The sequence below is a fragment of the Arvicola amphibius genome, chromosome 2 (assembly GCF_903992535.2).
Source record: "Arvicola amphibius chromosome 2, mArvAmp1.2, whole genome shotgun sequence".
Lineage (NCBI taxonomy): Eukaryota > Metazoa > Chordata > Mammalia > Rodentia > Cricetidae > Arvicola > Arvicola amphibius.
In genome coordinates, this window is record NC_052048.2 from 86516766 (window position 1) to 86638661 (window position 121896).

General features: G+C 41.5%; 1 protein-coding gene and 1 pseudogene across 1 annotated transcript; one reads left to right on the plus strand and one right to left on the minus strand.

Moving 5' to 3' along the window:
- Positions 1-25582: 25582 nt before the first annotated feature.
- Fam13a (family with sequence similarity 13 member A) lies at positions 25583-117123 on the plus strand. Its single transcript, XM_038318568.1, has 18 exons — positions 25583-25811; positions 41558-41599; positions 57070-57111; positions 60488-60664; positions 67495-67681; positions 79441-79517; positions 80393-80435; positions 86613-86763; positions 94989-95193; positions 95693-95831; positions 96840-96921; positions 97641-97861; positions 98577-98660; positions 105807-105902; positions 107705-107788; positions 111258-111454; positions 112225-112326; positions 114966-117123. Exons 1-18 carry the CDS (start codon positions 25783-25785, stop codon positions 115090-115092), a joined length of 2085 nt encoding a protein of 694 aa, XP_038174496.1. The 5' UTR covers positions 25583-25782; the 3' UTR covers positions 115093-117123.
- On the minus strand, positions 65665-66231 carry LOC119806432 (annotated as a pseudogene).
- Positions 117124-121896: the final 4773 nt, after the last annotated feature.

Here is a 121896-nt window from a genome sequence, read left to right on the forward strand (position 1 = left end):
ATAGCAATAGAAACCTTAACTAAGACAAAGAACTTCTGCCTTAGGTCACATTAAAGAAAGCTAAAATTTGAGCTAAATCTTGAAAGATGATGACAATTTAAATAGAAAGGAAAAGACCAGAATACTTTAAATAGGTCTAATTATGGGGGAGCAATGAAGTGGAATAGAAGATCAAATAAAGATGAAAGGAAGAGAGAGAGGGGGGGGGAAGGAAGGAAGGAAGGAAGGAAGGAAGGAAGGAAGGAAGGAAGGAAGGAAGGGAGAGGTTGGGTCAGTAAGGACCTTGACTTCTGCATTTAGTCTTCCATTTACTAAACTGATACTCTTGACAGTCACTCTCTGGTTCCAGGAACTGCTTTACAGCAGATACTACCACAGTAGACAATGCTCATCCAGCCCCTGTGTTTAAGAATCTGCCATGCAATGGCAAAAGCAATGTAGAAACACAGATGAAAATAGTCCCACAGAAAGAGATTTTCAATTTCAGAGTATAAAGAAATTACAACAGGTAAATAAAAGACTGACTCAATGATCATTTTAGTGTGAGAGTGTGAGGGGAGCTTTAGTCTAACCAGGAGGCCTAGGCTGAAACATGAGAAGAGAAATAAATCTGTCAGGATCAAGGAAGGGACCAGATTGTACTAGAGTGTTCTACCAGGTGAAGAGAAGATAGGCATGACATGTAGCAAGACACAGCGGAGTGTGAGCGGCATGGGGCTGTGAGAAGTGCTATGGACAACTGATGTGTTGAACACATCATAGTCTCCCATCAGTGTGCAGATTATAGTGGAGGAGACAGAGATTGGAGGCAATCACAAATGTTGTTTCTTCTGATAAATACTGATCTTTGCTGAGATCTAATTATGTGTCATTTGGAGAAAAGCATAAACCTAATACTTGAGGAGACAGAAGACAGGTGGGTGAAGAAATAAATACTCAATGATTGTTATTCACGATGTATTTACTAGGTACCTATCACATACCAGGCACTGTGAACTAGGCTGGTGGTTAAAACCATGTGATGGTGCTCACCACTAATTCCAGCATTCAGAAAGCAGAGACAAGAAGATCTGTGTGAGTTCAAGGTCAGCCAGTTATACCAAGCAAATCTAAGCCAGCTGGACCTACACAATGACAAAATGTCTCAAAAATGAAATAAAGCAAAAAGATTCAAGTACTCCTCAAGAGAAACTTAAAGTACAACTCACAGTTGTATAATAGTTAGCGAGGCAGAGGAGGGCACATACAATGCGGGACAAGACAAGAGGACACATTCTTTGCTTTTCTTTTAGATTAGATTTTTACTTTATGTGCAGAATTTGCCTGTAGGACCTGTGAAGGTCAGACAAGGTCATCAGATCCCTTGGACCTGGAGTCAGGATGGTTGTGAACCACCATGTAGGTGCTGGGAACTGAATCCTGGTCCTCTACAAAAGCAATAAGAGTTCTTATCATCTTAGCCTTAGCTCCAGCTCCCAGAAAAGACTTTTAACTAAAGCTAGCAGGATAAGCAGTTTATTGACTAGATAAATAGATACTAAGTGTGTCCCTAGAGACGATGTGTAAGGTCATGCAGTGCACAGGGACAACTTCAAAAGGATTTCTGCTATCTGGAGTTCAAATGTGTAGGGTTTGGCAACTTTGTATCTTCGTACAATAGACCTGAGAGAAATCAACTTTCAGTGAGAAAATTTTACATATTTTAGTTGAATCCCAACACTGGGGAATTAGAGGTAGGTGGGTCTCTGTGAGCTCTGAGCCAGGTTAGTCTGCATAGAGTTCCAGACAAGCCAGGGATAGCTATATAATGAGACCTTGCCTCACTGAACAAAACAAAACAAAGAATGAAGGCTGAAGAGCTGACTCAGAGATGAAGAATGCTTACTCCTTTTTTCAGAGGACCCAAGTCGGCTTTCCAGTACCCAAAGAACACTTCACAATTACCTGTGACTGCAGTTGCAGCATATCCAATGCCCTCCTTTGGCCTCTGCACACACACACACACACACACACACACATTAAATAATTAAATCTAAAAGCAATGCTTAGTGATACATTCATTTCCTTCAGGGAAAGAATTAGCTAATCTCTCTAGAACATCACCTCAAAGGACAAAATGATTCCTAAAATACTGCTAAAGACTCTTTGTTCCACAAAAGACCATGAATAGCCAAAGCATTTCTAAGAACTACGATCATAACTGGATATAAAGTATTACTTTGCCTCAACTTATACTGCAGGGCTCTAGTGATAATGTCAGCATGGTACTGAAATAAAACCAGAGAGTTAGGCCAGTGGAATAGGTCACACCCACAAATGAACTGTCAGAGGTATGACCATCTGATTGTTGACACAGGTGACAGCAGCATGCAATAGAATAAAGATAGGTGACCTAACAAAAGAGGCTAACAAACCTGGCTATCTACTGCAGAGAAATTAAATTAATTTGAAATCATTTGCACAAAAATACACTAAAAGGAATAAGAGGACTTAATATAAAACCAGAAAGTTCTAAAGGAAAATGTGGAATATAATTTCAAGATATTGAAAATATTTCAATTGAGATAGGCAAGAACTTTCTGAACAGACCCTCAATAGCATAAACACTGGCACCAAGTATCCACAAGTGAGACTCCATGAAATTTAAGTCTTTACAGAGCAATAGAGATAATCAGCAGAGCAAATGACACACACAGTGGCAGAAAATCTTTACCTTCAATACTTCAGACAGGGGACTTGTGCCCAGAATTTAGAAAGAACTGTAGAAATTAAATACAGAGAAACTAAAACTGCCAATCTACAACAGAATGGATGAATTGGACTGGCGTTTTAGAACAGAAGAAACACAAAGGGGCAACATCTACTTTGAAAAGTGTTTGACAACCTTAGTCATGAGGAAAATGCAAATTAAAACTACTTTGAGATACCACTAACCCCAGTCAGCTGACTGTCATCATGAAAGCTAACGGCAGGGCCTAGAGAATTGGCTCTGGAAGGAAGAAGACTGGCTGTTGTTTCAGAGGACTCAAGTTTGGGTCCTAACACGACACAGTGACCTACAAGTGTCTGCAGCTCCAGTTCCAGGGGACACCTTCGTCTGTACTCTGCAAGCACCAGCCACGCACATGTCGAGGGATACACATGCAGACAAACACCTACACACATAAAATAAAACTGAAAAATTATAAACAAAACTCTGAGTATTTAAAAAAAGAAATTTGATAACAAATCTTAGAGAGGACATGGGAAAAGAGAATCCTTATTCACTGTTCGTAGGGATGCAAATTAATACAGCCATTCTTGAAATGAGTTTGGAAGTTCCTCAAAATATTAAAATTGAGCTACCAAATGACCTCACAATTCCACTTATGATTGTATATACAGATAACTTCATATCCTGCCAGGGAGATATTTGCACCTGCAATTCATTGCTGCTCTATTTATGATAGCAAGGAAACAGAAACAATCTAATCGGTCACTCACAGATGAATGGATAATGAGAATGCAGCGTATATGTGTGTGTATGAATACTAGTCAACTGTAAAATCTGAAATTTGCAAGAAATGATCAGACTTAGAAAATCTACTATTAAGTGAGAAAGATATATAATATTCAGAAAGAAAAAAAAAGCCCACATTCTTATCTATGGGTCCTGGCCTATAATATATACATTTATATTTGTAAACAGGTATAAGTGTAGGTATAGTATAACATCTGCAAAAGGAGCCAAGAAATGAGAATATTTGGCAATGAGAAAAAACAGAATGCATATAAAGCAGACAAGCCATGAAAGGGTTGAAAGCAAATTGACCTTCTAGCTTCAATTCTCTCAAAGGCTTTTGTTTGATTTTGCTTCTTGTGGATTGGTGCATAAAATGTAATATATAATGAAAGTGTAAAACCTTGAGCAACACTTCATTGCTTTACAATGGCAATTTTAACCGTACAAATATTTCGCTGAGATGTAGAGTTTAGGGCTGGGCAAGTGTTTGGTTGGTAGGCTACCTTAATCTTGTGTGATTTTACTTGTAGGGTCGTTACAATAAAGTGACGAAAAAGTACATTTTTTATTTTAAAATGGCCAGGTAGTAAAGATACATTAACATAAATTGTTTTGTGATAAAGATGTTACTAAAATTCACAGGAGAATGAGTAGCATACTTTTCTTTTTTTAATTTTTATTTGTTTTAGGTGTGTAGGTGTTTTGCCTGCCTGTATGTCTGTGCACCACATATATGTCTGCTGCCAGCAGAGGCCATAAGGGGCTGTTGGATCTCCTGAGACTGGAGATACAGAAACTGGGTGCTGGGGATAAAATTCAGGTCCTTTGGAAGAGCAGCAGTGTACTTCATGCTGCCCCAGAATAGCCCAGTTCTAAGTCATGCCTCTGATTTAAAGGATAGCACACCCGGATCCCTCCTTATAGCTCCACTCATGAGCTCACCTCTGACAGACAAGAGGAGGTTTTTGGACAGTTGCCCTTCTAAAGCAAAACAGGTTCATCCCCATCCTCGCTAAGCAAGGCATTCTTACTCTTTTTAAAGACACGGCATAGGAGTGGGGGCATTAGGGAGGCTGTTACCACAGAAACTAGACTGAAGGTGTTAACTGCTGTGTTAAGAAAAATACCATTTCAGACTTTAACAAGAGGCACTCACTTGAGAAGGGCTGAGATGCTGGAAGCATTGCTAGCTGTACAGGCTGGCTGTAGTGGCTTTGTGATAGCGGTGGCGAGTGTGTCCCTACATGGAGAGTAACAGAGTCCAGGAGCAGAGAGGAAGGGCAGATGCTCTTGAAAGGTGACTCCTGAGGGAGAGGGAGAAGGGCTCTTTGTCTTCTCACCCTGGAGGGCTTCCAGCACAGAACTTCTTGTGCTATAATCAAAGTTACTGAGGTGATCAGTATTCCAGAGGGACTCAGAAACAGAAAGAGAAGCTGTGGAGCAGTGGGAGCTCCTCTCTCTCTCTCTCTCTCTCTCTCTCTCTCTCTCTCTCTCTCTCTCTCTCTCTCTCTCTCTCTCTCTCTCACATACACACACACTCACACTCCTGAGACTACAGGATTAAAATGAGCTGTGTGTCGTAGGAAAGTGTCCTTAATTTCAAGAGACACTTGGGTTTTCCTTTCAAGGTCAGACATCTGAAGGCACTGAACAATTTTAAAAAGTTTTGTTCTTGGCTCTTACATAAAGATATTACATTGTACAGAGCAAATATTTTTTTAAAAAAAATTTGTGGTAACACAGTCAATAACAGGCCTGAAATACCCTCACATGTTTCAGATATGAAATACCCTCACATGTTTCAGATATGAAATACCCTCACATGTTTCAGATATGAAATACCCTCACATGTTTCAGATATGAAATACCCTCACATGTTTCAGATATGAAATACCCTCACATGTTTCAGATATGAAACACCCTCACATGTTTCAGATATGTAAAAATGTATGTACCGTATCTTGTTTTGTTTTGTCATTTTCTTAAACCCTTTCATTGCACTATTGCCCCAGTGCTTTCTGGGACTGAATACTCTCTGGTTTGTCTCCTTGCTTCCGCTTGTGCCATATTCCTTCCCTTCTCTTCTCCCCCTGATTTCAGTGCTTTCCAAGCCTCCCTCCTCAGCCACTTGCTCTCCCTCAAGCACAATGCCCCTCCCGTGATGAATTCTGGGTCACAGAATACTTTCAGATCAGTGTCTTTGATCTCAGCTCGGCTACAGATCTTCAGAGCTGGGGCCACCTCCACCTTAGCTACGTATCCACCATGTCCAGGATTCTCCCATCTGTCAGCCCCACAGCGTTCAGATCACTTGCCCCCAAAGCCCGTTTGTGTCTCCTTTGATGTGTCTCCAACACCCTTTCCCATTTCCTCCTCATGACCTTACGCCTACTTCGGGCCTCCATCAGCTTGCAGCGAGATAACTACTGTATTTCCCCCTTTACATTGTCCTGTTCGGTTCCCTTTCTCCACACCAACTTTCCATGTGTCTGCCTTTTGCATCTGACTCTATACATGGTGTCTTCCAGGTTTCTGTGTGGATCTTTTCAGAACACCGTCATCACTTGACTTTATCAGTGACTCTGTCTAGCGAATGAGTATTCCCAATCCCTCAGAGAGTGAACCTTTCTCTGCCCCTTAGCCCTGCAATTTTTCCATAGCCAGGGAATTCCAGAATGCACTTCCCACTCCTACCTCTGCAGACCCTGAAGCTAAGCAGCTCACTCCTCATTAGATCTATGTCTATTGCCTACACAAGACGTCTTCTCCTCTGCCTGTCTTTCCAGGCCTCTTTCCCTTAACACACTTCGCTGCTGTGACCAATTACCCAAGATAACCAACTGAAAAGGAAGGAAGGTTCATTTCAAAGGCTTCCTCCCCTGCTTTCATTGCCTTGTTTTGAGCCTTTGTTTGCACAGCACAGTAGGAAATGTACAGGCATTACAGGAAACCATGAAGCACAGATCAAGAGTGCTAGTCCCTCCTTCCATGGGACACACCGCCACCCAGCTTCTTCTCCTGCGGCCCCTACCGAGAGTTTTCCCACCTCAGATGCACTGCAGACATAGCCAATCCTGAATGACATGTTGGCCGCAGGGTAGCATTTGTCCCTGCTCTTCCTCCATACTATAGACGGGGCATACCCCAGGCTTCCCGGGACTGTGTTTGTTTCAGTCACCCACCCCCCCCCCAAGATCCAATCATCTATCAGATTTTACCTTGATATTCTCTCTAAACACTGCAATAATGTCTCTGAGCTGCCCTGTTTTGTCAGCTCTGAGCTCTGAGTTTTTGCCAGATAGCTCAGTCAAAACTAAAGAGCTTCTGGTGTGAGAAGGGACACTGGGTGAGAAAGCCATGATTCAGAGGTCATTGTGTTGACATATGTTTATGAAGTTAGGCAACTTATCCAAGATGACCTGTGTAGCTGACAGGCCTGGATTGAGTATAGGTCTTCCGATTACTTCACAATTATTTCTTGCAAATCTTCTACCTCCTGGTGCTTTATCCTTTTGTGTGTTTATCTGTGAGTCACTGAAGCACTCCTGTGAGTTGCTTCAGCTCCGTGGCAGGAGCCATTGGCATGTTCACTATTGCTGCCAGCTTAGTCATGATTGCTGTGGTAACGTTACACAAGTTCCATTTGGCTTTGCACTCGCCTGCCAGAGAGAATCACTGCTGCCTTCATTCCTCTATCTTACTGGCTTCTCAGAGACTGGACTCTGACTCTAAAATGTGAGAAGTGTAGGTGGTTGTTTCCAACTTACAGTCCTTGGAAATTACTGACCTGGAGCAATCCTGTTCTGGGCACCTGGTGATACCCAGAAGTGGCTGTGGTTATGATTGTGCCTTTAAATGCCCAATTAATCCCGAACCATCATAATGCATCCATACCAGTAATATGCTCTTTATTTACCTAGGTGAATAAAAAATATACAACTACCCACATTGGTAGAAAGTTTTGCCCCATGACATTTGCCAAAGAATACCAGCGCTTTATCAGTGAAACCCATAAGAATCTAACTTATGGCTATAGTAAAGGGCCAGTTCAGGCCCCCTTTCCTCAGCTGCTCAAGGAGCAAGCTGGGGACATCTCCTTGGATACCTGGGAACCCCTCTAGAGCAATCTCTTGCCTACCTTAAAATGGCTCCCTTAATTAAGATATATACTTCCCTGATTCCATATCCACTCTTCTTCCATCCCAGCTGTCCCATTCCCCCAAGCTCTCCCCATCCTCCCCTTCTCACTTCTCTCTCCCCGTCTCCCCTTACCCCCATCCTACCCCCATCCCCAAACTCTCAATTTTGCCTGGCAATCTTGTCAACTTCCAATATCCAGGAAGATAACTACATGTTTTTCTTTGGGTTCACCTTCCTATCTAGCTTCTCTAGGATCATGAAATATAGGCTCAATTCTATGGCTAGAATCCACTAATGAGTGAGTACATACCATATTCATATTTTTGGCTCTGGGTTACCTCACTCAGGATGGTGTTTTCTATTTCCATCCATTTGCATGGCCAATCAATGTTTTATTAAACCAAAGCAATTCACAAATCTTTACAGAGTAGAAGAGAATTCTTCCACAGTATTTCACTTTTTGTTCTTTTCAGAACAAGAATTCTGAATCTAATCTTCTTTAACTTTTTTCTTGACCATTATTTATAACAACTTGTAACCAACCCTCTAAATAAACAAATATTCATAATCCATTTTGGGGAATGTGGGTATAGTTTTCTAGGCTACTTTCTGCTGATTCAAGGCACTGATAATCTTTCAAGCACCCTGACAAATTTTGGGAGTGTGATCAAATCCTGACTGGAGTATTCTGTGAGGCTGGATTACCAAAACAAGATATTTCATGACAAGGTCAAATTTAAAAATTTTCTATCCACATATCTAGCCCTACAAAAGGTACTAGAAGGAAAGCTTCAACCCAAGGAAGTTAACCACACCCATAAAAACATAGGAAATAAATAATCTCACACCAGCAGCAAAACCCAAAGTAGAGAAACACACACACACATCCAAAATTAAATCAATATGTCAACAATCTAAACATACCCATAAGAAATGAGAAGATTAAAATAGTAATAAAAAGCCTTCCAGCTAAGAAAGTCCAGGACCAGATATATTCATAGCAGCATTCTGCCACACATTCAAAGAAGATCTACAGCCAGTCTTTCTAACCTATTAAAAAATAGAAACAGAGGGAGTACTCCCAAATTCCTTCTATGAAGCCAATACCATTCTAATACCCAAACCAGGTTAAACAGAGAGAGGGGTGGGTAAGAGGGAGGGAGGGAGAGAGAGAAGGAAGGAGGGAGAGAGGGAGGGAAGGAGGGAAGGAGGAAAGAAGGAAGGAAAGCGGAATAGAAAAAAGGAAGAAAACTACAGTCCTCAATTCTCCAATCAAAAGACACAGACTGTCTGCCTAAATAGATAAAAAAACAAAACCCTCAAAAAATTAGGTCAATATCCCTAATGAACATAGACTCAAAAATACTCAATAAAATACATGTAAAGAAAAACAAACAAATAAAAAAAGAATACAACATGACCAAGTTGACTTTATTCCTGAAATGCAAGAAGTTCTCAACATAATCAGGTCAATAAATATAATAAACCGTATCAATAGACTTAAGGAAAAAAATCACATAAGCATATCAATAAGTGATGGAAAAGCCTGTCACAAAATACAACATGTTTTCCAAGACAAATGTCTTAGAGAATAAAAGGCTAAATGGAACTTGTCACAACTTAATAAGAACTATATATGAGAAAACCATAACCAACATCATTCTAAATATATAAAAGCTTAAAGCAACAACATGAAAATCAAAAACAAGATAGGGATGTCCACTCTTTCCAGTCATTTTTCAACACTGAGCAAAGTACTAGCTAGAGCAATAAGGCAAGAGACAGTTAACAAATGGATACAAACCGAGAGGAAGGGGAATCAGACTATCCCTATCTTCCAATGATATGACACAGTAGATTAGAGATCCAAAAAACTTCCAGAAAATTTTTAGAAATAATAAACAAATTCAGAAATGTGGCAGGATATAGAATCAACTTGCACAAATCAATAACCTTTCTTTACACCACCAACAAAAAGGGGAGATCGTGGACATGCTCCTATTCACAATAGCCACAAAGAAAATAATTATCTAGGGATAAATTTAATGAAGGAAGTGAACAACCTCTATAATAAAAACTTTAAAGCACTAAAGAAAAAAAGACACTAAAAAATGAAAAAGACATCCCATGTTCATGAGCATTGGTAAAATCAGTAAAATTAACATTGTAAAAATTACAGTTCTACCAAAAGCTATTTATAGATCCAGTGCAACATCAATTAAAATCCTCATCTCATTCATTGCAGAATTACAACAAACTACCCTAAAATTTATAAGGAACAAGAAAATACTCCAGATAACCAAAATAATACTGAACAAAAAGAACGGTGTTAGACAAATTAGGATTCCAAATCTTAAAATATATTATAGAACCATGGTAATAAATCAAAGTATGACTGCACAAAACAGATATGTAAAGCAATTAAACAAAAATTGAAGACAAAAATGTGCGTACACATAACTTCAGTCATTTAATTTTTGATAGAGATGCCAAAAATATACACTAGAGAAAAGAAAAATTTTCAACAAATGGTAAAACTGAATGCCTATATGCATAAGAATGAAATAATACCTGTAAATATTATACCTGGTAGACAAAACTAACTCCAAATTTATAAAAGACATAAATCTGAAATACTGACATTGCTAAAAACATAACACTCCCCACCTTTCACATTGAGCAATATGGAATTATCAAATCAACTATGACAATTTATATTTTCCTAAATAACAGTAGTTTTTTGATGGTCAGTTGGTATATTTGATGGCATGATTAAAAATGCAAATAATTTTGTTTTGTTTTTTATATTGATATATACTGTATTCGAACTTAAAATGGAATTATTTTAAATATATGTTGATACTATTTTTAAATGAAAGTAACTACTTTAAAAAAATAGTTTTGTAAACTGTTTTCCAAAAGGAAGCAAGCACATTTTATATTTGTGCAGGACTCTTTAGTAACTAATTGGACAGAAGCCATTAAACCCGATGTGGCATCCCTCACCTTGTAACCTTTGGAAAGTTCCACTGCACATTCCTAGGCAAGTCAGAGTGAACTGAGCAGGTAGCATCCTAGCCCAGCTGTGACAAACAGCTTTTACCCTGCGGGCTTCCTGAGCACTCAGACCAGAGTTTATGAACAAACAATTGTTCTTTAACATAGTGGGGGAAAAAAACTGCAGACCAAAAAATCTCAAAGAGATGTATCATGAGATATGTTAGTTACAACGTAGTACAAATGGCATGATCTCATCTTTTCTGAAATGGAGGCAAAATCACCTAAACTGACCATTCACCATAACCACTTCCAAGTACGTAGTTCAGTGATGTTAAATATGTTCACACTATCCCATCTTTTGTAATTACACCTGACTTTGTTTTTAAGCTAACAGACATAGAGTCTAAATACTGGTGGGGATGCCTTCAACCCTCATCATCTTGTCAGTTTTTAAGAGTTTCTTCAACGAACATATACTGTAAACTGTATAAGATGAAAGGAAAATTTTTATTTTAAACTTTCTTCCAAGGAGGAAACTGCAGCATCATGCTAATGACCAGATGGACTGCTTCTGACGAATTACATTTGGGCTTCAACTATGACTTAATCAAGCCTTAATGAGGTTTACCGCCTGAGTGGGGAACCTGCATGCACCCCGTGAGAGGAGTTCAGAATGCCTGATTTTATTATTGATGTTACATGAGCAATGTGGGTTGGGGAGTTGTGCCAAGCAGAAGAGATGCCTGAGCAAAACCTGGTGAAAGGCCAGGGCACAACGGGCTTGAGTTCTTATGAGGAAAATGGCATCCTGCTGAGATGATACAGAATTTGGATTTTATTCAGAGGTAGTGAAGAGAAATCAGAGCCTTTTGGTTAGTGTTAATGTTAAGGTCAATTCTCTACAGTCCGGACGTAGGGTGACATAGACCGAATATCATTAAAGCAAATTCGGAAAATAAATGCTTGGATGCAAGGGTTAAGCAATTAGAAGGTAAATGGGAAGAAATAGGAGGAGGGAGAAATTGAGAGGAAGAGAAGGGACGCTCAACAGCAGAGGTAAAGAGAATGCGGTCTCATTCAAGCTTTCCTCGGGAGGAGGTATTCATTCATTCAGACCCCATTCGACCTCATTCCATACTGTGTGTCTGTGTCAGAGTAAAGAACTTTGAAGTCGAAGAGTCTAGGAGGAACTAGGATGTGTTCACTGGATTAATTATGCCTTTAAGTTGTCTTCCTGAACTGGATGTTTAGAGAGTTAGGTACCAATGTAGTTTCTTCTGTTTCTTTTTTATGTTTAAGGCATAAAACCTGATTCTGTAATATATAATAAAATGCTTACTGCATTCTTTTATTTTATTTTAATAATGAATTAAGCCGGGCGATGGTGGCGCACGCCTTTAATCCCAGCACTCGGGAGGCAGAGGCAGGCGGATCTCTGTGAGTTCGAGACCAACCTGGTCTACAAGAGCTAGTTCCAGGACAGGCTCTAAAGCCACAGAGAAACCCTGTCTCGAAAAACAAAACAAAAAAAATAAAAAAATAATGAATTAATATTAATGCCTAGATGAATAGCCAGTAGTTTCTTTAGCTCTATTTATTTATGCGACCCGTTTCTTTTCTAATCATCTGAATTTTTCTGCTTTAAATATTTACTCAGTAAAATCAGTAAAAAGGAATTTTTCCTTGTGAATTATAAATGCTCTGTGCATAAATAGCACTGAAGGGACACACACGCAACCATTTAATACAGGGTGTCTGCTTTTCTGATGCCTCAAAGGGGATGCTCAAAAAAATCAGATCATTGAAGATGAACTAGAAATTTAACACTTTAGAGACTGATGCTGACTCCTTCCATGTGAAATGTTCTTAGTAACACAAACAACTATTATGTCCCTTTAAAATACATTTTTGCTGTTTCATTTCTTGGTCTGTTTATGAACAAAACACCGTGCTTTGTGTTAAAATAAATCATTTGTTAAACAGGCAACACTTTGGCCTTGAGATTGTCCACTTGTGCTCAGCATCTCAAGACTCAGAAACATACGCAAGCTATCATCTATGTGGCCTCAGAGCCAGCCCTCCAGTTACCATACTGCACTTAACCGTGCAGAAGCCATGCCCAGGCTTCTTTTTTTTTTTTTTTTTTTTTTTTTTTTTTGCCCAGGCTTCTTCATTTGGCAGAAATATCACTTAACAGGGTGAAAGGTCCCGGGGAACTTGACGCAGCGATCTCAGGTGCGGCAGCAGCTGCCATGCGGGCCATCCCTTCCTCTGTGATGACAGAATGGCCATCATCTGCACTCGGGGAGATGTGGAGAACCACGCCCAAGGAGTGCCGTTCCGAGGAAGAACATGCTTGCAGCACTTACTTATTGGCAGCGCTCACCGACTGGGTTCCGTCTGGCGAAACTGTGGATTCTTCCCAGAAAGCTGGGGAACAATTATGTAAGTTGTCTCAAGGAATTTATTTTTAAACAATCTTAATGCATCCCTTGTGGTTTCTTTGTTTGTTTGCTTGCTTTTCCAGGATTTAAGTACCTTCGTTTTCTGCTTAAAATATATAAATACAAGGCAGGAGAGGCTATGGCAAAGTAGAGGAATGTCATGCTGACATAAAAACTTGAAATTCCAGTCAGAGTTAAGGCCAACTTTAAACGGCCCACTGATGTTTGAAGGATTTACTGCAAAATGTCTTATGGAGTCTCATATATTAGCTTCAGAAATCTAGGTGAATGGTTTTCAGGAGATTGTTGTGCATGGTAGCCCTCAGGAATGCTACCACATGTTGATAAGGGAGTCTGGAGAAAGGGTTACCTTCATGCCTGGTGCAGAGAGCAGCTTGGTATGGCAAGCAGTCTATAGCTCACAGTTGGGCAGGGTAGTGACGTATAGAAAATATTAGGCATGGGACAAAGGCAGACCACTGGGTCTCTAGAGCTGGCCTCTGCAGCAGCTTTCTCCTGTTCTTGTTAGTCCTTTGGGACTTTAGAATCTAAACAAATGAACCCTTTGATCCACTTTAAAGCCCAGCAGTCCTCCTTGTATGTATTTTAGTACTTTAAGAAATACATTCCTGGACCTGGGGGGAGTTGGGAGGACCTTGGACTTAGCATAGAGTGGGGAACCCTGATGGCTCCTTGGCCTTGAGAGGGAGGGAGGGGAGGTATGGGTGGAGGGAAGGGGAGGGAAGGGGGAGAAGGAGGGGAGGGAAGGGGGAAAAAAAGACAAAAAAAGAAAAGAAAAAAAAAAGAAAGAAATACATTAGTTTGTTTCCATAAAATAAGTCACAGGCCACCTGCCACTTCTAAATAGTAATTTTTAAAAGGGGAATACCATTTTTTGCAATGAAAATAAACACAACTAGGGCTGGAGAGATTGGTATCAATTAGGAATTCTTACTACTTTTCCAGATAATCCAAGTTTTATTCCTAGCACTCATATTAGGAAGCTCACAATGGCCTAGCGTCATTAGAATCCTACACTTGTCTCCCAAGGGCACCTGTACTTAAATGCACATACCCACACTTGAGCACTTATGTGTGCACACAAATGTGCACGCACACACACACAAAGCATAGGGTTAACTCATAGAAGCGGAAAAGGTCATTTGTGGTCCTGCGGATGTATTTATATTGGGTCAGTCATAAGACTACATGACTTTTATTTGTTATATTATCTATATAGTCATCTAAATATAAATTTCAAATGAGAAGTACGGATCTGTTGTTTCCTATTATTTGATAATGTGTATGTCGATAGCTGGATGAGTGGATGGATAGGTATGTGTAGGTAAGTTTAGTAGTTTACTGTTTTGAAAGGCTACATAATGGTGGGGAGCTGTAAAAGTTTTCATCAAATACTGGGTCCACGACAGTCACTTGCTAGCCGAGTGCTAACATGAATCCTTCATTTCTACAGCTATTGCAATGAGCACAGCATAAGTTCTCAATCCATTCTAGTTACCTTCCTAATATCACCATTTCCTCTTTCCTTCCATCTTTTATTGACATTTTGTGATGATGGGGATGATGGTGATGATTCTCCCCTGTGATCAGTGCCCAAACTAACTGGTGTCCCAATACAAACTGTTAGAGAACAAGAGTCATAAAGGTCTTGTGCAGCAAGACTATAGTTTCTAAATTATCCGAATTATAAGTACCTTAAAATCTCAGTTTTGGCCTATGTTTTAATCTCATGTCAAATTTGTTTATTTGTAAACACTATGTGAGTATCTTGTAGAGGGTTTTGCTTTTAAATGCATTATTCAAAGACTAATTTTAAGATGTATGCGAGAGACAACTCACCCTGCAAAAAACGTTCTTTACCAAATTTCCAATAAAATAACTTACTTTACTATATCACTACATTGTAAAAGAAAATCATATCAGTCTGATTCTGAAATGACATTTGAAAACAAACTAATGTACCTTAAAATCTCAGTTTTGGCCTATGTTTTAATCTCATGTCAAATTTGTTTATTTGTAAACACTATGTGAGTATCTTGTAGAGGGTTTTGCTTTTAAATGCATTATTCAAAGACTAATTTTAAGATGTATGCGAGAGACAACTCACCCTGCAAAAAACGTTCTTTACCAAATTTCCAATAAAATAACTTACTTTACTATATCACTACATTGTAAAAGAAAATCATATCAGTCTGATTCTGAAATGACATTTGAAAACAAACTAATGTAGCCAAGAAATGTTCCTGGCTCCATGGTTGTTTTTAATTGATGTTGAAATTAAAGCAATGTAGTCACATCGTTGCTGGAACAATTGTTGATCTTGATAGCACAGGGGCAAACACAGATATTACCAAATACTTGGAATCTGCTGAAAATCCTGAAAAAAAAGGAAAGGAAATTTACCAGCCATGCAAAGTGTGGAGAAGCAAGCAGACAGTTTAGAGGAAGCTTGGTGGTGAGGGTGCCTGAGAGGGTCCAAAGGTTTCACACAGCATCTTCCTATTCATCTCTGCCCCTGAGCTACAACATGGAGCTCAGTTACTTTATTTCTTTGGATTACTAATTGTCCAGAGATTTTTTTTATTCTTTTAGCTTATGTTAAGTGATTGTCACAAAGAAAATGCTAAAATGCAGATATCAACCCTGCTTGATAATTTAAATCTAACCAAAGGAGTTATGCTTTAGAATATCCTGAAGACTTGATTACCCACAATCCACTCAGCACATACTGAGTAAATGCTCCAGAAAAGGTAGAGTTGTCATTCCTTCCAAAAGGAAGGTGGTATATAGAGTCAAACAATTATTTAAAAACACACACACACACAACACTGGGAAAAGTGCAAATATCATCGCAATGGTTAAATGAGTTTGCAGGCTCAAGACATTTCTCCCAACTGCGTGTGAGGTATGAGTAGAAATTTTCTGAGAACGGAACTGAAGGGCGATCTGAAACGAGAAAGGGGAGTGGAAGGGTGGTCCCAGCTAAAGGCACATCACGAACAAGTGTTTAGGTAGAAAAGTTCAGAGCAAATTTGAGAAGAGTGAGCCAGGGTTTCTCTGAGGAGGAGGTATAGAAAGCTGAGCTGAAAGAAAACTGGTCAGCTGAGAGTTCTAAATGCCATAGTGAAAGCATCGGGCTCTGAGTAAGAGGTTGCTGCGAGCTGTTTTCTTCAGTAGAACGAACAAGTCAGCTGTTTTGTCTGGGGGGTGGGGGGGAATGGAGGCACTGGAGATGCAGTGAACAGAGGGGAAGGGAGGTGGCTGTATTGGGACCAGTGACAGAGGCAGACTACTCAAGCAGAGCTCTCAGTGGCTTTGTTTACATGGAGGAGTTAAGATGAGTGTGGCTTTAACACGGCTCTCCGAATAATACCATTGATTAGAAGGAGCAAAAGGAGGAGAAACTGGAGATCCGACAGCAGGAGATCTTGGATGTTTTGACTGGGTGTTAATAAAATTATTGTGACCTTATCCTCTGGCCCACAGCAGTTTGTGTGTTTGACATGTGTGAGTCCACTCCTTCCTCAAGCAACCTCACTGCTTCAAGACAACCCTCCAGAGCTTATAGAACCTACAGGGACAGCAACGTGGCCCGATTCCAGTCTCCAGGGGCAGAATTCCAGGGCCCAGTTTGTTGAACATACTGAATAGTCTTGGGCTTAGAGGCAAAGGTTAGAAAGGGAGAGAGAAAGGAAATGAGTGGACAGTGACTCCCATGGAATTTTGAGAAATCCCAGGAATGACTCTCCAGAAACACAAGGACTTTCAGAAAACTAGAAGAGCATGTATCCATGGCAAGATGGGACCCAAGATGCAGTGTCAGAGGCTTGGGGGCATAGGAGGTTGTTTTCAAGCTAAGGGACCCTTGTTTATTCTAATTGGAAATGACAAACAGAGTGTAGTAGATGCCAGGCTTCTTCCAGGAGAAAGTGCTAAGACCAAAGACCCAATACGCAGATGAAAGAGATGCTAGGTGTCTCTCCTACCTGTCCCCATTGCCATTCTCTTGTTGCTTAAGTTGTCTCTGCTCTTTTACCATTGCTTCCAGGGAAACTATGATGAGTGTCCTTTCCCAGGGCAAGCTGTGCTGAGACAGGAGTGGCATAAGGGAAGCCAAGCCCAAAGGCGCTTGTTCCTGCTCATAATCTTGAGTTTCTCAATTAGGCAGAGGTTAGAGTATGACAAAACATGAAGACTGTGTCCCTGGAGAAGAGCCACGGCACAGCATGCATCTCTAGTTGTCTGTGGGTTTCCTTTGCATTATTTAGCAGTCTGGCAGAAGTCTGCTCGCAAGATGGACTTGTAAGGGTCAAAGGGTAGAAGAGTCTAGTGAACTCACTTTAAAAACCAGGAAGTACTTTTAGAAGCTGCATTGCCCTCTACAGTTGCTCCCGAACAGTGGAAGCTGCTCAGAGAGCTAAGTAAAAAGGCAGAGGAAACGAGGCAGAGCGGCACACATAGATGGGCCTTGAGGAGGAGATGCAACCTTTGAGAATTTAGAAGGGACAGCAGATTCAATGGTGCCCCTGCCACCTCCCTGTGGAGCCCTGAGCAGAGGGAATTAGATTTTAGAAATACAAACAAGGAAAGTAGTTAAGTAGTATTTAGTAAAAAAGGAAGGAAAGGCTATGGATAAGTACTGATCATCACAAGCAATGCCTTCAAAATAATCCAAAAAAGAAGCGATCATACATAAATAGTAAAACTTGGAAAGGCATATAAACACTACGTGCAGATGTGAGTACATTTTAAGAAAACAACTACTAACCACTGATACCAGCGCTGGACAAATGGTGTTAGGAAGACGGCTCACCAGGAAATATGCATGAAAGCAGACTCTGAAGAACATTGCAGTTCTACAGGGTGTGTTTTGAAGTTATTGAATGTAAATTGAAGTTCAATTTTAAGAATTGTCTGATGTTGGATTCTTTATTATTGACCTTTGTGTTTGAATTTTTAAAAATGATTAAATAGTGTGTGTGTGTGTGTGTGTGTATACACGTGCATGTGGAGAGCAAATGATAACTATCAGGAGTTGGTTCCATCCATGGGGTCTAGAGGTCAATCTTAGATCATAGGCTTGGAATTAAGCACCTTCACCTCCATAAGCATCTTTTCATCCCTCCTGTTTTATCTAGATGGTATTGATGCCTTCATAAAGTTTGAAATAGGAAAAAAACATTCTAGAAATGAGCATTGACTATGTTTTAAAATATTGTTGTCTTACAAGGTGCTTTAAGAACTTATAAAAGGGTGTACGCTTCCTGGATTTCCTCTACTTTGTGGAAGATATCTTTCTCTTTTCTCTGTGTGTCTGTTGTGTGGGTATATTTCTTTGCCCCTGATAAAAGCCTTCCTTTAGCTGACTCTATCTTCTGTGTTCTAGAATTTCTCTACTGTTACCTGTCTGGCTCAAGATGCTCTCTGCCTTTTAATTTTTTAACTGGCAGGAAAAATAAAAATAAACTAATCTGAACATGACTCTTAGTAGCATTTTGGGGACATCTCTTGGGATTTCTTCTAAGGATGAGTATAAGTCAGGTCAAACCTTGAGAGGATGATCAAGTATGACTGTTGAAATCACCAGCACACTTATTCCATGGGCAAGTCATTTTATTTTCTTCTCTCTAACAAGATGAGGTCCCCTTAGAGATAGAAGTCCCCTCTAACCTTGTCTGTGTATCCGAGGAAGCAAATTAAACTGTTGATGTCTAAGAGACCTGTGAATGGATACTAAATTATTGTATTAACTTAAGACCTGGCTTCACAGTGGTGCTACCTCCCTCTGCTTAAGTGAAAGCTGATCCAGACACCTGAAGGAGGAACATCTTAGGCACATTTGGAGAGCTGTAGACAGACCTTTGGATTTTTCAAAAGCTGCTATATTTCTCATCCTTCATTTGTCCCTTCTGCAACCTTGAGAGACAAACTCACTATTGTTTTGAACTAAAACTGGATGATGGTTAAACTTCTCTTCAGTTCTCTGGAAGCTATGGCTCTAGCTACATACGAATGCTCTTCCCCTGAGCTGAGACCATGGAATTCTTTCCTATTTTTCTTTTCTTGGGGAGAGGGGAGCAACTGCTGTCTCCTTTTATATCCCTGCTAACCTAATAAAGTGTCTTTTTAAAGAAATGGCTGTCACAGTCCTCATCATATGTGGTTACCATATGGACTTGTGCCCTGGTGGGGGCTGGGCTCCCCATGAGCAGAAAGCAATTCATATGGTTTACCACCTTGGCTGGTGACCTCATTCTCATGGAAACAACTATGTGATTTGGTCACCATCCTGCTAATGATATCATAAGGAGGGAAAATGCCAGGTGACTTCATTGCCAACTTGGTTAATGTGACCATATGACATAACCCATAACATTTTCTGATCCCACTGAGCCCTCTAGAGCTCACTGACTCCTTTTTCATTAAAATAGTGACATAACATTAGACATCCAAAGTGATTTATTGTATGGTTTAGTGTTCTGTTTTGTTTTAGTTTTTCTTTGTTTGGTTTGGTTTGGGTTTTGCTTTTTGTTTGTTTGCTTTATTTTTTTATTTTGATTTTTTGAGACTGTTTATCTGTGTAGTCCTGGCTGTGCTGGAAGGTGCTTTATAGACCAAGGTTGGCCTCAAACTCAGAAATCTGCCTACCTCTGCCTCCCAAGAGCAGGGATTAAAAGCATGTGCTACCACCACCTGGCTTGTTTTTGCTTTAACACATTGTTTTACATGATATATTTGCTGGTTTCTAGAGGAGATCTAACAGTTTTCCCAAGCCCATGCTTCCAATATTGGCCTCTTCCAAAGGTGGCTATCACTGAAACTCGTGCTGGTCCAAGGGTGAATATCACTAACACAGAGATCCCAACAGAGACATGAAGGATATGACAAACAGCTGTCCCTGGGCAGTTGCTGTAGCCGAGACAGGATCAGCCTGCTTGGGCAAGAGAATGGAGACTTGGGATCCATTGGTTCTTAATGCCTGCTTGCTCTGCCTGGTATCTCCAGGTCCATTTTCCTCTGAGATAGACTATTCTCCCTCCCGGCACTTTTTTTTATATACTTTTTTTGCTTTATACTTATCTGCTCTTATTTTGGTACCGTGGCACCGTGGTACCCTTACCTTTGCTTTTGCCTTTCAGTTACAGTGCAGAGAGAGGTTAAGGTGAGAAAAAAGAAGAGCTTAATGTCGTTACCTTCTGAGTATTGTCAGTTCCTGTTTCCAAAGAGTAATGCAGCAGACATAACTCATGAGGACACTCTATGCAGGCTGATAAAGAGCACAGATAAGTCTGGTCCAGCCCATTGTTCTGAGACTCAACAGCAAGTTTCATGTCCTACGGAAGCCCCTAAGTTCAGATCTACAAGGCAGAAAATGCCTTTTACCTGTATGGCATATTGGCACACTGTTCTGTCCTCGTTAAGCTCAAAGAGAACTTGGCTCTGGAGAAGGGATTTGGCCCTCCCAATTTCATAGTCAAGCCTGTTTGTCTCAATATCCTCCAAAACCCCTGGCCTGAGTCAGGCTGTCCCCCTGACTCTGTGAAAAGGAAAAGGAGAACAGCAAAAGAGCACAAGAGCATTGTGTCCTTGAGGACAGCTCAGGAGTAACTGTGTCCAGCACAAGTTACTGTTCTTTACGCCATGACATAGACATGCCTCTAGGAGAAACAGTTAAGAAGATGCTCCTCCATGGAGACGACAGAGAACATTTTCTGCCTAGAAGTTTTCAGCCAGCAGCTCCATGATTATAGCTTTGACAGGGCTTTCCCAGCTGATTTCCAGGGCAGGCTGTAGATACAGGTTTGAGGATATTTTGCTGTGCATCTGCTGCTCTCTTTATCCACTGCTTACATGCATTCAAAACCAAACATACAGCTAGAGTGGGTCATTCTCTGGGCTGTAAAACTGCAAAGTAATAAAAGGTTAGTCTCCTTAGCTCTTGAAAATTAAGGGAGGTGAGAGTGCTTTTTACTGGGTCCCACCAGAAACACTTAGTAGATCTCAAGGTGGGAATAGAAGGAGAGAAAACGACTTTTCTAGCCATGGGCTGTACAGTAGTCTATCCTAGTTAAAATGGGGCAAATGGATGCCGTCTACAATACAGTTCTATAGTTATAAGATAAATAGGTGAGGATTTTTTGTCTCTACATGTGGGACTTCTTTTCTGTCTTTTGTTACTTGCAGAGGGTATTCCTTCATGTCAAGGTTATTTTGATAATGTACCAAAACTCTTGGAAAAATATAAATATTTTCTATATGCACAGGTAATCCTAATTCACTATATGCCTTAGAGTTTCTATTGCTGATGAAAAGGCAAGTTGGGGAACAAAGGGATTTTTGGTTTACACTTCCACATTTTGCCCCTCATTAAGGGAAGTCAGGACAAGAACTCAAACAGGGCAGGAACCTGGAGTCAGGAGCTGATGCAGAAGCCATGGAGGAGTGTTGCTGATTGGCTTGCTCATCATGACTTGCTTAGCCTATTTTCTAATAGAACCCAGGACCACCAGCCCACGAATAGCTCCACCCACAATGGGATGGGCCCTCTCCCATCCAACTACTATTTAAGAAAATGCCTTACAACTAAATCTTATGGAGGCATCTTCTCCACTGAAGGTCCCCTCTTTAGAGATAACCTCAGCTTGTGTCAAGTTGATATAAACTAGCCATCACATTTCATTATCCTATGTAATATATAGCTTGAATTTAACTTTCATTAAGGAGATTTTGCACAACACTATCTTCCAAACCGAGCAACTGCCATCTTTGTGCCTTCTTGCAAAATTCCAATGCATCAGAACTTGCTGATTGTAAGTGTTCCCTCACAGTAGGACAGGGTCATTATACCCTCACCTGAGTACCCAACCACTCCTCCCAGCTAGCATGCAATTGTGCCTTCATTGCTCATGCCTTGGCGGGCTGGGGAGGAATCAAACTATTTCGGCTAAAGAGGCTAAGGGAAAGAAGCTCTGTCTGTGCAGCTGTTGGAGAGCCACCTCAGGCCTGGGTAAAGACTGCAGTGTGGCGCAGTGTGGCTGCTCTTGGGATGTCACTGTGAGTAACTCCATACATATTCTCTGTAAGTAAACCTTACACATTCACTGGTCCCCCAGGATAAGCCTTAGTAAAAACCAGAACTTTGGTTTGCCATTGGAGTCCTTTAAGGAGAAGATAGACACTGCTTATCCCCCCCCCCCGAAATTCTCACAGAGGGTAAATTTATTTGTTGGTATTACTGTGACTCATGGTATTTTTTTCAAGTAAGATACTAGGATTTAAAAATAAAAAATATTCTTAGTGTCTAAAGATTAAAGTGTCTAGATTTTTTTAAATCGAAATGGAAAATATTCTAGAACATTTCTGTAAGTAATGAGGGTCTGAACAAGTTATTGAGAGTGTGTAAAATTGAGGCAGATAGGGTACTGAGTTAACATATGTCTAATCAAGGTTTATTTAAACATGCTAGATTTCCACTTGTGCTCTATCTAAACATTGCACAGTATTATCAAAGAGCAGACTGGTGTAATTAAGCTCAATGTTCAATACCCATACTTGGAGTCCAAAATTACTATTTTCCCCTTCGGTCTCCAAGATCAGCTTAGCCTCAGTGGACTGTGGGGCATCTCTCCAAAGACTGAAGCAAGTCACCTTTTCTCTTGTTCTGGGAGGCCATGGAGACACCACTGAGTGCACTCCTACAATGTCCAGCCGACGAAGAGGAGCCCGCCAGCAAAACAGCAGTCAGGGAAGGCCCTTGACTTAGGACCCCTACACGGACTCACTGGCAAAAGGATGATGAGAAGAACCAGCAGTTCCTCCCAAGCATAAGTCACCCCCAAGGACCACATATTCAACTGGTCTTGATGTCAAAAAGAAAATGATTAATTTGGGCCACCGACCTGGTCTTCAACACCAAGCAGGATAATACAACCTGGTTTAAAGTGAGAAGTGTGTTTCTTTAAGAGTCCATGGGACTTCAGTCCTCAGACATTATACTTAACCATATGAGCTATTATTTGGACAACTGTTTCTCACCAATGACTCTCTTCTTGATAAAGTAAGAAAAGATCACCTAGATATAGGACACGACCTTGGCCTTACAGTGCCTACCCTACACTGAGAAAAATGGGGCTATTTTCTTAAGTGCCAAGACCAAATATGAAAATAACATTCTTACCGACCATAAAACACTCTTTTTCTAGAAGAGTACTTCTCACAACTGTGATGTGACCTTCTGCATGCTGATGACCCAAGTTCCATGAATAAAAGAGGCATGGTAATTTGGATGAAAATAGCCCCCCATGGGCTCATCTGTTAAATGCTTGATGTCCAGTTGATGGGCCTGTTTGGGAAGGATTGTGAGGTGTGGCCTTGTTGGGAAAGGTGTGTTTCTGGGAGTGGTTTTCAATGTTCAAAAAACCTACACTAGCCTCTCTCTCTCTCTCTCTCTCTCTCTCTCTCTCTCTCTCTCTCTCTCTCTCTCTCTCTCTCTCTCTCTCTCCTTACCTCTCTCCCTTCCTCCCTCCCTATCTCTCTTTCCCTTCCCTGTAACTCACAAATAAGATGTAAGCTCTCAGCTACAGTTCCATGCCTGCCGTTATGCTCCACACCATAAAGGTTGGACTAAATTCTATTAACTGTAAGCAAGTCCCCAATAAAATGCTCTCTTTTATAAGTTGCTCTGGTCACTGTGTCTCTTTGCAGCAACAGAAAAATAACTAAGACATCAAGACAGTTCAAAAACTTGATGGTATTGACAGTGAAGTTGGTTTGGGGATAGAACTGATCCTTTAAAAGCAAAAAAAAAAATGCAAAAAGAGAATAAAGTGGCAAGTTCAGTTTTGTGAGTATTCTGTAAAAAATAATTGGGAACAGCTATAGGAGTGCCTCTAAGCTGGCACACTTTTCAGATGGCATTAACTGGGTCTCTGTTGCTTCTGCTACTAAAAGCAAAGTTGTAATGTTACAATTCTTTAAACGTCCATAATAAGAAATAAATTACACATAGTGTGTTTATGGTATTTTCTTACCTTGAATGAAACCTATTGTCTTAGGGTTTCTTTCTCTGTGAAGAGACATCATGACCACAGAAACTCTATAAAGGGCTAGCTTATAGTTTTAGTTACTGGTTTAGTCCATGATCATCATAGCAGGAAGCATGACAGGACACAGGCAGACATGGTACTGGAGAAGTAGTTGAGAGTTCTGTAGCACAGGAAGTGAACAGATTCTATATCACAGGAAGTGAACTGTGTCCCACACGGAGCATAGCCTGAGCATAGGCGATTACAAAGCCTGCCCCCACAATGACACACTTCCTCCAACAAGGCCATAGCTACTCTAACAAGGCCACACCTGCTAGTAATGCCACACCCTATGGGCCAAGCATTTAAACACATTAGTCTATGGGGGCTATTCCTATTCATACCACCACAACCTACCTATGAATTTCAATTATTTTCCTAGAAATAACATCCTAGTGCTTCTGAAGAAATAAGAGGGGCTGCAGAGATGGCTCAGCAGTTAACAGCACTTGCTGTTATCATGGGGGACCCAGATTTGGCTCCCAGCACCCACATGGCCACTTACAGGCATCTGTAACTCCAGTTCCAGAGGATCCTATGCCCCATTCTGTCCTCCTCAGACAACAGGCACACATGAGGTGCACATGTGTATTTTCAGGCAAGCATACAGACATGTAAAATACAAATTTTGAAGAATTATAAAAAGGTAATAATTAACAAACATTTACAAGACCTTATGGAAAAACTGGTTTTAACTTAGCTGTAAAAATAAAAGAATAATACAGCAAGAAGCAAGTCTTTCCAAAGTACAACTGACATTTTGGATAGAAAATCGTTTTCAAATAGCTCCTTTCAGTTCATATGAGTGAAATGTACAAACAACAAACTGAAGGGCCACGCAAGTAGACATTTTGATCTCTGGAGAACCTGAGCCCTGTTAGGGCACTGTGTCCTCCTCCCCTTAAGTGATGTCACCAGGGACTACTCAGAGTGTAAACAAGCACCTGGGGAAGAAAATGTGGGTAGGGCAAGGGTCCAGGTAAGCCTTCCTTCTGGAAACCTCTTATGCCTTGCCTTCTTGGCTAGTACTTGGGTAAAATTTTTAATTTTAATTTTTTAAGGTCTATTTCAAATCTTCCCCTGGGCCACGAAAATGCTTCATCTAGAGACGCTGTCTGTCCTTGACAATGCATTTCCTTGCTGTCCTTCTTGCAGTTGAGCCACAGAAGACTGGGCTCCGCTGCAGTTATTGGTTGTTCTTCACAGACTGACAGGCTTGTCTGAATCCGCTCAGAGGAAAAGTTTCAGGTTACAGGGGCTTGCCAAGCCCACTGAGGATCGAGCTGAGCCGTGCGGGGTGGGGACAGGAGGAGGAGCAGGAGGAGCCGAGCGGGAGGAGCCGCCAGAGGAGGAGCAGCCTTTCACACTCCGCTGCTCCTCCTCTGATTGGCTCCGGGTTTCAGCTGCTTCGCTGGAACAAAAGGTCAAAGTGGACTGCAGTGTAAATGTGGAGGCAGCCGATAAATATCCTTGCCTGCAGCTGGAGGTGGAGAGGCAGCGTCAGCTGCAGCAGGTTGTGTGCTCCGCGGGTCCTGCACACCGGGCTTGGCTGGAAGACATTGGGGGATCCCGTGCAGATTCGCACACGAGGATGGCGTGTGAAATCATGCCGCTTCGAAGGTAGTGTTCGCTGCTTATGCTGTTTGCTATTTTCTGGGCAGTGTACCACAGTACTTGGCCAGTGCTCGGCATCATTTGTAACAGGCTGCAAACCTTGCGGTCTGTTCTTCACAGTGCTTTTTCCTTAGACCAGACAGAAACATTTAAAGAACGCACTGCTCTTTCACTGACACTTCTGTCCAGCTGCGTGTGGTTGCTGAGTTCAGTTATATCCTTCTCTTAATGGAAGTGTATTTAAGCTAATACCTCTGAAACTCGAAGCAAAGCAGGTTTGCATCAGAACTGAGCAGGCTTCTCAGGTCTCTAGACTGTTAGAACACTTCAGTGGGCTCACTAGCTGGATCTGATGATCTGTTCTCTAGGTAAGGACTTTCTCTCTTCACGTATATTATAATCATGGGGATAATCGTTGAGGACAGTGTCTCTCCTTGAATAATTCTAGGTAGACTCATAACCCAAATGACGCTGGGGGAAAAGCGCTGTGTAAGAGTGGTTGAATACAGGGTTCTGGCCCTGCTGCTGGGGAGTAATGAGGAGTCTCTGGGTCCCACGGAGTAAACAGCCCTGCCTGTTAGCGAGCACACTGCTGGTGAAGTAGACAGGGGTGCTGTGTCCTGGAGTGTTAGTGGAAAGTACCACAGTGATGCCTGAGCCCTGACCCCACAGAAAGTCTGAGTTCTTCAAGGTCACAGTTCATGGTTTACAAACTCGCTTTTATTAATCAAATGGTCACATTTTAATTGCGATTACTTTATGTACAGGAACATTCAACTTCCTATAAATGCCTCATTTACAATTTCCTATGTAAACGATAGTTTCAGAAATCAGATAATAAGGAGAATTTATTAAAAAGAAAATCTGGACAATTAAATTTTTTCTCTAGAAAACCATGCTACACATATTTTGATCGTGCTTTAACATCAGAAATATGATGAAAACTTTTTCATTTTGTGGTAAGAAGGTTTCTATGGACTGACTGTGGGGAGAGCTGGTATGGCTGTTTTTCTTTTGCTCTCCTGATATGTCCACTGCATTAGAAACTTGGTGTGGTGCTCAGAGTTCCTCTCCAGAGAAGTAATACTTTAATGTAGAAGGAAGTACTGGATAGAGGATTCTAGGATTCTATATTAATTTGGTGGCAAAGTCCACATGCTTGAAGTTTCTAAGAGAACAAAACTAATTCTACTTTTTGGAATTTTAATGATGTCCAGTTTCAGAGTTGGGAACTTTTGTCTTTACGATAATGTCAGTCCTCAAGAGTTCTACACAGGTTGTGTTTTAGATTTTAAAAAAAAAAAAAAATGTTGGTTATTACTAAACCCTGTTGCAGCTGCTTGCTAATAGAATGCCTGCTATGAAAACCAAGAAGAGCAATGTGATTTCCTGAAAATAATTTTACATTGTTGGTCACTATGTGAACCAAGTGCTATCTAATTTTGCATTGTAGAATGCTGAGTCATGACTTTTGTCCTCCAGTCACTACACAGCAGCTCCCTGTGCAGTCAGGGTCCCCCCACCACTTCCAAGCTCAGAGGTTTGGTTTGACTGATCTCTGGGCAGTCTTCACTTTCAGTTTATTTCTGCTTTTGATTATAAGCTTCCTGGAGACGATGAGCAGGTATAAGACGAGGCTTTCTGCACAAAGGTCCCTGGTGAGCCTAAGCGTTTACACAGACACCCTTGTGCTCCTGCAGTGTTCCTTCCGCTCCCAGCCCATCATCTTTGGATGTTATACTCCATGCTTCTTACAGAAATGCTAAGCATGGCTGAGGATCCCACCCTCAGTCTGCCCAAAGGAGACAGTTTGTAGAATTGTGCAATGTTTCATCGTACCAGAGTGCTAGAAACTGACGAGATAAATAGGTAAAGGATTAGCTTTAAATAACAAGTAAAGAAATTCATGCTGAATATTTGCATTGAAAATACTGGTGTAAATTCTAGTTAATGATTATAGCTTGTAAAAAGCTATTGACAGCTGGTCCATGCAGTAATCTAACACTATACTGCCCAACATTGCCACATAGCATTTTTAATATCGTGGCCTTATGAGAGGTATTCTTTTCAGTTTTGCCTGTTCAAAGAAAACTTACAACACTGTTTAATGTTTTCTCTCTGTTCAAACACTACTGCCCTGCCAGTGATCGTGAGGTAATTAAGACACAAGTTCTGCTGTCCCACAGCAGTAAGGATGCCGAAGCATCACCAGACAATCGCAGTGCCATGTGGTGAATTCTATAATACACACCGTGATTAGGGTAATAACAGATGCACCCAGATGGATGCGCTTTACCCTGTGTTATATTAAACCTCATCTATGTGGCTGTTGTTATTAGAGCGCACACATGTTCTGCGATGCCTGTCTAACTTATAATTTGCACAGATGACTTTTTAGCCTTCCTTCCTTCACATGCTGTGCTGAGGTGTGGAAGGTATTTTGTTACTGCTAGTCTACAGCTGGGATGAGATTGCACACAAAAAGAAAGAGTGAGTTTAAACACCTTGGTCTTCTTTCCAGTCTTCTGGTGTCTGTGAACTTTCCACACGGGCGTCAGCGAAGGCTTAGCAGCGGCTTCCCGTTGAAGTTCTATCTCTTTGTGAGCTGTGCATCCCTTACAGTTTCTTCCAAATGACTTAAATTAGAGGTGGAGTCTTCTTAGATACTCCCAAGTGATCAAGTTGCCTCACATTTTTTATGTTTTAAAGATTTCATTTCTATTTGAATCGTGTCAGGGAGGAGGTCTGCCTGTGTCTTTAGAGGTCAGAAAAGGGCATCAGCATCCCTGGAGCTGGAGTTACAGGTGATTGTAAGCTGCTAACTGTAACCCTCTCCTCTGCAACCTCTTCCCCAGTTATGTGTAAAACTTCTAAAATATTTGCATAATTCTTACAGTTCGCAATAAAAGAGCTCACTTTATAGCCTTTCTGCCTCTGAATAGAGTCCCTGGAATAATCTAAAGGGGGATTAAAGTGAAGAACTGTGTTAAGCATTGAAAAGAAAGGAAGATTTTCACCTTTGGTGACTAAGGAGGCTGCGTTTTATTGGATCCCAGTTCAGCTGACGACTCAGCTCTGTGTGTTTCACGGTGTATTGATATTGCTTTCCCTGTGGCGTGTGACCCTGCAAGTGAGGATCTCTGCAGAGATATGTCTGCAGCTAGACCTACGGTAGCAGACCAGGATGCACAGGCTTTGTCGTGAGAGCACTGCTTTGAGTTGCTAGACTCCCTTTCCAGTAGCCCCTAGCTCAGCTCATCTCCACAATGGACGATGTCGAAGACAAAGCTATGGGGGCTAGTGATTAATTTAGCTTCCTCTCTTAAATGTACTGGCGTCTCCATGCTCCAGAAAACACCCAGTTTGTGTCTGTGTTTATTTACTAGGTGAGAATCAGAAGCTGATAGTGTCTATATAAACCTCTTTTTCATCGCTTCATCCAGAAAATGATAATAGCTAATATATATTCTTGAATATTAATTATGTGATGGCGATGCAGGTAATAATTTCAAATTCAGTGGACTTCAAAGAAGACTTAAAGCCACATGATTAGTTAGCAGGTACTGAAGGTTCATTATCTAAAATTTCGCTGACACTTCCCATCAGAGGAATTCAGCTGACCTGGAAATGTTGGCCTTCAGCAAACACCTCACCATTGACAATGGGATGACATCTGTGGTCACTGGTGAAAGCCTAGGCCATATGGACACCGGTACTCCTGAGCTGCTTTGTGGTGTTAGAGGGCCCTCTGCTGCTCGTGGACCTGATGCCTGCCAGCACAATATAAGGAGTTAAAAGCTATCTCCCTTCAGGCCTCTGTGGGTTGTGTTTCTGAATTTATCTCTTATTGACAATATGGAGTTTATTTGAAAGTGACAAACTTAAAAGGAAATGAGACCTCTGTGGACTCTGTTTTCTCTGTGTAGTGCTTTCCTTGCCCGTAGAGCAGAGATGTCTGCAGTTGCTCATGTAAAGAAGATAATTCAGTCAGGCTTCACACCTTTAATCCCAGAATTTAGGAGGTAGAGATCTCTGTGGGTTCGAGGCCAGCTGGTCTACATAGTGATCTCCAAGGCAACCAAGGTAATAGTGAGAACTTTTTACCTTTTCTCAAAAATACAAAGAAAAAAAAGTGATATGAACTAAAGCAAGGATACTTTGTGTCCCGGAGACTGAGAAGGTGGAGGTGTTTGGCGTCCCGTGCTGCTACTTGTGCCAGCAGAAGGACCTAAGTTAGCTCCCTCAGCACTCGCGTTAAAGCAGGGCATGGCTGATGGATAGCTAGATCATACTTTGGTAATCCATTCTTTAGTTCATGGACCTTTCCTCCTTTTCATCCTAATATTTAAATACTTACTTTTAACTTTATTTATATATCTATTTTTGCTACTTTTGCAGTCTTATACACTTGTATAGTAAATTTTAGTCATATCCAGAAATAGCTTTGGGGAATTCTGAAAATATGGTCTCTACTTTAGAGCCAAAGAGATGCTTAGGAATTGTCCAAATCTCTTTCATTTCTCATGTGACTAAGCTCAAACTCCTGGAAACAAAATAGTTGCCTAGTCAAGTACATAAAAACACATGCAAAATCCCTACCCATATATCTAAAGAAATGCCATTTATACACAAAGTTGATAATCATGGCGTGAGGGGGGATTAACGGCACAGATGGGGGGGAGCTGTTATTATCCAAAAGAGAAACTCACTAGCCAAAATAAAGGGAAGTGTTCTGCTCCTTTTATTCCCAAAAACATGGAAGTCTGTGGGATAGACACTCACTTATACCAGAGATCGAAAGTATGTATGTGGCCAGAGATTGATTCCCTAGGTAGGCATGAAGTAAGTGCTCATTAAACACTTAAATTGGAGACCATAGGCAATATTGGTAGAAACATCAGAACTCTGTTCTTCACATAATTTCGAAGGGTTTCCATTACAAATGATAAAAATATTCTTATGCCAAAATTTTGCAAATAATGTATTCAGTTAATTGCTCTATACATATATAGCAATTTGGAAAGTTACTTCTACTAGAATACTCTGATATTTTACCTGACAAATAAGGAAGTTGTTTTTAGTTTATTTCCTACAACTGTTATAACTGTTGATTTAGGAAAAACAAAAGTATTATTTTATATGCTTATCAAAATTTGAAATTGTCTTCTAGTTCCTTCTGTGTTAAAGGTGATTATGGCCTGCCATTTGGGATTATTTCTGCTTCATTGTGTTTAATGGGGGGCACTTAGACTCTCATTCCTAGTACAGCAGCACCTGCTTTGTGTTGAGAGAGAAGCTGTGCTATTAACACGGGCAATCCAGGAGACTCACAGGAGCTGTGCTACATTCGGGCTTCATTCATTCTCCTCAATAAACACCCCAAAACAGGATTCCTAATTCCAAACTGTATGAATTGTTTTCAGAGTGCACAGCCTGATGGGGATGCCCTGGAGGAGATTACTGCACTCATTTTATGAGGAAAAACTGGCAGATGGACCTTACTGGGACCAAGATAGGTCCATACGCTTTAAAAGTTTTAAGTCACTCTCTTGAGCTATGTGTTTTTCTGGTATGGATTTGCCTGTCTGTCTTCAAATTTAATATTCCTTCCAAATTCCACATTGTCACCTTGCGATTGCACTCTAAAACCAGTCTGTTTCAAGTACAGATTTATAACTGTTATTGCCAAACCATTGAATCCTGGATCCCAGGGACAAAAACAACCACTTCTCAGCAAATCTTCCCAAAGCCAAGTTGTTTAGTCTCAGCTTGAGAAAGATGTGGGGGTGGGGACAGTGGACATGGTGAACTATAACTGTAGTTAACAATCAAGACAGATGGAAGCCTCAGAAGACTGTTTTTATATGAAAGTATCTATGTAATTAAATAGAAATAGAGAGCGTGAAGGGTTGAGTGTTAAGTGGAACTAAGACTCCTAAGGGCTCGGTTTAGAAAGGATCAGATATAAGAACAAAACTCAGGAAACTTGACTCCAAGAACTAACTTGAAGGCCCAGGTAGATTTGCTCAAATCCCATCACATGAACAGAGCTAAAAGCGCAACACAAATGGCAAAGGCAGTCAACAAAGCAAAGAGGCAACCGAGTATTGCTGCTCTATCAAGTTGAAAATAACCCTGAAACAAAATTAAAGCCCGCCTCTGGCCAGAACAGACCACACTGCACAAACAACTAACTAACACATTCACACACTTCATAGATCACTCACACATTCACATACTGCACAGACCACTCACACACTGCACAAACAGACAACGAACACACTCACTCACTGCACAAACCACTCACACACTCATATACCCACATACTATGCAGACCACTCATACACTCACACACACACTCACATACTGCACAGACCACACACTGTGGTGTTTTGTAAATGACTTTTACTTACTTTCATTTCCTTCACTTAAAAAAAAGCACAGGTAATTGGGAGCATAGGGACCATGAGAGAGGGTTGAAGCGGAAAGGAGAGGCAGGGAGGGGAGCAGAGAAAAAATGTATAGCTCAATAAAATCAATTTTTAAAAAAAAAGCACAGGTGCCCCTCTCCCATGGGTACTACTGTCCCAGGTCACAGCTGCCTACTTTACTCAGTATTCACCATCACATCACCACGTTGCTTCCCTGGGCTTCCAAAGCACATTATCTCATCATCCTGTGAGTAGTTCTGCTTCTAGCCATCCTCTTTTCCCTACAATGGCTATGTGGCCCTTGGCATTCAGCGTGGCTTATCTCACAAATCTCACCAAACCTAGCAGAGTACACAGTGCTGCGAAGACCAAGGGTTAGAGACAGACTACGCTGGCAGCATCTTGCCTTCACAGCTAATTAGCCCTCCTTGGACATTTTTATCTCGCCTGAAAGATCCAATCGCTCATTCTTTCCTCTGAAGATGTCTGGGGAGTGAAGAGGACAATGTGTATAAACTCTTAGCCCAAAAGCTTGGCCTGCGGGAAACTTTCAGTTGGCAGTAGTTGCCTATCCCTGCCTGTGAGTTCTGGGAGGGTTGCCATCATACTGCCTGTGCTTCGTGGGCACATGTCAGGAGTTCTAGGGAAGTCTTTCAAAAATGAGCACCCATGCAGGTGAGTGCGGAACCCACACTCCCAGAGCAGCTCACCACCCTAAAACCCCTCCCACTACAGAATCACAGCAGAGGCTGCTACCTGGACAGTCCTCCCCAGGAGGGAGCCGCAGTGGGAGAGGATAGGGAGAGGATGATTGGCAGTGCCGCTGCACTTATATCATTGTCCCCAAAACTACATGCAGAGTTTACCATGTGGGATATTATATACCTATAAAGGAAAACTCCCTTAGAAGTTCATTGAAATTCTGTAACTATAGTAAATGTTGGAAGGAGTTAGGAGTTAGTTCCTCTTCTTTCCTTCTCCCCTCTGAGGATATCTACCTGTTAATCTGTTTTAGTGACTAGACTTGAGTATATTTTACTTAATGACTAATGCAATAAGTTTAAATAAGTTTAAAATAAACCAAGATTTTTTTTAAGTTTCAAACAACCTTTGGATTTCCAGTGAGGTCAAATAGCTTTCTTTTCCTGTTCTCAAGCCAGAACAAACATTGGTGAGGCCATACTCAAACAACGCTTTGCCTGAACATATCCTCTTCTGGGTACTGCACACACCACAGAGTACTATTTACACTGCAGGTGTACTGAGAGGACTCCTGCCTCTAATCGTGCAGTCAGAGAAAAGATATTATTTTCTTTTCCTTCAGTAAGTATGGTAGAAAACCCAGACTCTAGTGGTAATCCCATTAACTTTTGAGTAGAAAAGAACAAGGTCATTGAAAATAATCAGCATACGGATTCCTACACATGTTCTGGTTGTCTAAATTGATCTCACAAATGGTAGTGTACATCTTAAAAATAGGTAACTAAAGCATTGTGTGAATACTCGGCAAAGTTTTGATGTTGTTTCTATTCAACAGGTGTTTGCTGGGCCCAACCACTGAATTAGGTACCTAGCTAGGTGTCCGGACAGCTAGACAAAAACACATCCCTGTAGTGACACAAGCTTGGGCGCCCGACTCTTATACAGCTGTGACCAGGGTGTGAGAACCTGGAGCTGAAGGAACAGTTCCCTTAATCTGGTAAAGCCTCCCCAGATTAAATGGCCCTTGAGATAAGGCTCAAAGCATTTCCCAAGCAGAGAGAGGTGTGGAGTGGGAAGGGAAAGCAATGTGTGCAAAAGCAGAGGGTTACAGAGTCCACCAAGAAAAGTTTATTGCAGAAGCACAGAGGGCTGAGGCAGGAGGGACTTGATGAATCAGCTTTTGAACTGACGACAAATGCAGTGGGAAAGCAGAATAGGCAAACAGTCGTGCCCAGCAGGGACTGAGTATTGCCACTATGGAAGAGTGTCGCTGTGAACCTGGAAGGGCTGGATGCAAGAGACGTGGAGGGGCTTGGCATGGAGTTTGGTGCCAGACCAAAGATGGGGAAAAGGATCAACTTTGAAGAGAACACTTGGCTTGTTAATGCGATCTAAATGCTGTAGCGAGTGTGAGCGCTCCTCTTGCGCTGTGGCTTCTAAACAAGTCTAGGAGAAAACACAGTGTCCAACCAGTTAGCAGGTGGCAGAGGCTTGCATACCTTCTAACCAGAAGAAGGGATGCAAAGGAAATAGAAGAGCAACTTTTACTTCCCCACTCCTGGAGAAGACTTCCACTCTCCCTTCCATCACCTGCAGCTAGCGTCAAAACACCCAGTTTCTTAGACATTGCAAGCTGTTTACCACACAGCCAGAGCTGAACAGAGTGTGTGGGTGCACTTGGAATAGAATGAGACGATTGATTCTTCGTTTCTTATAAAAATAATAAATAGTTCTTTGATTTTTTTTTTTAAACACAAAGCCCTATGTTGCCCAAGCTGGCCTCAAACTCATTGTATAGAAGAAGTCTTGAACTGCTGGTCCTCCCGTCTCCACTTTCCCCAGTCGTGGGATTGAAGGCATGTGCCAGCACACCTGGCTTTTTACAAGTTTGGGGGCTGAACCCAGAGGTGTTTTGTACATGCTAGCAAGCTCTCCTACCAACTAAGTCACTTTCCAGCCTGAATATAGACGACAGTATAGGTTATTAAGAATGTTGCGGTCGTTGGGTAAGAAGTTCCTAAGAAGCATGCAGCGGGTCTCCTTTCAGACTCCTGAGAAACACTCCTGACAGTTGCCCGTGTAGTCAGGGCAGGCTATCCAGGAGACTCGGAGGCATTCTGTCAGTTCCCTTGCCTTCCACAACTATGCCATTATGTCCGCCACCAGGCATAGCTGGACCAGTTTTTTTGTGGTTTTCCTCTCCCTCCATAGAGTCAGTCAACAAATGGCTGTTGGGGAGGGTTGTTTTTTGTTTGTCTTTTTTGGCAAAGAAGATGACTTTCTTCATGAGCAGACCTCAACTCAGGAGCCTTCCCTGAGGTCATCACACAGTATACATGGGACCACAGCATTTTAGAACTCTGTTTCTATACTCTCTGCCATAGCCTGCCGGTGTTCACAAGTTAGGACCCTCATTTTGTGTATATCTATTTTATATTTATACAACAGTTATACAGCACATCAGAATGGAAAATATCCAAGCAACATAAGAACAATATGATGACATTTGTGGTAGTGTTTGTATGTGATTATGTAGTCGCAGGAAACGTAGTTCAACAGAGTGAGAGTCTTGCCTGGAAATGAAATCCAGTGTCTGATGATCCCTGGCAACAGCTGACCTTGTCTCAAGAGCATATCCTTTTGCAAGGTTGGGAATGTTCAGATTCAGAAGAATTTGAAAACAAACAAGCAAACAAAACTAGCGAGCATTTCAATCAGTATATAAGTTTGTGAGGACTGATGTAAAAAAAATTTTTTTTAAGTGCCAAGTGCTGCCACCCCAGGAGCTTAGAAGGGCAGAAATGTGTTATCTCAGGTTCCATCATCTCTGCAGACCTGGGGTTTGCTGCCCAGCCTCTCTGCAGGAGTGAGGCAGTAGTGTGAACTAGGTTCTGAAACAACACACCATGCCCCCAAGTGCTCGAGTATCTCTATTCAAGTTTCCGTTTTCCATGGTGACACAGTCACACTGACTCAAGCCTCAGTGGCTACGTTTCAACTTGATTGCCTCCTAAAGGCCTAGTTTCTAAACATGGTCCCATCCTGAAGTTCAGGGGCATTGAACTTCTCTGTGTATTTGCCAGGCAATGATTTACATGCACACCTAAAAGTCGGTTAAAGATTTGCACCCACAATAAAGAAACTGGTATATATGCCTTGGCTTAGCTAAGTGGCAGAGTCCTTGCCAACATTAGGCACTCAGGCTCTAGGTTCAGAGGGTGCACCACCAGAGAGAGAGAAAGAGAGGGAGGGAGAGAGACATGGGGCAAGAAAGAAGGATGGGGAGGAGGGGGGATGAAAGAGAAGTAGAGAAGAGGAGGAAGAGGAAGAGGAAGAAGAAGTAAAAGTAATAAGACTCCTCCGCCTCCGACAAAAAAAAAGCATACTAATATAAGAAAGACGATAAAAAAACAAAAAAAAAGAAAGAAAGAAAGAAAGAAAGAAAGAAAGAAAGTCGATAGGCTTTCCTTAAACCTTGGAAAGTCATTTGTCTCTCAATTTTATTAGACAAGTAACACCTTTCAGGCTGGTTAAGCTCTCCCATGTTTGCATTTCTTCTTTGGTTGGAGAAAGACAATTCCTCTTAAAGGAAGGTAATTTGTGTTTCTATGGGCTGTGTGTAGCATTCTTAGTAACAAACACAGGAGAAAAACTGTAAAACTGCTGCTTGGGCTTATAAGAAGGAATTGTAAATAGCTCCTCAAATTACAACCACAAACATTTAGCTATGAACTGATTGAAAACTTGTACACTCATTTTCCAGAAAGCATAGAGATTTATGTGCCTTTTTTGTTGTTTTCTGTTATTAAATGGGAACAACAGCAAAACCTAAACATCAGAACAACACAGGGTGCCTCAAGGTCCAGCTGTCATGGCCTGTCTGTGGTCAGTGCCCGAGCGAGGACCGACTTAGGCCACTCAGGTAAAGTACAGCACTTCAGGACAGGGCGCAAGGAACCAGCTTCACTTCCTTCCTGTCTTCACAGAGAATGTAGGCGGGCACTTTGTACAATGCCAAGTGGATGGGAAATCTGAGTCCTCAGAGATTCGCTTAGCTCTCTGCTTTCGCCTGCTCACTTCCTCTTTTCGCCTTTTGCTTTTTTTCTTTTTTAAGACCTCACAGATGGTTTCCCTCATTTCTAGAAAGAGTGGAACACAATTTTTAGCATTGCCTATTTTTCAGTATCCAAGAAACACTTTAAATATCTCCTATTTTAACTTCATTGAAATTACATTTAAAGAATGAAGATAAATATGAAAATTATGGGATTTTTTTTTAGTAATCAGCCCCCTTAAGGGATTAGAAAGTAGAATTAATTGGATTGTTTGTGAGAACATTGGAAAAGACACTGAATGGAATGGCAATGTGGAGATGTATTGAGCAACTTATTCTGGGAATTTTCCCATCAGTATTTGTTTTTTTGTTTGTTTATTTGTTTGTTTGTTTCGGTTTCTGGTGTTTGGTTTGTTTGTTTGTTTGTTTTGTTTTCACATAAAGCACCATGCTTTTTCTGGTCCTAGTTAGCTTGCTGTCCAGTGATCTAGACAGGCATCCCGTTCTGTGGTTCCAAAGCTCATGAAGCGATCCCCAGGGTAGGTGTTGTTTATGCCTATGATTCATCCATGCTGAGTGTTTTAGGAGAGTTCAGAAGGGCCTGCTTACACCTGATTCCTCAGTTACTGACACTTCAGTTGTCTGGGGTCTATGCTAAACATTCTTCCCACAAGCAGTTGTTTTGGAGACTGCAACACCTTATACCTGAGGGCGGGCAGTGAGCATCCCCTTGTGTTACATGAACAGCAAAAGAAAAGCAATTGAGTCCCAAACTGTCTGTCTGCCACTAGCACCACCTCACACACAGCTCAGCTCTCTCCTTCATCCACAGTGGTGACTGTGCTTGGTCTTTCAACTTGAAAGTGAATCAGAATTCCAAGTTTAGAATTCAGGCAAAGGATTATACTTAATTTAGAATGTAAGTGAAGTCATTCAGTATCATTAGACATGACCAAGATTGTCAAGATACACATTCATCAAGAATTTAAATAGTTTGGGGCCAGGAACAAAAGTATATTTGTTTTGACAACTGTATAGAAATGATTGTCTTTTCTAGTGTTTCCCATTCTGAACTGTTAGTTTTGTGAAAGAGTTCATTTTTCACAGTGCTGTTAAAAAGAACAATCCTGGATGGTTTTTTTTATTATTTTTTTAACTTAAAGTGACTTCAAAAATCAGGGTAGCTTGAAATGTTTATCTAAATTTTTCTACTATTAATAGAAACTTGGGAGTCAGATATTGGGGTGAAAACCTGATAGGGCCAAAGAACAGAGGAATAATCAGCTGACTTGCCTCTCTATGTTTCCCAGATTGAAAAAGTCCTCAAAATCTCCAAGTCCCTCCCTACTATTTCTTATGCATCTCTCCTGGCTCGCTGGGTCCTCGGTACCTCTATGGTTAATTCCAGTCAGTTAGGTTAACTTTATTAGCAGTCTCAGAGTGTCAGTGCGAACGAATATCCCACAGCAGTAGCTAACTGTTCTTTAAAGTTAACTGCTTTAATTCATTTAAAATCAGTGCTTTAGTTGTTTGTATTGCACATCTTTGTCAAAAATCATACAACTTTTAAGAACAGAAAAAGAAGAACTATGTCCAGTATTTATCCAATTTGATTTATTTACCCTCATTTTCTTTTCATATATTTTGTTCTATAAATGGATTGCATTATGCTGAATACTATTTATCCATAAAATGTAATATATAAAGTTTGTTTCATTTTATTTAAATCTCCGTGTTTTCTTTTTCTCTTTTATAACACTTAAACCTGATCAAAATGACAGTCTAAACTTACAGTTTCTGATTTTGTGCCTCATTGATGAATTTACTTTGTGCCAACACTACCTGAAGAGATGTTTGCTTATGATCAAAACTTGTATTTCCATCAAGACTGTCATGGTGGCCCACATCTTTAACCCCAGTGCTAGGCAGACATTCAAACAACTGTGCCATATCCCTGACCCATGACAAACTATAAAAATCCTTTAGAAGTCAATAAACAACCAAGACAGTGTCAGGTGTAAAAATCCATTGTACTCACCACTGGCCAACGTTAGTGATATGGGAATATTGGGGTGTCTTTGAGGACATCAGGGCCTTTCTCATAGGTCAGGGTCCCAAAAAGTAGAATGGCCACCAAAGTGACCCCAAGCCAGTGACTTTCATGTTCTTGTCTAGAGAATTCAAAGAATGAACTTTGAGAACCTCAGAGGGTAAGTTTTAGAGAGAAGTTTGGTCTACATTCTCTTAAGAGAGAGTGCAGACAGAGCTCCTGTGTAGCAGCAGGGTCCCTGCGGTGGGATGCAATCAAGCTGCCAGTTCTGGGGATCTTTTTAAAGAACTTACAGCACACAGTGGGCTGAGGCATAGGGAGAGGATGGGCTAGTCGGTCCAGGTGGCCCAGCCATGAGTCCTGATTCACTGGCATTCTCATGCACAGTTTCTGCCAAGGAAAAAAGACAAAGAGCCAGGAACTAGCATCCACATGCCCCACCAAAGCATTCTCTGCCCTGCTGCTCTGGAGTCTCTGTCCTACCTGTCCAGTTTCTATCACCTGTTATCATTGCCTGGATGGGTTCTGTTCCCACTTTGTGCCTGTTTTTCTGGATAAATGAGAGCAAAGTCCAAGTTCAGGTACAGTCTTTAGGAGGATCCAAAGGCAATAAGTAGTTTATTCCATTTATGTGGGAGACTGCTTCTGTTTCCTACAAAGAAGTGTAGCACTCATCAACAAGAACATTGGTGGAAGGCGCAGGGCCAACCTTGTGCTGAGCTCCGTACCATCTAGAAATGTGGCCCAGCTCAGCTCTGGAGATGGCTCGAAACAAAATCACAAACTTACATAATAAGGAGCTTTTCTGGGATTGATACTTTAAATCCATTGCCTGCTTCTCATGGGAACTTTAGAGGTGACAGTGTCAGAAGAACTTGTCAAGAGGTTGGACATGCCTTCAAACTCTTAGCACTTAAAAAATATCTGGCTAATTTAATGCCCACACGATACATTATGTTAAACATGTTAATTCACTGTGCCTTGTTTCGTGTGAGCGTTAAGGAGTTCTGATCTAAGAAAGAGTTATACCCTCACATCACAACACAAGGCAATATTGCTCTCCTGTAACTTCAAGTCACTACAAGTGTATACTGGTAGCTTTGCTGGCACAATTTGGACCACAATGTCTCTTTGATACAAAGTCCTTGATTAGAGAGCAAAGGCAACTGTTTTGTCAAATGTTTTCTAGAAAGAGTTTGAAGTCAAACATGTAAGGTTCTTGTGTGAGGTTACCTCCCTGTAAAAACACTGCTCCAGATAGCTTCAGTGCAGCCAACCTGATTATTCCCAGACGTGGTCACCTCTAACTCTTAAACATTCCAGCTGAGTGGTACCAGCTTTGCCCTTAGCCCATCCACATTATTCTGCAATGAAACAACCCATCGCCCCTCATGTGGGAAGAAGGTATACAGCTAAATTATGCCTGTGTGTGTATGCATGTGTACATAAAGCATGAAGATGCTATATGAACAGCAGTATTGTTGACAACACTGGCAATAGAACAGCTGAACAAGATTAAAATGACCAAACATCGAAGGAGATTGAAAATAATGTGTCAAATTGTACACACCCTATTCTAGTTGGAATGTAACTTTTTTTTCAACTCTTAGGACAAGTGTGGGGGGGTAAGGTGGAGAGAGAAAGAAAGGAGAGAGAAAGAGAGAGAGAGAAAGAGAGAGAGAGAGAGAGAGAGAGAGAGAGAGAGAGAGAGAGAGAGAGAGAGAGAGAGAGAGAGAGTACATCCCTGTAGTAAAATCTTGTTGACTTCCAGGTCAATATTGCCAGTTGAATTCAGCATTTGCATTTTCATGAATGATGCTGAAGAAAAAAACAAGGAGAGACTCAATTTATGCTTTTATAATAAAAGGCAGTTTATTAGAAGAAAACATGTTAAGGAAAATTCTTGCATGTGTTTTACATTTAAAAAATTAAATACCTTTACATTAAGCTTCCTCTTATTTCCATTTGTTTAAGGAGCTTGAACTGTGCTGAGAATTTCCTTTACATCTGTCCCTGGTATCCATATCAGGTTCTACTTAGCAGAGTAGCTCTGGAAGAAGAAATGGCATAAGATTTGCCTAAAGAGACAAGCTTTTCACTGTGAGGAACTCACTCTTGCAGTAGCCCACGGCTTCACAGAAATAGTTCATCGCTAATTTTACTTTTGCAATTAGCTTTGTTAAAATAATTGTGTCTGCAATAATTTGTAGGGGTTGTGTGTAATATATGAGTATTTGGATAAACTTGTTGGACAATATAGTAAAAAGCTGCCTCTTGAAATGTGATATAAATTACTTCTGATTTAGGCTTATCTGAGAATACATCCATGGGCTGGCTTCTTTGAAGAACTAATTTAGGCTGGCTAGATCCCAGGGAGAAGGTTTTGTTAATTTGAATCCATTGCAAGATCAGCGGTAATATGCCACAATTTGTGACAAGTAGAACAGAATTTTCATGAAATTTACATGTGTTTTTAATAGATATCGTGTTAATTCACCATTTGTTTTTCTTTTAGCTCACAGGAAGATGAACGACCTTTGTCACCTTTCTATCTGAGGTATTTATTTATCTTTTTGTCTTATTTTGGTACACTATAGGGCATAAAGGTGAGTTAAGGTACTGTTGGGTTTATTTGCCCATTTTCCTTTTCTTTTTTTTTCTTTTCTTTGAGACAGTCTCATATATTTCAGATTAGCCAGGAGTTTACTACGCAGCTGAAGATAACTTTGAATTTTGATCCTCCTACCTTTACCTCTGGAGTTCCAAGACCATGTACTACCACACTTTTTGTGGTGCTGGGGATATTGCTTTTACTGTTTCATATAATTGAAAAGACTAGGATGAGATATTTTTATTTTAGACTCAGAATTTAGGTTCAAAACTGCTTGATGCTTAGGCAGTATGTAACCTAAGTAAAAACAAAACAAAGCAGAACAAAAACCAGGCACACACCATATTGTTAGCATGCACAAGGTCCTAGGCTCAGTCCTGGCACACAGAGACCGGTGTGTGTGCACATATGTGCATGCATATGTGCATGCGTGTGTGAGAGAGAGCACGTGCACACATGTGTGTGTGCATACAGTCCCCAGCATTCTGAAGAAGCCTTAGATTCTGCTAGCTCATTTTTGGGGGGAGTAGTGAAACAATAAACTAAATACTCAGCAAGTTTATGGATCTCGGAGTTGTTTCTAGCATTTGCAGGTCCAGAATAACAACCATTAATAGCAGCAGATCAAGCTAACAGACTTCAGGACAGAAGTTAGGTGAACTGCCTTATCTTCTCTGTGTGAACCACCCGACTGGGATTTAGAACCAAGTCCTCCTTATTGCATATCTTTCCTACCCTCCCACTTCAAAGGCCTCTAAAATATCTAGAATAGTGGTTCTCAACCTTCCCAGTGTTATGACCCTGTAACAATAAAATTATTTTCATTGCTACTTCATAACTGCAACTTTGCTACTGTTATGAATCATAATGTAAATATCTGATAATGTGACACCCATAGAGACGTTGTGTGACTCCCAAAGGGGTTGTGACCCACAAGTTGAGAACCACTGTGCTAGAATATCATACAACCACATAAACTAAATTGCTGAGCTTTTTAGTCTTGCCTTAATTTTAAAGTCTAGTTTTTAAAGGAAATATCAAGATATGTAACACCTAACTTGTTTATTTACCTATGATTCATTTACTTTCAACTGAATTTGTTGCAATCACCATGGAGTTAGATTTAGACTTCATTTCAGTAGTTTGGAAATGTGTCACAGAATGCCAGGTACAGCCGAGTGACTGCTTTCCCGGTGCTCTGCCCTCCAGCACACTGTGGAACAGGTTTCGGGTTGAGGCAGGCCCACCAGCGGTTGTTGTTTTGTTTTTAAATCCTGGTTTCATCCTAACTTAATCTGCATATTCTGATCACGGGCGATCTCAGCTGTGCAGTTGCTGTGGGCGTGTGAAGGTGTCATCCCAGAATCAATAGTGACTCCCAGATCACTATGTAAACGTGGGTGGGAATGGCAAACAAGTGGTTGCTGGCTAGTAAGGGCGGTTAAGCTTCATAGAGCACAGGACTGGATCACTGGATCCTGCTACCTATTCAAAGTCTTTTTCCGGCTGTCTGAATTTTGTTATCCTGGAGTGACAACAGTCTCTGTTTTAAGTAGTATTGAATTTTATTTTTGTTTACTGTATTTAAGGTAGATAGCAAAAATTGGCTTAAGCCTTCAAAAGTATATACTGGTGTTTTACAGTATGAAACTGTGACTTTTTTTCATTACCTAGACTATAATATTTCCATAATATCTGTCTGTAAAAAGAAACTCTAGGTTGGTAGAATGAAAGTAAGATGAAGGAGCTGGAGAGATGGCTCAGTGGTCAAGAGCACCTGCTGCTCTCCTGAGTCCTATTCCAGAATCCATGTGATAGTTCACAAGAGCCTGTACTCCAGTTCCAGGGGATTGGATACCCACTTCTGACCTCTTAGGGTCCCAGGTACTGGACACAAACATACATACACATAAAATTAAAAAATCTAAAATAAAATTTTTAGAAAGAAAATAAATTAGGATAAAGGAAAGTTCATAGTGTATTTACTGGTCTCTGAATGCAAGGTGCATGCTGTATTCAATCTTAGGGTCATAAACACTAAAATATAAGGATGTTAGGAATAAAGAATGAATTCATAGAATGATAGCTCAGCAGGTAAGAACCTTTGCTGCTCTTTCAGAGGACCTGAGTTCAGTTCCCATCCCCCACATCAAGTGACTCACAACCTCCTGTAACTCCCTCACCAGGGGCTCTGATCTTGGGCGCGCGCGTACACACACACACACACACACGCTACACTCACACACATGACATTACACATACATACACATAAACAAAAATAATAAAAAACGAATCATCAAGAATGAGTATTCCTACAAGCCTACATTCACAGCAGACAAAGAAGAGTTAGCAGGCCCTATTTTCAGACAATGGAAGTTCAAAGTAAGTGTTGTTTCACAAAAGCAAAAATAGTAATTATTTAACCTGTAATTAAAATTCCAAAAGCAGTTTGGGTTTTTTTTTTCTTTTCTGAGTAACATTGTATGGTAGTCTCAAAAATAACATAAGACTTAGTTTATTACAAGTTTATCTTAACTTTTATTTTAATTTCTTTCTTGATATGAAACCAAAAGAAACTACTGAGAAAGCAGGAACCTACCCCCATAATTATTTGCCTGGCTAGTTTGAGGCAGACTTTCTTGCTATTCTGTTGTAAAGTATTTAAGTAGGAGAAAGAAAGCTGATTGTTAATTATTACTAACCTCTACTGGGTACTTTTAACTAGAAATGTGACATGTCTACTGATGAACGTGCACATTTTCGTGTTATGTCTAATAAGTGAATAATGCTTAGCTGCTTTTAATATATTTTCATGTTTCTTTTTTTAACATTTTATTTATTTATTATGTATACAATATTCTGTCTGTGTGTCTGCCTGCAGGCCAGAAGAGGGCACCAGACCCCATTATAGATGGTTGTAAGCCACCATGTGGTTGCTGGGAATTGAACTCAGGACCTTTGGAAGAGCAGCCAATGCTCTTAACCTCTGAGCCATCTCTCCAGCCTCTATTTTCGTGTTTCTACGACTTCCATTTTTTATCATTTTATTACTTTAGAGACCTCTGACTCAATGCCCATAACAGAATTATTACAATACTCCCAAATTCCTCAGTGATTTTTAAAGTGATAAAAAATACTCATTTCTTAACATTCAAAGTAATGTTTTGTCTGTAGAAAGTAAAGATGAATTGAAAGTTGTAGCCTGCCTCTTTCCCAAATAGGAATATTGAGTATTGAATGCTATATATTATATTTTGATAGTGTTCATTTGCTAGATTTTTCTTAAGTGGAGGAAGGACCAACCAACAGATGAGACATATCTGCTGAGATAGGTACTTGGCAGAAGCAGGCCCATCAATGAGGAGTCAGGCAGAGTGGTTGGAAATGAACAACTGGCCAGTAGCAGGATTAATTCTGGAAGATGAGCATAAAGTAGAGCAGAAAACTCGGGAGGCTGCAGTCGGGGAGTGGGCAGCCTTCATAGAGAATGAAATAGACCAGGACAGATGGAAGATAGAGCAAAGGAGTCCTCTGGTCTCAGCGGAAGGGGAGTGGATGGTCCATTAAGGCAGATCACACAGGTAGACCTAGCCTCTGGTTCTCAGTTGGTGTGAGGCACTAGATGAAGGCCTGGAAGGAGGTGGCTCCACATGAATGGAGGCCTCAGGGTCTAGGTTTGGCTAGAGGAGAGAGTAGGGCACAGGAGCAGGAACCAAAAGGGGCCCGCATTCCTCAACTTGCTACACTGCCATGAGACAGAATTTCTTCCTCTGTGACTCGCAGGTCTGTTCACGGTCAAGCTGTATGTACCCTGTGTTTCTCTCCCGAGTGTTTCATTTACATCAGACCTTTCTGCAATAAAACAAGACTGTTAGACACCAGTGCCCACACCCTGAATCTAAGTAAATACCTTCTGTGGTGGCAGTTCAGTGTCCCCTGCGGTCCCTCGTTAGCCTGCCTAACTCTACATGGAGCCGGTGTCTTTGTCTGAAGGGAAAGGATCTCATAGCTAGAGAGCAACACCGGCTACCACCATGTGTTAAGTTATTGCTCTGATCGTGGGTGTCGTTGTTCCCCAGATTGCTCCCTTGGGATCAACCAGCTCTGATGAAACAATTAGGGAAACGAAAGCGAAGCAAAACTTCGTAAGACCTCAGCTAAACAAACACATGCCTGTGCACGCTACACAGAGAACATTCCTGGCAGGTGTGTGCACACTGTTCTCTTTCAGATTCTAGGCTGGGATCCAAGCACAGGAGCCCCCGACTCAATCGATCAGATTAACATCAAAAGCAATTTACCCTTGATGCTCTTCCATGCCCCGCTCTGCCTGTTGCTGTCTGCATTCTTCCTCTTGGCATCTGATCAGATCTGGCTGGGATCTGTTGCTAGTTATGTTTCCATTTGTCTGAGTTCTCAGTGTCTACAAACTTGGCTTTGGGTTTCTAGAGCTGGTTTCCACCGGAACCAGGGCTCTTCCCCTTCACTTTCTCCTCGTCTCCCACTGCTCCCAACCCACCTACCTTCAAGCCCCTGGTGCCCAGCCAGCCAGATTTTGAGCTCCATACAAATTCCTGGACGGCTTGTGCAGCCTGTGCTTCGTCTAAGTCTGAGCTCTGTCCTTCAGGGGCCTGCCAAGTTGTAGCCAGTCTTACTGAGTTGTCACCAGCCACACGACTTGTCAGGCTTGTCCCTGATATGCAAGCTGAATGCATCTTCTGGTAAGGACCCAGTTCTTGCAAGTTTCCTTTTCGATGCTCCATGAGAACTCTGGAGTTGACAGTTTTTAGATTTCAGCCCAAGTTTTAACATGGTACGAGCCAAAGCTACATTGCTATTAAGTGAGTTAGAGTTGCTTAAGGCAGGCTCAGGGTTTCATCCATCTGCTAATTGTCCTGAGAGAATAGCTGATAGATTTGTTTCCTTGTTAGTTGTTTGGGATGCAAGATCCTCCTTTAGGATCATGTCCATTTTTAATAGCTGGAAATCTTAGACCTTTCTTTTTATGTAAGATTCTTAACTGCTGAGTTAATATTGGAAACCTTAAGCATTGAATGCATTCAAGTTAAAAATTTACATGAGACTGGATATGTTTTCCAGTGGGAAAATGTGCAAAGTCCTGGGTTTACCATAAATAGGGAGACATCTAGAAATTAGATCATACAACTCCTGTCTTTGTATGTAGAAAAGTTTAAAAGCATCTCTAGACAGATTTTTTAAAAGAGGGATACCATCTTAATTTATGCTATAATTTGTATGTTTGTGATTTTTTTCACCGTATTTCTTTAACTTTAAATTTGGGTTATTATTAGTTTGAATTTTTGTCTTTGAAAGATAGTGTTTTCCAAAGTTCTTTATTATCAGCCAAACTTGATGGTGGTGGTGTATGCCTTTAATCCCACCACTCAGGAGGCAAAGGAAGGTGAATCTCTGTGAGTTCAAGACCAGCCTGGTCTACACAGTGAGTTCCAGGACAGCCAGAGATGCATAGTGAGACCCTGTCTTCAAACAAACAAATTGATTATCATGGAATTATTTAAAGTGTATACTACAGATACTTTATTTGTGGCTAAATTTGTTTCAGGCTGTTGAGGAGAACAAATAAGCTATTTGTTTAGTGTGTACTTAATTTTTTAACCAGATGAGAAATCAAGTCTGTTTGGACAGATTGGAGCACAAATCACTATTTGTTTACCTATCCATTTTGACCAGAATAATGTTTCTAAGCTGAAAGGGCAATTGTGGAGCTCAGCTGCATGTGTGTGTGTGTGTGTGTGTGTATGTTTGATACAAATAACATAACATTTACAAGTCGCATCTATTTTAAGTATTGTTGATAGTTTATAAAATACGTAGAAGTTAAAATCTGCCATTTTCATTGTTTTAAATGTACAGTCGAGTAATGCTTCAAACATTCTGCTGTTGGACACCCATCACTGCCACCCATCACTAGAAACTCCAGAACTTGTAAGACTGAATTCTGTGCCCTTGGACCATTAATTCCTCATCACTTCTCCCCTCACCCCCAGCCCTTTGCAGCCATCATTCTTCCTTTGTCTCATGTCTTTGGTGCTCTAGACATCTCACCTAAGTAGAGCCATGCAAAAGTTATCCTTTTGTCACTGTTGTTTCCCTAGTACCCCCAAAGCTCATGTAGCATGTGTCAGAAAGTCAGTGTTTTTAGAGGAGGCTCACAAGGATTAAACCGAGGTCACTGGGCTTGTTGGCAAGTGCCTTTACCACTTGAGCTATCTCACTGACCTAAGTTCCTTCCATCTTTGACTATTGTAAATGATGCAGCTTGTGAGCATGGTTGTTCAAACTGACAGCTCAAGTCCCTCCCTGCTTTCAGTTCTATTAAATATATAACTAAAAGTAGAATTTAAAGGCTTATTTTTTAGGGGTATACTATTTGGCATACAAGCAGCACCAATTTACATTTCTAATCATTACTAACTCAAGTTTCGGTTTTTTCCATCCTCACCAACAATTCTTAACTTCCCTTTATGATAATATCAATCCCTACAGATTTGAAGCATGAAGAACTCTTCAAACATTCCTTCTCCCTGGCTAAGAATCTAAATCTTACATAGGACTGATTGGATATCTCTTTCTGAAATGTGTCATAGGAGATTTTGATGTGCAGACCTAGCTGTAGACCAGCCTACCAGTATAACCAAAGATGAGAAACTGTAATACTCTTTTGCAGTTTTGAAAAAATTTGGTCCTGAGTTCTTGATATATGAGCATCATTGCTCAGACTTTTTGCATAGTAAGAGGTAAATAGAGATTCTGGACTCAGTTTTTTCAATGTTAATGAAAGCGATAGGCTTGTATTTGGACTCTACTGAGAAAGAGAGGCCATATAAAACTTTAGTGCTTCTCTCCCTTGGCTCCCTTGGCAGGATAAAGCAAAGGAAAAATTTCCTTATTAAAAATTACCTATTCTGCCTAAATCTCTTGCCATTTGGTTCTTCCCTTCCATGACTTCATATTAGCTTCTCTCTGTAGGAAATTGAATTGGAGTAACAAAAGCTTGTAGTTAAGCAGGTGGCTGACTACCTTCACTGATATGACTACCCCCGAGTTCCTTCTCAAATTCTAAGGATCTTAGAAAAGCTGTAAACGTAGAGCCAATGCTACAAAGAAAGCCAGGGAGTCTAAGACTGCTCATTAATGAGCACCTTGAGGTCTTCATGATCCATTTTCTGGTCGAGGTAGATAGCCAGAAAAAGAAAGAAAACGTTTGGGAGAGGGCAGAATTGGAGAGCCTGTACAGTCTGCTTCCCTGAACAGAAAAACAAGTGGAGCTTCCCCAATGGAGCAGAGACTTGAGTCATCAGAACATAATTGTGTGTTCATTTTCATTGCTCTGTCACCACCAAGTTCTTGATTTCACTATCTATTCAAAAACCCGTCTCTCTGAAGGTGGCCAACAGCGGGGGCTGACTGAGAAGCAAAGGACAATGGCTCTGGGCTCTGATTCTTCTGCATGGACCGGCTCTGTGGGAGCCTTCTCAGCTTGGTCGATCACCTTCCTGGACCTGGGGGGAGTTGGGAGGACCTTGGTCTTAGCATAGAGTGGGGAACCCTGATGGCTCCTTGGCCTTGAGAGGGAGGGAGGGGAGGTATGGGTGGAGGGAAGGGGAGGGAAGGGGGAAGAAGGAGGGGAGGGAAGGGGGAGGAGGAGGGGAGGAAGGGGGGGAGGAGGAGGGAAGGAGATGGAAATTTTTAAATATAAAAAAAATAAACCATGAGGAAAAAAAAAGACTAGAATACTTACATACAAGACAATGGAAAGGAGAGAGGATACCCCTGGGACACTGGCTACTTAACCAAAGCATTTGGAAAAGGTCTCAAAGCAGGGGGATTATTGGATTTAGTGTGCTTCAAAGTATATACTGCACAAAGCAAACTAATTCTCTCTCTCTCTCTCTCTCTCTCTCTCTCTCTCTCTCTCTCTCTCTCTCTCTTTCTCTCTCTCCCTTTCTCTCTTTGTGTGTGTGTGTGTGTGTGTGTATGTTTCTCCAGTTTACTCCTAACATTGGAGCAAACACGCAAATCTGCCCGAGAAAGCTTAGCACATTGTCCTAAGGCAGACTCGTGTTGGCTCTAGTCAGCAGGGACATTTGCCCACAGTTACTTGGACAATGACATAAACTAAGAACAAATCAGCTCACCCAGGTTATTTGGAAATGGTGTCTTGATCCACTGTTGCCCCTTAAGAACTCTTTAACACAAAGAAATGATTTGGGATTTACAAAACAAAACTACACATTAAAGGAAAAGATAATCCTCCCTGAAAATTTAATATGAAAACAATGTTTTACTTGAAAAGCAATACTGTTAATCTTCTCAAAAGATTCTCAAGGATCTGACCAATCTCTCTGAATGTTAGTGAGAATCTGTTGGGAACACTCATTTAGATCTGGAATGAAAGACAAAGAGGTCTGGAAGCATGTTGACATTTAATTGGTTAAACTGGCATGACAAGTGAATTAAAAAAAAAACTGTGAGAAGCAGTAGAGATCAGATACTTTCTAAAATCAAGTATAAGACACTATCCAGCAGATAGCCTGGTTCTCTGGCTTTTAACCCTCTTCGTGATTTCCCTTGAGCTTTAGGTGTGGTAGCTGAGTCATAGATACATCAGCTGGAGCTGAGCATCCCATGGTCGCTCTTTCTCAGCATTTTCATCAGTATAGTACATAGATCTTTATAATAGTTTCTATTTGTTGCAAAGTTGATTTGTTTTGGGTTTTTTTTGGGGGGGGGTGAAAGCTATAATGGCCTGTGGGTATAACTGTTTAGAATATAGTTTAGGAAATGGTAGTATTAACTTCTCCTTTAATACCTTTCCAGCCCTGGGGAACTGACTAGGTTGACAATACCAGGCATTAATTCTCTACTCTTAGCCAGGGTCTTAAGACCTATTAGATAGCTGTTGATTACCCTCAAGATAAAAGTGCCACTATTACACCACTGGGGATATGTAGCTGGAATGTCCAAACTGCACCCATGAAATCTCAACATCATGGTTGCCTAAACAAGACCTGTATAATGACAACATCAGTTAACGTGCCAATGTGAACATGGGAAATTTCACAAGATCCAGTCCTTAGATGAATAGCTACAGATAACCAATGGCTGATGAGAAAAAAAAGAATCCGTTTTCTGTAAGACTGAGCTTCATGAGTTGTCCAATACCAGACGATCAGCCCTAAACAAGAGTACATAGAAGCTAAATGGAGTCAGCAGGACTCCAATTCCAGGAGATTCACTACCTTCCCTGGGTATTAGGCACACATGTGGTATCTATGCATACATGCAAGCCAAACAATTATATACCTAAAATAAGATACATAAATCTTTAAAAGCTTACAAAGAAGAAGTCGCGAATTTGAGAGGAAGTTGAGTCACAGGAGAAGTTGGCAGGGGAGAGAGGTTGAAAATGACGTAAACACAGTACTCATGTATGAGATTCTCAACAAAAAGAAGTGGGAGAGATGGCTCAGTGGTTAAGAGCAGTTGCTACTCTTGTAGAGGACTCGGGTTCAGTTTCCAGCCCCCACACGGGGGCTAGCAGTTGTTTCTCCAGTTCCAGGGGAACCCAACACTTCCCCTGACCTCTGAGCTCCTGCATTCATGTAGTACATATGCATACACTCAGGCACACACACGCACACACATATAAAATAGGTACTTCTTTTAAATTTTCAAAACCATAAGCTAAAATTAAAAGTCACATATATAATGAAAAGGAAACCTGAGAATTTCTTCCAGATTGAAAAAGAATAGGAGCAAAGTTAAAACTATGGAAGAAGTAATATCAGAAGAGATGGTTGTGGCTGAAAACTCTAGAAGTCTAAGAAATAAACAGTATGATTGGAAATTGAAGTAGGAATCATAGTATTTAGCCTGCTCATTGAGAGGTACATCAGAGGGCAAAGCAAATGTACCAGGTACTATCCAGCTGTGAAAGATGCAAACTAGAACCAGGCAGTGGTGGCACACACTTTTAATCCCAGCACTCGGGAGACAGAGGCAGGCAGACCTTTGTGAGTTCAAGGCAAACCTGGTCTACAAGAGCTAGTTCCAGGAGAGTCTCCAAAGCTACAGAAAAACCCTATCTAAAAAATATATATATAAAAAAATAAAAAAAAACAAAAAAAAAGGAAGGTGTAAACTAGTATGTGTCGAATAGCATGGCATCAAAGCATATAAACCTAAACTCTTCTGTTAACAAAGATAAACTTTTAAATCTGTATGAACATGGGGCTGCACATGCAGCAATACGTCAGTAACAAAATTTACAAAGAGACACAGCAAGAAAACAAAGACATAGATCCTAAACTTCCTCCTGCCAATGGCTCCAGTATCCTCAGGATTCATGCCCTGCATGCTCTTTGCCAAAGATCTCAATCCTTTGAAGCAGTTTCATAACATATTCTAACTATTAACAGGGGCAACTATTAACAGGTGCTTTTCCAGAATTTTGTGGAAGTAGCAGCTTATTTGAGAATAATGTGCATCCTTTGTGAGGACACTAAGATGTCAGACTACGCAAAGTGAGATCAGCTTCCCTGAATATCAGCTTCCAATCTGTAAAATGGGCCCATTATCTATATGACCTTTCTGTTACATTTAATAATTTTGGCTAAAAAAACTAAAAAATTCTGTAATTCTTTTTAGGCACAAATATACTAAGTATCTAAAACTGAGAAGTCTTTAGAAATCCCAAAACGACCTGGGTGGTGGTGGCACACACCTTTAATCCCAGCACTCAGAAGGTAGAGGTAGGTGGAGCTCTGTGAGTTCATGGCCAGCCTGCTCTACTGAGTGAATTCCAGAACAGCCATGGCTACACAGAGAAATCCTGTCTCAAAACAAACAAACAAATATCAAAAAGAGCTGATCAAAAGATGTCTGCAGACTGGGAAGTATTGAGTAGAATATAAGCTAAAACTCTTTTCCTTACATTATGCCCTTTAAATATTTATATTTAAATATTTATATTTATAAATATTTATATTAAATGCTTAATATTTAAAAAAATAGGAAGTGTTATGTTAGAGAGTATGAATATAAATATTTTCCTTCCTGTTCATTAGTATATAGTCCATGTGGTATATACAGTATTGTGTACACTATATTTAAAACCAAACTGTCTTCAAGATGTTCATAATATCAACCATATATAGATGATACAACTAATATTAAGGTTAATGGCTATAAAAATGCCACATGACCCCTCTGCCTGTGATAATCACGGCCAAAGGCAAAAACAAAGGGAATAAGTATGAGGATGGAATGTGTTTTCAAGAGTGACACTCTGCTGAATGCACGAAGATCGTAAAATCAAGAAAGCCACTATTCAGTTACCATTTTGTTGATTTTTTTAATCAAATAAGTGTATATGTTACATTCCATAGAGAAATACAATTCTGTTAGCCCTCGTGAGTTTTGTTAATGTGGTCGTGCTGTCCTTAGGATTGGGTGTGCCACCTAAGAGAACACACTGTGAGAAGATGCACAGCACATGACTTATCAGGGTATTTTTATCTAGTTTTGCAGATTTGAAGCTTTTATGCATATATGTGTGCATGTGCATGCATGCATTGTGCATGTGTGTGTGTGTGTCTGTGTTTTCTTTTTCTTCAAACCAAGAGTTCTAATAGAAGCCTCACCTGTCAACAGGCAGCTGCACATCTCAGCACATGCAAATTCTAGAGACCAATGTTGCTAAGCCTAATTTATCTTAGGAAAATGCAGGTTAGATTCTGCTAAGAGAAATAAGAACTAAAGGAACAGAAGTGTGCCATAGAGCACACTTGTAGAGCTTGTAGAGCACACACAGAGCTTGTAGGCTTAGAGTCTAGTTTAACAAATGATTGTACCAAAAGAATATGCAGATGAATCATCACTAACACCAGGCATGGTAATGAAACTGATATATTAACTCCTATTTTATTTAGAGAATTTAAAAGCTTCATGAAATAAAGAAAATATTATGTTATACGTTAACTTTATTGCTCAAAAGCATTTTAGTTTATAGCAATGCCTTAAATTTTCTCCTTGGATGAACCATAGCTTTAAAAGCAGCCCTTGTTACTGTTATTAAATTTTCTTATTGCTGAATGCTAAGCACAGCCTGTGGGATGGTAAAGGTGGCTGGATACTTGACCCCAGCCATTTGGTATTTGATAAAATTGCTTGACTGTTAACAGTGCCATAAAACTAACTGTAATTCTAATCTTTTGTAATGACTTAAATTTGGTGGTGGTACACTTGAATCTGAGGCAGTGTTACTAAATTTTAGAGCTAAACAGATATTACTAGCCAAGACTTTCATTTTCTGTATGAAGACACCAGCCCAAAGAAGCCTAGCAAATCAGCGGCCGGTCTATGACTTCATCTAGTTTCCAGAGCGACGACCAGAACCTTGTCTTTTCTGCTTCTCAATGGAAAATATGCTCTTCTTTACATTCCTTAAAATCATGCCCAAGTTATATAAACAAGAAATTCTATATCCCGTTTAAAAGTAAAAACATAAAGTTAGCATAAATCTGATTGAAAATAAATATAGCAAAAATGAAGGTGATGTAACTATTAGTACTATTTGTTCGTTCACTTTTATATCCCTAAGAGAAATCTCTATGACTGACTGATGGCTCAAGTCACTTTTTTTGTAAGTTATGAAGATCTGAGCTGATTTTCACTCACAGGGACTAGCATAAGCTATGTGTGCATAGTGGCACACACCTTTGATCCAGGCACTCCAGAGGCAGAGGCAGGCAGACCACTGTGAATTGGAAGCTAAGGAGTGACTGGGAAATTCATGAAAACTGCAGAGTCTGGCAAAGGCTGTAGCTCGGTAGTAGAGCTTTTGCCCAGTTCTGCAAAACATACAATCTTAGCTCCCCTTCATTACTTAGTCCTGATGAATCACCTGGGCATGGGTCACTCCTGTGTGTGCTGAGGCTCTATCTAATATACCTATTTAGAGTCAGGAATATCGAAACCTGGTCCTTTTGTTTGGGTGGCTTTTTCCTCCTCACTCTTTGCTTCTCCTTACCCTGGAGGAAAAAACAAAACAAAACAAAGGAACACAAAAATACCAGTCTGGAGTTGGCACCATAACTCAATGGAAGGGAACCACCTAGCATGTGGCAGACCATTTGTTTATCCCTGGCAGCACAAAGCAAACAAGCAAATGCATCTTCTTCTTTAACAGGTGACAAGAACAACACAAAGAGCCAAGTAGAGAAGAGAGGAGAGAAAATACATCTTCTTTGGGAGCCAGCGGCCAGACTGGCTGGTGACTGTCTTTGGAACGCTCTTTAGCATTTAGCACATCTGACTTTGCTTTTCTAGGTCTTCCCTAGTCATTATTTAGTCCATTCTGGCTCCCCAAACAGAGATTGTGTAACTGTATTGAGGAGCATAGGAGTTAATTATACAGTGTTGGATTTATGGAGAGCTAGCCACAAAACATCCCTATTCCAGTCCAGGACAGATACAGCAAGTTTCTTGTTGACCATGGAGCCTGGGAACCACTGTGACTAACAGGCACTGTGGCCAAAAGGCAAAGTCAAATGGTAAGCCTTCACCTCTATGTGCAAACATTCCTCAGTGTACGTGGTAATGAGCTCAGGTTCAGAGCAGAAATCTTCCGAGCTCCATGCTCATCGGCATCTCTCCTCCAGAGCAGCTGCTAGGCTCTCTAACCTCTTCACTGAAGAAAGGAAAGACAACACATACCTCTAAAGTCCGTTCTAAGCTAAGTGAGAGAAATTCAGACAAAAGCTCCTAGCACAGTATCTGAAAACTGTAAGAGTTCGGGACTTTTATCTATATATACATGTAGTTAGTTAGTTAGTTAGTTAGTTAGTTAGTTAGTTATTCTTAGCTTTTATTTTGCTCAGTGAAATGGTTTTGGGACTTTTCTACCTTTGGGCATAACTTATAACTGCACCTCAACTGTTGAAAACGGCCTGGGACTGATATATGATTATCATATATAATAGGATGAGGATATCCTAAATCCTCTAGGACAAGGATTTCCATGCGTAGCATGGTGGTGGTGGTTTTGTTGGTGGTGGTGATGGTGGTAGAGGAAGAGGAGGTGGAGGAGAGGGTGGGGAGGTAGTGGGAGGCTGGGGTGGTAGTGGGGAGGTGATAGGGGTGTGGTAGTGGTGGGTGGTTGGGTGCTGGTGGTTGTGGTGGTGGTGGTGGAGGAGGAAAAGGAGAAGGAGGTGGTGGGGGGGTGGGGGGGTGATAGTGGTGGAGTGGGGGTGTGGTAGTGGTGGGGTGGTGGGGTGGTGGTGCTGGTGCTGGTACTGGTAATGGTGGTTGTGGTGGTGGTAGAGGCAGTGGTGGTGGTGAGGTGCCTCCGAGTGGCAGGTCCCAACATGAAGGCTTTGCAATGTATTATTACACAGGAGCAGAACCTAGGTGATTCTGAAGCAATGCATGAATGTGTGGAAGTGGCACCATGTGAATTAGCATATGACCCCAGATGAATTAGCATATGACCCCAGATGAATTAGCATTTACATTGGTTGAACGGCAGCCACCGGCTGTGAGCTCTCCTCACTTTCATCTTCTCCCTGTGTATTCTGCAAGGTAGGAAGAGAAAGGGAGAGGCCACTTTATCAAAACTGGCTTGGTAGACTTAACAATCTACTCAATGTTTGACTTCCTTTTTGGCCATAGAAATTTGAATCTTGACCAAGCATAGGGTTGGGATGGAGGGCTGGGAGAAGTATGACAGATGCTTCAGACAGCTGAAGCTCGACCCTCCTCTGGCTTGGTGAACATGGAGCTCCCTCAGCAGCAGGGGCTCTGATGGATGTGTATGGGTGATGTGGAATAGTTGCTTTAATTATTCCAAAGGAACCAGGCTTTTCAGAAAATAGAAGTTTATAAAAGTTCAGCCGAACATGCTAGATCACTTGTTACAGTGTGCTCTCAAAAAACTTGACAGTCTCCATCCTGAGGAGTGCAGGGAGGAACATGCGCCTGTGGAAAAGACAGTTCCTTGTTCTTTGTCCCCTCTGGACCCTGCTGACCCCCATGAATTCTGAGCAGTTTTAGAAACACGCCTATGTTTGCAGGCCTGTGACAGGTGATAGGCAGTCATCAGCAATCACCCTGCACTATAAAGGAGAAGGCCACAAGGCCCAAATGCAGCATCAGGCTTAGAGCTATGAGGTGGTTCCTAGGGTCTGTGTTGGAAGAAGCCAACAAGATGCCTCTGTGTGTGACACAGGGGAAGGGGCCCTACCCTGGTTGGTGATATTCAAGGATTCCGTGGGACCTGACTGGCTCTGCCATCCTGGCATCCCTTCAGATGTTGGTTCATTATCTCTGATCCCAGCCGACCTGATTTTCTTTCTCTCTGCTTCTTTTCACAGTGCTCATGTATCTCAAGTCAGCAATGTTTCAACAACTGGAGAGTAAGTTATTTGTTTTATGCCTTTTCCCATTTATTAATGAAGAAAAAACAGCAATTCTGATGTTGTGTAGAATTGGAAGATTGTAGCACATCTCTCTTCCACCAGCAAACTCCTTAATCACCACACTGAGACCAATTATTAATTATGAAAGCTCAGCCAATAGCTTAGGCTTGTTTCTAACTAGCTCTTACAATTTAAATTAACCCATATCTTTTACTCTCCATTCTTTTATGTGGCTCAGTTACTTTCACTCTGCACTGCCCATGCTGCTTTCTCTGCATCTCCTCTTGTCTCCCCTTTCTTCTTCCCAGCATCCTCTGTGCCTGGAAATCCTGCCTATCTATTGGCTGTTCAGCTTTTTATTTAACCAATCAGAGTGACACACCTTCACAGTGTACAAAAAGATTCCACAGCAGAAGATCAAGATAGGAAACAAACAGTGGATTTTAAGCTGTTCATCTCCAGAAAGTAGCTCTGTGTGTAACTACACACAATCCCTCTACCCCATGTGAAACTACCAACTAGGTTCTTTCTTATTTTCACTATGTATACTAGGTGAGCCTTCAGTTTACTATGTAGGCCAGGCTGGCCCTTGACTCACAATCCTGCCTGTCCCCCAGTGCCAGGATTGTAGATGAGTGGGCCACTATGCCTGGCACTATTAGCTCTTGGTTTGTTTCAGTAGGAACAATGTCAGGTTCAGTTAACGTTTACAAAGCCATCTCTGTTCCCTGGAGGCAGCTTGTGGAGAATGGAAGTAAAGCTCAAGCATTAGCTGTGGCTTTTCTCCCCCACTTCATTCATCTTACTGAGGTGACATTCATTGAGTGCCTGCAATGTGCCATCCCCAGGGTTATTGTGGGATAGAGAGTGAGCCTTGGCCCTGCCTTTGAGGATTTTTGCAGTCCTTTTGTTTGTGTTGTTACTGCAATGTAGAAAGGAAAGCAAAGTTGTGGTGGCACCACGTCCTTTCTCTGCACAGCAGTGGTAATGCTGAGGTAATTATGCCTGGCACATTTTTTTTTCTCAGAGGCTAAGGGCATGTAGGCTAAGGATGTCTCTGCTTTTCGCACTGCCACTGGCTGGGCTATCTGCACTTGCTTGCCTCTCTGACCTCATTGCACGTGGTTCCTTGGTCACTTGATTTTCTATTGCTGAGACAGACCGATCTGATTTCTGTGACAGACATTCATCTTGGCTGTGCACTGCCCAGCCAGAACTTTCATGTTTTGATTCATCCCTTCCAGGAATCTCTTCCTGACCCACTCACAGATGGCACACTGCCACACTGTTCCCTCTGTCCTGCCCTGTAGAAGTGCAAGCTGTGTTAACATGGGATCTTTTCTACCATGTTCATGCTCATCTCCCCTATTGCTCTGCCCTAAGGGCTTTCTCAGGGAAGGGCTTCCTTGGGAGAGGGGATGAGAAGACATGGCATCAACAACATAGACACTGGGAGTTGGGTGAAAGGTAAATCGCAGACTCATTTATTTAGCAACTGGGAGAACCTTATATACCCTCCCAGTACCCAGGCATTTCAATCTGTGGATATGTGTGGTTGCCCCTCACTGGCCAGGCACAATCAGGACCTCTGACAGCACCTGTTGCTAGCCCCTCAGGCAGCATCACATAGTAGTTGCCCCTCTTTGACTAGGCACAATCAGGACCTCTGGTACAGTGCCAGGCACACTCCAGGTTGGCATCCCTGAGCCTGGTAGACCTTAACTTCCTACACTCCCCAATGCCAAGAGACATGTTAGGAATGCTGATACACTACCTAGACAGTCTCCTCTTCACTAGATAATCTGTGGTCCAAAGGCCTTTCGGTCACCCTACCTTTTTGGTTTTTGTTTTGTTTTGTTTTTCTGGAACACATGAAACCTACTCATAGCATCTTCCTCGGCCAATAATCTAGTGTTAAATGTAGAGAAGGTGGGATATGGAGAGAAACACTGACTGGAGAGAATTGGAATCTCAAATGATTTTCCCCATTATTTCAGGAAGCAAACAAGGGCAGAACTAACTTTCTTTGGCTCTGTAAACCTTTAAGATTACAGAACTGAACCAAGATGGACATGTTCCTGCCCATGTTGTGCCTGATAATCTCTCTTTGTGCAATTGGTGCCACTCTGAGTTACTCTCTATGTGATGCTAACTTGTTTACATTCCCTACACGGGTGAGTCCCTTTGAGCACTGAATACAAAAAGTTGCAGCGACTACCACAGTTAGGCTTTATGTGCCCCTTGTCTTAATGTAATTTTAATAAAAATTAATTATGAATTAATAAAACTGTCTATTTGGCGAAACTGAAATTGAAGTTCTTAAAGACCATTTGATAAAATTGGGCTAGTGGTTTCATAAGATTGGGAGTTTAAGGCTTGCTTGGTCTACGTAGCAAGACCCTGTCTCAAAACAAAGCAAGCAAAAACCATTTTATTTAAAAGAAAGGTACCCTTCAGTCTAGCTATTAAAAAACAAATAAACAAAAAAACCTGTGAATCTTTTAGGTAGTAAAAGAGCAATCGTTGAGGAGTGTAGTGTAAATTAAGAATTTCCATACCAGCTTATTCAGAATTAAACTAAATGGTGACTGATTGCTTAGATACAGTGAACGATTCTGCCACAGTGAAACTGCCAGAGTTTTTGTAAGAGTAGGCAGAGCAGTGACAATGGGCAAAACTATCCTCTTTGTATCTCACGATGCACTGTTTGGGCCTTTTGTGCTTAACATTTTTTTCCTGAGGTTTAATAAAGTAAATCTATCCTTCCTATTTGAATAGCATATTTTGGAATGTGTTCGTGTGAACTCAGTTTTAATTTTTGTCAATCACCATTTGATTATAAATGTAAAGCAATTTGCCATGCCTTTGTTCTGGTGAGCTGGGGGTCCCCCACCCCAAACACTACTAATCCCTATATAACTTTATCTTAATGAGATTCTAAATATATACTAGATATTCTAAAATACTTTTGTCAGTTTACTTTGTAAATCAGACTGACACCTTCTGCAGCGTCGGGAGGAACCGTGCTTTGTAAAGATATTCAACTGTTGCTCTATGGTGAAAACTTTCTACTTCTTCCTTTCCTTAAGTGGCTCGTATTTCCTGACACCCTCCCAATCGTTGCTCCATCTGCTTTGAGTATTTCAGTCACCACAGACTCTCAAAATGAGACAAACAACCTGGTGTGATCTAACTCAGTTTTTTTAATGCAATATGCAATTATTTTACATGAACGTACCGTTCTGTCTTTGCTCGTGAAGTACTAAAGGCCTTCAGTGGGAAAAAGAGATACTTCTGAACTATGGGCCTATTTTAAAGGAACTCATTGGTAACCTTGATTGCTTCATTAACTTGGTGGTTTGTTTTTAACTAGACTCTTAGAAAGAACCATCAGGTCAGCAGTAGAAGAACATCTTTTCGATGTCAACAGCTCTGGAGATCAAAGTTCAGAAGACTCAGAACCTGGACCATCATCACCATCTTCCACACCCACCAGGCATCGAGGGCATCAATTTAAGAAGCAGGATGATGTTTGGCATGGCCGAGACAAGTAAGCTGCCATCAGCTCTCACTTCTTGAGTTTTCTCTTTCTGTTTTTAAGTCAGTCACTATGTCACAGGCACACTTGCTCATTTCAGTACCCAGGTTAAAACTTTACAAGTTTTTACTATGGCCAATCTCAATTTAGCCAGCATTTCTATGTTACTTAGTATCTCAGTCTCATTGAAATATCTGGTATTTGTGGGAAGCCATGTCTTAATTTATGTATTTCATAACATCCTGCTGAATAACTTTTAAAGAAATCCTGTCCAGAAGTTCTTTCTTCCATATAAGTCAACATGAAGTGGATTTATTAAGTAAACATGAAGTTAGCTATTAGTCAACAGAGTTCCCTTTGATAAATACTGAAGCACCCCTGTAATAATTCTAACATATGGTTATGTGTAGTAGGTGGACACTTGTTCATTCCCGGCTACCCTGACCACAACATAACCACACAGAAACTGTATTAATTAAATTACTGCTCAGCCTATTAGCTCTAGCTTCATATTGGCTAGCTCTTACATCCTAAACTAATGAATCTCCATTAATCTGTGCATCAGCACAAGATCATGACCTACCAGCAAAGTTTTGGCAGGCTCCAGCAGAGGTATCTGTCTCTGGCAGCAGCTAAATGGCCTCTGACCTTGACTCCTCCTACTCTCTATCATTTCCAGCCGGCTATATTCTGTTAAGCCATTGTCCAAAAGCAGCTTCTTTATTCATAACCCAATAAAAGCAACATATATACAAAAGGATGTCCCACACCATTTCCCCTTTTCTGTTTAAACAAAAAGGAAGGTTTTAACTTTAACATAGCAAGATTACATATAACAAAAGTTATCAAGCAAGAATTATAGTTACAATATTTATATCTACTTTATCTTTTATCATACCCAAGGAAAACTATAACAATCTATTCTTCAACTCCATCAAAGACTCCAGAAGGATATAATATTAACTAAGTAAACAAGAAATGCATTGTAGGCAACTTCTAAAATTCTAGAATTGACAGAGACATCTTGCTGCCCAGACAGTCACCCAAAGTTCTTCTGTATCTTTGGGGCATCCATCTTCAGCCTATAGACCCATAGAATTCAGCAGACTTTTCCATGAAACAGGAAATTTCAAAGACTGTTCCTCCTATATTGGCAGTTTGTCAATCAATTTCTTCTGTGTCCTGAAGAGTGTCTGGCAGGCTCTTTCATGAAGCAGGAACTCCAAAGGACTGTCTCACCTTCTGTAGGCAATTTCAGCAACCATTTTCCTGCGGATCCTACAAGTCTAATTCATACAGCATAACATTAAGCAGTCAAGAGCAGTTTCTTGCCCAAATGGCTAACCAACTCCATAAGGAGCCTCTTCAATCATCCTCTTGAAGTTTTAGTATTTTTTTAAAAGCTGAACATTTTAATCAACAGAAGATAAACCATGTAAGTAAATCCCCTGCTATATAATATTTCAGTGTTCAACAGCTATGTTAACAAATAAATTCATGCAAACAGCAGAATCAATCATCTAACCCACTGATTTTACAAGGAAAAAAGTTTATTAGTTTAAAAATTGTGTTAGAATTTCAGCCCAAATTGTATTTGTAACCATAAGATCTCAGAATTTGAATTGTTGGATAAGGAGTTTTAGTTCTGAGATTATTTGGAGGATTATTAAGTCTAGATCTAATCAATATCCTATGCACTAATTTTAAAAAGCTATGCATCATAGCAAATTTAATATTTAAAACAAACTTTATTTTAAAACATAGTTTTAAGTGGGAAATGATGGTACACACCTTTAACCCTAGCACTCAGGAATCAGGAGTTTCCAAAACCAGTCTTGGCTACAAAGAGATTTCTTAAGACTAGTGTGGACTGCATGAAACCCTATCTCAAAAATAAATAAATAATAAAACAGTATTTTCTAAATATCTTTGTTAGAATTGGTAGAAAAGAGTAGTTATAATATTTCCTTAGAAAAAAAGAAAAACTGCAATACCCACAAATGTTTACATTTGAAATCAGTCCGTGACAGATTTATAGAAAACATTTAGCAACATAATTCATTTGCATTCTGTCTGTCTCATTATGTTACAAATATAATTTATTCATTACCATAACTATTATGTTCTACTTTAGCATTTTTAAAGCTATTTTCAAAGTGTCATGACAGCCTGTTTTCCACCCTCTCTCTTTGGACGCAGATGCATTTGTGGGGTGGGAAGTGGTAGCATAGGAAGAAGATATCAGTGGTAGCAGTGGTGGCCGCAGGGAGCAGGCAGAGGTGGTATGGTCAACAATGAATAGGAACCAAGTAATGTGAACCACAGGCTAGCCCCTCCCTCTGAGAGAGCTTGGAGAGGTGGGTTTCCCAAGGCTGTGTATGTTTCTTGCATGTGTTATCTTAATTTTATTCAATTATCAGCATCTGGAGAAGCAGCAGAAATGGGGAATGGAGGAGTCTGGTCTGTTGCAGTCTACCCGTGATACTCTAACCTCAATCCTTCATCTCTGTCCTCCCCACCACTGCTCATTCCAGTCCCTATCTTGATCTTGTTACAGGTGTATAAAAGAGTCTTGGGACATAAATATTTACGTTCTCCTAGGGTACTGTGTATGGTGACCACACAGAAGTTACCACAATATTCTTTCCGAGGCCCCTGGGCCCATACTTTTGCTCCTTGCTTGCATTGTTCGTCAAGTTGAGAGATATCTCCCCCGACATGCTGGGCCACAGACTTGATGGACAGAACTTCCCCAACTTCCAGCACACACTGAACAGCTTCTTTAGTTTTGTGAGGTCATTTAGCTCTCACAGCTCCAGAGCCATGATTTTTACCTGGCTGTAATTTTACCACAGTCTGAAGTCTCGAAGGCCACCCTCTATTCCCTGATGTGCTCTCCTGAGGCCTTCACTCACCTGTGCTATCCCTTCCAGCTCTGTTCATTTCCCATCCCTCACCCTTTTGCTTTGCATACTTTCTAGCCACTGATTCTTCTAACAACTCTATTCCAGTCTCAGAACTTTCTTTTGCCTTCTGTCTTCTTGTAATATGTAAATGGAGACTGTGCTTTCATTTCCCAGTCACCCAGACCCAATAATCACATGAAAACTGTATTAATTACAACACTGTTTGGCAAATGGCTCAGGCATATTCCTAACTAGCTCTTACATCTTAAATATACCCATTTCAATGAATCTGTATATTGCCACAAGGCTGTGGCTACTGGTAAGGTTCTGTCATGTGTTTGTCTGACTCTACCTTCTTTTTCCCTCTAAATCTGTTTAGATTTCCCACCTAAGTATATTCTGTCCTGCCATAGGTCAAAGCAGTTTCTTTATTAACCAATGGTAATAAAACATATTCACAGCATGCAGAGGAGCATACCACATCAGTAATGACTTCAGAATGTTTGGTCCTCTCTGATAACCCCAGTAGAGACATTAATGCTTTATAAATTGTGAAAACATCAAGGTCAGTCATTATAGTATGTAGGGAGTTCTTATTCCTAGGGCTGTTTAAATCAATTTAGCTAAGTTTTTCATAGGGTTTTACTTTTTTACAAAAGCACAATTAATCTAGACCTTATAATATTTTACCCAAAACTGTGAGCCTCCTGGAATGGTTGCAGCATGTTTTAAGGAAATCCATTTGTTTTGTTATGTTACTTTGCATCTCACTACTTATAGCCGTGACAGTTAAACAGTGTCCTCAGTCAGTGATGGTCTGGTTGTAGGTGAAGTCTTACTGAGGCCATTTGTAACTTTTTAGATAAGTATCACTGAAGGGAGATAGAGATTATGAGTCATTCACTTTGGTGCAAATGATTTGTTGTCAAATTTACAAGAAAAAAACAATCAAACTCAAATATTGTTTGCTAAAATAAAAGCATAAATATTTGAAGAATATATCTAGGATATAAGTTTCCATCTAATTTGCTTGCTTAATCTGCTGGCTACCAGGAACATGCATGTTTTTCTCTATTTTATTATTGTTTAAAAGCAAGACATCATCTTTAAATAAAAGTAGTTTAAATCTTCCAAAATACAATGACCTGAAAACTTAATGCCTGTATTTGTTATATATTATATTAAAATCCTGCTGTAAAGCAAAAACAAAATTATGCTCAATTGCAGAAATGACAAATATCATATATATATATATATATATCACATATATATACTAATATATAATATTAGTAAGAAATTACATATGCATGAAGGAGGAAGAAAGGAACCCTGGGCAAGGATCCAGTAATTAAAAGGAAAGGCCCAGAGTTCTATGTCCAGGTAAAATTTGACTCATGTCAAATATGACAGCAATATGATGTGTGTTTGGGAAAGGAGTGGGTTCCTGGGCTCCAAATCCTCACTAGCACTGGGACTGAGACACACCGGTGTTGATGTGAGCACAGATCTCCCTCTGGGGAGCTGATACAGGTAAGCACAGCTGTCCTGCCACCTTGCTGCATGTCAATTTCAGCAACTTATTCTGCTTATTTGTTCATTCTTCCAAATGACTAAAACATCAGCTTTCTATTTGATTTGTAAAGTATTGTTCAGTTTTTCATTAGCATGCTTGGCTACTATAACAAATACACCAACTGATTGTCCTAAACAACAGCATTTATTTGTTCACAGATCTAGGGACCAGGAGGTCCATGATCAAGGTATAGACAGGGATGGCTTTAGTCAAGATCACTGTCCTGGGCCTGAGAGGACGGTCTTGGCACTGTCCTCATGTGACCTTCCTTCCACACATGGTTTCCTGATGCCTCTCGTATGGACAGTACTCACACTGGATGTCCTGCCAAAATGACCTCCACTAGACTGAATAACTTAAGAGAGGCCTTTCCTTCACCATAAGCTTATTAGGCATCAAAACATTGGCACAGGGATTGGGAGGGGACACAGATGAATCTGTATCCAGCATAATAGAACCTCCGCTAAAAATTATAATGTACACATAGTAGTTTTGGTTTTTTTTTCTTTTTTTTCCTTTTATCTGCATTTATTTCATGTTGAATTTATTCCCGTGCCAGAAGGTTTTTGTTTCTTCAGTTTCTTCTGGGATATCTTTTTCTTCTGTGCAACCTCCTCTTCTGGCTTTGGAACAATCTGTTCCTTTTCATTGAGGATCACCTCGATGTGGCAGGGGGAGCTCATGTATGGGTTAATCTGGCCGTGAGCTCTCTAAATTTGTCGGTGCATCTTAGGTGCTTTGTTCACCTGGATGTGCTCAATGACCAGAGAGTCTACATCTAAACCCTTCAGTTCAGCATTGCTCTCTGCATTTTTAAGCATGTGCAGCAAAAATTCCGCACTCTTTTTTGACCACCGACCCTGTGTCCAGCCCCACTGTTTGGCCTGGGTGCACCTACTGACTCTACCATTGTACCGTCGGAATGGCACACACTGCTTCTTCAAAGTGACATCTTTCTGATACTTGGTGGCTTTTCAGATATGCATACCCTTGATGGCCTGTACTGTTTCACAGGTGTTCTTAAAGTGAACCCAGAGGTTTAATCCTCTCGATTTGCATGATTTTATAGGGTTTTCTGGGTCAAGAGAGTAGTGAGCCATCTTCACAGGTCACCTCTGGCCGCTTACAGGAAGAGCCACATAGTAGTTTTGAGAAATATGTGAGGTGATAAGATAGAATTTTAGGGATGAAACATATTTTGGATTTGTAATCATACTTCTGCAGCCATCTTCAGAAGTTATTATGCATGAGTGTAATGCTCGCATGCTAGATACTGTCAGCTTTATATCCTCTCTTCAATACGCTTGTCTGTAGATGAACTTTCTCATCAGGAACACCAGCTCACAAATAATGACACAGAGACTTATTGTTAATTATGAAAAAGCTCTGCCTATAGCATGGGATTGTCCCACCAGCTCTTATAACTTAAATCAACCCAGTTTTTGATCTACATTCTTTTCTGTGGCTCAGTTACCTTTATTCTGTACTGCCCATCCTGCTTCTTCTCCATATGGCTGGCGACCTGCTTTTCTTCTTCCCAGAGTTCATTCTCTCTTTCTGGAAGTCCCACCTATACATTCTGTCTAGCTAGTGGTCATTTAGCTTTTTACCAAAGCAATCACAGTGACACATCTTTGCACAGTGTAAAGGAATATTCCACAACAGTTTGTCCTTTAGGTGTTTCTGATAATTGTATATGAATCTTACACAATTTTAACACACACACACACACACACACACACACATATATATATATATTCTACATTCTAAAATGACCAAATTAGACAGCACAAAATATCTCCATAGATGATAAAACTTTGAAAATATGATAGTAGTTTTTAGTTCATAATTTTCTTTCTATTATAGTCTAATGGTATGAATTTCATTGCAGAATAAGTATTTAATGCTCTCTTTCATCTTTCCCCCCGGATGTGAAGAGCTGACAGTAAAATATGGTGTCTATTCTTGGCTGCCAAATTAATTTATTTCCAGATGCAAGTTTAGAGTGAGGGAATCACACTAACTCAACCATGCTGTGAGACTCTCAATCATTTCTGCCTTACTAAACTGTAGTGTCATATTAGTAGTTTAATTTGATCTATGGTATAGATTAAAATAAAACTTTTCTAAGTCATTAATTTTGTGAAAACTTCTTAAAGGAGTGTTTAAAATACTAATGTTTCAAAAGAACAAATGAGTCAAAGTCCATGATTATGATATTCCTGTGTGACGGAGTGATATGGTGACTGTGATATTCCTGTGTGGAGTGATATGGTGACTATATTTCTGTGTGATGGTGACTGTATTATGAAGTTTCCCCTCCACATTTTAAAATACGATTAAACTTTTTTTTTTCCATTCAGGGAACTTATCAACAAGGAGAATATCCCCTATGGCTTCCACAGCTATGACGAGTGCATTACGAACAGCCAGGAGGCAGAGAGACTCCCGGAGGACACCCGTGACTGTGTCGGAGAAAGAAGTAAACCCAAGCGCCAGAAATCCAGTTCCAGGCTCACGGAGCTCAGTGAAAATCATGAGGGGCTCCTGGTAAGTAGGTATTTTAAAATAACTTTTTTACTTGAGACTCTAAAGAAATATCTCTTTTCCTTATTTAAAAAACTGGAGTTTCACAAAATTATAGAAGTTCTGAGAAAGACCACCTACCCAGGAAGTTCTTGCATTGTGTTCCTCATTAGTATATATAGTGATTAGCAGAGAAATACAACTTTCTGCCCAAAGAGCAAGAGGCAGTGCTTTGGTGATTTTTAAATTGGCTTTTAAACTAATTTTAAACATTTTAAAACTTTTGAAAGTAAAAATTTTCATAAAGCACATTCCCTTATTTCCCCCTATCTTATTTATTCTTGTCCATATAGATACTTGAAATGGATTAACACAAAGTAAGGTTAGAGAGGCTGCCATGCTGTGATCGGACACTTTCTTGCTTGGTGTCAAACCTAAACCCTTATAGTACTTTACTACTAGTTAATCAAAAGCAAAAAAGAATTAATGGTCAACATCATTACCCCATACCAGAACTTTGAGACATTAATTTGATATCTAAGCTTTTGTACTTTTTCAGTCAGTAACAATATCAATAAGACTACTTAATAGTCTTTTTTTTTTTTTTTTTTTTGGTTTTTCGAGACAGGGTTTCTCTGCAGCTTTAGAGCCTGTCCTGGAACTAGCTCTTGTAGACCAGGCTGGTCTCGAACTCACAGAGATCCGCCTGCCTCTGCCTCCCGAGTGCTGGGATTAAAGGCGTGCGCCACCACCGCCCGGCTTCTACTTAATAGTCTTATTCATCTTTTTTATTTATGCTGCAACGTCTCTGAAGAAAAATGAAACCCCAAATCTGCCTCGTGATTTCGTTTTGCTATTTTTTTCTTTTAGTAAAGCAAAATTGACAGCAACAACCCTGTAGATAAATGGTAACAGAACTGGAGTGCCCAGCAGAGATGGGAAAGGAGCGCTCAGCTGTTCTGCCGCTTCGTGCTAGGGTTTCTCTACATTCATTAGAATTACAGAGTGGCTGTTTTCTCATTGTAAATCTCTGTATATGCTTAGAAACAATTCTACATTTTCCCCTAAGTAAAACATGTGTATTACAAACTAGAAACGTATGTCAAATAGTGTTCTCGGACAGTATCACTGCATAATAACTTTATATTAACACCAGTGAGCAGTAAGTTTTCTTCCTTTGCATGTATGAAAGTGACAGAGATAGAGACAGACAGAAACAGACAGACAGACAGACAGACAGACAGACAGACAGACAGACAATTTAACCCAGGCCTCACATGCATTAGGGACTTGCATCATCACTGAGCTACACCTCTAGCCCCCAGAGTGTAAATAATTAAATAAAGTAACCTCATTAACTCTTGATTTAACCCTTGATTAGCCTATGTGCCACAGAGATTCGTGGTGATGGAAAGTCTGAAGCTTGGCTTTATAGCTTGGAAAGAATGAACTACTTAGTTTGAATCATTTCTTAAAAGCATGAGTTTAACCCATCAGCTTTCCCACAAGGAATGGTGTGAATTTGCTAGATGGTAACTGCTAAAGGAAGAGGAAAGAAGCGTTCATTTCCTTGGGTGTGTGTGCACGTGTGTACACACACGTGTGTATGTGTGCACGCGCATGCATGTGTATGTGTGCATGCGTTGTGTGATTATATAAGGCCTTTTACCAGTTATTTTTACTTTTTATTATTCTCTCTGTATTACATCTCAAATGCAGTTTTCCCTTCCCTCCCTCTCCCCTTATATCTTCCCTACCTCCTCTCTCCCTCAGAACCACCTCTGCCTCCCTCCACAAAAGAGCAGGAAAGTCTCCCTTCCCTGGACATCAACCAAACCCAGCATAACCAACTACAATAAGACAAGGCACATACCGTCACATCAAGGATGGACAAGGCAACCCAGTAGAAGGAAAAGGTCCCACAAGCAGACAAAAGAGTCAGAGATAGCCCCTCCTGCTCCCACTATTAGGAATCCCACAAGTACACCAAGCTACTCAGTCCTAACATAGATACAATAACCTAGGTCAGACCCCTACAGGCTCCCTGATATCTAGGAGCCCCAGGAGTCCCTGTCAGTTGATTCTGTGGTGTCCCTGACCCCACTGGTTTCTTCAATCCTTCCTCCCCATCCCCTGCAGGACTTCTGATATCTGCCAATGTTTAACTGTGGGACTCTGAAGAACATTCATTTCTTAAGATACATATCTGACCTTTGTTTGAATTTTTTTAATGGGAGATTCATTGTTCCAATTAGTTTTTTGTGTGTGTGAAAGAATTTGCCCCTTCCCAGTCACCAGCTTCTACGTTCAAGGACTGTGCATATCATATTGACACAAATGAGCTCAATGGACTTTACTGCAATTAATAATTTAAGTCCTTCCAGGAAACCTGGCAGGTGAGCTCACTCCTCTACAAAGAGATGCCTATTCTTCTGTTCCATGCATTTTAAAGTTTTGTTTTTATTGATTCTAACTATGTGTAGATGTGTGTTTCTGATTGTGGGTATGTGCACCTGGGTGCAGATGCCTGTGAAAGCCAGAGGCATTGGATCACCTGCAGAAGGAGTTTCCGACAGTTGTGAACTGCCTAGTATAGCTGCTAGGATTCAAACTGAGGTCCCCTGGAAGAGCAGAAAATGCTCTTAACTACTGAGTTATCTCTTCAGTGCCAAAATTTATTTGATTTTTTTGTTTGTTTGTTTTTGTTTTTTGAAACAGTGTCTCTCTATGAAGCCCTTACTGATCTGAAGCCCATTTTGTAAACCAGGCTGGCCTGGAGCTCACAAAGATCCACATGCTTCTGCCTCCCAAGTTCTTCTATGATTTCAAAACTCTAACATTTGTAGGTAAACACATGCAAAGATCAGAGACCACATTAGTGAGTAGTGTTTCTCCTCACACTTGTGTGTGTTAACTTCACTTTCTCCAACTTCAAAATCTTTCCCCACCCCAATTCAAGGTTTTTACAGTTAGGGGAATATTTGTTTTTATATAATGTCTAAAAGAAGGAAAAGGAGATAACTGGATTCTTTCTGTATGTCAGAAAATAGTCTAGATCTTCAGGATACAGAAATAAGAAAAATGAGAAAATTTCTACCTTCGTGAAGCTTAAAATCTAGTGCAGAGAAAATCAAAATAAACAAATAAAGCATCAAGTGTGAAACTATGATACCCACTGGGAAGAAAGTGGAGGGGATGGCAACAAGAATTTTTAAGGACAGGGCATACCATGATAGTATTAGCTGGATCGGGGATCTCCCATCAGATGATTTAAAACTAAGTTCAGACATGTATCTTAAGAAAGGAATGTTCCTTTCCATGTCTCTTCAGAGTTACCACCTCACACACTCAAGACACTGCTCCCAGTGAGAAAGCTGAAGAGTTAAACTCAGGTTTTTAAAAAGGAATTCAGACTAAAAAGTACTCTTTCCAAACTATAAAGCTAAGCTTCAGGCTTGGAGTCACCACAAGTCTCTTTGGCAGTGGTGAGAGAAGAGACCTCCTTGGGAATTTGACTTTGTTCATAAACCCCAAAGATAATGAACAAGGCCATCTGAGTGGAACTGCAGGTGCAAAGACCCCCAGCAGATCACTCATCTGGAAAGTCCAAGGGATTGTGGGGAGCCCATTATGGTCAAAAGATCACAGCGTGAAAGGCCATGGGGATGGGAGAGCAGATAACTGGGTTCTCAGCATCATTAGGAGGAGTGACTTTACTACGGGTAAGAAGCCAGTCATGTGTTCTTTGATGAGGGATGTAGATTACTTAAATTTGGCATTATTGCTAAATTGAACATGGACACACGTGATCAAGGGCAGAAGCTGGAACAGTAGTGAGATGCTCTGGCCATAATCCTGGTCTGTGATAACAGTTTGAACTAAAATTATACCAGAGGCAGCACCCTGACCTGCAAGAGATTGGTGCTGCCCATTTATGAGGAGAAGACAAAAGTAAGGGGAATGATACCCTAGGTTCCCTTCAGGGCGTGTTAAGATTGAGTACCCTGTTAGACATAGAAGAGGAACTATCAGAGAGGCAGTTGGGTTTCTGGGCCTAGAGTTCAGGCAAAGTGCCTGGGAAGCAGGCAGGTGTGATGGACTTCAGAATTAGAGACATTAAAGACAGTACACCGGAGGAAATGACTAGGGAGGGAGTGTGGCTGGAAAAGTGGCCCAGATAGAACACTGAGGCACAGCAACACTTAGAGAATGGGAAAAATAAGCGTATGAAAGAGATTTAATAACAAGCAGCCAGAAAATAGAGGGGAAATGAGGCCAGGTTGGTGTCTTAGAAACCAGGTAGCTGAGTTTCTTAAGGAGAAGGGGTCAGAGGTGAGGCCAAGTCTGACCATTTGAATTCACAAAGTGAAGCTCACTGTTGACCTTAAGAAGAGAAATCCTGGTAAAGATGGGAGCAGAAACCATTCTTAAGGAAAATGGGAGAAGAGTAACTGCAGGGGACAAGCACTATAGAGGCCTAACTGACCCAGACCAGCCAAGGAGGAGAACCGTGTGCAGAACTCACCAGGCCCTCACTGGCTTGGTGTCCAGATCTTTTTCTTTTTTTTTTTTCCTCTGGGATGTGGTGACACTGGGATCATTGGTGTCTAAGAAATAGGTCGCTCAGAGCTAGAAAGCAGAGACAGCGAGCTCCCGGTCAGCGTAAGGTTGCTCTGTTTCGGCTCCATGTCATCTCTAGTGACAGAGCTGAGATAGCGGGCTGTGTTTTAACTATTTCCCTTACTTTAATCTAAAAGAATCCTAAATCTTTGGCCTTTTTATTTTTTTTAACCTGACTGAATTATATGATTTTGTTTGTTTGTTTGTATTCTACTTTTGCCTTAAGGCAAAAAAAAAAGTCAACAACAACAACAAAAACTCCTTTGGAAAATCAGTTTACTAAACACCCTCCCCACCTTGCACACGCATACTCACACACAACCTTACACACACGGTTTTCATAAACTCGTCTCTATAGGCCTATATCTCTTTATCCCCCAAATGCTCTCTCTAGAACAGTCTAACGGTGTCACTAGAGAGCCACCACTGATTCATGCATCTTCCTTCTAAACACGGGAGAAAAGCTTGTACATTAATTCCCTCATCATTAATCTATCCATAATCATGGAAAATTAGAAGCAGCTTTATTGTTTAGCTATAAGATAAATAAATTAGTAATCTCTGGACACTGGTTTGGTAAGATACAATCTAAGTATTAGAAGTCATGCTTAAGAAAACTAATGAAATGGAAAGGGTCGACAATTGTATTTGAAGTGCTTTATAATTTTAGCCTTTCCAATAGATAGGAGAGTATTGTTAGCTGTCTTCATTCTAAACACGAAGGCATGAAATATAGGTGACTGAATACTTAGATCGTAAGTAAGGGAACAACAATTCCAGTATGGGGTCTCTCATTTAAAGTAAGCTGTGGAGTAGTGCGTGTGTGTCTGTGTATGTGTGTGCGTGCATGTGTCCGTGTGTCTGTGTGTGTGTGTGTGTGTGTGTGTGTGTGTGAGAGAGAGAGAGAGAGAGAGAGAGAGAGAGAGAGAGAGAGAGAGAGAGAGAGAGAACTCATCCCCAGGAACAAGACTGAAAGAAAATGTTTACTGAACATGGTTGCATAATATAATGGTATTACTAAAAATAATTATCACTCTTTTCTTTATTTTTTCAACACATCCTATTAGACTGTATAATCCTATAGCAAGCACTATATTGAAAGTATTAAAAGCAGACTTCAGTAGATCTCATCTCATCTTTAGTAGATCACAGCTGCCACCTACTATCTGAAATCTCAGTTGACCTCACAAGAGAAGAATGGGCCGTACTTTTGGTTATATCTTAATTTCAGTCTTAGCTTTATCACTCTATTACTAGGCAAATGAGAAAAGTAGTACAGCTCAGGGCTCAAGCACTTGACCCTCACGTGTAAGACTGAAAGTTCAATCCCCAGCACTGCTAAAACAAATAGCCCCAAGTAGGTAGGCATGCTATGAAACCTTAGTTGCTATTTATGTAAGGATATCATTATCTCTTTTGGCTTTTTATGAGTTAAATGCAACTAAAATGCTAAAGTGTAGGTCAAAGGGAACACAGTGAAGGTTTTTCTTCGAATTGTCCCCTGTACTCCGGGGCCTAGTCCCTCTCTACTTCAGCCATCTGTCTGCACTTTTTGCTGTGGTCCTTTACCTACCCAGCCCTGTAGTCAAATTTAACACTTTCCTGCAGACACCAAGTTTTCTAGGTTATGAACTAGCCCTTTAAGACCCTTCTGCAGTGGCCTATTGTGGCCTGGTGTGAACCAATAGTCCCTTTGTCTCTTGGCCTTTCTGCAACACTGATCTCTCTTTGCCCCTTCTCAGAGTGACAGCTGACTGCTCTGCTGGAGCCTGACTGGCTCCTCTTCCTTAGTCCTGCTGGGATGTGAGTGTTACCCAAATCCTGACACCTCTCTGTCAGGGCCTTGCTTCTGATCTTCTCCCATTCTAAGCTTTCCGCGATCTCTACACGTTTTCCAGATCAGGTTTGCCTCACCAACCCCTAACATCAACGTGTTCAAACCAGCTTTCCTTTTGCTCTGTGGTCTCTTTTGACCTTGCTCTTATGCAGCCTCACTGTGTCCTCCTTAGTTGTTCCAAATCCTTTCCTTCCCTTTATCTGCCGCCCTTCCTCACACTTTCTAGTTGTCAAATGTAGGTGATTATATTGAAAATATCTTGATTTCTGGACCAGTAATATGGCTTTGAGGCAAAAGTGCTTGCTGCCAAGCCTGATTGATTATCTTAGTTCAAGTCCAGGGACCTACATAATGGAAGTAAAGAACTGACTCTGGCAAGTTGCCCTTTGACCTCCACATATACTTCTTGGCAAGCTTAAGCCTCACCCCATACACACTCTCACACATTAAAAATTAAAGGCCATTTGAAAATAAACTATTTTCAGTCCTTTCCCCTTGTCTTTCCATGGCATGGCTGGTAGCCTTTTCTAATTAGTTTGGAGTCCAAACAGTCAACTAGCATGTCTGCACCCCTCCACTCTGCCCCCACTAGACCATTCCATCTGCTGCTGCAAAACAAATCACCCACGCAATACAGACAGTGCTTTTAAACTCCATCTTCAGTGCAGCGCAATGCAGCAAGAGATCCTGTCTGAACTCCATGGTAGTTATCTTCTAAGTGGTGCCACATGGGAAAATGTTGGTCACTGTGAAACACTGGCCTCCTCGTGCCAGTCTCCAACAAGCACTCCTGTGGGGACTGAGGACATGAATGGTGGCCAAACCAGGCACATATGTTCTGCCTACTGAAGTGTGAATTCTCAGAGGATAAGAGGGGAGATGAGTACATAAATACAGTCATATGCAAAACTTACCAACTATGGAAAGCAATAAATAAATCAGGGTGAAGAGAAGAAACAGTGGGAGGGGCACTAAAGAATGATGCAGAAGAGAGGGTCAGCAGGATAAGCCTCATTGAAGATGGCACCGATACAGGACGTCAGAGAGGACGGAATAAGCCCGTGGATTCCCTAGGATCGCCATATCCAGGCAGAAGGTGCAGGAGTCTTCTCTTTTTGTTGATGTTAGAAAGCTGCTGTGGTTGGGTCTGGGTTGAGAGGGGCGTGTGATGGATGGTAATGTCAGATACTGTAGGAGGAGCCCCTGTTGTTTGAGGGTTAGCACCCATGTTCAGCACTTGACTTTGAATACAATGAGAGGCCACCAGAGCAAGTCCTTTTACATCATACCTTAGGGAAGGACCAGTCTTTTAAGAGGAGCTTAACATGCCTGGATACATTGTTTTCAGTGGTGTTGCTATTGCAGTTTGCCATAAAATGGAATAAGATGCAGGAAGAGGCACAGTTGGCAACTGATGGAGACCGGATTGAAAGCCAAAGATCCTAAACCACACCATCATCCTAATCATACACAAAGATTCTAAACCACACCATCATCCTAACCATACACAAAGATTCTAAACCACACCATCATCCTAAACATATACAAAGATCCTAAACCACACCATCATCCTAAACATATACAAAGATCCTAAACCACACCATCATGCTAGCCATACATTATACTGTCTCCCTTTGTTTCTAGCCCTTGATGGCGTCAGGGATGTCAACTCAGCATTCTAGAATAGTAGGCCAAGCCATGATAAATCATTCATTTGCCTTATTTTCTACGTTGTTTATTTTGCAGCAATCTTTTGGTGAGCTGATGGAGTTATTGTGAGCCTTAATCAGACTTCCTTTACCTTTGTTTTTTTTTTTTTTTACCTTTGTTTTTTACCCTTTGGTTTTTTTTTTTTGTCAGTAGATTATAAATACATAGTTGAATACACGCTGTTTAATTTGTTGCCTTTTGTTTATTTTCACCACAAAAGTAACTGTACATCTTTGTTATAGAAGTTTTTGAGTTCAAAAGAATTTAGGTCAAAATTTCAAAACAGCTATTCTTCTGAGTCTATTTAACTGACAAATAAGCAAGCAAAAGCTCTTTCCATCTTAGTTTAAGAGTGACTTTTTCTGTGCCCCTGTGTATGGTTAGGATGATGGTGTGGTTTAGAATCTTTGGCTTTCAATCCGGTCTCCATCAGTTGCCAACTGTGCCTCTTCCTGCATCTTATTCCATTTTATGGCAAACTGCAATAGCAACACCACTGAAAACAATGTATCCAGGCATGTTAAGCTCCTCTTAAAAGACTGGTCCTTCCCTAAGGTATGATGAAAAAGGACTTGCTCTGGTGGCCCCTCATCATATTCAAAGTCAAGTGCTGAACATGGCTGCTAACCCTCAAACAACAGGGACAATTTTCCCTGAATTGTATATAGAAGGCTTTAACCATAGCTAAGCATGGTGCATGTGCCTGTAATGCCTATAATTTCAGTACCTAGGAGGCTGACACAGGAAAATCTTGACACTGTCTAGGAAATGGCATGCAGAAGCCAGAGAAAGCATTGACCATGCTCACAGAAGCAGGAAAAGTCCTTACACACATGCCTCCTGGAAAGCATTTAGCTCACTTTGTCAACCTGAAATACCTACTATTCTAAATACGGTTCCTATTTATAGTCTGTTCTCCTAATTATGATGAAGGTTAATGTCAGATACTGCAGGAAAATGGGTTCTTAACCCCACTGCCTTTTATGGATGTTTTCAACTTGGATTCAATTATAAACATAGCCTTCCAGTATAAATGAACAAATGACTGGATACAGCTTGCTTTGGACTAGAAATTATTTTAAATCCCCTGCTGCCCAGTGTTGGGATTAAAAACCAGACTCAATACCTATTTGCCGTCAGACTGAAACACTTAAACACTGAAGGACAAATTGACTTTGTCTTCAAAAGCTGTACGTGCTGACAGAGCTTTTGGAGGACAAGGGCAGAGGCCTCCTTTGAATAAACATGTCACCCTGAAGGTCATGGTAGTGTTGCCAGTCAAAACAAGTCCAGGACTCTAACCTTGAGTTCAAGAAAGGAGATTGTGATGTGACCTCATTAGTAAAGGATCAGTGGCAGCTTGAAATTCCTTTTTATTACTTTTGTGCCTTTTATTGTTTTAGTGCTGAAAATATATAGGCTAGGGCCAGCATGGTGATCAACAGGTGTACATGCCCTGGCAACCTGAGTGTGATCCCTGGATCCCAAAAGATGGCAGGAGGAAAGTGGGCCCATAGAGTTGTCCTCTGAATCCACACTCATGCAGGCATAGATGCATCCGCATGCACATGCACAGACACACAAAGAACTACTGATATTGTGAAGAGGCACCATGAAGAGCGAGCTCACTCGCTCTTCCCATCTGCACCCTTTCCTCCCAGTCATGAAGTAACCATATGCCCGGTACCAGCACGTATTCTGCCTCTCCTGCTGAGATGGGAGACATGATGTGCGTGACTTCCAGGCCTAGCTGGTGAAATCTCCCAATGCTCCCTCCTGTGAACTGGAATAAGAAAGAAATCTCCCAGAGCATGCCCTGAGCATTGTGCTGAAGATGGCAGCTGTTCTGGGCCTCTCCTCTCTCTCTCTCTCTCCAGCTCTTTGAGTCTTTGGAGTTTAGACTTTGTGTTATACAAGTTATCCTGAACAAGATGACAGCTCTCACATTGATCGCTCCTGCTGAGCGATGCTGGGCACCAGCAGTTCAATGGCAAACGTGACCAGACAGACCACTAATCTCCCCTCCTCACTTTCACAGTTGAGCTGCCCCAAACACACTTTGTCACAGTGTTGTTAATACCTTTGTTTCTCTCTGTCATAGACCCTGCATAGGAAAGTTAAACATTAATTGCCAAAACACAGAGTGCAGAAGCCAATGCGTTCTTTCTGTATTCAATGGTACACAAAGGAAAGGACTCTTGGGTTTGTATATAAACAGGGCAAGATTTGTTTAAAAGGAAGAACTTATTAGCTGCCTTTTCAGATGGAAGGGAAGCTATAGCTCAAACACAAGGGTGGCACCAAGGAGAAACTGCTCAGATTTCTTGTGATGTGCTTTTCTTTAAAAAAAAAAAAAAAAAATTGTATTGACTTGTAAAGAATTGGGTTGTATTGCATTTTTTCTCTGTCTCCCTCCTTCCTTTTTGCCCTTCCACCCCTATAGCCTCCTTTCCACTTCAATGTCACATGAGACGTTTCACCCCTTCCCCCCACTTTCCTCACACTCCTTGTCCTCCTCTTTCTATCTAGTTTCAAACTCTGTACCTGCTCCCTGAACTCCTTACTTGTTAGACTCACAAACACTAAAAGCTAGGGTCCTCATATGAAAGAGAAGATGCGTCTGTGTCTTTCTGAGACTGGGTCACGTTGTTTAATATCATCTTTTCCATTCTATCCATTTTGCTGCAAATTTCATGATTTTATTCTATTGTGTATACCACATTCTCATTATGCATTCTTTTGTTGATGGACATCTATGCTGGCTTCATGCCCTTTTAGCACTGAATAATGCATCACTAAACCTGGATGCGTAGTTGTCTCTGTGGTAAGATACGGAGTGCTTTGGGTATGTGTCCTGTCATGGTAGTGCTGGGTCATGTGATCATTCTATTTTTAATTCTTTGAGAACCATCTAGACTGACTTCCATTGTAGCTGCACTAGTTTACTCTTCCCCATTAGCAGATAAGAAATGCAAAGAGCACTTCCTTTTTATGTGCACAGTTGAAACCAGGGCCTTGCTCTACTGCTGAGCTACACACCAAGCCCAAGAGGCGGCCTTTGGACCAAGCTCATTTATAACCAGACCATTCTACTCATCACTGCCTATTGTTTACACAAGGTCATATTAGTATTACATTCCACAACGGTAATAAATTAAACTGGGCATGAGGGTACATAACTGTGCCCTGGGACTTTCAAGATGGAGGCATGAGGATCACCTCGAGAGCATTACATGAGACTTTGTCTCAAACAAAGACACAGGCTAAGAAGAAAAGGATAAGGAGCCTTAAATGAGCAGTGATGGTTATATAAGTTCTGATTAGAGTCAAGATCGTTCCTCCATTGCATTTGCAAACCATCCTGATTTTCTGGCAACCTGATTCTTACACTCTAGCCGTAAAGGCTCTTTTACTAATGTGGATGTTACCGTCAGCCATTTCCACAGTGGTGGCAGTTTCCTGTGCTAAAGGGGTGACAGGGGGTGTCAATAATCATCATCTTAACGCAGTGTGACCCTATCTGATTTTTTCTGGCTTTTCTATTTTATAGAAAGGAGGGTATGCCATTGAATTTTCTTCCCTTCCTTCATAGCAAACCATGTTTGTTCTGTTACAGACTGTGGACAGTCTTAGTTCCGTGCCATTACATGGAAGACCAGGACCAGAAGCTGTTGAACTGAGATCCAATGAAAGGTTTATTTTAGAATTTTCTTCTCACCCTGTTTTCAAGGGTATGAAAAGATTATGCTTGGTGGCCGGCACTGTTTACTTGGCATACAGACTCTATTACTGTGGCTAATAATCACATCTGTGTTAGTTTTCATATAGGTTTTCTTTCTCTATGTGCATTATTTTTAGGATATAAAATTTCCCCAGGGAATGGTGGTGCATACCTTTAATTCCAGCACTCAGAAGGCAGAGGCAGGCAAATCTCTGAGTTCGAGGCCAGCCTGGTCTGTAGAGTGAGTTCCAGCACAGCCAGGGCTACACAGAGAGACACTGTCTTGAAGAACCAAGATATATTATTTTTATTAATTATTTGAAATTTTCATAAAATTTCATATTCAATCTCTCTCGTCCAACTTCCCCAAATCAACTCCTCTCCCTGACCCATCCAACGTCATGTTCATCTTTTTAAAAACAGACAGACAAACCCAAGTGTGTTGTCTAAATACTCTAGGGTGTGAGAACTGCCCTGGAGTGTGGGTCACACCCTGAAATAAAACTGATAGCTGCTAGGAGAGGAAGTATTGGAACTTAGGCCACCCCCCACCACTACCCTCTACTCCCCACAACTCCACCAATGCTGGAACTTTGTCTTGAGCATCTACAGACCTTGATCATGCAGTCATGAAGCTGCCATGAGTCCCCGTGTGTTGTTCTACTCATAGATTAGTGTATCTCTAGGCTGCCTAGTAAATCTTAATTTTCTCTTCTATTTTATTTTTGAATTTTATAAGAATTTGGTTTAGAGATACTCTGGCCACTTTTAAAAGAAAATTATAGTATGAGTAGATTAAAGTGGTTATAAAATAAGTGGACAATTTATGTATTTTTGTTGTTCATAGCAAAGAAAATGGAAGAGGTGGTGGAGACACTCAGCACTGTGAGGTGAGTAGCTAAGGAAAGTGTAACCAGTGGGGCATGGCCCTTGTTCCTGAGTGTGCTCGGGGATGTCACTAGCCTGTCGGTAAGAGCCGGTGAAGTAGTTGACAGGACTTGATTAGAATGGAAGGCAGAGCATTCATCTACCATGTACAATGCTTTAGATTTGATCTTTACCAGTAAAAAAAAAAAAAAAAAAAAAAAAAAAAATTTAAATGGAATCTGAAAATTTAGCATCTTTCTCCTTGGAAAACTGCACATTCACACGAAGCCATTATAAATTAATGAAAACCTCCCCACTAGTGCTGTAGATTTCTTATATTTCTTCTACTCAATTCTTGCAATGCATGCTTCGTCATCAACCTACCTAGAGAGCTGGTTATAGTTCCTCATGCCTGTAATGCCAGCGCCCAAGAGGCTAAGGCAGGAAGAATGACAGTTGGGCTGCATAGCAAGACTGTCTCCCCAAAAATAACCTAGGTAGAGACTGTCATCTCTTTTTTTTAATTCAACTTTCAGCTTCTGAGATAATTCCTTCATAGCTTAGGACAAAAGCAAGAGGCTGGTGTGCTTTCCTTGTCTCTAGGGACTGTGTCAAAGGGCATGTTTCTTCTTTTCCCTGCCATCTTCCTTGACTCACAGAAAACTTTTTGACATTGAACCTAAAGTGTGTCAGTCTCCTAGAGATGTCTTCTTAACTGTTCTGGGATAAAGTGGAGCAGAACAGCCTTATCAATGAACTTCCTGATAGTAAATCATAACCCCAAATGACATGTGACTTACAGTGGCTTCCTTATCTCTTTGGATCATAGCACAATCACTGGGACAGATCTGAAACTCTCCTGAGTGCCAGGCCCTCATCTTACATGTGTCATGCATGTGCGGCACCAGTCACCAAGAGTTACACGTTCCTTTCTCCTGAATTAAAATTTACTTAGTGACATACAATTAAAAAATTGAATCACTTCAAAACACTACAAATGAAAGTAACGTTTCTTTGGGCAGGCCTTGGAGAGGTTGGCACTTTAATAAACTATCTTCCTTGGGCTGTATGAACGGAGGTAACTTAAGAAAGAGGTGGCGAGGACTCTATGAGGCATGGAGCCTAGAGTGCTTGCTCTTTCTTTCTGAAGCTCACTAACAACCACAGGTATCTGGAAGAGAAGGCATCCTTACCACTCTTATGTCCACCTTCTAAAACGTATAACTGAGATACATTTTCTGACTTGTGCTTACTATAAAGATGCCCTACAGTTTGGAGTCTTCTGTAACCTAAGCATTTCTCTTTAAAGGTTTAGTTGGGTTTTTGTTTTGTTTTATTTTAATTATTCATCTAACTGTGGGTATATATGCCCATGAGTGAGGATGCCCATGGAGGCCAGAGGCATCGGATCTCCCTAGAGCAGGAATTATAAGCAGTTTTGAACTGCCTGATAGGGATGCTGGGAAGTGAGCTTGGGGGTCTCTTTAAGAATAGTAAACACTCTAATCCGAGCCATCTCTCCAGCCCCCAGCTGAGCAATTTTCTATTGTGAAAACACTACACTTCATACAAAAGTCTAAAATATTCAAACAATAGACTCATAATGAATCATTTGCTGTGGAAGAAAGAGAATCAAGGATTATTGACTGTATGAAGAGCAGTGCATTATCTGAAAGATGTAATTTTATTTCAGAATTCTAGGTCAATGAAATGTTAAATTCTTTCAAGACATTTTTATGTTCTTTATGCCTTCTAAGCCCACTGATTAAAAGTGATTAGAAGCATACCTTTGATAACAAACAGGACATTCATCATAAAAGCCTATTTCCATTTTATTTCTCCTCCTTCAAAAAAGTAAGTAAATAAAAGTAGGAAGAGAAAAATAGGAGAAGGGAAGAACTTAAGGCTTGCCATGCAAGACTGAGAGTTGATTGTCTCACCATCTCATGTCCAAGCTCTCACTGACCCTGAGAAACAGGACACTCAGTGCTCACCACAAGCCCCTGGAGCTTGTGGCACTCACAAACCTTGGGGATGTGTTATGTCTATAGTCCTTTATTATTGCCCAAACAGTAAATGCTGGTGGTTTCCTGTGTCCAGTTAATACCAGGTTTTCCTGGGAAAGTTGCCTTGTCCAGCAGCCTCTAGTGTTGTTGTTCATCCTACTGAGTCCTCAGCCACATACCCAGATCTTGTCCATGTACCCAAAAGAGAAGGAAGGGCACATAAATTCTCCTATTGCCAGAAGCCAAGGAAGGGGGCAGAGCAGAGAAAACAGGCCAGGTGTAGTTTCAACAATGATGAGACTGGGGGACTTAGGTTAATGGCCTGGATCTGCATGAGGAATGTCACCTGAGACCCAGGTGAGGCAAGCAGTCTGTATGTGCTCTCTGCCAGCCTTCCCTTTCCCTTTATAACTTTTATGACACTGGCACTCAGACATTCAAATTTTCTCTTCCATGTGGAATTCTAAACCTTACTCACTTGTGAATTCTGTTGCCCAGAACATGCTACCATTCCCTAAACATTTGCCAAGTAAACAAGGAAAGGAGGAGGGGGAGAAATGGAAATCTCTTTACCCTTACTGTGGGTGATCTGTTTGTATGTGTTTTCCATTTGTCCCTCACAACAGCCTTAAGATGCTCAGTCCAGGGTTAGACAAAGGGAAGCCAAGGCTCAGAGAGGCTGGTTCACAGGTCTTAACAAAGCTAAGCTGCTATTTAACCTCAGGTCTCCGCCTCCAGAACCCATCTTTATCTCCCTGCTGTACTGGATCTCTATGAGCCACCCATTATTCCATTAAGCAAAGATTCATTGTTTTGTATGTGAGGCAGCATTTTGAGGTTCACTGTGCTCTGCATCATAGCATGAAGGATTTCTGAGTTGAAATTTGTGCAATTAAATTTATTTTTGATTTAATTTAAGATACTGGATGTGTAAATAACAAAAGTTTAAACCAAAAATATTTTGGTGTTTGAGAGTGCGCTTGACATTGTTAACTTGAGTGATCAAAGGGATAAGAGAAACAGATAAGGAAATAGGCAGTATTTGGTGTGTCTATGATAAGCATTCCTAGAGGGTATTGCTTCCCTGGCAAAAAGCCTCCACAAAGGTACCTGCAGGAAGGAAGAGCAGTTTATCTTCTTGCACATGGCTACAGAACCTGAGTAGCTACTGAGTAGCAACCACCATCACTGCCCACTCCTATGCAGTAGCCAATTGGGCCTTAGGCCAGGAGAGCACATGAGCTTCATAGACCACTTGTGCCAGAAATTAGGACTCAGGTTGCTAGCACTAGAGGACAGGTAAAACAGCAACCTCAGGAATGGGGCACAGCCCGGCAAGTCAGAGCCAAGCTGTGCATGAGTTCCACTGAGACCGAGCGTACTTGCTCTGCAAGTCTGTCCATCATGCTGCAAGAGGGCACAGGTGTTGGCAAGAGGCGTTTGTCCACTGCTGTTCCAAGAATCAACTTCAGTTAACCTAGGTTTCACTAAGCAGATATCCCATGCCACACTGAACAGTGCCCACCCTGGTGGCCTGTCCTTACCCTATTTCAAAGTGGCTACTTGTTATCCCTGAATCACATAAAAATGGCAAGACCTCATTAAACAAAGTGTCACATGTTTGTTTCCACCTTTCTCTAATGCTGTTCCCAATGACAGCCCATTCCCTCACTTCCTTCACACCTCTGTGTGCATATCATTATGGGAAAGAGGCCATCCCTGGCCACACAAGATAAAGTAAGACACCTCGTCCACTGTCGCTAACACCCATCTTTCTTTGTTTTATGGCCATAGACCTAATGCTGTTTTTATTTTTTAAACTTTTATGACTTGTTTGTTTTTACTTTATGTGAAAGGGTGTTTGGGCCCACACAAATGTCTCTGAACTGTGTGTGTGAAGCATCTGTAGAAGCCAGAGTCAGACCCCCTTGATCTGGAGTTACAGACAGTGGGAACCACCACATAGATGCTAAGAATGGAACCTGGGTCCTCGGCAAGCGCAGCGGTGCTCTTAACCACTGAGTCGGGCAGCGCCATGGTGTACTTCATTATGCTGTGCTTAGCTCAGCATATGGAGCCTGCCAGCCATGGCCCTGCTTCTGGCCCTTCAGGCTTCTGCCATCACACTTCGAAGCCTCAGGGCTGTCCACCTCGGAACCCCTTCTTTCACTGTGGCCCTGGTGCTCCGTGTTTTATTTTACTTCGTACTTATCCACTCCTGCCCTTCTCTACAGCCTTCCAACCCATACCTCTTACCCGAGTCGCCTGCTACTGCTGATGAATGACAAACATACTGGTAACTCTGTCCTGAATTTTTTTCATGATGTGGAAGTGTGTCCCATCTTTTGATGTAGCATAGTCATACATACTCCTAGTCCCTCGCTAGCAGTTTGAGAGCCTGGCATTTTACGCATTGGTCCTTACATGGTGTCTTATAACAACAGAAAGAATGGTAGCTTCTGTCTGGATGCCCCTTTTTCTGTTGTAGGCTCTGATTATTATCTCTTAAATCTCCACAGAGCTTTACAAGTTTCCTGAGAAATACTCATCTACTATATACACGTCCTTTTTCTCTGTCTTACACATGTATGGTCATACGAACTCGCATGTTCATCTACGACTTTTGACTGATTGTCCCTAAAACACCTAAAACCTGAATACCAGATTGAAGCTTCCCTTGGTCCACTTCAGCTAATCTCAAGAAACAAATGATTTCTGTAATATGACCATGTCCCAAGAGAAAGACAACATGCTTATAATGTTCTAGAGTGTAAGGTTGCCATGGTGTTCTCACGTGATGCACAACCTTATTGGAGTTTGGTTTTGTTCCCAACGTGAAGAAAATGCCAGTCTTCAGGATTCACTCAGTAGAAAGAGAATAATAAAAAAATAAAAAAAATCGTTGCATATTCCCCTGGTGATCTCAAAGTGGGTCAGACGACTATTAAAAGGAGCTGAAGGTCTTAAACAGAGCTTTACTTTAAGTGTAACAACATCTCCTACATTAGTGAATGCGCTTACGGTTTCCAAATGTTCTTGGCTTTTTATTTTAATAATAGGGTAACTAAAAATAAATGTTCATTTACCCCAAAGAAAATATTTTGTGCAGATCTGTGCTACTTGAAAAGTAGACTTTTGAGTAAAACTATTCAAGTGCGGTCATTTCTGATTTCATGAAAGTAGGAAGAAGCAGAGCAGCTTAATTTACAGCATGCCAGGAGAACAAGGTAAAGGACAGTTTGATACAAAAGAATTGATTTAGGTGCTACTTTTAATGCACACACAGAAGCATTTAGCTTAAATATCAGCCTTTCAGGGAAGGTTTTTCTTCCCATCAGATGTCCTAGCTGGGTGTAGGTGCTGCCAATGGCAGAACCAGATGCAGCTTTAGTATTCAAGGTAGACGAACAATAAATAGAATAACAACTGAAAATTGCAAGATATAAATTCCAAATCACACACACAAAAAAAATTCCAAATCACCAACTTGCCAGCTCTTAACTTTTTACTAGGCGGGGAAGATTGTTCTCCCTGTAATCTTGGCTTGTTTTCAGGGTCTATTCCTCACTGCTAGCCCAGATGAAACACCAAACCCGTGTCCTTTGAATTTGCGCAACAATGCTTTAATACCCAGAGCGCCTCCATAAATAGTCTGTTCTCCCCACACTCTGGAGAAAACAGCCCCATTTAATTGATCTAAGCCTGAGGGCTCAGAGGAGTGTGGTGTCCCCTGCTTCTGCCCCTGCCCTGGCAGGAATGTTTACCTAAGCGGCAAAAGCACTGCTTGCCAGACACACCATGTTGCTGCTGCAGCCTTAGCAACCGTAGCCAGCTTTTTGTTGTTGTTTACCATCTGGTGAGCCATGCTCCTTTAAGAAACATAAACTCCTTCTCCTCCTCACGGGCCTCAGTCTGTAATCACTCAAGGCCTGTCAGCTGCCTGAAGTCCTCCGGAGGAACAGCCTAAGGAAATCCTAAGAAGAAAAGTTAAAGGCTGGCAGATGGGCAGAGGCTTTTTGCATGAGAGTAGCCAGAGAGTGCCCAGGGGGCATCAAGCCCTGGTTTTTATGTCTGCAATGGAAGTGTTAGCAGCTGGGACTTGGGAGGTTGCATTCAGAAGGCGTGGAATCGCTGCAAATGGTTTTGCATTTTGGTGAACAGTAGCTCTTAGGGGACACTGTGCTGTTCTTGCAGAGCCCCACAATGAAGATTCAGGAGCATCCCAGTATATCTGACACCAAACAACAGAGGAATCAAGATGCCGATGATCAGCAGGAGAGCTTTGTCCCTGAAATGCCCCAGTTGGACCTGACAGCCTTATGCGATGATGAGAAGAACTGGGAAGGTAGGTGATCCTCTGCCATAGGGGTGGTCTTGCACTGAAAAAGCACGATGCATAAGTATATACAAGGCGTGTGACTGCATGCCTGTGCGGATGAGAGTAAGAGCTACGCATGCAGAAGAAACTGGGTTTCTATAAAAAATTAAAAACGACCGTACATCCTTTACCAGGCAGCGTAGGAACATGCTGTGTTCAGTGTTGCTAAGGGTAGTTGCAGTTCAATCAAGGAAAATAGGATGGCTTTGTCTGAGCATCACCTTGGAGTAAGTTTTTAACCCACCAAGAGTGCTGCCCCTGCTTGTAGTATGCTGTGGGAAGCCGGTCACCCACGACCTCATCCACTGTCCGTCATCTTCAGCTGCCCCCTACCAGTCACCCCACATCACTCCCTTCCTGCGGTACACCTTCCAAGTTTTCAAGGAAGATGTTTTTCTCTGCTTTTCTTCTATCTTTTAATGTATGCATTTAAAAAATCCAGGTTGGCACACTAACAAGAACACTGAACGATAATGCGTCTTTGCTGAAAACCTGTGACACAGTTTTAGATTTTTTTTTTTTTTTTTGTCCAGATATGTCTAGTGAAAACATCAGAAATTTACTTTGAGGAAGACGTTAGCTATATCAAAACTATGTCAGAGGGGGACTCCAGCAGTTCTATGGAACCGCCTTCTCCATCCCTCTGCCTACACTCAAAGCCATGCCAGCACCCTATATAGTGGTTTCTGAAGGCCCCAGCCAGGGAGAAATGGGCTCCTGGCTTCAGAACGGCCGCATAACTTAACATAAGGCCTTAACAGAGAGTCACAGCTATGAGAATCAGCCCTGCTGGTGCAGGCATTCCCTGTCCCCTATCCAGACCCACTCCTCTTTTATCTAATGACCAAAGTCCCTCGGAAAAGCCCACATGGTGAAAGGTTGACCTAATTACTGTCCTGGCATGCAGGGCTTTGTGAGAAAGACTGTTTTATTTCCATTTTGCCTCCTGTAATCTGAGAAACCCGTTCTGGTTATTTTCATATAATTAGGCAGCAGATCTGAAATTCTGTCACATCATCCCAACTCAAGCTATTCAGAGAAAAAAAGAAGCCATAGTTGGCTTGCTTCATGTCAAACTTAACTGATCTATTTCTGGATATCAACTAGTTTGTCATTCATTTTTGCCCACTTTGAAATAATCGTATGCCTTTTTAATCTATAATTCACAACAACCTGCCTTCCCTACCCCCAAAGAGTCTCAGGATGGTCACTGATGTCTAAATAAGAACAAAAGGAAAATAAATAAATGTATTTGCATTTACATGATATGGTCGATCTTATAGCTTTTAAATAAAAAGGAGAAATCGGAGCCAGAATTCAAGTGAGCTGCATTCACATTCTGCTCCTCCCCTGAAATGGACCGCACTTTTTTTTTTTTTAATTATTTCTCTTGGTTAATCACAAATTTAAAATTTTCTCTCAATACACATAACCTAAAAAAAAAAAATCTCCAGAGTAGTTGAAAGCCAATTTTGAGTTTCTTAGAAACCATCCCATTACTTTAAAGAATTTTTTCTGCCGAGAATAAAAGTGAGGCGAGACCAGCATCTTCTTTAGAAGGCTGGGCAGGATGTTTTCTAAAAGGTCACTTGTGAAAATACACTTTACAGGCTGCCTCAGGCCCGAGGCTTGTGTAGGCAAACTGCTGAGGCCGCTCTGTTCTCACTCACGCATGTGATTGGTGTTGAACTTCTGCACTTTTAAAATCTACAAGGATTCATCCTCAAGGTCATTTTGACTGTTTGGTTATTGTTCTCAGTAACCGTTTTGCAATTACAGATTCTGATTTCCAAATTGCTTTGTGACGGGAACATAGCCAGAAGTACAGTCAAAATAAAGAAGCCAATTTGTGAAGCTAGAGTAATTGACAACAATAAATTTGATGGCTAGAAAATCATCTTATTTAAAGCTTCAGTGGAAATAAAAAGCTGTTTTTCTAGTAGCAAATAACTTCACACTAGTTTAAGTTGTGCACACAAAAGAAAAGCAACAAAATGTAAAGATGGAAGCAATAATCACCAAAGTGTACAGACCAATATCCACACTCGGCCTCCAACACCCCCAAACCCACACTGTGGAGGGACACTCTGGGTTTGCATGCCTGCTCCCTGGCCTGTATCATTGGTCACAGACTGAGGAGGAGCCGGGAAGAGTCAGCTGATTTCGGGTGGCATGAATGGCTGAGGCCGGAGCCCTGAAGCCTGTGCCTGGGAAATAATGTTCTCTGAGTTCTTAAGCTTAGGATCAAGGGAACAATGAAAGAGATTGAAACAGTAAGTAGATCCCATAGTCTACGGAGTGGAACCCTTGCAAGTGAACAGAGGTCCCAACTAAGCTTGCTTGTTCCATGTCATCAGCAATGCCTTCACATTTTAAAGCACATCATGGAATCAGTCAAGGAGTTATTCTTTTTGGTGCTAGGGTTTCAACTCTCCAAAGTTAAATGGCTAGACAAATTAAAGGCACTGCTCTGATACTGAAAGGTAATTAGAATTGTGTGATTAAAAATGTTATTAAGTCCCACTCATGCTAATTTGTAGGAGATGTAAACACACAGCTATTGGGTTTTTTTTTTTTTTGCCCTGAAATTAGGCTTAAAGAGCACTTAGACCTGAGAATGGTAGCTCACACTTGTGATCCCAATGTAGGAAGACAGAGGCAGCAGAATCACAACTTTGGGGCCAGCCTGGGCTACAGAATGAGACCCTATTACACAGGCTGGCCTTGAATTCAAGTTCCTCCTACCTCAGCCTTCTAAATGCTGGGATTACAGGGATGTACTATCACAAACAGCTACCAGAGTATTTTTTTAAAGGTCACAAAATAATTTTTCTCATTTATTACTTAAAATTGAAAACAACTTTAAAGAGAAATTCTCCAAAACTCTCCAAGAGTCATGAAGAGGGACTGGCGAGATGGTTCAGTGGGTAAGGGCGCGTGTCACCAAGTCTAATGACCCAAGTTCAGTCCTTAGAACTTACACTATGAAAGCAGAAAGCCAACTCCCAAAAGTTGTCCTCTCTCCTCCATGTATGTACCACAGTGCCCTCAAAGACAATCAATCCGTCCATCCATCCATCCATCCATCCATCCATCCATCCATCCATCCATCCTCTCATCCATCTACAGTGTACACAAATGCAATCAAACCATCTATCCATCCACTCATCCATCCACAGCATATACAAACACAAGCCATCCATCCATCCATCCATCCATCGATCCATCCATCCATCCATCCATCCATGTAGAAACGTATTTTAAAAGAATCATGGAGAAGCAAGTGATCATAAAAGACCTCCAATTGAACCCTCTCATCATACAGTTAAGAAAGTTGAGCATCTCCTAACTTCTAGCTCATGCCCAAGGAATGCTAAGCATGCATCCCATCAAATAAGGTAGATGAAAACCAAACTTTGTGTTCAAATCCTGGCTCAGCTGCTTGATCAGTTCTGTGGGCCTATTAGGAAATCTGTCTCCATTTTGCCTTGATTCCATTGTCCTTAAATAGATGTAACAACAGCAGCAAATAATAATACATAATAGATATAATCATTGTTTTGCATGGATTAAATGAGCTAGTATCTGCTGTCCTCCACATCCTATGGGCACCATGTAAATATTGCTGCTTTTCTCTAGAACAAATATCTCTAAATATACTTTTGGGGGAAACTCAACAAATACTTTGTATGACATTTTCAAAAACAATTTTTTAAAGAAGCAAAATCAATAATAACGAGGCAGGCCCTCCACATATTTGCTAAGTGCTGATCATTCACACAAAGCTCAGTTCGGTTCTTTGTAATAAGCTAGATCCTGGATTGTGAAGTGCTGCCCTTGAAGAAAGAGCAACTGTGCCTTAGCAGGGTCCTGAAGACAGCTTTCTCTGAGGCACATGAGGAATAGAAGACAGGTAGGGTAGTACTTTAGTAACTGATTAAGAAACTATGTGTAGCCAGGTAGTGGTGGCACACTCCTTTAATCCCAGCACTTGGGAGGCAGAGGCAGGCAGATTTCTGTGAGTTCGAGACCGACCTTCAGAGATTTCTGTGAGTTCTGGTCCACAGAGCAAGATCCAAGACAGCCAAAGCTGCGCAGAGAAACCCTATCTGGAAAAATCAAACAAAAGAAACTATGCATAAATGGGCAAACCCAAGGGTCAGTCACAATAGCATTGTTCTTACTGCTTCAAGTTGTCAGTCCTGTTCTGTTCGACAATTTAAGTATACCTGTTGAGGCCCTGCTTCTTAACTTTGCAGATAGAGGCAAAACATATACATGAGCCTTAAAAATTAAACCTGGGCCTGATACAGCTGACTGCTAAGGTTCCTATCAATCTGGTAATTGAAAGACTTTTTGAACAATTTAGTAAGATTACCATAGTTATAAAGTTGAATTTTGGAACACTAGAAGGAATTTATGAAAGCAACCTCTTCCCCCCATTGTGGCCTCCGTCTTTCCATGTCTGAGATGGACAAGCACCTCTTTGAGCAGCTGAGAAGAGAGTTATGATATTGTAACAAACAGTGGTGGCTCTAAATAACAGAGTTGGAAAAGAAACATGGAAAATATCTCCTTTAATTTTGTTCAGATGTCTTATAAAAAAAGTCATTCCAATAACCAGTTTCTTCTATATAGCCAAGGGCTCCAGCCAGATAAGAGTGCAGCTGTCTCAATACCCTGCACCAGCATTTCTCCGAGGTGAAGGCCTTCCTGTGATGAGTTCATTTCTCTTTATGCCCCTGTGAATTGTGGTGTCTGAATTAGGACGCCTCAGAACCTATTCCTGTCGCTTAGATAGCAGGACCACAGCTTTTCTATTTGTTATTTCTGATGACCTGCTATGGTGTCAATGACCTGAATGAATTAATTTTTAATTAAAAAATGGCATGATTCTGCCTAGAGTTCATTGTGAGGGCACTGAAGGGAGTTTTATTTGAAAATGAAAATGTGTTCATTTCAGAATTTGCTGTGGGAGGAGAATCCAGTGTAAAGCCTTGCATCTTTTCTGTTGTCCCTTTGAAAACTTTTCTGGCAATACCCTTGTTTCAATGTTTTGGAGTTACTGACTAAATATAAAATCCTTGTCAAGCAGCTGTTAGAAAGGCTGCTGATGCACAGACTGGCTGTCTGTAAAGCACATACTCTGATTCATACTCTTCAGGGCAGCTATCTGGCTTCCTAGTTGAGTGAATACTAGCAAGTGTAAGCTAGAATATTTCAGACTAACATGGGGAACTGGCTGTATTGATTCCTTAGTATAGGAGATACATACTACATATCAGTGTGTGACTTTCTTAAGTGGGGTCCTTTAAATGTGAGACTCTATAGAAGGGAGAAATGAAGGGCACTCACCTAAGTGTTCCATGTCGCAGAAGTGGGGAAATTTCCACTTCTGTTCCATCTGCAGACCAATTATGCCACATTTCTCTTTGTTAAAGCTGAAATTTACAATGACTTTACATCTCTAATCTCTCAACAATGGGTTCATCTATCCTACCTATGTGCTTTAGTGGGAAAGTGCAAGAAATTCCTCAGCTGTCTTATTTCCTATTCAACACTGATAATTCTAGGAAAGGATGTATTTGAATTTTCTGTTTGCTTGTTTTTCTTTGTTTGTTTTGTTTGTCATTGAAATGACTGCATCAGGACAGAGACACAAAATGAAGCTATATTAACAAGAGAATGGATAGACAGCTTCAGGTTAGCTCCCAAGCACCACTCTTAATTCAGTCGGTTTATGATGAACTCATGACCATAGAGAACAAATGCTTGAAAACTCAAAAGTATTTTCATTTTAGAAACTGTATTCTGCTGGATGAAAATTCAAATTGAGGGGGTCAGGATCAAGAGTAAGATCCTTCTTTTCAAGCTCTATTTCGTTTTTCTTGAGAAAAAGAAATGTCAAAGTAACTAGCATGCTCTCCAATTAACACCATACTTTGTGATATCAAAGCTCCATGTCCCCCCAAATCAGCTCTCCCTTCCCTTGGTTGTTTACCTCTCTGTGAAGCGGCTGTGGTCAGCTGGAGGGCTGCTTTGGCTGACTTAACCCTCTCCCAGTCTGGACTGACTTGATTTTTATCTTAGGAAATTGAAGATGTGGTCTGGTCAGTTTAACAGTCTCATCTTCTGCAACTTAACACTAAAGTTTATGTTTCCCACAGAGATTCCTTTGCCCTGGCTCACTTCTTTCCTGGAGGTTTTCATCCTTTTATGCTGGTAGAGCTACTCAGTCCTAACCCTGTTACTTAGCTGATACCATTAGTCCAAAAAATGAGATATTTGTCTCCTGGCTTATCCACGTGCATTGCCCGACGTTTTGAGCCTCAATAAACAAGACTTTTTTTCTTGAACATTTTTTGTTTTTCAAAATATTTATCGCTGTTTCCAGATAGCTTGAGTTTCTTTAAACTTTTCAAACCTTGTTCTTTATGACTTGATATTTTAGGTGGACCTGCTAATCTTTCCTCTTTTTGCTGTGAAGTCTTCCTGAGTTTCAGGCAGTCATCACTGATGTTTGTAGCTCCAACACATTCTAAAATAAAACCCTGACTTAGAAGTTAGAAGGCAAGAAGGCAGGCCAACTCTTCTCACTCACTGGGGGGCTCGTGCTTAACTTCTTCAGATTTGGTAGCCTTATCTCGCAACAGCCTGGAATCAGTAGTTCTCAGACTTGACAACCATGGGGGCACTTGGCTCATTGGAGCAGTTTTTAAGAATGTGCACACTTACGTGTGTGCATATAGATGTACATGTGTGTGCGTGTTTGTCAGCCTGCTTGTCAGTCGTGCCTAGACCTTCACTTAAATACATTGTATTTGGGGTGAGTTAAGGATTTGTATCTTGATGCCTGTTACCTGCTCCCCTGGGTTACTCTAAACATGTAACAAGGGTATGAAGTTTAAGAATGCCGCTAATCTGGCTCTGACATTCTGGGATCATGATCTTGTCTTTCTAGATACAAAGCTTAAACACATTTATTCCACATAGCTGCATACATTTTCAAGCTTCATAGTTGAAGGAGCAACTAGGTGTTCTCTATTTCAAACTCTAGGACTCCCAGAATCTAAGGTCATGGCAAGTACTAACCAGCCTTATGGGGATCACTAAATGGCAAGTACACTTGAATTTTTATGCAGAATATTACAAGTAGAAAATGGCATGCCATACAAGATCTACTTTGAAATCTTTTGGATATAGTTTTAAAGGTTTCTTAATATTTATCTCTTTTGTACAGGGCAGGGTGTGTGTTGCACCTGGGCCACAGTGAACATGTGGAACTCAGAGAACAACTTGAGAAGTTGATTCTCTCCTTCCACCATGGGAGTTCCAGGATCAAATTCTGAAGCGACAAGGGCAAAGCACAGGAAGAAGCAGGCTAATCCTGAGTACCATGCAGAGAAGCACAAAGAGAAGCATGCTAATCCTGTGTGCTATGCAGAGAGACACAGGGAGAAGCATGCTAATCCTGTGTTTTGTGCAGAGAGGCACAAAAAGAAACATGCTAATCCTATGTACTGTGCAGAGAGATGCAGGGAGATGCATGCTAATCCTGTGTACCATGTAGAGAGACACAAAGAGAAGTATACTAATCCTACGTACTACGCAGAGAGGCACAGGGAATGCATGCTAATCCTGTGTACCATGAAGAGAGACATGGGGAAAAACATGTTAATCCTGTGTACTACGCAGAGGTACAGGAAGAAGCAGCTGATCCCATGTCCTGGGCAGAGAGGCCCTGGGAGATGGCTTACCAAATGACCCACAGAGACTGTAAAGCCTTGGTAAATAGGATCTCACAAGTCTAACATGGCTCCTTAATCGTCAAAAGAGTCAGGGAGTATGTAGACTCTCCCTGACACTCATTCCTCTTTCGGTGGTGCTCCTGATTGGAAAGGTTTCACTCACCTGTTGGGGAAATTGGAATTATACACAATTGGATATACACCTTACAGGCTGTTCCTTGGGGCAGCCCTAGCAAATTCTGTTTGGAAGAAAGTAAGCATAGAGATAAAGGCAGAGGTGGGCGTGAGGTACAGTGCTGATGTCAGTTAGATATCGTGCCTACTCTGGACCTTGGATCTGAATGAGAAAGCACTCGGAGGGCAATAACCCAAAGCATTCAGGAAAACTGGGTAATGATGCTCTCAAGAACAATGCTCACCTCTTAACCTTCGTTTATTTTCCAGAGCCCATCCCTTCCTGGCAGCAAGAGAATGTGGACTCTGATGAAGCCCGCCTGTCCCCACAGGCTGGGCGCCTGATTCACCAGCTTCTGGATGAGGATAGTGACCCCATGCTCTCCCCCAGGTTCTATGCCTATGGGCAGAGCAGGCAGTACCTGGATGACACAGAAGTGCCTCCTTCTCCCCCCAATTCCCATTCTTTCATGAGGTATGTTTTATGCTGTTGATGGGCAACTTCCCCAGTCACACCACATTGGACCAGTTGGAATGAGTAGCCCACTGATGGACAGCCATTTTGTAACAATTAAGTTGGGAACTTGTGGAGAGACACACCCGAAGCTCTCTGTCCTAATACATAAGCTGAGCTGGAATTCCTACTTATTTCTACTTGAGCTGTGGCCCAACTGCAGATCTCATTGTGAATTCCAATTAGCACCTCCTTTCCAAAGCTCTGTCAAATGTAACATGCAGGCTTCTAGCCCATTTCAGATTGCCCTGATAATGCTAGTGGAAATGAAAGACACACAGGCCTGTTTAAGGGTTGGCGTATGTGGGGCACCAAGTCAGAAATGCACCCATCCACCGGGTTTTTCCAAAGGGGAGAGGATGGGTCACCCCCCTGTGCCTTACACTCTCAGACCCCAAAGCCACTCCCCATAATTACTGGTCATTCATGGGGCTGCTAACCCAGGCCACGCTCTTTGCAGGCGGAGAAGCTCTTCCCTTGGGTCCTACGATGATGAGCAAGAGGACCTGACACCTGTGCAGCTCACCCGAAGGATCCAGACCCTTAAAAAGAAGATCCGCAAGTTTGAGGACAGGTTTGAAGAGGAAAGGAAGTACAGAGTGAGTTCTCCACGGGGTCTCCTGCACCAACACATCCTTCAGCACGTCAAGCAGTGACTCCCAACCCGTGGGTCACAACCCCCTTGGGGGTAACATATCAGTTAGTGTGTATATCCAGTATTTACATTATGAGTCATAACAGTAACAAAATTACAGTGATGAACTAGCAATGAAATAATTTTGTGGTTGGGGTCACCACAATGTGAGGAACTGTATTAAAGGGTCATAACATTAGGAAGCTTGAGAACCACTGTTGCAGAGGCTACCAGAAACTGATAAAAGAAGGGAATTTTATTTGTTGAGCTAAAATTTGATTCAAGATTATCTTCGACAGTTTCCTCCTTGCGGGCTCCTTCCAGTATTGGCTCTGTCGCATTTTCCCAAGCCAATGGCAAGAGAGCGTTTTCCATGGCAGTGGCAGTAGATCTAAGCCCACAAACTCCTTCACTTTCTGTTCCATTGGCCTCATAAGCTGAAACACACAAATAATAGAAAAGGAGATATGGTGTAGAAGTGAAGCGGCGGGCTGTGTCCCGCCACCCGGCTAGCTTTACCCAAAATAATTACACGGAAACTGTATTCTTTTAAAACACTGCCTGGCCCATAGTTTCAGCCTCTTATTGGCTAATTCTCACATCTTTCTTTAACCCATATTTAGTAATCTGGGTAGTACCACGAGGTGTGGCTTACCGGGAGAGATCTTAACCTGCGTCCATCTCGGAGAGGAGCAGCATGGAGCCTCACTATGGCGAATGCCTGAAGCGTCTCCCTAACTCTACTTCCTTGTTCCCACAATTCTGTTCTGTCTACTCCACCTACCTAATTTTCTCTTAAAGGGCCAAGGCAGTTTTCTTTATTAATAATGAAAGTAACACATAAACACTCCTCCATCAATATGGACATTACAGGAATCCATGATCATAAAGATCATGTTCATTTGCCCTTAAGGAAATCTGTGGAAATATCAGAAATAAGCAGTAAATGTTTAGTCTAGGCTTTCCTTCCCAGCCCTCCCACAGTGACAAAGCGGCCAACCCAGAGGTTCTGAAGTGGACAAATGACTTGGCCAAATTCCGGAAACAGCTGAAAGGTAAGTGAAGTTGTGGACCTTCTGGCAAAGCCTGGTGTGCAATAAACCAGGAGACAAACCCCTTGGGTCTTGCTGAGTGCTAGCACTGGGGTGTCCCAGGCCTGAAGACCCATCCCGGTTCTCCCAGTTCTTTATAGGACACCATCCCAAGACTTTTCATAATGAGATTAGATAAGATATGAATTTCCCAACATGTCTTCATCGGCACACACTTCTCTTACAAGGATGGTTTCGTGTCAGTGCTTCAGAAGCACCAACACTTGCTGGAGTGCTAGAAAGTGTCTCGTCAGAGATGAATCTGAAAAGGGTGGAGACTCTTTCCCTCAGACAGCTTACTAGAATTAGCAGCTAGTCCCAGAAACAACTACCTGGAATAAACTGAATGGGGTGATGGAAAACGGTAGTCAGTGGTTTTAAATCAGCACATCTATGTGCACTAAGGGACTGCGTTGAAGCTGTCCAGTTCTGAAATCAGAGCCCATGCCTAGACAGCCAAAACTCAGGTGCTAAAAGCTAACACTTTTCAGGAATTAGAGTTTGGGAAACACTTCTGAAGATTCAAGAAGAGCCTACTAGTTTGATTTATTTTCTCGTACACTATAATTCAATACTCTATAGAAAAAGAAGTCATAATTAAGCTGTTATTGACTTGACAGTTGAAGCAATCTGGATGAAGCAAACCTCACTCTGTATCTCTGTTTCCAAATCTAACTGCCCAGAGTCAAAACTAAAGATCTCGGAAGAGGACCTCACCCCCAGGACACGGCAACGAAGCAACACGCTCCCCAAGAGCTTTGGTTCCCAGCTAGAAAAAGAAGATGAGAAGAAGCAAGAACTGGTGGATAAAGCCATTAGGCCCAGCGTTGAAGCTACCCTGGAATGTATTCAGAGGAAGCTCCAGGAGAAGCGAGCAGAGTCCAGCCGTCCTGAGGACATTAAGGTGTGATGCTCTTACAGAGCCTGGGGGAATGGCCCATCCTCAACCAGTGCAGCCAATACAGTGAGAACACAGGTCATGCAGATTGGTGCTGAAACCTTTGCCACACTTACCTCCTGGTCAGCTCGCTTTCCAGCCAGGAGGTACTCTCCTCTGCTGTCTCCTGGCATTACAGTTTTAAGACCAGTGTACGGCGGGAAGAGGACAAGGGACAGGTCAGGTCACACAGATCCCTACAAGCACAAAGATACCTTTTAAAACTTCCCACACATGTACAGAAGCATGTGAAAGCTGCTGCATTTCACCTGCGAGTACTTTGGTCTCTGACTACCGATTGAGAACAGATCACTATGTTGACTCTATGCCAAAATGAATTTATTGAGGTTAGTAGGTGGCTTGACTCTGAGTAGAGGGATTATATGCAAATCTTTAGGAGTGTATAGTCTGTAACTGAAGTTATTGCTGAATGCATTCAGCTCAGTCCATGTCTTCAGTGGGTCTCTCCTGCCACGCAGGTGTTGATGACATCCAGGTAGCTGTTGACAATGGTGCTGTGCGCTGTGTGTTTCTAGTGGTGGGTCAAGAGGCTCTCGTTCCGATGTGAGCTTTGGACAGAGCATTTTAACCCTTCCGTTAAATGAGCTTGGCAAAATAAAGAAACTGGAATGTGCCCAAATGTTTTCCTCATGTTTCATTTCTTCCCTCTGTGTTTACACAGGATATGACCAAGGACCAGATTGCTAACGAGAAAGTGGCTCTGCAGAAAGCCCTTCTGTACTATGAAAGCATCCACGGGAGGCCGGTATGTGATTTACCAAACCTTCTCATGAGGGTCTGTTGTCTGATTTTGGAAAGTCTCTATAATCTAGTGCCATCCAGGAAATAGTGCCCCTAATAGATGCCTTTTCTTTTTTTCTTTTTCTAACTGTTCTGAAGGCTTGGCCAATAGAGTTCTTTCTGTTAAGTATTAGATCTTAAACTTAACTGAATTCCAACAAGTTAGACTACAACTAAACTTGAGTTGCCAATATTCTGTTGAAAAGGAAGGGAGGTAAAGGATGGAGGGGAGAGTACAGAGTGCATAAAATTCTGAAGTAAGGGGAAGTCAGTCCCTGTAAGCTGAAGGAGACTCTAGGCTTCCATAGCCATATTATAAAGGGATTAAACCTGAACGACATATCATAAAACAGTTTCTCTGCACTGCAGGGCACAGCCGGCATGTAAAAAGGATTTCTGTCAGTGTATAGAACACCAAGTGGGAAGTTCAAACTGTAGCTTCACCTTTTTATCAGATCAGGAAGCATCTGAGGTTGTTGGGTATTTAGCAAGCGTGTGTTAGGTGTTTCTTGCTAACTCAAGGGAAGCTTTTAGTAAGGCAGGCTTCTGCTCTCCTCCTTGGGGAACTTAGACAGGCCTGTTGTCTACTAGTCTTAATAATCTTCTTTTCCGAGAGTTGACAAGAAAAAAAAAGGGAACAACAGCAATTCCTTCAGGCAGGTCTGAGGAAGCATGAAGTTTAGATGCGTGGATTTTTATGAAGCCCACAAATACAGGCCTCTTCCTCCCCTCTGTCTTAACTACAAATTTAATGAATTAATGAAATTAATCATTTCTTCTAAATGATGTTCTCTTTTCAATACGGAAGCTTCCAGAATAATATGTTAAACTCTGTTTTAAACAAGGCACAATATTAAACCATGTTCTTCAGAGGCTAGGCAAACCCTCTACCACAGAACTATCCCTCCAATCAAAGGCTTTGGGAGAGGGGGGTGAGGACTCTGGGCATACCTAATAGTTAAGCAATTCTCAGTGACTGGCACAAAACTTATCATACAATGTAAGCCCCGGGAATATCACAGGTCTCCAGGCACGCCCCATTGCATTTTAGTTCTCAGGATATTAGGGTGTTGTTGTTGTTGTTGTTGTTGTTGTTGTTGTTGTTGTTGTCTTGTTCACTCGTGCTGATTCATTTTCCTGGACTGTTCCTGAAGTGGGAAAATACTAGAACTCTGGGATAGCATTCATGTTTCAGCCAAGTTTGGTTTCAGATTCTTTTTTAAGGCACTTAACCAAATAGCGAGTGCTCCAGAGTTCAAAGATTGTGAAATTGTGTCCTTCTGTCTGGAGTATTAAGGACCAGAGAAGCAGAACTGAACTGCTGTGAGCAGAGTAGAGCCCCTTTGCCATGGAACCTCAGAACCGCAAGTGTGGCGCTTGTGGCCACCAGGGGGCTTCTGTGACACTGTTTTTCCCTTGGCGTAGTTCTTTCCCTTGCAAGGATGATTCTGGCTGGAATATTGACAGAGTCCTTCAAGGGCTTCCTGACCCATGCCCCCCACCTGAGCACACAGCTGCATTCTAAGTGGATCAAACCTCATTGCTGGTGCACGGATTTGTGTGGCGGAGGGATTTTTGCGGTTGCTGTTGTTGTTTATGCTGTGGACACAGCTCTCAGTTGGGAAGATTTTTATTCGGTTTGTACCGAATTCCGCAGTACAGATACTGAGCCTCAGAATTGTAGGAACTTAGCTTGGCAGAAACCTAGGGCTGCTTAAGTAAGCTTTTGAACTCTTGGTTGATAGATACTTATCACAGGTTGTCAAGGCAGGAAAAAGAGATTATAGACACACAGAGACATTTATACATATACTGACCTGTAAGCGCAAAACAGATAATGTGAAATAGCAGCTTTGGGGTTGCATAGTAAATGCAACGGATATCACTGCCACTACAACCATGTGTTCTCCTCTCTCCTGCTTGCTTGACATTAGATGATCACAGTGGGGAAAGAGTGGACTCTGTTTACCTGCCTGTTATTAAGAATACAAAATATTAGTTCTTTATCTTATTTTACTCCCTTTCAGATAGATCAAGATTCATTCATCTCACAAGCTAGAGAACAAATTGTACAACAAATATTAATGTCATTTATCTCTGATCTCAGGTCTCTCTGCCTCTCTCTGGGTCACAATGCTCTAACTTCCTCAGAAAGAAAGCAAACTTCCCTTGATAGATAGCCAATCTGAAAATCAAAGTAGACTTTTATTTCTTAGATATGTGCTATAGTTAACCCTAAACCACAAACACTATTACACAAAATGTGCACATATTTGCAATGCTAAGCTGTCATTTCGAGTCCCCTTATCTCATAAAGTAGACGTTCAGAACTCGTGGCTTTTTCTGAATCTGCAGATCCTAATTTAACAGGCCACTGGCCACCAGGATCATAGTCAAACAGTCATGCACTACGCAGCTCTCGGCAAAGCTGTTTGCTTTAGCTGAGCGTGCTGCAGATGGGCATGTGTGACATTCAAAACCAAGTGAGCTTCTCATTTCCTGTGAGCTATTATTAAAGCGTGTCCTTTTCAACAAGAGTTTTGAAAGTCTTCCAAAATGATGTCACAGAAAAATATGAGAAATAATTGAAGTCCTTTCCCCCTATATCACCATTCATAATAAATGTGTTGGGGAGAGAATGGGTTGTTTGACCAGTGCCTCTGGCTTCTTCTTAATTCGTTCCCTCGCTGGTATATTTTAACTCTGTGTTTCAGAACCATTTGACTAACACAACATTAGGAGTAGTCAAGTTAACATTTAAATTAGGAGTCCATATAGAAACACTAACCCCTGATTAGCTGTTGTTTTGACTTTTCTAGTCTTTATACAAGCGTCCTACTATTCTTAACTTATAAAAGATTTGCTTTTTTTAAATTAATTGGTCCAAAGTTCAGCACTTAGAAGAGCCCGTGATCCCCCTGCTAGATCCTGCTTCATTCAGAGCTGATGTATCTGTGAGTAGCGAGAAACCTGGGCTGGAGTCCATACACCCAGTTGTCGTCTAAGCTCTCTTGCCCTGGGGAAATATCCCCTCTGCAGTGCTCAGTTTTAGCCGCTAAAGAACAAGGCTTGCCTAGCTCTAAGATTCCACGGCCCTAATTTTGTCTTTTTCATCACAGTAAATATGTCACTTTTTTTGCCATTCGTCTTTATATCCAGGTAACACCAGTCAAATGTTGTAGAAAAGTTTTGTTTGGGGATAAGAGAAAACCCTTGCAACATAAAGGCAGGCACACTGGGCTGTCCAAACTTTATGATTTCTACCCTGTGCTTGCCTCTAGTTAAGTGTGGACAGTTATTGGGTAAGTGTCCCCTTTGGGTTTTAAAATAGTCCCTGACTCTTACAGAGAAGCAAGTGAACAGCAGAAGTGTCTCTGTGTTGCATTGAAGACAGAGTGGGAATGCTGCTGTGTCCCTGATCTTCTTGTCCCATGTTGATTGTTTTTTTGCTTGTTTGTTTTAAGACGGGGTCTTATTATGTAGCCCTGGAACTTGCTATGTAGACTAGGCTAGTCTTGAACTCATAGAGCTCCACCTGCCTCTGCCTTCTGAGTTCTAGAATTAAAGGTCTGTGCCACACACTGGCTAATGCTCTTCTGCTTTGTCTTAAGAAATACATCTTAAGAAGCACTCTGTTTCCACACACTGCAAAGCTATTCAGCTCTACTACTTAAATGTAAACTAAGGCTATGAAAGAGGAGAGAAAGGATTCTGAAGAGATAGCATATGCATGTTTGGCCTAAAGTAATTTTCAAGTTAATTTGAGTCATCAACTATTTTCTGTTCTGACTCCTTCAGTTTACCATCAGAAAGTGACACACAGAGAATTCTGATGGCCGGTGGGTTTGGTATAAGCTGAGGAGCGTGGTGAGTGAGCCATAACTTGACCCATGTGCCAAAGGGCTCCCCAGAATGTGCTGCCCTTGCCTGGCAACACAGCTTGAGTGTTAGCTGCTATTATAGGTGTGTGGTGGTTAACAGTAAGATCTTCTATTTCGTATGAAATGACTTTCTGAGTTACCTTGCTGTCTTGATGATCATTTTTAATGAAGTGATTGATTTTAAAATTTAATTTCACATGATACATTCTAGAAACAGAAGCATGTCAGTGATTCTTAAAACTGTGATAAAGAGATAAAAGGAGAGATTATTATTATTGTTATTATTATTATTATTATTAATTACTATTACTACTACTACTACTACTACTACTACTACTGCTACTACTACTACTACTACTATTACTACTATTACTAAGAGCAAGAAACCAACAATGTTTTGCAGTACTCTGCTAGCTGGTAAAATTTATTCAAAGTGATTTACTATTGATCATGTTGAAAAAGACATATACAAAAGCCATACAAGACAACATATTTCCATAATCCAGAACTGTCTTTGAAGTTGAATCTTCTAAAGACTGGGAAAAATGGTAAAGCCATTTGTCTTATATGATTCCCTACCTGAGAAACTCTTACTTTCTTAAGCTTTTAATAATGATAGAATGTAAAAACCCAGCAACCAAATCTAAAAATAGATTTTGCCTCATAGTACATTGAGGTTGAGGAACCAAAAGGAATACATGTATACCTATGTGTTGGGCATACCTAGATAGGTTCATTCACTAACATTACAAGTATTTATAGAATGTTTCCACTAGATGAAGTACTAAAATACCTACTCAGGATGTGAAAACATAAGCTCCCACATTCAACAGGCTAGATAGTGAGGCAGGAGATAAATGTGTGAACAATTATGATAGAATGTAAAAGTGAGTGGGATTTGATGGTGCATACCTTTAATCCCAGCACTGGGGAAGCAGAGGCTGGTGGATCTCTATGAGTTTGAGACCAGTCTGGTCCACAAAGTGAGTTCTAGCACAGCCAAGGCTGTTACACAGAGAAACTCTGTCTTTACAAAATAAAAACAAAATGAAAATGTAATGAAATGTAATGAAAATGAAAATGTAAGTCAGCAATGGCTGACTTACAAAATACTGGCACAGGGTAAGGTTATCTAACATTCCCTATGAGAGAATCTTTCGTGCCCCACATTGGGCACCATTATGTGAAATGGAGACTGTGCTTTTATTTCCCAGCCACTATAATCATCTGAATAATCACACATAAAAAAACTATATTAATTACAACACTGTTTGGTCAATGGTTCAGACATATTCCTAGCTAGTTCTTACATCTAAAATTAATCCATTTATATTATTTTATATTTTACCATGAGGCTCATGGTTTGTTACCTCACATCTTGTTCTTTGGGCAACTTCAAGGCATCTACCTGACTCCACCTTCTTTGTCCCTGTATTAAGTTTAGTTTTCCTACCTACCTATATTCTGCCCTGCCATAGGCTAAAGCAACTTCTTTATTAACCAATGGTAATAAAACATATTCACTGCATACAGAGGGAAATCCCACATCAAAAATATAAAAGGGTTTGAAATTACAAGGCATCACAAGAACAAAGTGTGCTGTCTTAGTTAAGGTTTCTATTGCTGTGATAAACACCAGGAAAAAAGCAACTTGAGAGGAAAGGGTTTATTTCATTTTACAGCATATAGTCTATTATGAAGGGAAGTCAGGGAAGGAACTCAAGCAGGGCAGGAACCTGGAGCAGGAGCTGATGCAGAAGCCATGGAGGATGCTATTTACTGGCTTGCTCAGCCTACTTTTATAGTATGGGAGAGGGACCACCTGCCCAGGGGTGGTGTTGCCCACAATGAGTTGACTCTCGCACCTCAGTCATTAGTCAAGAAAATGCACCACAGGCCAATCTGGTCAGTGCATTTCCTCAATTGAGGGTCTCCCTTCCAAAATGCCTGTGGTTTGTGTTAAGCTGACAGAAAAGCAGCCAGCACCAGTGGTGGCATGGAGGACAAAATCACTCTTCAGGACAGGACACAAGGAAAGAGGGCTGCACCAAGTTGGTTTATGATCTGCAACTTCCAAATAAAGAAGAGAGAAATCCCCTTCCTTGTAAAGGGAATCACACATAATTAGGCATGAGATAATCTAGTCTGTTTCTGGAGTTTGAAATACAGTGTAGAGGAGAGAAGTCGTAAATGATGAAGGGTTTCAAACCCTATACAAGGAAACTGGACTGGATTCTTTCTTGCTGCGTAGAGATTTTAAGCCGTGTGCCAGATGAAGGAAATGAGGATGAATCATCCAATGGATTCCAGCAACAGAAGTTCCTTGAATACTCTCTGTAAGCCAGAATCATACTTTTAAGAGAGAACAATTTCGTGTGAAAGAATTGCAGCTGAATGAGTTGATTAAAGTACCATATGATAAGCATTATAATAGAAACATTTGGCTTCTTCCTTGCCCCCCCCCAAGATAATGGACCATTCGGAGATTTTGAACCTTGAGTTTCTTGAATTCTTTTTTACATTTTCTTATTTATTGGGAGGAAGCACAACACAGCATACAGAGATCAGAAGACAACTCGTGGGAGTCAATTCTCCTTCTACCATATGGGTTCTGAATGTCAAGCTCGGGTCATCAGGCTTGGCAGATATGCAACTTTACCTGCTGAGTCATCTCACATCATCACCCCTTAAGGAGTTTTGGTTTTGTTTTTTTGGGGGGTGCGGGTATTTTAAATTTTATTTACTTACTTTTACATGTGTGAGAAATTGGCTTGCATATATGCTTGTGCACCATGTGAATGCATACCTGGAGCCCACGGAGGCCCAAAGAAGGCATTGGGTCCCCTGGAACTGATTACAGATGATTGCAGACTGCTGTATGTACCTAGGTCCTCTGGAAAAGCAGTTAATGCTTTTTTTAACCACTGAGCCATCTCGACAGCCACCCACCTTGAGTTTTAAGTAGCAGCTTTAGACTTATCATAGTAGGCTAAGAACATAGTACATTATTCAGACATAGAAGAAAGTATACTAATGGGGTGGTTTCCAATGATTGGCAGGGTAAACCTGTAGTATTTTTATTTATTGACTAAATGTTATTGAATAATATTGGTCTAACTAAGTTTTGTAAATTGTATCATCTTAGGGCCACAAAAGTCCAGAGCATGCTGGGACAAGGGACAGCATAACCTGGGAGCTGACTTCTCACTTGTCCTGGTCTTGCTTTTCAGGTAACAAAGACTGAGCGTCAGATTATGAAACCTCTGTATGATCGGTACCGACTGGTCAAACAGATCCTATCCCGGGCCAGCGCTGTCCCCATCATGGTGAGTGCATTCTTTCTCTTTCCTTTGGTAGCCCCTGGCTATTCTAAGAACACCTGGTTTTGTTAGGTTTCAACTACTGCTGTGATGAGCACATGACTAGAAAAACAACTTGGGGAAGAAAGGGTTTAGTACAGCTTATAGTAATAGTCCATCATAAAGGAAAGTCAGAGATGGAACTCAAGGAAAGGACCCAGGGGCAGGAATTGATACAGAGGCTATAGTGGAACACCACTTATTGGCTTGTTTTCCCTGGCTTACTCAGCCTGTCTTCTCAGAGAATCCAGAACCAACTGCTCAGGGGTAGTGTTTCCCACAGTGGGCTGAACTCCCCCATATCAATCAAGAAAATGCCTCACGGATATGCTTCAGACCAATCGAATGAGGGTATTTTCTCAACTGAGGGTCCCTCCTGTCAGACAATCGTAGATTGTGCCAAATTGACAAAAACTCACCAACACAGGGCTCTAACCATGCTATCCTTGTGAATATAACCCCCCTTTTCCATTGGAGGAGTCCCACCTATGCATATAGGTCCCTAACTGTCATTCTCATTAAAGGTCAGGCTGTGGTAATTGAACCAGCCATATATATCCATGTCTTACCACCTGAGGAATGACTTTATCATATATACATTCCTCTGGCACTCATGGGGCCAGCACCTAAGCCCATCCCTTAGAGCCACAGCACAAGAGGTAAGGCTGGACCTTCTCCAGACTCTTCATTCCCAAGAGTGCCTTCTGATTTCTGTTACAGTCTAGCCCACATTCACTGAGGGATGACTCCCTAAGAACTTGGCCTGAGGAGGACCCTCTAGAGAGCTCCAGTGAGAAGGGCCTTGTTTTACAGCTGATGGGGGTGGAAAGGGAGTGGAAGGAGAGAGTGGGAGCCCTAGTGTTTGGAAAGCTGCCTACCATGGCCGACGACTTGAGATGTAACTGCTGTTAGCACCTGGATTTGATCTGGTCAAGGGAGAATGACAGTTCCTCTCTGGCTGTGGGAAGTCTTTTACCTGAGAATCCCCTCCCTAGGCCAGATATTGTAGGGCTGGTAATGCCTATCCATCTCAGAGGGCAGCATTACCTGATTCAGTCAGTGCCCTTGTCTGATGTCACAGCCTTGGCTTGATATCACAACTAAAAGGCTTGATCTCTTTAGCTGCTACTGTTATCTAGTGCTCCATTAAATCTTGTTATTCGTTTCTTTGTTTCTAAGCCTAGAGTAGTCTCTCACATTTATTTTAGTAGTGCACTTATTTTATTTTTTTTTTTAGTGCACTTATTTTTATGGAACGGGAGAATCCAGGAACTGTAGGCAGATGTAATTAAAAAGTGTTATTCTTCTGCAAACTTCCTGCAGAATAAACTGATGAATAAGAAGAATAATGTAAGGAGCCATTGCCTCTCGCCAGTTAAGAACACTTAGGGTTTCTAAATAGGGTGAATGTACAACAGAGAAGTTCAAGGAATGTCACAGGCTTGTGTGACCTTGAGCTCCTGTCTTTTGCCAATTACAGTTAGGTGTAGTCACTGGAGCTAGGGAGGAGGATGTGCGGGTAAGCGCTCTCCTTGGGGGATTGCTGAGAGTTTGGGTTGTAAAGCCTGTTTACATCCCTACTCTACTCTGTCCTCTCATTAGTATGTGTGGGCACTGAAGAACTCTGTATTAGGTTTTGGGAGGGGTGCTTTTGGTGGGTGGGAAATGGTTATAAAATGTAGTAAATACTAGTATGTTGAATGGTCTGAGAGCTATAAGGCAAGGAAAAGCAGTTCATAATATATCCTATTTGTTAATGCTTGTCACAGGGTTCCCCCTCCAGCAAACGGAGAAGCCCTTTGCTGCAGCCAATTATCGAGGGCGAAACTGCTTCCTTCTTCAAGGAGATAAAGGTGAAGAGCTTGGTGCTAGCACTACCCTGCTAACCTCACCTGGAGTGACAGTCCCTGGGCAATGGTTCTAGTAGGCATTCCCTACATAGCAGTAGCTGCCCGAGCCAGCTGTGGAGATTCGTGGCCTGCTTATATTATTATAACCTTGCCAATTCCCGAAGTTTCCTTCCGTTCTCCTTTTTGTTAACTTGTTCTGTTTTGCTTTTACTTTGATCACAGAGAATGTTTTGTTTCTCACCTTGTTTTGTTGTTGATGTTTTTTAAAAATCATGTTTACAATTTAGAAGTTAGTTAGGGCCAAAGAAGACAGAAGTGAGGTTTTAGAGCCTGTCATATTTTTGTGACATTCTAAGGCGAGAGTGGTGATTTATTTCCAGTGGTTAGGAATGATTATCTCAGAATAATCTATTGAGGGTGATCAATAGGAAGCTTCATTTCCTTGCCTGAGATAAGATAACCTCCACGACAATACCCAATTTTAAGGTACGAGACAGACAGAGCCTGTTAATGGCATCACTAAATAGAACCAAAATTATGAGTGCAGCCCTGGAACATCAGGGCTGGTGTGCTATATTAGATCTCCAAAATTACAGCTATTTTCTTACAATATGCTTTGATATCAGTGAAAGGCAACACGCTTTGTCCATCAGATTCACTGATGATCTGAATCTTGGTAATTGAGCAAATTTGAACAGTTTGTATACGAAAATTAGCGTGCTTCTCTCAGCAGCTTATAATGGGCTTATTACCAGGTAAAAACATGCTCTTGAATACGTGCAAGATGTGACACCTAATAACCACCTCATTAAATAAATGCCAGGTATCCTGATGATGCTCCTCTTGGACAATGACAATCTACCCCTGATTATTCTTTCACAAAACTTTTTAAAGGAGAATGTTTTGGCTGTGGCTTATTGCCCACTGGCTCCATCGTGCTCAAAATTATACGTAATTTTGCAGTGATTACATTGCTTTTGTAAATACAGCTGTCTTTGGTTCGTTTCTTCTAATCAGACATAGGCACCAGCATGTTTTTGATAACACATAGGAGATCTAATATAATTTACAATTTGGTGTGTTTAGAGGTGAAAAGACCAAGTCTAAGTGGTTTCTTTAAAACTTGTCCTGGTTATGCTTGCTTTGGGGAAGAAACCAGCTTGTATGAAATAGAGCCAGCTCAAGTTCTGAAAGTTCTGAAGGTTTTTAACCCACAAGAAGCCCAGAGAATTTTCCTGTCCACTCCAGGAACCCTCTAAAACATGATGGAATCGGATTCTGTTCTCAAGACAGACACTTTCGGAGCAGTGGGAGGATGAGGCTACATATTACATGAACTGAGTAACAAAAGCAGCGAACACCTTACCCGCTTTTTAACCAGCTTTAATGACAAAATAGAATACGATTATATATCATGCAATTTTAGAATGTGTTATTTTGATAAGTGTAAAATAATTACAGTGAACACTAATGTTTTGTAGTTGGTATAGCCCCTTACATTCTACACACACACTTTGCCCCACTCTGGAAGACCAGGGAAGACACACATGGCTGCTTCTCTTTATGGTTCTTCACACATTTATAGTCACATGCCATTTCCTCCCACCCTGCTCCTGGCCTTAGAAACTTTTCTCTAAGCTCTTACTGCTCTCCGTGGAATGTGGGTTTCGGGCCCTTCAGCAGTCCCTGGCTCTGTGGCACACACACAAGTCAATGTATTTGTATCTCCCCAGATCTAATTTTAGCCCAGGATAGCAGAGCAAGAGCCAGGCCTTGCTTTACCTGCCGCCAGAGACCCTGTCAAGTCTCCAAACCCTGCCTCTTGTGAAACTGTCATTCTGTCAACAGCTCTTTTTAGACATTCGCTGGTCAAATTCTCAGCATTGCGTCAGGATAACAGCTGTGGGATGTTTCCTAGGACTCCTGTCTCCACCACAAGCTGCTACCATCCCCTCTCTAGTTCTGACAAACAAAAATGTGTCTGGATATTGTAAATACCTAGGGGATAAAAATCACACCATTGAGACTTACTGTCCGTGAGCCGCCTCTATGTGACTCCCATTGTGCTGAGGGATCCTGTGATCCCATGATGCCTGTCTGTGAATTTCTTATTGACTATGCATCCAGATTTTTCTATTCCTAACCTACTTAGAGAACCTTGAACTTTCCAGCTTCTTTTTATACCGTTATCAAGCTATATGTAGTAACCTAAATAGAGATTCTGCATTCCAGCAAACTGGGTGTCCTGTCCACTCCATCACTGATGCGCATGGGGATTGGCCCTTCCTATCGCCATGTATGTAACCAATCGCTGTTGACTGGTGCTTTCAGGCAAAGAGCCTGCTCTGGACTGTTCCCTTCAGGTTCATGCCTGAAGTCACCTTTCCTTTTGGTGGATCTCTGGGCACTTTGTTCTTTATCAAAATCCAGATAACATCAGTCCTATCAAAAAAGGATAACTGGTTTAAAGGAGCCAGTACTGGTGTTCTTTCCCAAATATGCATTACTTGGGGGCTATACTAAGTATCTACCATTTATAAGCATGTTCCAATGTCTATTTCTTGGTATGTAATGTTCCCTATGGTTTTCCAAGACCACCAAAAGTAATTTTGTTATATGCATATGAAAAAATATCAGGGTGTTTCAAATTCTCTCCAGACTTGGAATATAATTAGGAGGACTTTTCAGATTTTATTTACTTTTTATTTTATGTATATGAGTGTTTATCTGAATGTATGTCTGTGTACAGTGTGTGTGTGTGTGTGTGTGTGTGTGTGTGTGTGTGTGTGTGTGTGTAGTGTCTCTGGAGACCACCTCTCCAGCCCATTAGTAGAACTTTTGAGAAATGAAATCTTATGTTCTTATTTGTTGCTTTCTTGGGATCCCTTTCCAGCTGTAAAATGTTTGCTAACAGCTTTCCTTTAAATCTGATAGACCAGACATTCGTTCTACATAGGTTTTGGTCAAGCTCTGAAGCAGTATATTCAGACCCAAGCTCTGCCTGGGCTTTTGGGTCTGTTCTCCTTCATCTTCCTCATCCAGGGGAGGTAGAAGAGGAGAGGGAGGCTGACGGGTGTTGCCTGCCAGCTGTGTCTCCCCAGGTTCTGGACATATGCTACCTCAGTTGCGTTTTGTAAAACTGGCATAGGTGGGAACTGTTAACTTCCACTTACAAAAAGTAATGTTAAGATTGTTTAATTAAAAATCAAGTTTTGTCTGACATTTTAAAACAATTTATATGGTAAAGTGGTAAAGAATACTGCAGCGTTGTTCCATTGGGCCAGGTAGAAAGTACCTCCTGGCTTTATCCAGCTTTGCCTTTCATACTTAGTCTTGGTGCCACCATTTTAATAAAATAGAGAGGAAACCATGAGAATATTGTTAATTAGGTGATTTTTGAATGACACTTGTAATGGAAGCATACTCCAAAAACGTGCTCAGAGTTTTTTTGGGGATTGCCATTTATCTCTAGGAACAAGAGGATGCGTCAGAAGATGACAGCTCCACCAAGCCAGACTTCACTGTCACGCTGAAAACAGACTGCAGTGCACACTGTTTTCTGGAGCAACTTGAAGATGATGCTGATGGATTTATCTCACCAATGGATGACAAAATGCCATCAAAATGCAGCCAGGACTCAGGCCTTTCAAACCTCCACTCTGCTTCAATGTATGTTGTATGTGCAGTGGCATTAAAGTGACTCAGTGAAAAATAACAATATAAATGTTAGTTTGGCCAAAAAAATCACAAATGACTTACCTACGGTATGTTTAAATAGAGAAGATGATGATTTATTAAAAAAAAAACAGAGAGATGGGTCTGGGGCTAAAGCAGAAGAATATGTGAGTTTGAGGCAAGCCTGGGCTACAGAGTGATTTGAGCTAGACGGTACAACCTTATCTAGAAAGAGGGGGAAGAGGGTGAGAGAGAAGGAGGGCGGAAGGGAGGGGAAGAGAAAGACAGACAGACAGAGAGAGAACAGAAGGCAGAATGGGAGAGATGGGGAGGGAGCAGAGGAGGGAAAGAGGGAAAGGAAAAGCTCACTATCAATTTATCCGTTTTCTCATATATTTTATTGCAGATTATGTGAGGAATTTTGAGATCTTGCTTGAACAAACAGAAGGTCTCTGAATGACACTGTGGCTCTGTCCACCACAGCTCATTTAGCACTGAGTACAGACGTCACTTTGTTCTTAAAAAAAAAAATTATATGACCAAGTGCTGTAGGGTTCCATAAGATCTCATAACTCAGGAGGAGCAAGATCCCCAGGACCCCTGGAACCTCGCCTCCTTTCAGAGTGTGAAAGGGCATTCAAGAGAAAGCAGCCAGCATGACTTTTCAGTTGTTCCCTTTTCTTCTCAGCTCCCACCGAATCACATACTTATTACACGTGTAACAATTCATATTTAATTTTTTTGCAATTTATTTTTCTTCTTAGACCTGAGCTCTTGGAATACCTTCAGGAAATGAGAGAAGAAAAGAAAATGATTCGAAAGAAACTTCATGATTTTGAGGACAATTTTTTCAGACAGAATGGGAGGTATGTGTGTCTCTGTTCTTCCTTTCCCCTTCATCTGTTAGTCCACGTTCTAGGCCCTCCCTCTGTTTCTGTCCTATCTGAAGTCTTTCTAAAGCAGGAACTTCGCTACATTCTCCCTGTAACCAGGTCCTCAGGTTTATTATGCCCAGCGACTCTCAGAGATTGTCAGTGAGACCATGAGATTTATATGTGTATTTGAGATGAAATGCTTCTCATAAAGCGTGCAGGACCTGTACAGGATTTACTGATACACTAAACTAGTCTGTCACATTTGCTTCTCAGCAAAAACAAGTAGCATGGAACGGAATTTCAGACTGTCAGCATTGAGTTTTTTCTCAGGAAACAAGAGGCAGAAGAATGATAATGGGGGAGTTAACCACAGTTTAAAACGCAAAGATGGACTGGGGTTATGGCTCAGTGTGAATGAACAAAGTCCTGGGTTCACTCAGGAGCCCTGCAGAACTGGGAGAACTAAGATCATAGCTGCCAGGGCTAAGAGAAGGCGGTGTGTGAGAAGCAGTTAGGAGTGGATCTGCCTGTTCTAGCCAATGAGTTGTAAGGTGTAATTGAATTGTCTGTTTATTAAACTTGCTGGGGAAGTGTTTGTCACAGAGTCTCCTCACATCCCATTGGGAGCTCAGGGACAAGACCACGAGTAGGCCTGTGTCTCTCACATGGAATCAGGTTTCACCTTCCTAAAGTGGTTTTACATTCCTCCAGATCAGGTAAACTGTATGGAGCTTCTTCAGAGTACTTTCATGTCCTAGAGTGTGTAGAAATAAAAGAATTCTTTCTAGCAATTAACTTTGACATCAGGACTGTGCTATATCCCAGTGTGGCTTAAATATTATGTAAATTCGTTTATAGGATCTCTAATTTGGATCTACTGTATAATGACTGGTCTCAAGACTTTTACATTTTCATACCTAAATGCTTGTGCCTTTCCTCATACACATTGCAGACTATTTAGAATATGGATATGCAGACAAGAGAAGTAATTCCTAAAATAATAAAAATAGCCAACATAAGTCAATTTACTATTCATTGTTAAAGTGTTAATTTGATGTATTTGTCTGTATGCCTTTTGTTTTCACGTTATTCTTCTCACATGTGTGCACAGAATTCTATACATGAACAATATATTGTGGAGCCCACAGAAGGTTTAAAAAGCTACAAATTGCATTGGCACAACATTGGGAGGGGGAAGACTGTCTTAGAGGAGCTTAAACCAAGAGTGAGCCCAACTGTGAATCCTCCACTTTCCCCTTGTGTCTTCCTTCTGTCCCTAACAAAGGGCTTTCCTCTACATTTATTGAATATCACAGAAAATATGGCTTAGGAAGAGGATGATGAATCACTGCTCTTAATTTTTTGTCAGAGTTTCCAAGGGAATAATTTACTTTATGAACCATAATGACCCAGAATAACACTCTAATTCACACACAAATGTTATCAATCTATATCTGCAGATTGAGGCCAACATTTATGGTAGATACTTGTTTTCCTTAAGTTTTGCTTTCAACCTATTGGTTGCTTTCAATAAATGATTCACACACACACACACACACACACACACACACACACCCCTCACCTACTGTTCTGAGTTTGGATGAAAGAATACAGACACATGCAAAAACACTCGTGCATATAAAATTAAGTAAACCTTAAAAAGAGAACTTTAGTGGTTGATTAGATAAAAGATATAAAATGAGAAAATATTAACAATTGTGTGGTTTAGTATTATGTCAACTTGATACAAGCTAGAGTCATTTGAAAAGAGAGAACCTCAGTTGAGAAATGCCTTCCCTTCACCAGGCCCGTAGTTCATTTCCTTGATTAATTCATTATTGGTGTGGTAGGGACTGACCCAATATAGGCATGCTGCCCCGGGGCTGGTGGCCCTGGGTGTTATAAGAAATCAGCAAAAAGAAACAAGTCAAAGGGAGCAAGCCACCAAGCAGCAATTCCCCATAGATGGCCTCTTCTTTAGTTCCTGCCTTTGGATTCCTGCCTTTAGTTCTTACCTGACTTCCTTTATGATGGGCTGAAATAAAATCTTTCCTCTTCAAGTTGCTTTGGGTCATGATGTTTTATCATAGCAATAGAAACCCCAAGAAAGTCAAGAATGAATAAAATATTTGTTTGCCTGGCTTGGTAATGCACGCCTTTAATCCCAGCACTTGGAAGGCAGAGGCAGGTGGAACTCTGTGAGTTTGAGGCCAGCCTGTTCTATAGAGAAAGTTCCAGGACAGCTAGGGATGTTACACAGAGAAATCCTGTCTTGAGAAACAAAAATAAAAAAAAAAAGCAAACAAAAAAAAATCTGTTTATTTTGGAGAAACTCTTACTGTGAAATCATGCTTACCAATCAGGAAGAAAGACTCCGGCTTCCTTAATTGTTTATGATCTACTAGATCCTAGGTTAACTCTATAGACACTGAAGAAGCATGGTAGCTCCAGAGAAAAACCCCTTTTCATTTGTGTAAATGCAGCCCATCTAGATACCAAGACCCAATTACCAACACTGATTCTGCAGGTTGATAAAACACATGGTCAACAGATGGTAATTCCTGATGCATGCTGTCCTCTAGAACAGACAGAAAGTGAGCCTCAGCGCCTCTTCCCTTTGCTTCCTCTAGAAATGTCCAGAAGGAAGACCGCACTCCAATGGCCGAGGAATACAGCGAATACAAGCACATAAAGGCAAAGCTACGGCTGCTGGAGGTGCTTATCAGCAAAAGAGATGCTGATTCCAAGTCCATGTGAGGACTGCTGGTGCAGGTGACAGCTTTCCCAGGAAAGATCAGCTCCAGAAGGCAGCCTCGGAGCTGGACCTAGGAAGCAGGCAGTCTCCTGCCTCTGAGCCATCAGACTGGTTCCTGCTTCCATTGCCCGCCTTAGAAACTGCCTGCGTGGAAGGCAACAGTGTGAGCTGACTTAGAAATTTTATAATGGGAAAGTCAGGACTCCTACCCATATCAACGCACACTGCAGCAGGAACTTGACTGCCGTGAGCAGTGATCAGACACGCTGTCAGACACATCCATCTACAGATAACTTTGCTGTTCTTCCCTGACATCTGCGAAACACGAGGCCATTCTAAAACTGTGACAAACACAAGCTCAGGACTTCGCTCGCAGAGCCTGCTTGCCGTGGAGGTCTGTGCTCCCCCTGGCCCCCTCCACATGGTGACCGTGCATTGGCGTACCACTTGCTGCCTTGGCTGTTTCCCAAGCTGCACTTGTTCACTCCCATCAATGCATTTCTCGTTAGCTCTCAGGTAGATGGAGGCTGTACTGCCCGAGGTGGCAGGGCAGTCCTTTCATTGATGTGCTCTCTCAGCTGACAGACTTTAAGTCCCTGCCTCATACTTGTGTATGCTGAGGACAGAGGGACTAGTAGCTGTGTAGATGCTATCTTAAAACCAGGTGACAGCTGAGGAGCCTAAACGCTCTTCAAGACACTGACTGCACTTTCCAGTCTCAGACATTGATGCCGAACACAAAAGAGGCCAGTGTTCCTGTGATAACCTGTTTGGGGCTCAATTTTGTTGTTGCACTAGCCAAACAAAGGGGTCTTGCTTAGCTTTAGACTAGGTATAGAATATCATGGGAGAGAGGAGTCTGGATCAGGCTCCTGAACTTAGCAGAGTTTAGTTTTTCTACGAAAGTCAACCTGCACTAGAATCCCCACACGGATGGGCAAGAAGATGTAGCCCTCGGAGCTCAGTTCATTTTCAAGGCAGAATCTAGATCACAGTTTTCAAGATGATACAGAGACAAAATGGTGTGTGGCCAATCGTGATGCTCTTTTTGTCCCCCAAAGTCTGTGTCACAACGCTGTCTATATTAGACATTTTAGAGGGACCAGGGAACTTAAGACACCCAATCATTCATCTCTTCCGTGTGCTTGCTGTCACTCAATGATGTTGTGATGCTTTTCATCTAAGGTCTCTCTGAGGGATGCCGGCTTGGTTTGACAGGCACCTGCATGAGGTGTGTGACGGCCTTGCCTCTGGAAGACTGCAGCATAAACTGGGCAGGCGACAGGGAGACCGCGATCTGTTTCGAGAGTCGCCTCCTACAGGGAACCGTGTTAAGGTGGAGAATGGGAAATTGTATCCCCAGTTGCAAAGATACAGCTGGTTTGGGGTCCTCCATTCAGACGGTTTTCAGCACTGCTCTCTTTGCTACAGCTCTGTCATCGGGGGCTCTTTCGGTAATGGGGGTGGGGATGGAGAACTCTTCAGTTTTGCTTTTATAAATAATCACATAGAAGCATGAGCCATGGAAATACTGTTTTTATCCACACATTTAAAGACGGTACATAATCCTACACATTTCAATATACATGAAAATGTAGTTTGATGTTCTTTGCTCTGCTGTTTACATTTGCTGATTTTCCAGAAGCTATGTTATGAATAAAATTACGTAATGTAGGATTGTTTTCTATCTTTGAAGCCTGAACGTCAATCACTCACATGACCAAAAATGGTATTTTTAAAGAGAAATCCATATCTAGTCTGTAATTTTTAAGTACTTATTCTCCTAAGTAAACTGTGGAATAACTCAAATCGGGACCAGTTGACATTTAAAGCACATGGGCTCAGGAGCATTGTTTTGAAAAGATACCCTAGAGATTTTTCTTAAGTTGAATATAAATGAGAAGCTACTCAGTGTTTTGGAATCCATTGTTTGCACCAAAGGCAAATGAACTAAAAGACTTATCAGGACTCCCACTCCGTTTTATGTGATCAATAAAATACCAAGTTATTGGAAATAAATCCTGTATATACTATCATGGTCTCCTTCATAATTTCTAGTCTGTTTTTCTCATAAAATGGAGCCCAACCGCAGGCGGAAGCTGTGTTTGTGCCAGGTCTTCTCTGCAGGCACATTACTCAGCGGTTTCGGGCTCTGCTGGAAGTGCGGAGGAAATTGGTTTCCATGGCAACTGTCTCTGTGGCTCTGTGTCTCCAGGCACTAGAGGCAGCATCTTAATTGGCTTCACATAAACAGAATGCTGTAGGCTAGGGATTCTCTTTTCTCTCCTGAGAACTGGCATGTATATTAGCACATAGCAATAAAAATATCAAAGGTTATGTAAGAATGAGCTTGACTATGTGATCCTGAGTACTCATGGTGGCAAAGGCATGTAATGTTGGTAAATACAGGCTTTTACTGTGTACAGTCTGGAGTAAACGTTGAAACAGGCTTTTATAATTAAGTATGCTGTCGTTACAACATTTCACCTTTTCAGCATTTAGTCTTCACTTTTTAAGACACGGTGCTACAGTGTTTCGGATAAAGGCCTGCTTTGAAGCTCTAAAAATTTTTGTCAAGGTTTTTGCATGAGCTTAGTGCTCTTCACGAAAGACCAAGTCAGATTTCCAATTTAAAAGCTTTTTTAATAATAGCTTTTTTATTACCAGACTTGACTGTGAATATTAGACTTCTCGCCCCCGGTTCAGTCAAAGGATTAGTATTCGCTACAGAGCCGCTATCGACAGGTCGCGGCTGTTTGCAGCAGAGAGCAATTTTCACCTTGTCTCTTTCTGATGCAACACCTACAAAGAAGCTGCTTGTAGGATGGGTCTGCTCTCCTCACCTAGCCTGTCTAGACCAAGACCAGTCCAGCCAGTTTGTGCCTATTTCTAAAAGGTTCTGGGGCCATCAGAGCTGACAAAACTGAGCCGGGTTGAGTTTGGAATTCTTTGTGAGGTAAAGACCCAGAATGAAAGAATACAAAATGGCCACAATACCCTTTAGTCTCTCTGGGGCCTTCCTGATTTTCAGTCGAGAAAACAGGGTGCAGCAGCCACCACAAATTTCGAAAGAGATTTAAACTTCAGTAGGATGGTGTTTTTCTGCTGCTGACCGTATGTGTACCACAGACTACTCTGTGGAAAGCTAATTGCAGTCTAAGGTTTGTTTTGCTTCCATGGATGTTTTTTCCCAACACTCCTTCGCATCCTCAATTCCCTTCCCCAAGTGTGGCAAAGTGGACTCTGCTGAGATCAGTGCACAAGTGGGAACTTCTCTGTCCACTTGATAAAGCAGCGGAGAGGAGCAAAACTGGACCCTGAAGGGCAGAGGCACATTCTCCTTAAAGTGCATGTATGTTTAGCAGAATCTAGAACATGTTTTAATTTCCCTCATAACATAACTTTGTCCGATTGAACCTAAAATGTACTAAAAAGACCATTTTCTCAAAAGCAAGTCAACATGTTTTCAAACTGCTAAATTTACACTGCGTACAACGTGGTGTGTTCCAAACAAGAGTAATAAGGACATACCCAGCACTGTACATCACTGGCCAGGGCCCCACAACCATAGCGCACACACGTATGGATACAGACCAAGACCAGAACTGCAGGTGCACGTGGATGTATATGTGAAGGGGCAGTCTGTGCACATTTACAATTTCGTAATATTTTGAAGATTCATGCCTCTAAAAGACCTCATTTGTCCCAGACTGGTGCCAGCCATGGTTAAGTGCATGGCCCGAAGAATCAGTTTGTTGACAAATCTCATTCTCCATTTGAAAGCATAAAAATAACCAGAAATGGGTAAAATGTTACCACCTTTTGGGCCTAGAGCAATATTTATATGAAATATAAGCAGAAAACATTTAACTTATCAATGTCCTTGAAAAAAATAAAAACTGAAAGCTTTTACGACCGCATCTTGTAATAAAAAAAAAACCAACTTTTTAACGGCAGAGGCTCTGAAGTGTTGTCAGGGTCATGTGACCGAGCTGCAGATGGGGTGTGACCTTTCCCTTCTTGGCTCACTTGAGCCCATGGAAAGCCTCATGAGGATTAGGGTTTGTTCTGTCTCCAGAGACAGAGGGCACTGCAAGGTGAAACAAACTGTGGTAGTCAGTGGAGAAACTAGAAAAGCAGGTTGTACTTCCTACCAGCTGCCTCTTAAGTTATTCCTGACAGAGCTGAAGGCGTGCAGAAGCAAAGACCTCAAGGAGGGTTCTCTTTAGTCAAGTACATTTCCAAAGTCTCTGAGACCACTGTAGGCACATATTTTAGGCATTTAGTATCCCAAAAGTAAGCAAGGACAGGAAATGTTTGGAGAAAAGACACTACAGCTGTATCAAGTGAGTAGCTCGCTTCCAGGGTCACCTGTCAGGCCAGGTGCCACACAGCACCTGCTCCCTGAAGGGGAGCCTCAAGCGTTGGCGCAGGACTCCATGCCCCTCTGGCTGAGGGGACACAATACTCCAGGGGTAGAAGGCATACCTGTGACCTTCACACTACTCATATTGTATGTACTCCAAGTGACTGGAAATTATTTAGTACCATGCCCTGCAGCTGAGATGTGAGTGACTTCAGGGCACAGAGATGAGATTTAGTTCATTCTTCCCAAACTGAAGCCCACCTGGAGTACTTTACCTTTTCTGACAATGAGTCCAAAGTAATCAATTTGGAAGAAGTGGCAGGTGGCATGTAGTGAACCTGCTTCCTTTAGTATTTGGATGTTGCTTTGTGTGTGTTATATGTGTTATATGTGTTATATGTGGTACACACATGTAAGTGTAATGATGAAGGATGTTGCATTCACACAAATAGAGGCCAGAGCAGGAGAGGACACTGGAAGCTTCCTGGCATTCTCCATCTTATTGTCTTCACACAGGGTCTCTAGATCAGTGGTTCTCAGCCTATAAGTTGTGACCCCTTTTGGGGGCGGAGTAAAGAACCTGACCCTTTCACAGGGATCATCCAAGACGATCAGAAAACATAGATATTTACACAACAATTCATTACAGTAACAAGATAGCAGTTATGAAGTAGCAACAAAAAATAATTTTATGTTTGGGAGGTCACCACAACAGGAGGAGCTATATAAAAGGGTTGTAACATTAGGAAGGTTGAGAACCACTTCTCTAGATGAACTGCAAACTCAATTGGTTGGGGACCTTTTGGGATCTGCCTGCCTCCACTTCTCAGTGGTGGGGTTCTAGCAATGCATGGCCATTCCCAGCCGTTTATGTGCGAGATGGAGGTCCAAATTCAGACCCCCAGACTTACAGAGCAGGCACAGTGCCTGTAGAGGTGATGCTGCTTCTTTTGAGGGAGTAGACAGATAAGTGAGCTCAAATTCTCACAGGTCCACAACTTCGTCAAGTGCTGGATGCATTCCTATGTGCCTCCTGTCCTCTGCCCCAGCCATGTAGTGCTTTTGCTATGTGTCCTATAGGAGAGTGTAGAGCTGGCAGCTTGAACAGAATGCTGTAATGAGACCTACATGTGGTGGGAGGGCACACTGGGGAAGGGATGAAAGACCCCAGCGCCTTCACCACTGCCTCTCTGGAATGGATTCAGCATCTTGTAAGACAAAATTTACCAGTGTAATCTCTAAGCTAAGTCAGCTTGCTGAGGCTGAGCTTAGTAGAATCGTATACCCACTAAGCCAAGTCACAATTCCCAAGTGCATTTCAGAGTGCTGGCATGTGGAAGGGGGCGGGGGAGGGATTTGGCAGGACCTGGAGGTGCTGACAGCTTGGTTCTCACTTTCTTCTCCAGCAAACAAGGTTTATCACGAGGGCAGCATGGCACGAAACATGGTGAGAAGCAAATCCCTTGGACCATTCTGACTCCCCCATGGAGCCCATGTGTATTTAAATCATATGTTGCTGTGAATTCTGAAATGCAGGCTCTTTACCATGCTTGGATTTAATTTCTCAAAAGTCATTCAAAGATGTGCACCAATCCTTAGACCATCCTTCTGGGCTTGCAGCTCTGAGTACGACTTGGCAAGACATTTCAAGACCCTGACATTTCTCTTTAACTGCATTGACGATCACTACATATTATTAGGCATGGTGAGGGCAGGGAGAGCGGCAGCAGGCAAGAGAATGCTTCTCACACCTGAACAAACATGTGGCTGGGCGACAGAGATGAAACCTCGGGGAGGGCTTTGGGGTGAGGGCTGCAGCACAGAAAGGGCCTCAGAATTCATGGTCTTAGGAGGAGCTGTGTATATTAGCACTTTTCTGCCTGCTGCTGCACTGCTACTTCAACCTTAAGGAGCATGCTGTGGATCTACAGAAACGAGCAGGTCCACAGCTAATCCAGCCTCCTACATTACAAGCCAGGGCCCATTGGTTCAACACCCAGAGTCGGCACCATGCAGGCTCTTGAAGGGCCCGCTGTATGATGTGGGCCAAGCATTTATCCTCCCAGAGACTGTTTCTTCATATGAAAAAGTGCAAATGATTGCAGTACTACTTGCTTTATAGGTTGTTGTAGGCTCGATGCTGTGTCAGCATAGAAATAAAAAGTATTTTTGCAGCCAGAAACACATTCTGAAGTCTTCCAGAACAGGCATTGTACTTCAGAAGACCATATTCCATCCCACCCCCATCACCCTCTCATTGCATGTTTGGGTATGTCAGAAACACAATATGACTCCAACACTTTAAGTACAGGTCAGTACTAGTGCGATAAGTGAGAATTGTGTGCAAGAACGTATGTACAAGGATGTATTCATGTGTGTCTGCATGTGCATTCCCATTTGTATGAGTATGTGAGCATTGTACATGCGGGTGCATGCATGT

Coding starts and splice junctions, on each gene's coding strand:
- Fam13a (XM_038318568.1), top strand. CDS start 25,783: ATGGCGTGTGAAATCATGCCGCTTCGAAG. Junction 79,518..80,392: donor GAACTGAGATCCAATGAAAG/GTTTATTTTAGA, acceptor TGTTGTTCATAG/CAAAGAAAATGGAAGAGGTG. Junction 97,862..98,576: donor GCCGTCCTGAGGACATTAAG/GTGTGATGCTCT, acceptor GTGTTTACACAG/GATATGACCAAGGACCAGAT.